Genomic DNA, 144,179 nt, shown 5'->3' with positions numbered 1-144,179 from the left:
TAAAATCCAGTCACCCTGAGTTTTGCTGATATATTGAGGACAAGGGGCTATTAATCCTAACTGAGCCTGTCGAGATAAAGCAGAGCTGTGGTGGATTGTGCATTATGCTCCTAAAACTGGAAATTTATTGTTATGGCAATGATTACTGTCCATGAATCCATCTTCATATTATTTTGAAAGTCACTGAATTCATGTACGGCTTTTACAGTCAAAACAGCAACATTTCTGCTCTCCTCTAACTAGAACAATAAAAAAACACACATCTCAGTCAGCAAGTCGGTAAAACAATTATTGGACAGTGTGATGACAAAAGGTCAGATTCATTAAGTATCATCAGTGAGGGGATAGAGAGAGGCAGAGGGGGTGTGTCAACATGAACTTGTAGGAAGGAACGTGGTGTTGCAGAAAGGAGCAGTCTGATTCGCCCTTTTCAAGAATGTCACTGGAAATCCTTCAGCCTGACCCCGAGCTCAGAAAGATCCCCGCGCAGGGATTTGCTACCTCGGATACCAGGTACCAAATAAAAGTACATATATTAGATCACCTTCCTGCAGTAAATATTCAGTGTAACAGTCCCAGATCTGTGTTGACTCTGCTGATTACATAGTGACAGAACGCAGCAAACAGCTATTGTTCTAGCGGCTGAATAATGATCCATTAATCTGTTTATCTATGCATCATCGTGCTGCCTCAAGAGATAATTCAGATGATTCTAACACATCTAGAGGATTAGTTTAACGCAAGGACGTATTGTGTAACTAGACTGAGTGAGAAAGGGTCGTCTTTGTTCCGCTTCTCCTGTGAGCTCGGAGCGGCTCCATCCCCTCATCCCTGAGACCTCTCACACTCAACGACTCCATCAGAAGAGCTGACAGAATGACGATAGGCCGCTCTCCATCACTCCCGGCGCCGGTGAAATAAGCTCTGGGTCTGTTTGTTCAAGTCGAGGGGAGGCTGGGGGGGTGGGGGGGCTCCATGGGCAGTGACGGGACACACCGGCCGACCTGTCTCCAGAAACAAATGGCTCGCAACACACTTCATTTAAGTATTATTGAGATTCTTTACACATAAGGCGGCCATCGATCACTGTAGGTGCTGCATGGAGTATTTTCTTTTAACCCGTCGCCTTCACAGTCCAAACTACCATCCAGTGTGACAATCTCCAATTCTAATGATTTATTTAGATTATGTACACAAGAAAAGTCAATACACTTGTGTTGTTCTGCCTGGAAGGTGTTCAGAAGCAGAATACTTTTTTAGCAGCTTCCTCCCACAATCCCAAAACAAGCAGATTGAGTGAAGATCATAAATTATTGGTAAGTGTGAATGTGAATGTTTGTCTCTATGTGTTAAAGAGCCTGTCCAAGGTGTACCCGCCCCCTTTTGCCCAATGTCAGATCAAACCCCCCGCAACTCTCAAATGGCTTGATGTTGTAAGTTGTTTAATTTGGATTACACATTAATTGCATTGAAATTACTGAACATTTTACCCAGGATGTTTCCCTCTTCTTAAGATGTTAACCTCTTACAAGAGCTAGCATTTAGCCATCAAGTCAGTTTCTCTCAGCGTCTGAAGACGGGAGCTTATGTAAGATCGACTCTTTCCAAATATATGCTGGGAAGTCTTCCCTGTCGGCACGTCATCTTGCTGCAGGGAGCTCTCAAATATCTTTATTCTAACTCGGTAAAGATTTTTCCTTCACAGATTGTTCTATTTGTCTGCTGTATTGTTTGCATGGCTGAGCACTCCGAGTGCTAAGAAAAAAATAATCAGCTGCAGACACATTTCTCACATCTCCAGCCGCAAAGCACCCGAGAAAAAACACTGATGGTCCAGTTAGCTGCATGCCGTCTCGCTCGTTTCCTCTGGATAAAATGCGAAAACCCGCTAATGTTAACTTACCCAATTACAACAGCCACAACTCCAGCCAGCGACACTTAAACCGAAAAGTGTGACGTTAATTGCCATTTAAACGGCCTCTTTCGCCTGCTAAACTGTGAGACTGCTTATGTTGTCTGTGAGAAGATTGGTGCTTCGGAGGAGGAGAGATGATTCCACTGTGAGACGCTGCCGAGAGACAAAAGGACACAATTAGTTTCCCAATCATTTTGCCAGGAAGAGGAGAGGAGGATCAATATCCTGATTATGCGCAAGGATGTCATTCGCTTGCTCTGCGATCAAAGCGTCAATGGTCCAAGGATCCATCTACACGTGATCCATAACTCATGTGTGGAGGACGGCGCGACAAGCAGACACAAAAAAAAACAAGTGCAACACGATATGTAAATTGAGGAAAGTTATCTTTACCCCAGAGCCTAGGATGTTGGCTTTTATTTTCTCATTTGTAATCAATAATGTGGAAATTCTCAGCGGATGCACTTAAAGCGTTTCCTTTGGGAATTCCTCAGTTTGAAAAGCAGAGGAAAGACAGACTGGCATGGTTCCATCATGAAAACAGTTACTAAATACTATAAGCATACATGCAATCTGTTGACAATCAAAATTAACTCTTAATTTATTGTCTGGACAGTCAGAGGAAAGTCTGGCTGTTAGTGGGAACCACACAAGTCCAGCATCTGCCCTTGCTGTTGCATATAAGAGGTCACGTCTATTTATTACCCTTCATGTTTGTTGTTTATTTTTGTGACTCATATCCGATCTTGATACAGGTCACTTCACTCTCTGCCTTCCCATTTCCCCTCCCTGTAAGTATTTAGTCTCTGTAGCTCTGTCCCAGTTAATGGGCTGCTTGTGCTCTGAAGGCCGAACCGAGATTGAAAAGGTCTGGTCTGTGGAGGATTTCTGTGATTTGCATCAGCGACTGGTCCCAGTCTTACCACTGCTGCCTAGCAACAGAGCGGCAGCTGGACACGTGAAGACATTTTTAACTTCATTTTTTCTATGCGTACTGATCGCCTGATTCTAATATTTAAAAAAGTGTAGAGATTTGACATTTTTTTAACTGTCAATGTCACGAAAGCTCAGTGAATCCTGGGATACTTGATTGTGAAGATTCTCAGACATCCAGGTATCTTCAGGAATTGTATGAGAGTCTGATAACTGGACTTGAGTCCGTTTCTTAAAGACCATTTATCTCTCACCCAAGAGGCTTCTTCAAACTGACCAGTGGGATTTTTCACGGGTTCAATCTCAGGGTCGGTTGAGAGTCATCAAGTTAAATATTCAACATAATACCAATGTACATTTGTACAACTCCTTAAGAAATCCTGGGATAAGTTGGTTAGTTGCTGGCGGATGGAAGAACACTTTTAACGGCTGCATTCAAAGGAGTTGTTGAAATGAGACAACATATAGTCACACCACTCTGATGCAATGGGTATTCAAATGCAGCCTTGGAAGGATGTGAACTCAGCTTGTGTTTCCCTTTGTCTTGGCCAGTTTGATTTGTTCCCCGGTGTTCATCACACCAGCATTTCTCAGTGAGTTTCCTGTGTGGGTTGTCTGTCTGTGTGTGTGTGTGTGTGTGTGTGTGTGTGTGTGTGTGTGTGTATATAGGCAGCACCGTTTCCCTTCTGATTCAGCCTTTTTGAAATATCTTTGCTGATTGGACTTCCTGCTTGTGGACCGGACATTGGGACCCTCGGAGCCTCACCCTGCCTCTGAGAGTGGGGGTTTGAGTACTTGCCTGCTTTTGACCAGTGTGACAGAGCCGACAATCAGAGGCAACAGCATTCACATGTTCACAAGCTTCAAGAACGAATGATAACTTCCTCTCTCCTTTGAGGTCAAAGGATTCAAACGTTGCTCATACCTTCAGACTGTTGCTTCAGCTATTGTAACCCATGCAATGTGTAAAGGCAATCACAATGAAGCGCAATAAAATGAAAGAAACACCCTTTGTCTGGGATTTTCTTTTTACTCCTCACAGGTATGAATCATTCACAGAGTCCTGAGCAGAGTATCTGAAATCGAGTAAGTTCTATTGGCTGAATGGGACACATTGTTCCGTCCCTATGCGGCGAATGGGAAGCAGCAGACAGATAAGTGAGTGAGATGAAAGAGCGCGGTGCACCTGGCGGGTCCGTGCTCCAACATCTTTGATCCACTGAGGCAAACATCAAACACTCTGTTGTGGGCTTTGTGCGGACGCCAGCCTGAGAAGCACTCCACGCCATAAGCACCAATCTACAGCGTAAAGTGCAGCCCAATGAGAGCGGGGGGGGGATTAAAGAAGATGTTTTTTCTGCGGCGGAAATTGCATCAATTGTGTGGCATCTCTAAAGCGAGAGCAACTCAGATGCGATCAACCCAGTGATAATAGAAGGGACATTTCTTTGCAATTACTGTCAGAGGAGGCGTTTGCACGAACATGAAATAACCGCCATGAGTGCACCGCGTGTTTACAGTTTGCTCAATTGTTGGCACCGCAAATATAAAGATGGACAAAGAGAGGTTAGTATTTCAGGATGCCTCACAACCTGATGTCTCTACACATCCCGTGTCACTGCACATGTCCACAGTGACCTTTTATTATGATGCAGCGCCTGCTTATTCCCTCTTATTAAAGATTGTGCATGTCTCTGACTTACTTGTTGTCCAGAATGTGTCTTATTTAATATTATTTGAGTATTTTAAAAGTATTTAAGTATGGACTTTTATCCTGTGATGCCGCAAGATTTATCCACTGGTGACAGAATATTTTACAAAATAAAACAGATTTTTATTCTAAATTTTTATTTATAGAAAAATGATCTCAGTAAAGATTAAAAGCTCCTGAAAACTTGGGTTTTATCCACAACTAAGGATTCAAATCAATCACATGTTAACTTTCAGAGAAAAAGGTCAATCTGGCTTCATCAGCACTTTGTCATCAGTGTTGATTGACAGTTATGACAACATAATCGAACATATTTCTAACCAGCTATATCAGATCCTGTAAATAAACCAGTTCAAACTTTGTAAGATATTTGGGTGTCAATGTCGGACTCAAGTCGTTGTAAGAAGCTCATAGATAAAAACATGATTTCAGGACTTTAAAACTTTAGATTTGACTCATCTACTGAAGCACTACATATTCTGTTAGTGATGAATGTTAATAAACTTGAGAACAGCGTCAGCACAGAGGAGCTTCTCACCAACAATGCGTTTGCCTTCATTCCTCTGGATCAAATGCAGCGGCTATCAGCGCAGCCAGATCTCAGGCATTGCAGTGTTTGATTCAGACGAACAGCAAGCCTCCAAAACAACAACGGCTCTGTCGTCTTTGCTCTACTGGGAAACAAATTTCCAATCACCTCTCGCTGCTGGAGTGAGCAGCAACATGCAGGGGGAAACGGACTTCTGAAAATACTTCAATGAGCCAAAACACGGCCACTCGCAGGCGTAGCGATTATGTTGAATATATTAGACAGAGAATAACTGTTTGTTCTCATAGCAAATCTTTGAGACGAGGCAGAAATGAGCTGATATGAAGACCAGACTGACTTTAACAAGGGCCAAAGCTTTATGGAAAACCACTGGATCAGAGCATCTTCGATACGGCGGGGGTTTTGCAGAGCGACCCCGATGCCACATGGGGCCTCATCTGCGTGAGACGGTAAGAGAAACATATCCCTGTCTATCGGAATGGCCTGAAAAGCTACTTTGCAACACGTTACACAACATTTTTAATGATGATTACAGAAGCAATGTGCCATAAACACACACAGTACATCACACTTTCATTGGTGCAAATCTCATAACGCACTATACCAAAAAAAGCTGGGATCTAAATGTTTGTGCTTTCAAATTAAGTGGCATATACAAAAGTAGAATTACCACACTGCAGCTGAGGCCTCTGCAGTTTCCGTGTTTCTACATATTTTGTCTTTCTGTCCAGGTGACATCTGATCAAAAGCTGAAGAATTCCCTTGAGTCAGTGATATATCATATTCAAAACATCGTTTGAGACCACTGTGACCTTGACCTTTGACCCTTGATCTCTGACACCTAATCAATTAATAAATGAGTCAAAGTGAACATGAGTGATAAATTTGAAATTTAATATTTGTGAAATTCTGTCACCTGTTGATGTTTAGCAGCGCTGGTAAAAGTCAGACAACATTTCTAACCAGCATGCATTGCGTTAAGTCCAGCACACACTGGAGGCAGCTACCATTGCCTAGGATCAACAACAGTGAATATTGGGGGGGTGTCGTTTGTTGCAAAGTCCAGTGCTATGATGTCATAGGTCACTCCTTAGTTCTCTTTGATGTGTGTGTTCTCTATGATGCGTATCATCTCCTTCTCTCTACATAGTATATAACGTACATCAATAGTATGTAAGTAAGAACAGAGACTGCTTCCCAAAAACACTAAACACTAAAAACTAAACAAGTGACTATTGAAAGTAATATTGATAACATTTCAAAATCAGTATTAGGAGATTAAGACAGAAGATGGACAAGGACAGCTTTCTACCCGTTGTGAAGTCTTTTTTCGATGGCATGACATCCGAGCAATGGAATCTGTTGAAATCAGGCAAACCTGATGAGGCCACAATAAGTGTCCTGGGAGAGCAACTGCTTCAAATTGTCTTTGGCCTGACACAAAGCATCCTGAAGGGTCTCGAGAGCACAGCTGCACCTGTGTCTAAGGAGAGTGTGCTTTGCACTTTGGGCAACAGACTTCCTCTGGCTTTTTCTCAGGCTCTTGACGATCCAGAGGAGGTCAGTGATGTCTCTTCAGAGAGCTTGACACAGTTGACTGCTCAAGAGATTGCAGAGTGTGTCAACTCTCTCCTCTCCACGGGCGTGGACAGTGTGAAGTCAACCATTCCTCGCGTCACTTCCCCAAACAGACTTCAAGGTATGATCAGTCAGGCCGGCAAAATTATCAGAGGAATCATGAAAAATCGGAAACGTCGTCCACCAACAACTGATCAATGAAGATGAGAGTCATGACCCCTGTCAGTCATCATCCTCATCCAAGAAGACAAGCTCAGAGGACAGGGAAAGACAAAACTGTCCCGGAGATCACAAAGAAGGTGGTCTCTGAATACACAGATTGTTTCTTCGATGAGATACCAGTGTGAAATGGAGCCGTTGGAATCTTGCTCCTATCTGGAGATTGAGAATTTTGTAGATGACAAGTTTATTTTGATGAAATCATAGTGGAAGACAAAGATGATACAGAAACAGCCCAGAGCACACCCGCTCTGAAAAAAAGTGTCTTGAGGGATTAAAACATGCATTGCAAAGGAGATTGCTCAAGTGTCCATTTGTTGTATTGTGGGGAAACTGAATAACGTGTACTTTGAAAGCCCTGAAGTTGAATATAGTTAGATTAACAACTCACAGATATTAACTTAGGGTTCAGTTTTATTAATTGGAAGCTTGTATTTATAACCCCAAATAATTTGACAAAGATCCTGAAGAGTTGTATTCCATTTTTCAGTGCAGATATTGATTTACGTGACCACTGAGCAGGTAACAAAGGTGCCTGACTTTTATCTGTCGTGTAGTGTTTAATTTATTCAGCTGGTTCTCTTTAATTTATCTAGTTATTTTGAATTATGCTTCCCAGCAGTGTGGTGTAATTAGCAGTGGGAGTCCAGGACGCTGGTTCACTAGGTGAGCGGCAGGTATACTGTCAGTGCTGGGGGAGTAGTTTGACTAAATGTAATTAAACAGAGGAATCTGCTTTGGATTTTACAAGCCACTGGTGGCTGTTCGACTGAATTTAAATTGTATTAATTCTTTGTCATCTTTGTTGACATTGGAGGCAGTGTTTATTAGTACGGCAGGTTTTTCCTCGCGCAGTTTCTACCAATGAATTATCTGTGATGCTGATTGATAATTGCCAATTGATTAGCTAGACTCACAATGTAATTATTCTGTGGGATTAGATCAACTTGACACTTGAATGATTCTTTGCACGCTGGGTGGAGGACGCTGATAACGACATGGAGATCTCTGAACCAGTAGGGAATTATTTAGATGATGGGAATAAGCAGAATCAATACAGTGCGGTCGATGATAAATACACATGATTTATAACCTTGTCTGTCAAAATGTGGGAATGTGAAACCTCCGAAGAAAAACAGCTGCAGAAAGGTGTTGAGACGGAGGAGGACACTCTCTGGTTGAAGCCAAAGCCGCAACATCAAAAATCTCAAGTTTCATGACAGATAGGATCTGATGCTGCTCATCTGTAATGAAAACAAGGATGGAAGTGAAAAACTTGTTTCAGGAAATTGTGAGGACAACATCAAGAGGATGAGGATTTCTTATATGCAATGTAATCTTGGACAAGATTGGAGGACAAATGGATTCAAAATGTCGACGGATATTGGAAACTGGCAGTGAAAAAAATAAACTTCTAAAAAGAAGTTTGTTGTGATGGTTGAAAATGTTTGAGTGAATCCATCCAAGTTGGTTAAGATAGCTAAGATGATAAAGCAATTATCATCCACTTAAATGGAGAGCATTGTTGATTATATATTATTTTATTGAGAGTTGATGTCCAATCTAGGCCAGCCCCATTCTTTAACTTGAAAAAAGCACAGATTATACATTTCTGTCATTGAACTTTGTGAACATGTGAAGTCAACCATGTCACATAATGTTGAGAAAAGCTCCAAGGTTGTATTGTTAGTCATCACCAGTGACACTAATGGTTTTATGGGATTTTAATTAGATTTTATTGCTTCAAGAGCAAAGCCGAGAAGTATCCTGGTTTAATTTGGCTGTGATTAAAGTGTTAATACAAGTAAAACTATAAATATAATTTTTTCCCACTTAATGTTTCAGCCTCAGGCTTTTCCCCTCAACGATTTATACTCAAAACCTCGTAATGACAACGCCACATGTATTCAAAAAGGAAATATCCAATTGACAGTCTTCAGACCCTATGACATTGAAATGTAGCTCAGGTGCCTTCGGTTTCCCATGATCGTCTTTGAGATGCTCCCATATCTTGAGTGGAGTCACCCTGCGGTGAATTCAATTGATTGGAAATGATTCAGAAAAGCACCAACCCGTCTATAAAAGGTCTCACAGCGGACGGCGCTGTGAGGTCAAAAGGAGCATAGATCTGGAGAAGGCGACAAGAAAATCTCCTGTGAAGGTTCCAAAGAGCAAACAGAATTTCAATGGAGGAGGTTTGGATGAACCAGGATTGGGAACGGAATCGGTGAGGAGAAGAAATATTAAAAAGGACTGCAACAAAACATAAGCAGTAACGGAGACTGAATCCTATAATACACTGTATTTTCCATATGAAATGCACCTATGCTTCTGAGAGTTTAACCCTCCTGAACCTCGACACTAATGAATATTTTCCCTTCACTTATAAGTAATTGACAGATTAGTAATATATCCAATTATGGTAAATGAGCAACACGCTCAGCCAGTGGTAAACAGAGGACTGTCAGCTTATTGTTGCTCCTGAGGACGCCCCGCTGATGGGCTGCTCATTGAGCTGCGGAGCGAAGTCGGCTGAAGACGCCAGTATAATTGGGCGAATGAATCAATTACATCAATGGCAAATTACAACATTCATAATTGATCCCAAGACAAATGCAGTATAGATTATCCCGCAGTTCGATAGTTTTATATTCATGTTACACGGAGCGTATTCAGGAACTAATTAAATCTCGGAGGAGAGGATCGATGTTTGAAGTAGCATGAGAGAACTATTGATCGTGCAGAGATCTCTTGTAGCGCTGATTTAAACTTCTATGACATGACACAAGCTTTTCTTCTGATTAAGTCGTTACATCCCCGAGAAAAAAATAAATAGAATAAAGACTTTAGAGCAACAGGAATGAATATAGTAAATCCAATAACTTTATGGTAAAACAATGTGTTCAATAAGATGATAGCAAACTCCTGTGTCAGTGAACAAGCTGCGTAAACAGATGTCTGCTGTTTGCATCCTAACTGAGCCTTCGTGTAACTTTTACTGCAATTAAATGTAGGCATTAGACTGACATTAGGCTCAGTGGCTCAGTTACAAAAGCAACGCACAACAACCATCATCGGGAGAGTTCACTTAACAAATCAATACCTCACACAGCAGGATATTATGCTCATGTCCCGACGTGAGGACAGAACAAATATTAATGAAACCATGGCTGTGAGGCTGCTCGTGCTCAGATACTTTATTCTATCCAAAGACAAACATCTTAATATGAAGGACATCTAAAGCTCCACTGTCGTTATTTATCTCATCCAAAGTTTCAAGGTTGTTGAAACACAAGGAATTTAAACATCATTACAGCAGCAAGCTTCTATTTTCTATGTGAGGGATTACTGGAGTAATGATGCACAGAATACAGTCACACTGTCTCTACAAGTGTGGTAATCCAAACTTCTGTGTCCTTTGTTTTGATAGCATTTGCATGTAAGTAGAGGGATAATCATTGTATAAATTATAGAGCAATAGCAAAGCAAATAAGTTCTGTGTTCAAGTCAAAGTGATCTTTCAGAATAAATTGCGTTCTTCTTCAAAAAAGGCCCATTTCCCACTGGACAAAAAAAACCAACACACATCTGGGTTGTGTCTGCAATGTGAAAGGTCACAATCTGCTTTATTCCTGGGTCACATAACCGATTTATTGGCGTCAGCTCGGATGTGTAGTGATGTACATGTGACACCTGAGTGGAGATACACAACCCCATGTCCATACGTCAGGGGTAAAAACCCAGCAAACACACCTGTCACCTGTCACCTGTCACACACGCTGCTGTTGGACCAGAATCACCGCGGCTTCACCCGATCACTGTGGGATACACACGGCTCGGCTCGACTACGCTAACAACGGGGGGCGGTGTGGCCTAGGTGGTAGAGTGGCTGTTCTTCAACAAGAAGGTTACCAGTTCAAATCACACTCTTCCCCATCTGCATGCCGAAGTGTCCTTGGCAAGATACTGAACCCCTAAATGGCCCCACATAAATGTTGAGTGTAATAATTGTAAGTCGCTTTGGAAAAAAGCGTCAGCCAAATGACATGTAATGTAATTTAACAATGCTATCCATGCTAACTGGCTGAGCTGCGGGCTGAGAGAAGTCTTATAAACACATATTAAAGCATCTCGGACGTTGAGGAGCACCAACATGCAGCCAAGATGCCACGGATCAATGTTTCCAGTCTGCTCACTCTCAGTCTGAACAGAGGAAACGTGCGTCTACTAGCAATTGAGCATTTCAAATAATTAGCTTATACTCGCTGGGGTACAAAGAGATAAAAGATGGATAAGAACAAAGTTAGAAGCTAATATTGTTTTGGGGTTTTCCAAGATGGAAAGCTACAAGAAGCGCCAACCTGGTTAACAAGACAGGTTTCTTCTCCTCAATGTGTAAATAAATTGATGGGTGTTATACATCACAAGTGGATTTTACCGTTACTAATATTACAAATTTGTTGTAGTCGGCTTCCTGTCAGCATCATCGTGGAGCAGATGAGGGGAGCTGTAACAACTAGTGGCAGTGAATATTGTAGAATTCCCGAAAACTGCAAACCTGTAAACTACTAGGAATTAAAATAAATTAAATGATTTAAATCATCAGGCTGGTAGAAAAAAGCCTTTTTAAAATAAATTTACCAAAACTTACTACAGCAGAAGCTTAAGCGAACATATAGTACAATACTGGTCGTAAAGGCAAACCAGACCTTTGCCATCATGGTCACAATAACAAACGTAAAGAAGGTTGTGGAACAGATTAAGGTTCAGGCACAAAAGCAATAGCTGCTTTCTCAAAGTCCTTTGTTCTCATCAATGAAAAGGCTTTTGAAGGAGACATGGTTGCAGCCCGGAGACACCAGGTGCTCTTTGTGAATTCCTGCAGAGCGTTTCCTCACCTTGATAGTTTATAAAAGGTAAAAAATAGATTCAGTATAGCTCGGTCAAAATGTCAAAGTCGGGTCTGCACTCAATTTGTGTTTTGAACGTTTCGCCTTTTGCACTGCAGAGAAATCACCCAAAAGGCTCCGAGGTTCATCTCACACGGTGGTAAAAGGTTAAAATCCATTCACAGCTGAAATATTGGTTGTGTCATCTACAGCTGCACTTCCCTTCCACTCTCCCCTCCGCCGCTGACCTTTTTCTACTGTCCACGTCTCGGAGCCAGTGGAGAGGAGGGTTTTGGCCACACTCCATCTCTTACCAAATGAGGCCAACTGAGGAGGAGAATCAATGTGTTTTTCCCCCCTAGTCATAGGAAACAGCTGTCATGCTGTCGTCTGGTACAGCGCCGGGCCGACTTAATGCCAGATTCAGCTGGGAGACACGACAGGGAGGAGAGAGCGCCCCCCCCCCCCCCCCCCCCCCCCCCTCTGTATAAGCTCCTACTGAAACCTTCACCTGAGCAAATTTCCACTTGCTCTGCCTCCCAGCTACACTCAAAGCAGAGGGGACACAGACAAAGAAACCAGCGACGCTCCAGCAGGGAACCTTCCTGGCACCGCTGCTGCATTTCAAAATATCCGTCCCAATTAACTGAGAATCACTTTTATACGTCCTTGGATAATTCCAAGCAAATGCTGAAGGTTATGTTCGGAGGTAAATGATCGGATATAATGAAACAAACCTGCTCACATAGAAGTAAAGATGATGAGAATAATATCAGGAAGGGAAGGAAATGCTTGAAAATGAAGCATTTGAGCAGGGAAGGTTTCCATGCAGACCATGAGCATGTGTTTCATTAGCAGGACCTGACCTTATCTCCCAGAGATACGGCCAGCATGCATAATGGGAGTAGGCCCTTTGTGCCAAATGCTGCAGGCCAGATCCCCCGTACACCTCACTCAGGGTACAGACCACCCCTCTTTCCTCTTTCAAGCCACAGCTGTACACACAAACACACAGATACTCAGGGATGCAGGCAGGCGCACACAGAAAGCCGCTCACCTCCCATGTGTTCAAACCCTCTTTCATGTTGCTCTTTGCAGTCGCTCCCTCCAGAAGCCGCCTCTTTACGAGTCAGGAGGGGACGTCTGAGGGTATAACGAGGCTCACGACCCGTCAGAGGCTCAATGAGGATTTATTTCACCAGGAAGCAATAAAGGACAACAGTGAAATCTCTGTATCAATCTTAAAAAAATGCATGCATGTCACAAAACCCTGCTTTGATTGCTTTAATTAAAAGAGAGTGTGTGTGCATGTGTATAAACACACCAAACACACACACACCTGCACAGTCCTGTCTGTTTGTACAGTATGTGCATGTGCACAATAAGACAAGCATCTGTGCAAAGCTCAGAGACGAGCGGAGGCTCCCTGCTCCATATTCATGCGTTTCCCCATATGTGCCCCACCACTGTAAACAAAGAATATTAAACACAGGCGGCCTAATGAATACGTACACATATTACTCACAGCGCGGGCGAATCGATAGAAATTCCTCTTTCATCAATTATTTATTGAAGTAATATTCCTGAGCCGTTCATCGGAGTTCAACAGCAGACCTGAGCCCGAACACAACAACTCATCACAACACAAATCCTTGACTTAATTAAATATATTAAGCCCATCAATCATCCCCAGCGAGGTGGATCAAAATCACTGCAAAACTAATATCCACAGGAACCACTGCTTCCTTCACCACGTAACTGTAAAGATTTTGCAGTATCAGTGAAATATGCATTGAGGTTTTCTGCCTTAAAATCCTGTTTCCTCGTGATATCGATAGAACAGTTGAGTCTCATCAGCTCCAGATCGCGTCAGAGTGGATGAACAATCTCCTTCATTTCCCAGGATGTGTACTGAGGCACCTTGTGATGACTGTGCACTGGAGTCTGGGACACCGGCGAAGCATGACAGCGTTGTGGGGCAACGACTGGCCCTGCGGTTATGAAGAGGAGTAATAGAAAATCCTGCTGGTCCCCCGAGACCCTTCGTCCTTCGATGAAGCAAACTGGCCCAGGGATGTCTAGGGAAACCTCTGGATGGCTCTGGGAAGAAAAGAAATCAGACCCCAGCTGCCTCAGAATCCATCTGCTGGGACACACTCTGCTTCCCAAACCTCTCCAGCTGCCTTTCCTCTTCCTCACAAAGGCCTGCAAATAGATTTCAGATAGCTGGTGTCATAAAACCTAAATATGCCATAAATCCCTTTTTAAAAACTGCTTCTGTCTACCTATATTTAACTTGGAAATCGCTAACATTAATTTATATTTATTAATTAATGAAGCGATTCTGCATGCAAACAAAAAGCAGCCGTACCCTCTCGTCTTGTGTCAACTTGAGGACAAACAGCGATTGGGCTCCCTCTGTTGGACTTTGTGCATCAATCTGCATTCTGTCCAGAGGCTGGCTAAAGGAGTAGAGGGGCCAGGAATAGATTTTCTATCTTATGTTTTATTTATAAGCTACATTATTATTATTATTATTATATTGATCCTAAACTGTTTAGTTTCCTTCAACCTCCATGACCTGTATGCTTCTAAACAGAGTACCAGTTTAAAAGTGAGTTTTTGCTTGAAACTAACAATTATTTATATTCTTGATTAATTAAATTGTCACTTCCCAAGATGACCTTGACAAAAGCATTTTAATCAAACAACAGTCAACAACCCAGAGATATTCTTACACAATCATATGAATTAGGAAACCATCGCATATGAAAAACTGGAACTGACATATTTATAAAATCGTAACTCTTTTCTTAAAAGTTTTTCAGAAACATCATCCTCTCGTCAGGTGGATCATAACGACCAGGCCACGAAGCTGTCACTGTCAAATCAGATCACCTTTAGGAATTATGAAAGAATATACTGTAGTGACATCCAGTGAACACGCTCTAATTTTGTATGAGTCAACTTCCTGAACACATTCTCCTTGGGATAAATTATTCATCGACTTTCAGCACTAAAAGCCTCAACATCAGGGCTGAACAAATAAACTCAATTTATTTACACAAGGTCAGTCTTGAATCTTGTTTTAGTCATTGAATGCACAGCCTGTAACAGAGGCTACTTATTATTCCTGTTTCAAATCGGTTGTGCAGCGTCCAGTATGGATTCAGCCAATTTGCCAGTGTATCAAGTGACTCAATTCATTTTTCTTAATAAGAGCAGGAGCTGCAGAGAAGTGGCAGCATTGAATAAAGCGTCACTGATTCTGTCATAGTCCAACTCATTCCAGAAACTTTTTTGTACTTGCTGCAGCAGCAGAGTCCAACTTCCTGAGCAGGAGAGTGAAGCCGGAGGTTCGACTCATTATAACGCTGCCTGAAACCAACCTGAGCCTCACGGACGCGTCCTCATGAGGGACGCCTGCTTATTTGTCCTCGGCCTTGGACCGTCTCCGGCTGCAGCCACGTCCCCGCGGACACACTTCATAAAGCCACACCACTCAAGTGTGCTTAACACGGTCCACAGTCAGGCTGTCACTCCAAACCATATTACTTAAGCTCCCCGATGATCAAAAAGAAAAATTCAAGCGGCTACCTTCAGTCCTTGACAAAAAGAGATTGGACGTCGGGCTAAGTATTTGATATTTATGACAGGTGGCGGTGCCGCTGCGTGTCCGGGACTCGCAAGAAAAATTGGTTTCTTTCATCAACTCAAGCACGAGAGAAACGTGAATGAACAAACTGATTCACAGTGAGTACATATTCAGGGCAGCCATGTTCATGTCGGTGGGCCAGGAGATTAAACAACAGCCATAACAGGGTGTCACGTCCAAAACAAAGTGGTTTTGCCGCTCTGTCAACAGCCGGCTGGCCACCGGAGGGGCCACCGACATTTCAGATGGACCACATCTTAACCACCCTCAACATCCATCTGCTCAAATATCTATGAAATATGTATGTGAGGAGTGGGGGGACCGGTCGGAGAGGAAGCAGGGAGAGCGTGTTTGTAGACTTCATAAATAATTGGACTTGGAAAGGTTACGTTTAGCATCAGCTGGACGGAGAGAGCCGAACGTGGCTCGGGAATTGGCAGGAGCACATCGGTGACCGCAACCACGAAGACACCTCTGATATTTATACCAACACATGTGACTTTATGCTCCGGCACACGTGCAGAGACAGAATCATCCACACATTTACATGCGATTTAAGATTTGACTCATGTTTCAATTTAAGTAAACAAGCTTGAGTCCAAAATAAAAAGCAAAAAGTAGAAAAATACACACATTCATGATGTGTTTTATAAAGCCTCTGCGTGGTGCGATCTCAGAGTTAATTATTTCACTATATTCTGAGCACTGGGAGAAGTCACTTGGGAACCTTTTGCTCAAGTAGCCTCATTTATAATCAGCTCAAACCTGGCTCATTTATCAGTCGAAATTATTCAATGGTGCATGCCTCATTAATACAAAAAAAGGATGACTGCTTTCACTTTATTTGCAGGGTAGCAGCCACACCACTTAACACGACTCCCCAGCAATAACATACTGTATTATCAGGGCATGTAATCCATCTTGTAAAAAGTGTTGCCTTCCCCGTTTCTCCGGTGCCTGTAGCTGGCTGTGCTGCAGGAGCTTTTTTTCCTTTGCCTTTTTCACCAACAAATAAATCCATTAAGGGAGAAACTCTCTTTGGGTACTTGAATATAGAAAGAAAACTAAAAACAGGCCTAATTCTGTGAAGTGAAACCCTCTCGTTTGGTCCGTGTGGGCGGAAGGACGGAGGGCTGAGCAGCCGTCTCCAGCACTTTTCTTAGTTTGACCTTTCCTGCCAGGACGAAGAGGCTCCTCTGAAAAAGGAGCGGAGAGGCAGGAGCTGATGGAGCGATGTGTCTAATGAGGTATGCCGGAGCTGTTGTCTCTCCTTTTAATTAGACAATTATGAAGCCTCCTAGGGACGAGGGAGCGTTTGGGGTCGCATGGGGGGCGGTGGTGGTGGTGGTGGGGGGGGGATGCCAGGATGCCACACAGAGGTAAAGAGACTAAATCACAGGTGAGTCCCTCTGGGGGGAGCACAGACCTCACTTTCCATTTAGGAGCCATTATAGGCTCATCTTTTTTTTAATTTAAATTCAGCTCAACCGTCCATTTTCATTCTGCTTTCTGATTAGTCCGATAATTACCATTCCACAAAGACACCGACACTTCTGCCGTCCCACGATGTCAGGTGGCCTTTCTCCAAAACATCCACGACAACAAACATACACCTCAAAAGGAGGCTCGACTGTCGGCGGATTCGTTTGCCAAGTAAACAAAGACGTTTTCAAACAGGACATTTGAAGCTGAAGCAAGATTCCATTCCACCAGTGCCTCATTTTTGCACCGGAGAATTGTAATTACAGATTCACCGCCATCTGGTCGCCGCGCTCGTCACTGCCCATTCTTCACCGGTGCCAAATCGGGCTCCAGTCTCCTCCACGGTGAATTGCTTTCACCTCATGTCTGCTGTCCCTGCGGATGTGTCGCTACACCACACGCTCAGACGGGCAAAACCAAAAGCACCACACGCCCGGTAGGTTCGAGAAACGCGGCGAGGTGAAGGTTGAGGTAGCAACGGATCCCCTTCTGAAGAGAGGCCATAACTCACATAGATGAATCGCCGGAAATCTCAGCAACTGATGAGACAAAATTCATTTTGGTGATGTATGGAACACTTCTCACTGAGGTGTTATTTGTACATTTGTCAGCACAACTGAACATCCCCCAGTTCCTTTGTTTAGTCCTTTTTCTTCCGGAGATAAGCATTTAAATCAAAATCCTGAGACTACATCATTACCGTTACATACAGTTTGACATTTAAGGAAATATGCTTATCGGCCTTCTTGCTAAGAATTAAATGAGGAGATGGACACAGCTCTCACTCCCGTCCTTTCTTTATTTTGCCAACGTCAGCAGCCAGTTGGCTCGTAAAGACTGGATATGGGGGGTGGAACTGCTGCCTTGCTCTGTCCACATATAAAAAAAGGTATATAAATCTATACTGCAAATACTGACCAGTTCCTCTAAAAAAGTAAGTTCTTCCTTGATCCATCCCATGATTCCTTCTGTAGTTTTTGTGTTATCCTGCTGACACATGAACGAGTTGAAAATATACCTGACTCGTTGTTGACGTGTGGATTCTAGAATATTTTGTGACCTGGAGCAGAAACTTCATTCAATCTCAACAGGACTTTTAACCTTCAATTAAAACTAGGCCAGCCATTGTCCTTTATCGAGTCCTTACACAAGGCTAAGTTAATCTTTTACTCATATTTACCAGACAGATATAAGAGCTGCAACCATTTGCTACAACTCACAATCAAGAAGGAAGCAGATTTCCCAAAACGTTGAATTATTGCCACTACAGTGAATATTCAGAGTGCATGTTGTAGCTTTGTAAGAGAGGAACACATGTACTGTATGTGCACAGGGAAAAATCCCAACTGCAGTTTTTAACTATAAATCATCATCAGTGTCCAATCCCTCCCTCCACTTATTCATATGCAATACAGAAAACGAGCGACACTTCCCAGAGAGGGAGGCAGCGGTCCAGCGGAGAGGAGCGACTGTACATCACTGCCACCGATGTACTTAGAGAATCACATAAAAACCACTGCCCCTCACAGTCTCCCAGCATGACAAACGCTCATTATGGGATGACCGCGTGGAAGCTGCTCTGTGTGACAATTAATCCAGCATTACAGCTGGTTCACCCCCAGTTCAGGCTCTGAGGACTGATGGTGGAGTAAAACTGCAGTGTTGTCTGTCTGTGGCTGAGTGGATCTGCTCTCCTGGGGTTAAAACACACCTCGGAGTCTGAGATGTGGACATCGTCTAAACAGACAGTGGTCGTGTCTCAACAGGAAAAGTCCAGGACAACAAACAATGATCAATAAAAGGTTTTCTTATAATCACACAATAAGATGATGGCTTGATGAGGAGTCGAGAACTAGAAGAGCTTATGTGCATTACACTTAAATGGGGATTTCTGTAGTTCAGGGTGAGTTTTAATGGATAAACATCATGACACTTTCTGGAACTGAAAGAAAAAAGTTTCCAAAGTTGAAACTCTAAATTTTAAAGCTTTAAATCCAATTTTCAAGAGAAGTTTCTTCCTGATTGAGAGCTGTGAAGACTCGCTTAATGTTCACCTCAAACTTTGTGTTTCTGAGTTTTCCTTCTTCAGAAATAAAGCTCTCGTTTCATTCACAGTTTCAGATGTGTTTGTTTTCCAGGTTTGAAATCTGGTCCATCTGAGTTTTGAAAAGACAAATCTGTATTTTGAACATTTGCCGACCTGCTGCACGTTCGACTACTGAACTCTTTTCTTTCAGAGTTCAGGTTTTAACCCAAATGTGCAGGTTTCCGAATCATGATGATGAGTCACTGGGAGACAAATTTAAAACTAATTCACTTCTGAATGAGGAAAACTAGAACGCAAAAATTATTTTTCAGCCAATCCTAACACAAGGCTTCAAACCCTTTTATTTTTAAATAAGATTTCAAGATTTCAAGGCCTTTTCAGCTTCAGAATATGACAAGATATTTACCCCAAACAGTTTGAGATCGTGTTCAACCCTCATTTGCAGAGTTGAGCAGAACAAACACTTGAAGCAAAGCAATATTCAGTGAAGCAGAGACGTCCACAGCCAAGATAAAACCTCATTCAGAGTAGAGAGGAGCTTAATGTTCCAACAAAACTCGCACACTTTACAACTGACGAGAAAACTGACTTAACATGCACAGTCTGTTAAACGCTGTTAAAATAACTTCCACGACAGGACTCATGATACATTTAAAGTCCTTATACCTGCTTCGTGTTTTATAAACTACTAAAATAACACAATCAATGAGATCAAATAAGAGGACTGGTGCAGTCACACACACACACACACACACACACACACACACACACACACACACAGTAGCTACTGGCTAATTCTAGTGTACGGTGGCTGGTGAGGGTCACACAGACGTTTCTTGAGTTTCCAATTGAAATTCTCAGCACACACCTGTGGAGGTGGAAGTCTCTCCCTGATAAGAGCTGCTGTTCTTCTCTGAATGCAAAAGGAAAGGAGCCTCGATGCCTCCTATCTTATCTCCTTTAGCAAAGGACACACTGCACCATCCTTTACAAAAGGGAGGGAGATAATGCCGTCCCACAATTCCTTGCAGCAGCAACATTCACAGCTCCTGTTCAATGCTTGTGACACGATCCAAACCCGATGAGAATCTCCACATGGGAGAAAGAAGCTGAAAACCAGAACTAGAAGTCTTCTCTTTTAGTATGTTTGGAGAAATTGTGAAGATGAATTTCTAATTAACAACATAACCTTTAAGTAAATTCCACGTGAAAGACGCTAAAAACTGGATTCTTCTCAGCAGATGTATGAAACAAGTCAAATAGACCATGATCACAATATACTTATCTCTGAATATAATTCACTATGGTTCTTTGCTCAATTCCATATTTCCTATTGTATTTGAATGACTCTACTTTCTCTACTTGCGTGTTTATTTGTATTATTGAATCCTTTATTTTGTTTTCATCGTCAACATCATCGATATCAGCTTTAGTTTCTCTTCCTGTAACTAATAAATGGTTAAATGAGGCTTATTCAAAACTGTCTTTGAAAGTGTGAGACTGGATTCAGCAGAGAACCTTCACAAACAAGAATTGTATTTCTATAACTAGGGCTGCACCATATGGCCTAGAAATTACCGCCTAAATGTGAATGTCTACTATACTTAATTTAGATTTAAAGGGAAAAAATGATGATTAACCAGTAAAGATTTATTTATCTTTTGGGTCACGGCTCTGTTCTTGTGTCTGAGAATCACTGCTGATGATGCAGGTTCCAAGAACTTTCTGACAGTGATGGACAGGAGCTGAATGTAGGGAACTATCAATCCTTCCACTTTTTTATACATACATCCAGAGGGTTGTATGATGGTGCTGGAGCCAGTGTCTCAAAAAGATCTCACAGAGAGCGAGCTGATTCAACCCCCCCAGATGGAGACTGAGATTCAAGGGAGAGCAGAGACACACTCCTCCCCTCTCTTCCACCTCTCTCTTCCTTCCCTCTCTTTCTCCCTGGTCTTCCTCCCTACTCTTCCTCCCCTTTCCTCCTCCCTACGCTTCCTCCCTACGCTTCCTCCCCTTTCTTCCTCCCTACTCTTCCTCCCCTTTCTTCCCTCCTACGTTTCCTCCCCTTTCTTCCGTCCCTCTCAGTTCAATCAACACCAAACCACTCTTCCGTGACATCAACCCCTGGAATCTGGTGACTATCCAGTTAGAAATGATTAGAAACTGACACTAAGGGGGAAATGGTTTATTAGATGCTTAATTGTAAATGTCATATTAATATAAATATATATATATATCTTCTTCCATATATTTTGTATATCTTATGTTTAAGTCTGTTTGTTTCACCCGGCTGTAAGTAACTGAATGAAATGGCTTTATTAAGCAAATATTGAGTGTTTTACAATGTGTTTTACTCTGGATAACGGTAGCATTTCAGATTAGATTCAGAATTAGATGAAACATAGTTATCATTTCCCAGGATGACAGCATCCCACACAGTATTCTGTATGCAGCATACATATTCCAGAATGGAATAAATCACACTTCATTCTGTCTGTAATATGAAATCTTCCCATTTACGGTTGCACAGAAAATGATGGATGTATTTCACACAATTGTATTAATTCATATATAAATGTGAAATTGGACATTTATCTAAAGCAGAGTTCTGTGTAAGGTTTTACCCGCAGAGACTCTGTGGGGGATTAAAACTGTTGAGGAAAGTTTTTGAATGTGCTTTAAAGGAGCTTTCAGTAAATTTAACATATTAAAGAATAACTGGATTCTGGAATCATTTTAACTGTGTCAAAAAGTGTTTGAAATAAAACAAACCTAGACGTTCTTAGGTCGATATTAATTAATCCAAGAGAACTTGTTCCAAATAAAGATCAAGTTGGAGTCATGTATTTTTAAATCCGTCCTCCAGTCTAATGTTAGAGCTGTTGTTATTCCTCTCACGTGTGATTCAAAGATTCATGTCCCACCAGCTTCTTGTTGCATAATTCTGGGGTTTGTGGTGTAATTTGCAATTTTGAGCCTTTTCCATTATGAATCATACACATCCATAATTCACCAGCATCAGGAAGAAGGATACAATTAGTGCTTCTCCACTATATTGGATTACAAGTAATGAATAATATAAGAAAAGATGTTCAGTAATGGACCAAACATTTTGTTGCATATGAAAGGTTGCGTTAACGACCTTCTTTAAACGCAGTCATGATAAAAAACATTAATTTGCTGCTCTCCACTAGCCTTCAATATTTCATAATGAGCTCCATATAATCCATTCTTTAGAAAAACACCATATGCCAGCGGGCTGACACCGCGCAGGGCACCGGGGGCCCGCGAGCCCTCGGCCAGGCTCCATGGATTTGGGTTGTTTTTTTTTCCTCCGCTCACGACCCAAGGTTGTGACTCTGCATGGCCTCTCGACTCCTGCTGCACAGTGTGTTCCCATCCGAAGGCCGTGCTGTCTCAGCTTTCTGTCCCGCAATCTGCTAATGCTGCCCTTGCCCTCTCGACCTCCTGGAGCTCAAACTGTCAAACCCCTCACAACCCCAGAAGTCTGCTGTATGGGGGCGGGGGGGAGGACTGGAGGTGGGGAATATATGAAAATGGAAGAGAAGGGAAAGAAAGATTAAGGAAACATGAGAGAGGCAGAGGAAGGGCTGTGGAGCACAAGACAGAAAACTATTTAGAGCGGTAAGAATGGGGAAGAGAAAAAAGCCAAAGCACTGGAGATTGAAAGGCCTCTTCCTCTAATTTGCAGCGTATTCATCACCTCGGAGGGCAGCCATGGCACCCTCGGCTGCAGGTCAAAGGAAAAGGCAATTTCCCCCTCAGCCCGTGTTCCAGCTGCTTCATTCCTCATGGATAAACTGTACTTTTGAAACGTGTAGAAGTGAGAGCATTCATCACCAAGCCAGGCCTCCCCCGTCCCTCCTCCTCCTCCTCCTCCACCTCCTCCTCCTTGTCCTCCTCCTCCTGTGCAGGAAAGGCTGGAAGAAGCGAACATGTCTGATTAATAACTTTCTCCTTGTGCAGTTAAGGACTGCTCGGCGGGGCCACTGTCAGTCAAGAGGGGCAGCGATGGGCGCACTGCCCAGCTAATTCGCTTACTGAGCACTGGGCAGCGTGCCCACCCACGGAAGACGCAGAGCAGACTGTCAGGCGTTTTCCTTTTTTTTCTTCTTCTTCATGGAGATCCACCATGCTGGTTCTGCCAATGAAGACACCAGAGGTCTGTTACAAATCCACTCTTAGCACTCACACATCTTCAGCTGGGAAAAGAGATGAATTCCTGGCAAATGAAAGTCAACGGAACAAGCGAACATACGCCGAGGTTTTCAAACAGATGTCAGAACAGAAGGACGAGCCGCATTTACACTTACGAAGGCAAACAGGGAAACTGTTAATGCTACTGTTACTGTTACATTCAGCTATTAACGCAGAGACAACTGTTGTTAGGATCACATTCCCGTCAAGGTGGCAGCCGGCTCGAAACTGAGAGGCGAAAATAAACTCGGGTGCAAACTCATTCTTCTCTTCTATCGCATCAAATTTCCATCTCCCGCTTACACACTGAATTCCTCACTAACACATCGCTCCCACTTCAGAGGGATGGAGAGAGAGGGAGGCCTGGAAGTAGATGGATGATGATTATTCAGCCACGCTCTCTCTTCTAGTTCTCCTCTCCCCATTGATCCCGTCCCATCAGAGAGACCATAAATATTAATAGGAGGGCTTTGTTTTAGCAACCTGTGTGAAGATCAGAGCTCAGAACAATAGAAGTATCTGGACACGCAATTCTTTTTCTTTCTCTTCTTTTTTTTTTATATTGCAGGCAGACAGGCGGGCAACCTGCCGCGTGTGTCCTTGGGGGAGGGGAGCCTGAGGGGGGGGGGGGGGGGGCAGCCCTCAGCCTCGGGCTCAGTGCGTTCAAGTCAAGGGCGGCTCAAGGGGAACTGCTGCTGTGGCAGACCTGCTTCAAAATGAGCCGTTCACAGGCTGACGAGAGGTGAATGGAATCGTACACAGAAAAACATCCGGAAGAGACGGAGCCTGTACAGCAGCATTTTTATTAAAGAGTCAATTTACACTGGAAACAGGTAGCTTAGCTTTGTGAAAAAATCCTACGTTTTTCACCAGCACCTACAGCATTTTAGGATCCATGAATATAGTCAGGTGGAATAATTGTTTTGTGATGGTCTGGTATTGTTGATTGTATTTTTGTATTTTCATATGATTTATTATTATGATCACAGTGATTGGCAACATTGGGTCACATGAGTGATGTCATGTTAATGTGTGTCAACCTGTGTGTGTTGTGTGGTGAGAGGGGAGGGAGGGAGGGGGGGGGTTTACACATTGTTTGTCGACCGCTGTGATTAGCTTGCTTATAATTTGTCCACATTAAAATTCCGTCAGACTTTTTACTTTATTCCCTATAAATCTCACTAATTGTCTCATTCAATATGGTTTGTTTGATCTGACCAAGAAATAAAGGGTTAGGGTTAGGATTAATATTCTATTCCTAATCAAGTCCCAGCAAATACAACTGCACGCTTGGATTCCACCAAAGACACAAGAGATGATGTGGGGGTTCTTTGTTTGTTTGGGTGAACTGACCCTTTAACTCGATTAAAGAGAAAACATGAAACAATGAAATACTGCAAATATGAGCCTGTGGATTTGACTCTGCCTCCCGACCTCCCACTTTCATTTAATGTCTCGGAATAATATGTGTTTGTGCGTTATCTGACCTCCATTTCCTCGTCCAGTCCCGCCTGAGAGGGCGAGCAGGCCGGGGTCACGCCTCCCCTCCGCTTGGATAAACGTTTTAATGTTGTACCTGACATCATTGTGATCACAGAGCAGAATCCTCCCTCTGGTGGCGGAGACAGTGATGGAGCGGCTGCTTGGGTCGCAGGACATATCCTCAGGATGAAACCAGGACAATGGTTTGACCCGGGACACGGATGGAATGAGAAGGGGGGGAGGGAGGTGGCGGCCGAGTGGATCCCTCCGGTTAATGGGAGTTTATGATTAACAGCAAATGTTGGCCAACTCCTTTTCAATCTAGAAACAATACGTGTGACATGGGCCCCATTTCTTGAAGGGGCCGAATCGATGATACGGAATGGTGTGGGTTTTATGAGAAGCTGCGCCGCGCGGGGAGTATGACTGATGCCGGCCGTCCGGGCTGATCGGCCGAGCGCGGACGCTGCCTCTGTGATGTGTGGAGACGGAGGGAAGCAGGAGGCCGGCTGAGATGTGGCCACTGTTTGTGCCGCTCATGTATTCCCATTACCTCCAAGTCACAGAGCCACGAGGACAAAGAGGAGGAGGGAGGAGGCGGTGATTTGAAAGTTTCTCAGTCGAACCTTGAACCCAATTTCTTTCTGACAAAATGATTTGAAAAGGACAAAGACGGGTGTATTGAAGATTAGGATTTTGGTTCTTGATGACGCACATCTTTGTTTGGAATCGGAAGAAAGTTGCAATTACCAAGTAGATTATGTTTAGCTGCTGTCTGTTCTATCAGCAGGATTACGCAGTGTAAGGATGGAGTTTATTTTTTGTTTTTCCTTAACATTGCAAGATAGGATGATTTATGCATTTTCAGTTTTTCCGGGACTAATTAGTGGATCTTGATGAAAACAAATATCAGGTATTTATGGAACTGATATCTATGAGTTTTTTTGCAATTTGATGCCACTTGATCAAATCAAATGCAACTGTTAGACCCAGTTAGGTGGAGGAATGCACATTATTGAGCCATTCCTTTGTGTGTTTGGTTGGAAAAGCATTTGAAGAAGAACTCTGGTGTTTCTCCTTTTTGGTAATGAGAAGCTGATTACATCATCCCCTTGTAAGCGTCACATTGACTCCCACTTCCTCCGCTTCTCTTGATTGGTCTCTCGTAAGGCTAGAGCCATGATAACCCCTCGATCAGATGGAACACCGCGTTCTGCCTCGCCTCTTTCTTGTTGTTCATCACAAAATGTTATCGACAGCCCTCGACACCGACATGAGCTGCAGCGTTTAAATAACTCTGAATTCAGAGTGGAAGCGGAGGACTTAACTGTCACTCCACCGAGAAAATTTGTCATTTCAGATGTCGCTTCCTCTCACAGAAATGGGCAATCAGCGGGGATCGTGGGGGGGATGTTGACTTCAAGTTCAAATAGAGAGAAGTGAAGCAACAGAGTGTCGGGGTGAATTCTCTCTCCTACATTAAAAGAAAGTTTGTTTGTAATGTTAGTATTCATTAGCATGGCTCGCGTAATGACACATGATTTATTGACGGTGTGTGCCTTGATTTTTAAAACACAATGAAACAGAAATAGAGATATGGAAGCAAAAAGCAGTGGGAGGAAACGATCAGAGCTCATAATCAGTCCTCGTGTTTGGGGAGAAAAGTAAACTGAATCCTGAAATCAACAAGAGAATTAGGAACAGTGGGGGGTGCTGCTGGTGGAGCCCGTCCAATGGTTTGTGAAGGCCTGTGGATCCTGTAGGGGGCAGCAGCTAAAAGAAAAGGCAGATTGGACCTTAAATTTTGATTTTAAGAGCTGAACCGAGGAAGAAAAGAGGAGGTACACAAGGTGAGAAGAAGGTCAAGAAATAAACCAGGAGCCCCGTGTCCCTCGGCGTTGTTCAGGTCACAATAGGAGCCACAGCCAACAGAAGACTGATGACAGTAACGTGTGTATACTTGACTGGTTTGAGCCCTATAGAGAGAAACAGCAATGCGTGCGTGCTCGCGTTCCATTTGCTGCGAGCCACTCGAGAGTCTGCGGTGCGACCTGTAAACAGGTCCCTCTGCCTCCCAGCCCACGGTGCCCCGGTGTCGCCTGTATCTGCCTCGGTGGCGAGCCAAGCGTCGCCCGAGTCACGCTCCGATGGCTCAATTTAAATGGAAATTGGATGAACTGCTTGGAAGTGATCCAGCCATCCAGAACAATTAACCCATATTACCGGCAGGCCTTGGAGGAGTCATTTGACTTTGAGTGCGATCGGGGGAGGAAGGCTTGAGGTATTTAAAACTGCTGGAAGCAAAAGAGCCTCGAGTGCAACCGAGCTGTTTACTGCGTTCAGTTCAAGAGAGGTCAACGTGTTTCTAGCATCGTCCAGCTTTATTTCAACAAGTAGGATTTAAATGAATGATAATTTTGCCTCCCGGTGTCATTTAAGGGACAATAAAACTGTGTCTGAGTGGTTTCTGTTATTGCTTCACTGGATAGATTGAAGCTCTTATCTGCAGACTTCACTAATATGATGCTGTCTGAAGCTGGAATTTACAACCAGCATTAGAGGCAAAGCCATTCACAGAGAGTAACGGTCTCTCTTATCAACACATCTCAATGAAAGACAAAATAAAGAAATCCTGTTAACTCATCTCATGACACATTTCATTTTATAGACATTGTCTGTGATATGGTGAGCAGTTCACCAAAAAAAATAACTTTCATATTTTCAGAATAAAAGAATAGCAGGGTATAGTAGTTTTTTTTCGAATGTTACTCAAACAGCTGTAAACAGTGTTTTAAATATGGATATTCCAGGGACTACTCACAGTTGTGGATGAACACACATTTGTTGCTTTATTTACTACTTATGCCGACAGGATGGTGCACGTGGGATCAACTACAGTCCCTAGGTTCATGGTAATGAAGACACACGTCCTCTGGTACAGAAAAAATAAACAGCGTAATCTTTAACTTCAGGTCATTGTGGGTTTTATTAGTTTTAATAATTTAGATTTTGCAGCATACACTAAACACACTAAACAAAAACCAACAAAACAAGGAGAGAGCTGAAGGAAACCTACAACAATAGACATTTACTCCACAAATCTGACAGAACCTTCATATCTGATCGACTTAAACAGAAAAGAATAAATTCAAACCTCCATATACCTCAAGTTTAATCATACTAGTATACTATTTCTCCCTTAATCTTCAACCATAGTAGAACTTTTACATTCTTTATTAGGTGATGTCAACCTTGTATTTGTCTGATTCATAAGGACACAGCTGGATTTATCCTTTAAGGTGATGGTGACATTGGTCATTGATGAATTATTTTCTCCAGTGATTAAAAAAGTAACGTGTGCATTTGAAGATTCAACCACAAAATCTATTTAGAATCAATACACTTCATTAAAAATAGAACAGTTAACAGCATCGTTTGCCTCGTCTCTGGTGACATGTTTTAAAATAGGACAGAGGAGGAACATGGTGCGAGCTGGACGTTAAAGGGTCATTTCACCCAAGTAATAAAAAAATATTTCATTCATCTCCATTCTACTGCGTTGACAGCAGATGACTCACAGGCTAATATCTCACTACCTGGCCTTATAAAAGGAAAATCAGCTTGAACCCGAGCGCTCTGTATGCAGGAGAATGAGGCGTGCTGGACTCTCCAGTCAGTCAGGTAATGGGGGAAATTGTGTTGCTGCTGCACAGCTTATAAATCGCAGTGCTGGCAGTATTTATCTATGTCTCAGGCAATCCTAGTGGGAGATGGGAACGGTGAAATGAGAATCAACAGCCGGCTTCTCCTCCCCTCAGCTCCTGTCAGGTCATTTCACCCTCCTAACCCTCCTCCTCCAAGGCAACATGGGAGGAGAAACTGATAAATATGAAGCAAGTGGGGAGCCGCATGCCTGGGAGCCGCCGCGCTCCCCCCACGGTTCCTGGGGGCCTTTTAACATATTTTGTCCGAATCTAACTGGAACTCAAATAAGCTGCCTCTCTTTCTGAATTCCACTTGCAAAAATTTAATGCGTGGAAGCATTTATTTATCTTTAAAAAACCCTTTCTGTCCATTTTTACCACGTCAAAGGCCGTCGACTCTCACCCTTCGATGCATTTTAACTCAAACTTTGCATATTTCATCTTACAAATCTGAGGTTTTTACACTCCAGTGGCGGCAGGTCTGCTTCGTAATAAAAGGCGGCACATGAGATATTTCTGCTCTCCCATTCTAGACAATCAGCCTTTGACTCCGTCTCTAACAGTCACACCTTGTTAGCACATCTCCGTCGGATACAACGGAGGTGACAGACGTGGTCATGGGGAGAAGGGCGGATGGAGAAAAGAGGACGGGAACACAGGGAAGTAACAATAACACGCAATTTCAGGCCTCATTGTAATTCCACTCTCATCTCGGTCCCAAGTGACAAGCGGCGAGCCACCCAGGATTCTAATCATTCCTGTTGTCAGATTGGTACCCCAAGTGAGATCGACTTGATTGCTTGAACAAATTTGCAAAGTAATGATGCAATTTGCCGCAGACTGCCTTGGGAGGGTTCGGGCCGTCGGATCCGTGCGCCCCGTGCAGGGACTCGCAGGAGAACAGGCTGCGAGTTGTTGTCTCTTCTCTGGGAGGCTCGTGTGCAAAGTAAATTAATCTCACTGTTAATCATCACACCTGCAAGAGGGCCGCCTTATATCTGCAAGGTCTCAGAGCGAGGTCAACAACAAGGGGCTGAAGGAGGATTTATACCTCAGCCGCTTAGCTTAGCACAAAGAATACAAACAAAGGAAAATGTTAGCCTGTTTTTAGCAACCACTATAGCAGCACTTCTAAAGATTCTATTGTTTGTACATGTCAAGAGGTCACACAATACCAATACACACCATAGGCTACACATATACACTACAGAAATCTGATTGGTCAGATGGATGGGTCGGCAAAACCTCTGAAGTGGCTTTTAGGGTTCAGTTTTGCATCAAATAGATACATTTTGTGTCTTTTGACCAGGATGAGAATTGTTCGATAAACCACAAATCTATTATTGAAACCACGATGACAGGTTAATGTCGCCTAACCTCGCAAAATCACTTAATCTAAAAAAACAGCATTGTTTTTGTGCCTAAATCCAACTAACACTTAAACATAACATCACCACACAATAAAAGCACTACATTATTATTATGTGATTTTAATTTGTGTCATATCTACTGGCCACCAGTAGGGGGCACAGACTTGTTTTAGATTTGGCTTAATGCAGTGACTGTGCCTGACGAATCACAAAGTATCAATTATAAACATGTTTATTCATTTAACACTTAAGAAACAAGAGGCCACATATTAATTAACAAGATTTCAAAGTGCCTCCGGCCTTACAGAGATCCAGATTAGCAGGTTCCTCCTGTTTCTATTATTTGCGCTAAGATAAGCCGAGCTGCTGTAGATACATATTTGAAATATAGGAGCGTGTGTCAATCTCCTCGTCCAACGCTCGGCATGAAGTGCAAACCCCAAAATGTCAAAGTTTGAATTTAGGGGTTTAACACAAAATGGTTTCTTACTTACCTCTGTAGACACTGAGTCTGTAACAACCCTGCAAGACTTCAGGAGCGTTTGATCCTCTGGTGTAATGAGACATGTCATTTTCCACTAGCTTCGCTCGGTGAGCACTGCAGCCTGATGAACCCCAATCATCACACTCCATGAATACGAATCGGTCGCTGTCCGTCAACTCAACGCTAATGGTTTAAGAGTCCGGTGACATGGTCGTGCGCCAAATATAAAGACCGCTTATTTCCAGCTTGACAAGATTCCTCACAGCAATTACTCCATTATTGAATTTGACACATTGTAATAGAAAAGACTTACAGAGGGCCAAGGTGTGAGGAGAGGAAGCTGTGTATCTGTCCTTCACTGAAAGGACTAGTCGCTGAGTCCTAACCAGATCTTGACAGTGACTTCACTCATGTTTTACTTGTAAACAAGTCCAGGACAAACTGAAAGTATTCATGTGAAGACAGGTTTGTCAAACAGGGACATTTTGGCCGAAACTCGAACTTTTAAAACTGCAAAAGATTCCCACAACAATTTCAAATTAGGGTTTCCATGGTTTATGTTGATGGATAATATTATTAAGTGTCTCTTTAATGACCTTTTGTACCTTATTTTATTACAAAAAAAATAATTGATGATTAGTGCTGGACTTTAACATTGACCTTTACTACAGAGTTGAGGCACTTGACACTTATTTAAATGTCAATATTTAAATAATCAATACTCCAGTTTGAGATACTAAGATGAGGTCAAGTCAAATACTTTTTTGACTTGTTTTACTACACTATGCTCGGAGTATCTTACAGCAACAGTTACTTTTAAAGATTGAAATTATTAAATACAGAACAAAGATATTTATTTTATTATCGATTCAACAACCAAATACAAAAGCAGTTGAAACCAGTTCTGCTATAAACAGCCACAGCATTAAAGGAGCTATTTACAGATTAATTATGAATGAACATATGTTTAATACAGCAAACACTTCCTTCTCCACTGTTTATTTTTTAACCGTGCACAGCTTCATATGTAACAAAGTACAATGAACCAGTCTTAAAATAGAAGACGTGTTTTGGGTGCTTGCACAGTGCTTGAGATTAAAGTCTCGATTGTCACCGACACGCATCCTCAAACGCTCCGTGCCACAGTGCGGCCGAGTCAGTGCTTCTTGTTAGATTGGTCTGTGTAGTGAACTGTCACTGAACCACCGCTGAGCTGCTGGAACCGCTGGAGCACCGCTGGCGAAACGATCACCCCGACACTGGGGGGCTGCTCCCGGCTCCCACTGGCAAAGCAATCACTGTGTTATTATTTATCTGGTTGGAGAGAATGAATTACTGAATATTTTGAGATTAGGCCGCTTAATCCCCAAATGAATGGCCCAGAACATTTATAGAAACCGCAGCAGCATGTGCGTCCTGCATCTGTGTTGTGCGTCGTTCATTCTCCATCACTTGCCTTTCCATGCTTTTTTTTTTAAATATGTCTCACATTATAATATTTTTATGCAGGGTTTTTTTCTTGTGATGGTCCCTGTTGTGGTAGCATAGAAAGCATTACTCTCTCATCTACTTTTTCTTTGTAGATAATCCAACTCTGTGTCTTCACACATCTCCTGTGGCTGTGTTTGATTTGCTGTGGCCCTGACCAAAGCTCAGCACACTGTGGTGTCGGCCCTGATTACCAAGTAGCACAGATCTCTGCCGAACCCAGGAGCGGGCGAAACAAAGACGAAGCAGCAGAAATCACAGTTGGTTAGCACAGTTAAAATAAAGGCAGCGGAGGATGTGAGAATCCTTGCACAATATGAATAAGTCAGAAAGAAGCTCGGGCCCTACAGCGGTTTCCATCATCTCTCTCCTGCCAGGTTGAAGGTGGATCTCACAGCCTCTCCCTTTGTTTTGCCTGAGATGGCTGATTATATCGAAGAGGCCAGCGGAGGAGACACAGGTCCGCTCCTCCACACCGAGAGGAAATGCAATGTTCCACAAGACTACACTTTCATTACTCCAAATAAATCTCCATTAAACAAATGCCACGTGCATAATTAGTCTATAGGAATAATTATAATCGGGATTAGTTTCTTCATGGGACGACCTATGTAAATTGTGATTGGCAGCCGGCAAATATGGAGTGAATAAATCTGGCTTCAGAGATAGACGGCAACACGGCAAGCAGCAGAACACAGAGGAGAACAGGGAGCTGGGTTCAGAGGAGCACGCAAACATTCATAATGTGATATATACAAGCCTGAACTACTATATTATCTTTGTATAATGAATCCACAGTCAGAGAATGAATTACAATACACAAGATATAAAGCTCAACGTACGTTATTCATATACTAACTGATACAGTCGACTTCTGAAGCCCTGCGATGAATCAAATCCTCTTTAAGGTTGTAATTCTTGTTTTTTGTCTGAGTTGTTTGTCTCCTGCAATTGACATGAAAGAGGGGAACTGACTATTCGAAACACTGTTCAGTATAAAGGTTAGGGTTAAATCCTGATCCAGATCTAAAGCAAAGTTAACATATTCTTCCATGGCCAAAGTCACATTGTGGAAATCTGTTAATTAGTTTGTTGTGTAATTCTGCTGATAGGTGGAAGTTACTGTTTCATCCACCCAGAACACTGAGGGGGAGACGCAGCCAATCAGCAGCCAGACTGACCTCACTCTCACTCCTCATGTAAAGACCTCAGTCACAGAGGAGGAGAAGCAATCTGAGGACACTGTTCATGTTGCATCCATCCAGATCACTGAGGAGGAGATGCAGCCAATCAGCAACCAGACTGACCTCACTCTCACTCCTCATTTGAAGACCTCAGTCACAGTGGAGGAGGTGGAGAAGCTGTCTGAGGACACTGTTGATGTTGCATCCACCCAGAACACTGAGGAGGAGATGCAGCCAATCAGCAAACAGTCCCAATCCACTATCATTCTCCTGCAGGAGTCTGAAATGAGAGAAATCTCCCAGGGTTATGGTGGAAAGGAGCCAGATCAAGATCAAGCTTAAAAAGAGGAAGAAGCACAGACATGCTCAGATCAAGCCACAGGTGGATGGAGATGATTTCCAAGATCCTTTTTGACTGTTTTCTCAACCATTGCAGCTCGGAGGACACCAGGAGCACTGGGGCAGACTGTGCGCCAGGTTTTTGACAGTTTAAAGATGGTCCTGACACGGAGCTGGAGGAGGATGGGCCTGTTTCTGCGTGAAATGTTGAACAGCAGAGCAGGAAGTTTAAGTTCTAGAAGACGTCATGGATCAGTGGTTGACATTGATGAAGAGGTGCCCAAAATCTGGCTGTACCTCACTAAGGTGATCCGCCCTCTGCCTGCGGAGGCGTCTCTGTTGATCAGCTTATTCAAGGATCTTGTAAAAAACCTTCTAGTGGTTGACTCCTGTGGCGTGAATCACAGCAATATTTCCATGGTATTAAAGAAGCGGAGATATCTGTAATAAAAAAAAAAAAATACACCTGTTGTAAGTCAAATACATGATGCAACAGGACAGAGTGTGACTGTGTGATTTGTTTAATCTATACAAACAGAAGCCAAACAAGTCACCTACCAATGGGGGTCCCCGTTCTCATTCCTTCAAAAAGGAAGCTGGAGACTTGATCTGTCCGAGGGGGGGGGGGGGTTCCCTGCTGGCGTGGCATTCCCAATATTCATGTGGAGACGGTGGAGCCCATTATTACCAGTCTGTGGCTTTGGTATGTTCCACTTGATGTGAACCTTTCATCTCCGAAGCCATCTCTTAGGATAACAATAACCAGGCCTACCCATCCTTTGAACTCGCCAGGTGGGGGCAGCGCTGCCGATATGAAGTGAACAGATTACTTCGGGGGAGGAGAGGGAGGGGGGGGTGTTTTTGCATTTTTTTGTTCACGCATTGTGCCGCTGGTCTGTCAATACATATGGTAAAACCGGTGTCAGCAAGTTAAATGCATATGCAAAAGAGCCAGACAGGTTGTGCATGTGGCTTCTTTTACATTTTAATGGAAAAGCTGGGAACGACAGATAAAGCCATTGGTAGAAAATGAAAAAAAAAATAAAGAATAAAACAGAGGGCTGTGCTTCGACAACCACAAACCAGAGGAGACAGCTTCAGACCTGCCCTTTGGAAAGCAATCTCTTCAGAGCCACTTGGCTTCACCTGAGCAACCTGAAAAAAACTGCCAAGATATGACACAACCACGAGATGAACAGTTATGATATGTTCACATTTATTGTGCAGTGACTTTTATATACATACAATTTTTATACACCTAATTTACATGAACAGAAATAAATTAATCTGCTAATGTTTTTTGAACTCATCTGGCTTCAGTGTTCCCACTGACTGGACACAGCAAAACTTTGAAGGAGTAAAAGCACAATAATTCCGAGTGACACATGAGTGACAAGGCAGTTATACACGAGTCAATGTAGTTTTCATTTAGTGTTATATCTTACACACATAAAGAAGCAGTTGGTAAGAGTTTTTTTGAGATAACTTGGAAATCTGAAAAACAATGACAGGACATTTTGACTGAGCGTTTGAGGTCAGTCGTCACGAAGCATCGCTCTGCTTTTTAAAACTGGGCGACGAGGTCAGACAATAACAGAGCAGAGTCCCTGACAGGTTTATATTTGGAAATCTTTGTGTCAGCACAATCCTCTAAGCGCCATTTACCATTTATACTTTTAAAGACAGATTTTGTCTACAGACTTTACACGTCAGTATCGAACACAGTTAAGTTTTCAGTTTAACTTTTTAGGACACTTTACAATCAGTAATAATCATTTTGAAAAACAAAAGTTCTAGATAATGTTAAAAAAACAATCATCTATATAACAGGTGAGACAAATGAATTAAAAAATAAACTTAAAATAAAAATAAAAACTCACTTCAGCACGATATATTGGTCATATTATAATTATATTAGAATCTTACTGTTTCTTAGAAGTTATGCTTTTAGTGTTAAAATACAAAGATGTATTTGTTATCCATGTCTATACATGCAGTTTTTTGTTGTAATTTAATGAAGGCATTAATTTATTCTAAAATTTTATTTTTAATTCATAAAGACGTTTCATTTATTTAACTCGTAGACTTATGTTTGTTGGTTAGTTTCTGTTTGGAAGTTATCTCCCATTGTTTGAGACAATGAGGCCAATCAGGTCAATATTTCCAATGAGAAGTCTTACTAACTGCATCTTTACTATGACTATTACTATTGTGCTACATACAGTAGTATTGATCACTGACAGACACAAAGATAAAATACATCTTAGCTAATTAGTGTGTTCTTTATAAAAAATTAAATCTAACAGGCTAATGTGAAAATCATCGTAGTGTGTGGAAATAATAAAAAAATACATTAAATGAGGGGCTGGGGCCCACGCGCGTGAAAATGGGACCATGGGGAAAATAAAACGTGACCCACTGGAGACGTGATCTCTGGGTTTCCCATATACACAAAGTGTAAATACAAACATGGACCTGCTCTCATCTTTTCAGTCTGTGGGAACGGATAGGGAGTCTACCTCTCTACTGCTAGCTTATGATATACACTGATACTAACTAGAGTGACATGCCTATGTAACACGAAAACAACACATCGACTCCAGCCTCCTCTTAACCGTACAGGAACACAGAAAGAATTTACAGGATACATTAATGGGTCTTAAGCACTAAACCGCTGCAAGCAGCGAGTAATCTAAGCTATCCATACATGCAGCTTGTGGTGAGTTACTACAGTACTATTCAGTGGTTTGTTGGCGGCTGTGTGAAAACCCAGAGTTTGTGTTTCTTATTACTATTATTTCTATCACCGGATAATGATTTTCAACATGGCTCTGATGTTCCATCACACTCCATCTATTCAGCCTCTCATGAATGTGAACAGATAATCACACGGCAGCCACCGCATCACCACACCATACAGGAACACCTGATTATTGCACACAAGCACTGAACTTGCAAATGTTCATGCAGAATGTATGAGGAACACACTACACTCGAATCAGTGGTTGCTCACTATGTGACAAATGACCATACAGTTCTTTGGAAGACTAAAATACATTGTTTGGGATGGTCAGGGACATTTAACTACGTGGCACACTGCCGAGACGCCTACAGCGCATTTCTTACAAGCAAAAGGTGGTGGAGAGATGTTTTATCAATATTAAGATGCTCGACACCATCTGACTGCGTTACAGTACCTTCTTTAGACAGTAGAAAAAGAGGAGTGTTAGAGATGAGAATTGCACTGAGGAGAAAAGGGGAAGGAGACAAATTCTGTGAGAGAATCTAACGACCTCTTTTCCAATCAAATTCTAGCGTCGGCATGTAAAACACGTTACATCCATATTCAACATTCATAGCATTGTTTCTGTTAAAACACAAAAATAGTTAAGACTCACAGAAAGAATCCCAGCAAAGAAAGAAAATGATACCAGGAGTTCATCTGTTTGGAGATGAGTATAAAATTGATGTTTAAACTTAAGATTTAAAATAGATGCAATCTTTTCAGACACACATTTCCCCCCAGAAACTACTTCCACAGACTAGACTACTGACTAGACGAGTGCAGCGGTTGTAAGGCGGAAGGATGAGCGGAGGAGATGTGAGAGTGAGAGGGGGTTGTGGTGATGGACCCTGTGTGTAATGGAGCTTGCATCGTCTTCACTCCGACTCAGGGGGATTGAGAGCCTGACCTGTAGCTCTTAAAGCTGCCCAGCAGACTCTGCACTCCTTTCTTGACACGTCGAGCCACAGAGTCAGCCGGAGGAGTGGGCAGGCAGGAGGCGAGGCTGGGCGGACGTGCATCCAAACACTTCTGGTAGCGAAGCTTTGAAAAGAGGAACACACACACACACACAAAGTATAAACAGGGTATTCCAGACACCAGACTAAACACTGGAGTAAACATGTAAACAACTGTGATTCACATTTGACTTTGAGAAAGAACAAACAGTGGAGCATCTCTTCATCTCATCTCTCCATCTCATGTGTATCTGTTTACAACTCACCATGCACGCAGCCTGGACAGCCTCACTCAGACTGGCAGCGTTGGGCTCGCACCAAAACATGTGACAGTTAAAATCTCGTGGACCCTCGGCCATGATGAAAGCAAAAGAGTGGACGTCCTTCCCAACTCCCATGAAAGACAGGAAACGCACCCGGTTCTCTGACAGAACCTCGTCATTCTGGATAAATGACAAAGTAAAATACCTTAAGAGCGTACTTAAAACACTTTGAGAGACAATAATGGCAACGACAGACATTCAACAAAAGCCGATAAAACAAAGCATTTACTAAAACTAAAAAAATGTCTGTCTTAATGTCACATTTGTGGTTTGAGAAGTTATGAGTTAGACAAGAAAAAAGGAGCATGTTGAATCAAACTGAGTGAAGGGAGGTGATGACAACATTTTACATTGAAGCCCTTTTCCATGACCACATCTGTGTTGAGGTACATAATAAATTACATTTTAGTCCCTGATATAAACAATCAGACTCCTCGTTTTGAGTTTTTAATCCATTACCTGTTTTGAAAGTATTGTGAGTGTGGCTGGGGCAACATCCACAGAGACAGGAGTCCAATCATTTTTATCTTTGCCATGCATTGCCGCCTCTATCGCGTCATTGATTATTTCCACACCTGAGAAAGAAAAGACACACAATACATTGCGTTACTCCAGCTCACATAATCATGAAGACAAAATATTCTCAACATTTCCAAGCAGCTGAAGAATTAACACAAAACATTACATGTTTGATAGTGTTTTCTTACCGACTGGCTTCGCCACATTCTCACAACCAAGATAATAAACATGGAAGCGCTGGAAGAGTTCATTTTTTGGAACCGGAAACTCTGTTGAGAAAGGAGGAAGCATTAAGTGATCTGTTGTCACACTTTTGAATTTGTACCACTTTCAAAGTTGAGACACTTTACCTTCAACTGGGAAAACCATGGGTTTATCTGGGTCAGAGTTGAGTCTGCTCACTCCTGGCCTCGTTGCCTTTCTCTCCAACATTATCTAAAGTTTAATTAAGGGATGAAAACACATGAAGTCCATGTAAGAAATCCATAGCTGATCATGAGCGAAGCCACTGTATTGACTTAATCATGAAACTTAAATCAGATGCAGCAGCGGCTGACCTTTGAGCACATCTCATGCAGACTGGTGGCGATGTTCTTGGCGGGTGAGTCACAGCGGAAGACATGACACTTCAGAACTTGGGTCAAGTTGTCCCGGGCCACATAAGCAAAATCCCTGCAGGTGGATGCAAAAGGTCACATTCACATATTGAATTATTAACACAGCATAAATGTGTGAGCTATACAAATCTAGCCTTTACATGCACATAAAACATAGACACATACACTGTGGCAAGAAAGAACCTCACAAGACAATTTGAAAAACAGACAGAAGTCAGTGAAGTATACCTTTCCCTTTTTTCGAGATGGAAAACGCAGCATGAAAGAAAAAACATGATCATTAGACCAAAGTACAAATCAGGATGTTATTTTTGTGTGTAATGCTTATAACCGTCCAGCAGAGGGAAGCAGAGTGCAATAAAGAGAGTATAGGATATGACACTGAGTCGTGACAACAGGAGTGCGTACATTATGTTAAATGTGAATCTAAATGCAGGCTCAGCCGTTTAAAAGGCATTCAATTCACAATAATGACAAAAAGTTGTGTCCTCACACACCATCAGGGAGAATATGAAGCAAGTTTCATTTAAATTAAAAAGGTAAAAATGTATCTTAATGCAAAAATTATAAGAAAGATCCTGTCAGTTGCCGTTAAAGTCAGAGAGAGTTTGAGACGAAGTACATCAATTATGTGAGAGAATCTAACAACCTCTTTTTTTTCAAGCAAATTCTAACGTTGGCATGTAAAACATATTACATCCATATCCAACATTCACAGCATTGTTTTTTGTTAAACTGAAATACAACTAATCAATGATGAATGAGTCATCTTTAAGCATGAGGTAGTTTTTTAAAGTTCTGTAATTAAACTGTACTGTACATTTGCTTGGGCCCTACAATGAATAGAATGGTTACTGACCTGCCGTTGTCTCTGCCCACACCCCAGACACGGATGCTGCCGATCGGCTGAGCATGAAGCAGAGTCTGTCCCAGTGGGTCGATCAAGTTCATGGTGTCGTTCTCCAGCACCATCAACATGTCCTTACCCTGTCACAACACACACACTCTCATTACGAGCAGCCTAGCTTCATGATATTTCACCCACCACTAATCTGATCTGTGGGCTGCTTTTATTTAAAGGCATTAGTACTCACTATTTTTAATATTTTGATTCAATTTTGATAGATATCTAGTAGTCTTAACATTTAAATATACAAAGAGTTGGCTTAAGTAACTGGATCAGAAATTCTTAAATTGAATACTTAAATGCTAGATGGCAATATCAGACAATAAGCAACAACCCTCAGAAAGATGGGCGCAGCCATTGTTCCACTAATCATGTGTTAAACAAGTAAATTGTATTTCTAACACATCTACATTACAGCAGGCTGTTCAAACGAGACTGTAAAATCCTCTCACCTCTCCCCAGATACCAGCAGTGTCATGAAGGTTGTGTTTGTGATAAGACAGCTGCCTGATGCAGTTGTTGACAGCCACACTACTCTTGCCCGGTGCCATGTCCTCCTCAGACATCTCCACCCAGCCCAGCGAACGCACCGCAAAACACTGAAAAGTGCAAATACACAAGATATTAGTACAAAACAGGAAGGTGCAAGGAAACTGAAGTATATAGCAATCAAAATCTTGTTTCTGGAAACACTGGAACAATATAGATAGATGTGGACCTTGATGTCTTAAGTTGAATTGAATAAAGCAATAATGTTGATGATAATAATAATGAAAAATGGCTCATCTGAAACAGGCAGTGAAAAAAATACTTGGCCTCCCTAGAAACTATACATACCAACTGCTATTGCATTGTAATATAATTATCTATTTTCCCATCACACACAAAAGCAACCAAAGTAGCATTTATATCTACAATACTCAAAACAAGCTTATTGTTTAAATTCTACTTGTAAACTTCTGTTTAGAAGTTCCTCCATTTCATTTGAGCCATAGCACAGCACTGTGAAGACAAATTCCAGACCTGATGCTAGATTTGTGGTTGAGATAAACAGCAGCAGAAGTATAACTGAAACTAAATCTGGTTATGAGACAATGTTTACTGTCATCTAGTTCAGGGAATCCAACATCAAACACTGATTTACCTTAGTTTCTATGTCGGTGGAGAGTGGAGCGAGCTTCTCATCTTCCTCAGACTGGGAGCAGTTGTAGCTAAAATAACAAAGAAAAGAGTCCAAGAGAAGGAGAATCAGAAAAGCACAGGATGCTAAATACCACCTACTAATAAATTAAACTGCTTTCATGGCACATACTTGAGATTGATGGATGCATAGCGTAGAGTTGCCCCTTCAAACTCCTTCAGACTTTGATCAGATGCAACTTCGCCCTCCTCCTGAAGTTACAGATGGGAAAAACAGACAATTAAAAATTTCAACTTTGCTAAGCATATTCCAGCTACAAGATGTAAAGATACAAAGAATACAAATACTTTTGTTGACACAAAAATATGACAATATAAACCAATACTTAATAATAGGTCTGGAGTAAATGTAATGTTTTCCAAGATGTACCTTCCACAATTCTGCATCACCCGCTCCTTCATCTGTGCTGGAGAGTTGAGCCCATGATTCCTGCAAAATATAACAAAGTTAATATTACCTCAAGCTTCACATGTCTGTGTCTCCGGCCAAGTTAAAGGAGTGTTGGACCTCACCTCAGGCTCCTCACAGGGAGTAGTCTCCAGTGACATTGTGGATGACATCATGGAATCACCAACTTTACCCAGGGGTGAAGGAGGCTCCCACTGGGTGGTGCCTGTGGGGATGTGCCAGTAGTAAGTGCCCGATGTATCTCGCACTCTCATCCATCCTGAGGGCAGGTCTGTGTCTGTCTCAAAAGCACTAGAGTCCCAAAAGGAATCTTAAAGGCAGGAAGCAAAAGAGAAGCACAGGAAAGGGAAAATGTTAAATAAGTGGTAAAATACTGTCTTATTTGTAAACTGCCAAGTCATAACATGCATAATCTCAAGGTATTTTAAATAGTAAAGCTGAGACCTTAACAATTATATAGAAACCCAACAGTTCCCAGGACTCACACTTTGGGGACTGCAGAGGTAAAAACTTTCAAATTAACTGAACTGGAAGAAACCTCCAGCAGAAGCAGGTTCAATGTGGGCGGCCTTCTGCTTCGAACTGTCAAACATCGACCAGTTTGTCACAGTTGGACTGGCCTTCGGCAGCACAAGGAGAAATCTTTCCACGTTGTGAACATTCAAAAAACATCCTTACAGTTCCGACTATCCATGACAGGTAGAACTAGGCATACCACCTGCCCTCTCCTATCCCTCCGGTGTGCACAAGGGTGTACATGTTCATTGGGCAATCACATAAATCAATGCTGTTCAGGAATAGCAGCAGGTCCACATGCTGTGGTTAATCCTGATGACCTCTGAAGCCTCATTAACACCCGAGAACCACACCACAGTTCACTGACACAAACATTTCAGTCAAATGAAAGTCAGAACCTTTTAGGCAGATGTTAAACACAGTGTCCCACACACTTTTGGTTGTTTCTCTCCAAAATCACATTGTATATACTAATTGTGTATTCCAACCACTGTATATAATTGTAGAACACCTTTGTTGGACAACCACAGCACAATGTAGGTTTACCTAAGCTTATACTTAAAGACGATTCCTGCTCTTCCTAGAAATGTAACTGTGAAATCTATCCGACCTATTAGCTCTAAAGCCGAAGGAGTAGCAGGGAACTCTCCATTTACTCTAATGTTAAATCAGAGAGGGAATTTCTGGAAGGATTCATCAGCATTGGAGAGGACACCAAAGCCGACCTCGAAAAGCAAGAACAGATGTGGGCTATGAATTTAAAAGAGATGGAGAATAACTGCTCGAGTAGGAGGAGAAGGAACTTAATGAGACCAAGAAACAACTAGTTAAGGAAAAGAAAGAACTGGAGAAGGAAAGGAAACAAATGGAGAAGGAGGAAAAGACCTAAAGAAGAACAAGAAACAACTAGATGATGAAAAGAAAAAACTGGAAGAGGAAAGGAAAAAAATGGAGGAGGAGAAGGAGAAGGAACTAAATGAGAACAAAAAACAACTAGATATGCACAAGAAAGAACTGGAGAAGGAAATTAAACAAATGGAGGAGGAGAAGGAACTAAACGAGGACGAGAAACAACTAGACAAGAGGATCATTGGATCTGCAACATGTTGCCAACACTTTGAGGAAGGCTGCTGGTTTTTCAGCTCAGGTCGAGCAACAGTAGCTCCCTTTCCAATCCCTTCACCTCTCCACCTTGCCACCTCACTCGTATGTCCCACCCTCTCCCCTTTAACGTTCCCTTCTCTCCCTCATGTCTCTTACCCATTCCCAACCTCTACCCTCACCCCCAACCACTTATTCCTTCTCAAAATAGAAACTAAGAAAATAAGACCTAAAGTCATTGTTAAATTTCCTCCCTTCTCTACAACTGCAATTCTTTGACATGGTCTGTTACAAGGTAGAATCAGTGGTACACTTATCAAATATTATAATCTGTTATGTTGTTATTTCCTGCGAATAAGGGAAATTTCCTTTTGTATGAACAGAAAACTTCTTTTCTCAAAACCTGTCATTGTGTTTTGGAAAGTGGTGTAACACCATATCATCAACTCCATGTGGTGTTTACCTCTGTTGCCATTGGGAGTGCTGTCAGCCGTGTTATCCTGAGACAGTGCGGGCCAGCTGGTCTCTTCATCACTCGGTGTCCCGTTCATGTTGGAGAAGAGGAGGCAGGCGTTTCTCCCCACAACGCCGCCCTCCTTCTGAGACTCTGCATCACTCTGATCCTCTGCCACTGTCTCTCCACTGGTATCGACTGATGTCTCATCATCTTCCTCTGAATTGTTGTCTTTGTCTTTACCGTCCTCTTCCCTCTCCTTGTCTTTCTCCTCTGTGGACTCCAGAGTGTCGATGAGTAGCGGCTCATTGAGGATGATCTTGGACTCCTCCTGACTGAGACCAGGGGTCATTGTGATTTTTGGAGATTTATTCTGCTCCTCGTTTTCCTGCTGTTCTTCCTGAGAGGTATTCTGGTGAGGGAAATCTTCCTTGTTCCCATTCTGGCTGATGTTGCAGTTGTGGTCCTGGTCCAGATGGTTCTCGGCCACCTTCCGCAGCTGGTTCCGGCCTTCCTTCACCCATTTGGCGTTGTTTCCGGTGGAATCCTGGTCGCACCAGTGGCTGCTGTCATTCAGCTTGTTCTTCAGCTCCTCGTCTTGCTTTTGCTTGTTCACAACATATGGCATCTCTTCATCATCATGGCCGCCCATGGTAACTTTCCATGTAGGTGCTCTGGTGAGAGGGAGAGACTTGTTAGTATTACCGTTAGCAGACAAGCTAGCAGGCTAGCAATAAATAATAGATATTCAGCAGAGTTTCTCACCGCGGCTTGTGAAAACGAACCACGGTGATGTTATGATTATATTCAGATTGTATTGGTAGCTGTTAGCTGAGTAGCAATCACAAATGAATGTTAAATATACACATTAAGATGACCGCAAGCAGCACCAACAACCTAGCGACCGAAGTCAGTTTGACACGAGACGATTCCTGGTTACCTATCACCGCTGTTACACCGACTGTTGGATTTTTCATACGAACACAAAACGCACTTCAAATAGCTTCACTTTCCATTAGCCATCACGACATTTTTCTCTTTAGCCACTGAGCTAACAGTTAGCTGGCCCTGCCATTTTATATCCAGTCGGCTAAATAAAAACCCGTCTCTGAAGACAAACTACACGCTGACATGCTGTGAATCAGATGCCAGCGCAGCAGCTGGAAAATAACGGGCAGCGTCCGCCATCACCGCGGCCGTCATCTTGGCTAGGCTAACGGTGTAGCTCCACAAGCGAGTGCGGCGACTGTGATTCACGGAGCGTGTGTTGATAACATGCGACTTACCAGCTGCACTAAAACCTCCCGATGTCGAACTGTGCGGACCCGTGCGGGCTACCTACATATTTCCCACGAACCGTGTAGGGGCTGAGTTCGGGGTGTTTTCTGTCCGTGGGCTCGGCTGCTGATGGAGGACGAACGTGCGTCACCGATCCACGTCACGGACCGAGCCCGCAGCGGCTGCCACTCACCAAGGCAACGAAGAAAAGGAAGGCGGAGATAATAAATAAAATATAACAAATAAAATAAAGTGCACTTCTTTAGAGTTTAATAATATTATTGATCCAGGGCTGCATTTTGTCAGGATGAAAATGGCCATGCGTTAAATCACCCTGCAACCACTGCACCACTTTATATAGGTTTCTTATGATAAACTTGTAAATGGCTCATAACTAAATTATTCATCAAACGTTCATGAGATCATTAGTTTCAATTTGACAAGTGTGACATTCGTTAAATAAAAACAATTTTTTCCCAACAATTGGAGTTAAATAGTATCTTAAATTTGAGTTGTTACAGCATAAAAAAAGTAAATGTCCAGTGTGTAAGATTTAGGTGAAAGGGAATTATTGGAAGAAATTTAATTTAAAATAACCCTAGTGGTGTTTCCACTAGTGTGTTTCATCTAAATTGTATACATTTTTGTTTTCTTCACCCTAGAATGGTCCATTCATATTTAAATACTTTATATTAACATCAGGAGTGAGTCCTCTCTATGGAGGCAACCATGTTTTTTTGTTTTTTTTACAGTAGCCCAAACTGGACAAATCAAACATCTTTTGAGTTTTTATGACAACTGAAGGCTACCACAGGTTCTCTCTCAACTGGAGGGAGAGGTGAGGGGTGTTCAGCTGCAACATTCAACTCCACCACTAGATGTCACTAACTTCTACACACTGAACCTTTAAGAAACCTAAGACACCCTTATGAGTTAATTATGAAAGCAAAACTAATGTAAGATAAATAACCCATTGGCACTAATCATGGTGGTTTAAATTAAACCTTACTGATAAAAGGGATATTTTTTCTCTTCACTTTCTTCAAATGGCATTTGTTTTAGAGGTAATAATAAAAGTCAGTTATTAACTTCACTCAACACGTTTTCTGTATTTTAATAATGAAAATGGACTGAAAACATTTTCTTCAAATTAAATTACTTTTCTTGATTTTAATCAGACTGTCACCCCCATTAGGAAATCAAGGCCATACAATCTTATTGTTCTAAATTGGCATTAGTCCTGGATTCATGATCACAAATTTCAGCTGGCAAATATATTTCGTATTTCTCATTAAAACATTCATTCTGTTGGTAATTTAACAGTCACCACTGAAAGCAGGTCACTTTAGCCCACTTCAATACTAAGCTAAATTATCACCAGTTGATATGATAGTGATGTTTCTTCTTTAATGCTTCCACTAAAAATCCACACATTCAAGTTTCCCATACTTTTCCTTTTTAATATACTTATATATAAATACATACATTTGTATAAGTCATTTTTGATTTTGGCTTCAACTGCTGACATTCGGCACAAACGAGCAAGCTGGTGGAGGCACAGAAACAATACAGGTAGAAGAGACAACCCAAATGAGATTGATATAAATTCAGAAGTACTATAAAGGCCCAACATAATAAACAAGTGAGAAGACAACAGAGCAGTTTGAAAGATGTTAATATCAGACCCATAATGTCACCTCCTGTTGGCAGCAGCAACTGATGGAGCCGCAATAGTTGGAGGACAGGCATATCCCATTCTTGACATCGAAACATATTCAATCTGTACCAAAGACATCCATGGGTAATTTACAGTCGTTGCAGTATTTAATCATGATAGTACACTTATTCAACATAAAAATAAGTCTTAAGTGAAGTACAAACACTTCAGGACATCATGAAACAGGCAGATGTAACTATTTTGCTAGTACAGCTAGCATCTTCAAATCATATTAAAACAGAGTTTAACAGTTTCAGCTAGATTACAGAAGAATGTTTGAGTAATCTAGTTAATTACACTTATCAACAGAAAACCAGCCATGACTGCAATAATAGATTCTGACTTTTTACTTTACTGAAATTAAAACTTAACAAAGGACTGTATAGGCAGTTTTGTACTGGATACAGTCAGCGACCAATGCTCAAGACAGCCTAAGCTCAACATATCACTGCACAGCCAAGCTTAATGACACAATCCTGCTTTTGTTTGCACTCTCATGGGCAACACTCACTAGTTCATATACATTTTTTTATAAATTGGTTTCAGACATCTGACATGCTCGCTCCAGGTGCATAAACGGTAGTTTGTTGCCAACACAACAAACTTTTCCAACAAGACAAGCTTTGGGTTAATGTGTTATTTCTTTACTTTTATTATAAAAGGAGCAGTTACTGGAGGGGGTGACTTTGTAAAAGTCCAGATAAAAATAAGGCCTGAAATTCACTGAGGCAATGCAGCAAACTTTCATGCTGACTTCCACAGGTTATTCAGTCCCTTAAATAAGATTGTACTCAGTCCACATGATTACAGTTTAAAAGATGAACAGGCAATATCAAGCTCCTGTGAATACAGTTTCAGCAGATCAGTGACAAAGATGAGAATACTAATAAAAAATTGATGCCTCATTGGAAAAAAAAGAGAACAAAAACAATATAAAAGTAGTGATGCTGCTGGATTCATCTCAGAAGCTACAGGGGTGTTGAATGCAACATTAGACAAAAGAGTTTAAGGCAATACTGGTAAGCACCACACCACCACATCTTGAGGGATATCTGGAGAAAGATATCCAGTAATTCATCGCTTCGGTACAGGATGGCAGGTGAGATTTTTTTTTACTTGTCCTGCATTTTTTCCAGAATTGGCACAATCATGTCAAACTTAGGCCTCTTAGCTGGGTCTTCATTCATGCAGATCTTCATGAGCTTGCAAATGTGTGGTGAGATGCCGGGGGGGATAGTCGGCCTCAAACCCTCCAAGGAAACCTGAAGGCCCAAACAGACAGACATTAGATAAAGTTACATTTGTAGACAGATAGTGAATTAAACGTATTAATAATAGTTCACTTTATTCAGTCTACTCTTTATCTAATGAGCCACAGTTTAACCAACCTTCATGCCTATTTCCATGTTGGACAGGTCCGCATAGGGAACCTCTCTGGTCACCAGCTCCCACAGCAGGATAGCAAAGCTCCACATGTCTGCTGACCGGCGGTTGATATCTTCTGGTTTCTTCTGCAGGGCTGGGAACCACAAACAGAAACAAGTTAAAGTTACATGAAGCAAACTCACAACAGACTGTGTGCACAGCCGGGTGTTAAGTCAACACCTTCAAGTGTGCGCATTGGAGGTGGAAAAATACAAACTATTAACTAGTTCTATATTAAAGTGATATTTTATTATTACTTCTGCCAAGGAGGTTATGTTTAAACCCAGTCTGTTTGTAATTTGGCCCCAGATCTGAACAAATCTTCTTTTGACAATGCATTTTTCATATTTTCATTGATTTCAGAGGGAATAATTCATGGATCTTAAGGAAAAAAACCTGACAGAATTTAGGGGACTGGTAAGACTGTGCAATATGCAGTGGCTTGGTTGAATTTAAGGGGACTGTTGGGATCTATGCTAGAATGAGTGCCATTCTAGCAACCAAGTTTCATCATTTCCAATTTGCATTTAACAGAAATAAATTCATACATAAATCATGATGGACATGTAGCTTTGATGAGATTATCCATTATATTGAGGATTAAAATTCACTGCATGTATTATTTAATTGAAGAACGTAATAATTTACTTGTCTTTCCATCTGTTACATTATAAATTGTAAAAGTTATAAAGATGAGTTTGGAATTTTACCCTATCTAAATTGATATATATTTGTACCTTATCACCAGCAACACTGTGCTCTCAATTTCACAGTTCACTACCCACTATACCTACAGTATGGAGGCTGTTTCTATGGCAACTGAAGGCCACATCTCTCTTATATTCAGTCTAGCAACAACCATCATGAGCCACGCACTCTTCTGTAAAATTAAAAACTCCCTGCAACAAAAACTCCCTGGTTATTTTCTCATTTCATAACCAGTTTATGTTTCCATCTTGCTTGAATTTCACTGTATCTCCAGGGGAAATCTGCTGAAGATCACATTTGGCTCAGAGACAGTTGAGAGAAGCCTGCATCCATCATTCAAGCGCGAGCTTGTGTGGCTTCTGCTGTCACTTTAGATCTGTGCTGTATGAGTGATGCCTACCCTCAGGGGCTACCCATGCAGGCGAGTACATCCTGCCAGGACACTGGAAGGAGAACTTGACGTCTGCCATGCTGATCCTGGCTGTCATGTCTTCATCTATCTGTGGAAACAAGGAACACCAAGTGAGATGTCACTTTTAAGTGTAACAGACATTTTCTGAGGCAATACACATTCTTATTATAAGTCTCTTACAACAACTGTACAACAACTGTATGAATTCTGGGGCAAAAAACCACAACTTCCTCTTACCATAACACTTTTGCTGTTGAGAAAGTGGCGAGGGATCATGGGGTCGAGTGTGTGTAGGAAGCCCATTCCACAAGCAATGTCCAGAGCAAACTTCACTGCCTGCGTCTGGTCCACCACAAAGTCTGATGGTAGGAGGAAATAATAAAAGGCTTCAGCCACTTGGAGCTTTCACCACATAACAGTTTAACAGTCAAATGTCCTGCTTTGCAGAAAGAGATGGCAACTTAATGACAAATATCTAAATGCAATTAATCACAAATCCCAACAAACCACAGAAACATAGTACTCACTGGTGCCTTCATGCAGCACGTTGTAGAGGGAGCCAAAAGGCATCAAGTGTGTGATGATGATGGGGTGAGGGGCGGGAGGAGACTGACATGCTCCCACCATGGGTAGGACATTCGGGTGGGAAAATATCCTGGGATGGAACCCAGAGGGACGGACACAGGAGAGACAGACAGACAGACAAATCCACACAGGATTTGACATAAACAGACGACTTGTGTGAGATGCGACACCCAAAATAAATAAAAATACATTTTGGTTCAGCACAATGCAAACAAACAAATGAGTGAAAACAACAGAAGCACAGAACATAGAGGTTGTAATAAAACAGGATTCAATAATAACCTGAGTTTGGGATACTCCTCATTAAAGTCTCGGCTTTTCCTCGTGGTCCAGTCACGCACTTTTAGCACCTTAACAACAATTTCGTTCCCCTGCCAGCGTCCCTGCCACAACTTTAGACAAGAGATAAAGAAAAAGGGGGGTGAATGACATGTGATAGTCAGCAGTTCTGCATGAATATTCAGTACAATAGAACCCTGAAAACAAGAATATAGTACCTCTCCTGATTGGTTCTCATTTAGTTTAGCAACGAGATGAAGCTGTTTGAAGTCGACACCTGCATGTTTGTTTAAAGTGCCATTGCCTTAAAACACAAGATGGAGACACGTATCATAAGTTGGAGTTCGGATCCAGACTCCACTTTGTATGTGAAGCTTGGTACACCACCATGTTGACAGAAAAACCAAGACTCACGGGGTCGTGTTCTGGTGGTGCCTTTCCAGAATGTGTCCTTGAAAGGAATTTTAACCATGTTCTGTCCCAATTTCTCAGCCTTTTCTGGTTGATGAAAAAAATTTAAAAGTCAACACATAGCCATCAAACAGAACCATGGATTGCTGGTACTGAAACTCATGGAATTTATTGCTGTCATGTGTAGTTGGGATACCTCTTAGGAGTTCACGTAGGTGAGGTTTGCCTTTGTCCAGGGGAGTTTCCCCATATTTGTTACAGATGCTCACTTGTGCCCCATTAGCCACCAGGTCCTGGGAAGGAGGGAAGAGTGGTTTCAGTGACATTTGTTAATGGTTATCATGATGGGAATTGACAGATGAAGAAGAATGCCTCTTTTGACACACCACTAGGGGGTGCACTAACCTCAGCCACTTTGTCTTGGCCCCAGAAGCAGGCATAATGCATTGGTGTGTTCCCATGCTCATTGGCTGCATTTGTGTCTGCTTTGCACTGGATCAGCTAAAAGAAAGAAAATCCAATGATTATTTGCAAAACAAGGCCGGTCAGATCTTGTTTGGGCTGTATACAGAGATGAGAGTTAATGCTGCCAAGAAAAATCCTGGAGGTTTATCTTGCCTGTGGACACATACCAGAGGTATTGAGACACGACTAATATTAAACTCAATAGCTGCCTGGCAGCTATTCTAAATCAGACACTGCAGCAGAATCCTCACATCGTGGTAACAGTGCTGTGTCAAGAACTCACGTACAGATCGTCTTTATCTTCCTTTCATTGACAAAAATTAATTCCTTTAAAGTCAATTATTAACAGATCACAGTTTGTTTCTCAATTTTACTAACTACAACTGCTTAAAACTCTCTACTTCATAAAATTGACAACTACATAGCACATGCGTGTCACATGACAAACTTTATGTTGCTTCTCCAAAATTAAACCAGTGGATAACAAACCATTAAATAAAGATGTATCTTAAAAAACACAAAGGAGAGCAGGTGAGTATTTTCTTTTTGCTGGAGGGGAGCTTGTGCAGACACAGGGACACAGCTCCATGTACTGCAGCTACTGATTGTGTGCAGATTGTGCTTAAAACATTTGATTGATCTAACTTCAATGGGTCAAAATGAAAAAAGAATTCACCCTGAAGGTGATGCAATTGTACCATTCTCTGTTTAGAATATCCTAGAAAAATCATATATCTCTTGTTCTCCTATAAAACAAGGGCAGTAGATTATAGACTGAAAACCTAATGCAGTAGTTCTGTTGATTTTAGAATCGTAGTTGCAGCCATTAACACTTTTCCACGACAAGAACTAGTCGGCCCTACCTTTAAATCAAAAATGCTGATGGTAGAACTGCAAGAACAGACAAGACCTTTGTTTGTGTAATCACTGCTCAGATGACATTGGATTAGGATTCATAATATCCTGTATTTATCAGGCAAACTGAAAGAGACATATTCAAGTGAAATCTGAAAACCTAGGGGATTAGTGAAGATTTCAAAACCCTAAATATAGAAAATATTCGAAAAATAAACCATAGATAGAATGTTAGGTCAGGTTCTACTGGCTAAGTTGTAGCTTATACTGTGTTATCATCAGTAAAAAGAAGAATACAACTTTGTGCCTTAGGGTTTACACAAGCCTCACCTTTCCAACAATGTCTTGATGCCCATGGCTGGCGGCAAGATGAAGAGGTGTGTCATCTCCACGGTTCATGACGTTAATGCGAGCTCCTCTCATGATAAGCATGTCCACCACACTGGAGCGTCCTTCCCTACAGGCCCAGTGGAGAGGGCTGAAGCCGTGGTCATCTCTATAAGAGAGGAGCATTCATCTTGAGCACAGGATACACAAAAACCTTCAGCACAGCAAGGAATTATAATAACTCCCAAACAAACGGACAGAAAAAGTAACAAAGTACGACTTAAGGGAGTATATCAAAAACTTCAGCCCCTCAGTTATACACATGAAGTGTATTCATGTGCACCATCACTCCTGTGTGGGGTTGCTTTTCATTTCTGCCCAGCGGACGTGCGGTTTTATCTGAAAATGGTCTTCCTGGTTTTTCACAGTTCCCCTTAACTGCGATTACATTATGACATTTTAGAAAGAGGAAACTTTATGCAGGAAGCTGTATTCATTTTACATCCTTGCCTGCTTTGTAGATCATCCGTTGCTTCGGAGAGCCAGTGAATGAGTGTTACCAGAAGGTTTAAAGAGCCGGAGAATATATCAGCTCTGGAATTACATCAGCTGACGATTCCTATAGGCCTTAAGAGTACAGACAAGTCAATTGACTAGTCCTGAGTATTTGAATGTAGTGTGAAGTTGTCCTAACTGTACTTATTACCTCAATTAGCTGTTTTGTTTTGGCCCAAATGCAGAGTATACAACTGCAAGCTTTAAAGAATACCTCAATTGATAAGACTTGCAACAGCAATATGGTATAACTATCTAAAACCAATGCAAAACAATCTACTAGAGCAGATGTGCAGTAACTCTTACCAGTCAGTTTTATTTTATTTTACTTTTTATCACTTAAAGTAGCATGCTGTTAAAGTCTGTCATGTTGGACAGAGAGGCGTTCCGAATATTTTGACAATATTGCAGTTAACAATAGAACTTTTGCATTTATCAAAAAAATCAACGATGTGTCGATTCTATACTGAGCTATGGGCATGGGTAAAGAAGAATTTCCTTGGTACTTCTGTAATTTTCTCACTCTAAAAAGGAAGTTAGTATGGCTCATCTGAAACAGCAGCTAACAGGCTGCTGGCACTCATCATTCCTCTTTGTCTCAGTGACACAAGCAATGAAACATGTAGGACAGTGGCCTTCACTACATGACAGAGTGACGAATGGTGCGACTCTTCAGAGAAAACGAGATCAAGACAGAGTGATAATGACTCAGCAAGAGATGAGTGACAGTGTCAATGAGGAAAGAACAGTAGGCCGAGCGTTAGCTATGGTCCTTATAAAGGCCAGTGAGACCTCCTTCAGCTGTGCTGCACATGCAAACAGTCTGACTGCTGCCGTGTGTGATTGTGTGTCATTTCTCTGCCCTCTCTCCGTGGCTGTGGTCACCTTTTCCTCTGATACAAGGTTTTCTTCCTCTGTAGAGTCTCTGCCCCCCCTGTCTTCACATTCAACCCTATCCTCTAAGTCCCTCTCTGTATCAATAAAACAGTTGGACTGGACTGGTGATATACTCCACTTAACTATTGTACGGGCCCTTCATTCTTTCGGCAAAGACAGTGCACAACCCTTTTTGTTTTTCTGAAAATATGAGTGGGCAGACAGCATAATAATGCAATCTGTGAACTGAGGGAGTATTATGAATCTGCAGGAATTTGAACCCTCTGATCCCCAACCATCAATTCACTGGCTTGTATTCACACATCCTGCAGAGCTCGACTCTAAACAGCATCAAGAGCCCCACAGAGACCCTCAGTCCCACAACACACAGCTATTTGTGCATCTCAGTGACCCACTGCAGGCACACCACATCTGTTCCCAGGGCAATTTCCTGTCAGACCAAAAGGACAAATCCTAAAAACTAATTAGCTAACGCTTATGAGACAAAAACTCCCCACAGGCTCGCTTAGATGTGTTCAGGGGGGGAAGTGGATTTATGAATAACTTAAAGGCTGTGTTCTTTAGGAGTAAGATTGCACATGTGAACGTAAATATCATCTCACTCATCTGTATGATCTTCGTGAGCCCAGTCCTGCAGCAGATACTCATGAACAGCTAAAACGGCAAGTAAACTGCAGGGCCGGTGATCCACTGCCCTGTGAGAACTGCATGGACAGTGTGGGAACACACAGAGCTAATTTGCAATACCAAGTCCTGCCTGCCTTTCAATGATTGTAAAACACTTCATGGATTTTAGGAAGTACAACAGCTGCAGTGGGATTTCTCCCAGTACCAACGATGGCCAGTCCAACTATAACAGATATGTTCATTGTGTTTGGGAGTGAGAGAAAAAGAGTGAAAGGGAGAGAGCATAGATAAAACACCAAATTTGAGATCTTTTGTATAATTACGAGAAGCGTAAATAGTTTTTCTCTGGGTTATTATGAAACGGTGGCAGGATAATTTAGATTAAAGCAGTCTAGTGTTCTGCAAAATAACACGAGCCAAATTTAATTACATTTTGCTCACTGGTTTTTCAGAAGCACTTCACTGTCACAGCACAAAACTGATTACAGTAATCGTCAGAGTACGCCACTTTATTCAATATTCAGTTACAACAGCAAACATGTTATCTTAGCCTGTAATTTTACATCATCTGATTAATTTCATTGTCTAATTGACTGATGATTATTTGCTGAACCAGGCAGCACCGGTCCACTTTAAACTGTTGAAATGGGCTTTTGTGGCGACAGCAAGTGAGGCTCGGCCCTCTGGTTTCTATGTGCATTTCTATTCAGGGACCCTTTTTATAGGATAGATTTTCCCTTTAAGCTGGCTTCATCCACACAACCCAAAGGCAATTGAGTGTCAGGGTTTTCTTCTGCTCACCCCCTCCGCTCTGGCTGTGGTAATTTATTTCAGGCATTTCCACCTGCCAGCAGACCTCAGTTAAGCAGACGGAAAAGTGAGAGGAAGCGCCCCTGTCTGCACCCTGTATGTCTCAGGCCCAACATCCCCACCAGGTCATATAACAGGTTAAAGCTGAGGGAAGATTAATTCACATAAACATCACTGAAATACAATAAACCAGTTCCCTCAGACTTTGTATGTGAGAAGTCACTTTTGATGAAATTGAAATGGTTGATGGAACAACATCTTTACTACTGTACGATTTTTTTCTCTCTCATTAAGTCGATGGAGCTGCTCTACAATCATGGATCAATACTGTAAATAAGAAGATCAGACAGCAGCTGACTAATCACTACCAATATTTATGTTGACCACTGCCAGTACTGTAGAAGACTATAGACAATAACTACACTACACTTGAGAGGACAGTAGTTGCATGCTCTTAAATGTGTACGGTTCTTGGACGACATGAAATTATCATCATCTAATGTTGACCCAATAGTTCAAAATCACAAAATATCTTTTTTAATTATAATGTAAGACAAAAGATAAAATATGGTTGCGGTTCTAGTGTGATGTAGAGTAATATTTACTATTAAAACATGTACTAAACCTGAATCTTTGACTCATGAACCAACATAGCTGCAGAAAGGGAAGTGTAGTTGGCTTAAATTATGACTCACACATGTGCAGGGATTTTTTTAACATACATGTTGCTGAGGCTCAACACAGATAGCCATCACTATCACGAAATGCAATAAACTCTGTTTTCAACCAAAAAGAGCTGCACAAACAATTATTTTCATCATTAATAAATATACCAACTATTTCCTCAATTAATCGTTTGTGTGTATTTTTTATTCCCAATGTTTTATAGCTCCGGGGAATGGTTTTGGTCTGATCAAGTTTAAAAACTTAAATATATGAATTAAATGCATTATAGTGATTCATCTCAGAGGCTGAAGTGCAGACAATATTTCCACTTGAGCTTGAGACATTTATATTCAGAGAAGACCGGGTTCGATAACTGCACTGTAAACATTTGGGAGGATATTAAACTTTGCAATTAAGTCTTTGAAAACCTTGAGGAAACGTTGGAAAGGAAATGAGCGGAGCTATCTAATACCTCTGGGAGAAAAATACCAGAAAGACATCAGTGGAGGAGGGGAGGTGATGTGCTTTGGCTTACTGTGCATTCCTCTTTAGAAAAGAAATATCTCTATCCCCCCCCCCCCCCAAAACACACACACATACTGTTCCACTCCAGCCCACTACAATAATCTCCTCCCCCTTGTCTCTCAGTTTTGGAAGGTGGTAAATGGTTCCCTTAAGGCATGTGTGTTACTCCTTGTAAGGAGATGCAGCATTCCACTACCACACTTTGTCTGGGAGTAACATCAGTGTAAACACACTGTCACCCAGCCAGCAGTACAGAAATGATTCAAGGGGGTCTGATATACTAGAATAAAGTGAGTTTCCTAAATCCAGAAAGGGGATCTGCAGGGAAATTAAAAGTCTAGAATAATTCTGTTCCACCCACTGGCTGAGATATATCATCCCGAAAAGGGAACTTGACATGTAATCAGCTAATGGGAGAGTCACATGTGAGGATGCATGCACCCACCCTGGCCTAATGTAATCATGCAGTCTCACAACACTGAGTTAGTACTTGCAAGCTTCATATTATAATTGTTTGATAGATATTTTTCCAAAAAAGTAAAGATAACAAGAAGAACTCAACACAACACGGCTGACAGGAAGAATTAGATTCATTACTTCCATCTTTGCTTGCTTTGAAAACAAATACCAACATGCTTTCTGGGTGGTCACCAGAACTCGACCGGCGACGGGCTCTGTCAAGCTTTGTTTCTTGCAGAGTCAACTGAGGATACAAAAAATCTCAGGACTAACTGGTTATCTGAAACTATCATACAAATAGTTTGTGAGGTGAACTTGTCATATCTTATAGAAGCCTGTCGTAATCTCAGCAACTTCTTCTTACACAAATACCCACAGACGTCCAGTCTTTTATCTGCTTCTGTGGAGCCTGAACTTGCCACAACAACACCAAGCGTGACTAACTCTACCATCACTGCATGTTTCCTGTTCAACATCACGCTTTTGAATTGTTCCGGTGGCATAAACACGGGTCCACACGGAAATGGGTTCACTCCCAGGCCAAAATCGAATTGGGTAGTGAAAAGGCGCGCTCTCCCCCTGCACAGTGCTACATTTAAAAAGGAAGCAGTGGCAATGTAGTAAAGCTGATGCTGTTGAAGTTCACGTTATCCATCATCACAAAGTCATGTTGGGGCATGTCAGAAAATCATCCAGATTACTTGATCTGTATAGAAAGTTTGTTAAAGTGGATATTAAATCAATAAGGCCATAAGCAATACTTTTAAACAAATCCTTAATGATGACAAGACCCTCCTTGAAACAAGTTAATCTTAGAGGAACTGTGTGCTATATTGGCATTGCAAATTCTTCATTACATATATTTATTGGATTACCCCCTGCATACAATTGAATTGCAAATTCTGGGTACTATTTACATCCCAGTGTCAAGAAACCAGATAAACGAATGAACCTCGACTCACCCTTGGTTGAGGTCGTTCTCCGTATTGTCCAACCATAATCGAACTGCGACGGCATTGCCTTCCCTGCACTGCGTGAAGATGTCATCCATTTTGGCCGGGGTGTTCTTCCTTCTCCTAAGACGAAGTAAACAGTTGAGAGAGGCGGCCCAAAGGGTTCAGGAGAGTCCTGGTCAGCATCAGTCCCTCATATAGGACAGCGAGGGACACGGTCAATTACTCAACTGCTCTTCAACAACCCTGAACAAAAAGGGGACACAAACAGGGAAGCTGCTGTTAAAACACGTTTCTGAGACCAGGTCCACTAATCAGCCACACTGAAAGAGATAACTGGTTTTGACTCTTTAGGCTGTAGCCAATCTGCGTATATCCTCTCACATTTAATCCTCTTGAACGAACTAATAGAATAAAATCAAGCAACCAAGAAACCACGTATTGAGAAATCTTATCCACCACAGTCATACTGGGTGGGTATGCAGGTTACAGCATTGTGACTCACAACACTTGGCCATGACTGTCACACAGTACACCAGTTTTACCAGTGGGTTTTTCTCTAGTGTTATGACAATTTCTATGATTCCTTACAATCTACACTAGGGCCGAAACAATTATTTGATTAATCAGACGTTTTATCATTAGAATACGTATCTGTACGTTTTCTTAAGCAATCCATACATTATGTAAGAAATAAGTAAAACATATAAAACATCTTGTTCAGCTTCAGCTACAGCCTTCCACTGTCTTCTGTGACACTTGACTGAGCAAAATTGGGTATTTTAACTACTGGACGGACAAAATAAAAGACCTCACCCTGAGTTTATAGACATTTCAATAAGTCTATTCTGACTTGTTTTGACCCTTATTGAAGAAAGAGATTTGACCATCAAGGTGTAAATAAACTACCTAAATAAAGACAGCAGATATAGAGAGAACACAGTGAAAAACATACACTCATAATTCAAATGTCACACAGTATATGAACTGTAATGAATATATTAGTTGGCTGTATGAAAATCACAAGTGCAAGACATAACTTCAGGCAACAGAATTGAACAAGTTTATACAGTTTGAATTACAACACCTTTGAGTGAGCAGACACATTACAGATGTTTAATAATGAAATAAGACAAGATGTCATGTTACAAATGTGCATAGCAGCTATAGTAGTAAACTCCAGCTGCAGGCCAACTCATCATACATCCATAGTTTCCACAGAAGGAGCCTGATCTCCATTCATTCTTCAAGCAGTCAACATAAACACTGCAACAGCCCTGGACTCGCAGGAATGAGCTCATCGGTCCAAGTCACCAGCAGCAGCAGCAGCCCCGGCTAGCTGCCCTGCTATCCGGGGCTAACTCAGAGGAGCAGCCCCTTGAGCTGCCCTGGTGCTCTCTCCAGCTCCAGAGCAACACCTCACACGGGCTTTAACTAGATGAGTAGAGGAAATAGATTGAACTGTAATGTCTCCACACATGAAGCAGCTTCCTGTGGTTGACTAAAGGAGCCACAGGCAGGTTTTCGTTTTGCTAACAAGCTAACAACCCAAACTGACGCCCCGGACAGAGTCTGTGTCTCACTTGACGCAGAATGAGGGAGAATGGTTCTTCCGGTGCTGGTTGGTGAAGTGGAAGCAGGTGAAAGTGGAACATTAATGGAATAAAAAAGTTAAACCTACCGGGTGTGTTCGTCTGGTTCAGTGAAACGCGGCCAGAACAGAAGTTATTAGCAGCGTTACGTTATCTCCACAAGTGACTGTGGGCGACGACGTCCACACCCTCAACTGCCAACGTACCGTACGTCCCCGCCCTCTACAGGCGGCCCGCAGAACTGCAGGAGGCTTTCAAAGTATTCACACCCTCAGGTCATGTTTATTTAATCTTTTTTTTAAATAGGGCGAACTAGATTTAACCAGAAACAATAATGTAAACAATCAAATTCAAATACTAAATATTAATTAATTTGCTTGGGATAAAGAAAGAGAAAGGAAAAAATAAAGTTTTACCCTTGCACTGTTTTCACTATTTGTTTATAAAGGTTTATTAGATTTAACCAGAAATTCAATTCAATTAAAAACAACTTTATTTGTACCCGGAGGGGAATATTAAGGCTAGAAACAATCATAATATAAACAGCTTAGAAAGACCCAGAAAAGTCAAAAAAAGTCTCCCCTGGTCTTGGACAGTTTTCACTTTTTTTGAATACACTTACATCTGCTGAGCCATCATTTTACAGGTTTTGTTAGTCTAATGCACACGTTTGTATAGCTTCAGTTATTTGTCTTTAAATCTGCATTTATATTTGGCTTCAATAATCTTTCTCAGTTACTTGTGTCTTTTAAAAGTATTTGCATTGTCAATATCTCTAGTAGCACATATATCTTTTCAGTGACAGTTTTGTAGTAGTTCTTTCATCTATATATCTTCTTGTCTAGATTTCTTTTATTTAATTATATATATGAAACCAGATGTAGAGACTATGTTTATTTATGTGTGTGAGTTTAAGGTAATTTTGTTGTGAGCAAATTATAACTTTTGAATGAATCATTTTTGCAACACTGGAGTTTGTAGCTGGATAGTCTATGAAACAATATATAATAAAATAAAGAAGATTCATAGATAAACAAATATTGATTGTGATAATAACATTCAAATTGATTCTTCAAAAAAACTACTAGTATTATTATTATTACAGGTGTTTTCAGTGTTGTTATTTTCCCCCTAAAAACATTGAAATGTACTGAGCATTTATGTTCGACTACAGTTGTAGTGTCTCTCCCATAGACTTTATATATATATATATATATCCGAGCTGGGGAGAACTACATTTCCCATGAACCTCTAGTATTCCTACGTCATCCACTCGCGCCTGAACTTCTGTTTGGTTCGTGCTCGAGGAAACAACGTGGCTTTGGCTTCTGACAATAAACGACCGAAGTTACTGAATGTAGATTCAATACATTCACGGTAGATACAAATTAGATCATAAATATTGATGATATTAAATAAAACGTCTGTGTGCGAAGAGCGACACTGACGCAACAAACTGGTGAACAGGAGACTGGTGAGTAACTGAATGAGAAGAGTGACACTGGGAGGGTTTCCTGATCCTCAGCACTTAGACATAGATGTGTGTTTTATATTACAGATGTGTGCGTTATCTATAGATGTGTGTGTTAGTTACAGATGTGTGTGTTATCTAAAGATGTGTATGTTAGATACGGATGTTTGTGTGTTATTTGTAGATGTGTGTATTACTTACAGAAGTGCGTGTTTGTTGTCGATGTGTATGTCATATATGGATGTTGGTTTGTTATTTACAGATATTTGTCATTTACAGATGGGTGTGTTATCTTTAGACTTATATGTTATTTCTAGCGGTGTGTTATATACGGATGTGTGTGTTTGTGTGTTATAATTACAGTTCTGGAGAAAACATGTTTAATGAGGAGGAAGACTGGAGCGATGACCAAGACGCTCAAACTCAGAGTAAAACTGTCTGTAAAGGCAAAGAGAAAGTAACCAACGGCACAAATGTCAAGGTAAAATCAAATCTACCATCTCCACCTGATACAAGCTTGAGTATTCATGGTATGATTGTGTAATACATCAGTAATATCCGTCATTTAAATGTGTTGTTTTTTGATCAACCAAATAATGGAGAGGCGGTGGTCTAGTGGCAGAAACTTGGACTATGGGCAGAGAAGGTCTCTGGTTCGTCTCTGGTTCGACTCCACGGAGAGGCAACAAAAGACGAACCTGGATTGATCTGTCCAAAAATCCAAGAGTCTCCCTACCCTGTCTAGTGCCCCTGAGCAAGGCACCTTACTCCCCCAACATCTGCTCCCCGAGCGCCGTACATGGTTGCTCACTGCTCTGTGTGTCCTGCACCAGATGGGTCAAAAGCAGAGATTCAATTTCCCTACCTGCATGAGTGTGCCTTTGCATGTCTGTGCATGGGACTAATAAATGCATCTTAATCTTAATCATTTTGTGTAAATTACAACAAATAATCCCACAACTTTGCCAAATTGACGATTTCAAATCTGTTCATAAACATGTCTAAAAACCCAAAGATACTCAGTTTGACGTATGATGGAAGGAAATAGCAAATCATCTCATTTGAGTTGCAGTATCCCAGAATTGATCAACAATTAATAAAGACAAATATTTTTACTGTATTACTCAGCCCAGTATTAACCTGCATGTTTTTTCATATTAAAGACTAATTAAAAAATTGATTATATTCCCCTGATTAGTCCAAGCTTGTTGGGAAGAAGAGTCTGCTGCGGACCCTGGAAACTCTGGGATCGATACCTAAGTGGAAGAACAGCGACCACCAGCAGGACAGTGACAGCGAGAATGCGGCAGAAGAACCTTCGTCCCCCACCAAGAGAAAGAAGAAGAGGAGGAAAAAGGGAAGACATACAAAGACATCAGAGGAGCCGCAGGAGAACGGAGATTTGGATCCCAGCGTCAAGGAGGAGAAACCTCCGGCAAAAAAGAAAAGTAAAGACAACAAAGTTGGTGAGTATTTAGCTGATCAAAGGCTTGTTGTATTTTCATGCACAGAGAGGCGGAACGATATCAATGTGATATTTAAACATGTTTTCTTTTTCTTAAAGTCGCCAAGAAGGTAAAAAACACGTCTGCAGGCGAGACAAAGGATAAAGAAATGACAAAATCTGCAAAGACGAACACAAACAAACCAGACGACGCCGAGAAGCTGAGTAGACAACAATGGAGAAACAAAATGAAGAACAAGAAGAAGTGTAAAAATAAATTCCGTGAGAATACGGAGGAGGAAGAGAAGGAAACAGAATCTGCAGATAAACTCAAACAGAAAGAAGAAGTAAAAACAGAATCATCTATCAGCAAAAACAGTAAGAAGCCCACTGCAGGTCCAAAAAAGAAAAGTGAGACAGAACGTAAACCACAGAAAAGGAAACAGACTGACGAGGACACTGGTGTATCCTGTGCACCAGAAATACAGAAAGGGGGAAAGCAGCGGACTGAAACACAGACCAAAACAAAGGGTGGTTATGAACACGCTAAGATCACAGCTGATCTGCAGCAGCCACCTAATAAAAGACTGAAACCTGAGCTGAGCAAAGAACAGATTCTGAAGCGAGCAAAGCTGCGGAAAATGCTCCAGGTTAAAGAACCAGCCCAACTAGACCAACCAGAGAGTCCCACAGAGCCGAAGGACGAGCCGGCGGCCCCAGTGGAGGAGGTGAAGCTGGACCGCTCCGCCTCCCTCAGGCAGCGCATGGAGCAGCGCTTGGAGTCGGCTCGATTCCGCTACATTAACGAAGTGTTGTACAGCACGTCCAGCGGCGACGCCAAGCGCATGTTCAAGCAGGATCCTCAAGCCTTCTGGATCTACCACAGGGGATACACCACACAGGTCAAGAGGTGGCCCGCCAACCCGGTGGACGCCATCATCTCCTGGATTCAGCTAAAGTGAGATATCTCCATTATCAATCAATGGGATTTTGTTAGATTCCTCAGGGAATGCATGAATTCAACAATAGGAAATATAACGACAAAGTCAGAGCTTCAAAATCCACCTTCTAGCTTCTAAGAGCTTTCGAATACAAGCTCATGTTCATTGGCAATTTGAACTAGCTCATGAACCAAGAGGAAAACTAAACACCTAAATCAAAGTAATATTTAGTTCACAAGACACTTGATGCAGCTCCGTACTCCATGAAGAAGAAGAGAGTAAGATGCTGTTTTACGAAGGCAACTAGCTTCACTTCTTTGAGTGTCTGAAGTAACTGGTTAGTTTCTTAACCCAGATCCCGAGGTAGAGCGGGTTGTCCTCTCACCAGAATGTTGGTGGTTTGATTCCTGGCTTGGGATTAGTCCGGTGGAGTAGTTCGAGTGGTTTGTAAGACTAGAAATGGGCCATATAAACAAATTCAACTTTGAACATTTAACTTGGAAAATGTTAGACACACGTCTGATGGTGGTTATACATTATTATTCAGACAAATACAACAACAAGTCAAGGACTTCACAGTCATCACAGCTAAAGTAAGTCATTGCTGTAGGAATAAAACGTTTCTTGTAATTTGCTGAATATTAATCTGGTGAATATGCACGATTCAACGAAGTTTGAATGTGACGATTCATTGGATTACACTGATTTTAGATCCATGTTTGATTCAACAATGATAAAATCCACCATCACATCATTATGAGTTAGATACACTTATTTATTGTCAGGTTATGAAAATGACCATATGTCTGTACATCTCCAAAAATAGTTAAAGGAATAAGATATTCTATACATTTCTGTTTAAGGCCTTCATTGTCCTGTGTGCATCTTATCTGCTGTAAACAGTAAAGACTCTACTAGGTCATCACTCTGCTGACGATGTGACACTGAGGAGTCATGCAGGAGATGATGCAGCCCTGTGGGTGTTTTATCTGACACTCCAGTAAACTGCTGTGTGAATAACGATAGGCTGTTTGTGGTTGTGAGAACTTTACATGAGCTTCGGCTCGGTAGGATTTTAACACCACAATGTTACTTATTGTTTTATATCTTGTGATTTCTAACACATACCATTTGTTTCAGACCTCCCTCTTTGGTGGTGGCAGACTTCGGATGCGGGGACTGTAAAATCGCTCGCAGCGTGCAGAACAAGGTGCACAGCTTCGATCTGGCAGCTGCCTGTGACCTAGTCACAGTCTGTGACATGGCCAATGTGAGTGTGATTTTTTTTTTGTTGCTAAAGAATGTACATTTCCTGTGTGATTATTATAGAATGAAACATCCTATGTGTGTCTGTGCAGGTGCCGCTTCGTGACGGCACTGTGGACATCGTAGTGTTCTGCCTCTCCCTCATGGGGACCAACCTGGCGGATTTTCTAGCAGAGTCTAATCGAGTTTTAAAGATGGGGTAAGCGATCTGATAGTGATTTCAAAACGTGCATTTTTTTGTTTTGTACATAAACTATAGGTCTAACTGTTTTACACAATTATTGCAGAGGTGTGCTTAAAATAGCAGAAGTGGCCAGCAGGTTCGAAAACGTGCGGAGCTTCCTCACCGCTCTGGCTAATATGGGATTCAGGATGGTTTCCAAGGTGAGACAAACAGGATGACATCATTTTACAGGGACAGAGAAAGATTCTTATTGGTCTACCTTCCCTTATACATTGTTAAATATTAGACAAGTTAGCTCACGCATTATCACAGCTCTAAAAGCGATTGTCTGGCATATAAACATCTATATTTGACATGTTGGTCTATTATTATTGTTCTTTCTTAGATGAAAATGAATTGTTCGTTGAAGTCTGGAAACTGTGCAGCTCTGACCTGAATGTGGGGGTGTTGTGAAAGTACTGAGCGGGAGTATAGTAGATGCATTATCTCAAGAATCATATGTGTTTTGTCTCTTTTTTTCTCTTTAGGATACTGAGAACACTCATTTTTACTCCTTTGAATGTGTGAAGTCAGGAAATGCTCCAGAAAGTGTGAAGAAGTTTGGACTTCAGCTGAGGCCTTGTCTGTACAAGAAGAGATGAGACAGTTAGAAAACGTCACCGAAATTAAATAGTTTCCTTTCATTTTTTGTTTGTCAATTTTTTTTAAGCAGCACAAAATTATATACTTTCATTTAAATGTGTCAAGTTCTGATTGATACTCATATTTTCACAGATTTTATTATATGTACATGATTTGTTTCATCTGCAGGTTCCTTTCTGAGCTCAAATGGCTCAGGTTGAATTCTCTGATTGGAGATCTGATATAAATAGTTAAGTCAGAAGTGAAACCAGCATACACATCTACAAGACACACAGTGTGTACCTTGATACTTTAGGTAATTCGATAATTTAATACAAAGGCAAGTCATGTGAATGCTAAAGTTGTCTTTTACATGTGATTGTTAATGATGCTAAATACAAACTTTTAAAAACATCTCTGGTGTGAGCGTGTTGAAAAACTTTAGGAGAGTATGGTTACTTTTCTTTATTTTCTTTGATCTCTTTATTTAATCCACACATGTAAACAGACAACAAACAGGAAGACGCCTACATATTCCTGATGTAAATAAAAATAAGTTTGACATCCCCTTTGTTAATGATTACCATCTTTTAGCAAACCTGGCCGGTCTCAGCTGTAATCTTTGATTTACTGTGCAATATGTTGAGGGGGTGAGCTGCTGTCGCTTTGCTATAAAGACCAGAGTTCTCCAGATTTACACCCAATATGCAAAATTCCAGTTCTAAAGTGAAGTTAATATCCAAACCCTTCTAACCTCACTTTAGGTTAGAGAATATATGTGAAGTCACCCACCAACCCACAGCCCCTCCAACGTATATGTTCATTTTTTAGCACTAATAACAAGGAGGGATTAATGTGACACTATAGCATTGATTTGATTTTAATAAACTTTGAAGGCAGAGAAATAACAATGAATGTCTGAGAGAATTCTAAAATGAAATTTGTGCTGTGGCTAAAACCTGATTCTCTCAGCTGTGTGCATATCCATCTGCCACTAGAGGGCGTAACGTCACTGTGGCCTTATGTGGGGGGGGGGGGGGGGGGGGGGCTGTTGGTCCAATCTGCTGTCTTCCGGATCATATAAGGCAATCCGAATATTATATATAGACTTACTCTGGTGACAGCAGATGTCCTCACTGAATAAGTCGACTAAAGTTTACTTGAGGGCAGATGGTGAGTAAGAAGGGTGTGGGCCGTCTGGACATGTGTTTTTTAATGGTGCAGTCACATGGTAACAAACACAAACATATATTTAAACATGATTTTATTGTCAAACACCGGAGTAAACAACATGCACAGAAAATGAGAAAAAAATTCAAGTATAACATCAAAAAGTGCAAAAAGTAATGCTTTAAAAATCAATGGCAACTTAATAAGAACTTTAAAAAGAATAAAAACAGTGGAATCCTTTCAGTTAAGTTCAGTCACATATAAAACACATTGAACTCTTAAACAGTGCTGCAGTGAGATGAAGCCTTTGTATCATGTAAAGCTGAACGCTGTATTAAAAAATAAACCACTTTCACTGTCCTCCTCACACCGCGCTCCTCACATCAATGATGATGGAGTAATTCAGCAGCTGAGCATATTCCTTGCTGTTGTTTTCTACCATCGCTGGTTTCTTCTCCTCAGGAGAGCCGAGCTCCTGCCCCTGGATTTAAGAGAAGGAGAGAAGAGGAGCGGAGGTTAATTTAGTTTTCCTGATTTGTATAAAAGGGCAAAATCAGAGATGACGAGGTGAAATTAAAGGGAAAGTTTGTAAAATTATATCAAGATGCAAATGTACCTTATTTGGATTGTTGGTATTTCTAGTGCTGCAAAACAAAATAGAAAAAGCTTGTATTAGTCGTCTGAAAAGACCTGTTTATTTATGATTAATTTATGTTTTATGAGGAAGTTGGACATCACCACTAGATGACAGTGTGGCTCAATCAGACACAGTTCAAGTAGACATGTTGCAGGTGCTAATACATTATGTGACAGGAGTATTGATGCAGAGGAGAGGGCTCCTCCTCATTGATCTCTGATGTCAGAAGCAGCAGCTCACTTTGTACATTATGACCCCTTTTGATATCACCTCAATGAAGGCCGGCTGTTTTCAAAAAATGTGTCCCCGCTAGCGGACGGGAGGGGGGAGTCGGGGTCCACATCGGTCCCAAAATAGCGTCTCCTCCCGGGGAGTCATGTTTTTATGTGTATGCTTGTTGTACGCTGCGCGACTGACCTTCCCGAATTAGCCTGACAGGACAGGACCCTCCCCCTGGAGCGAGGCATAATGGGACAGAGGGGCCGTGAACCAATGGCACCTTGACCAAATGTTCTGACCACAGAGGCAGGCCTATTGAAGTAGCCTCTGAACCACCAGCTTCATTCACAGGCCTGATCTGATCCTCACAAACATTCCTGGGAATAGTTCAGATGTTGGCGTCGGACGTGGACATGTGGAGAAGTCTGCAGCCAGACGCCGTAAAGCAGCTCGAGCATCGGGACAGATTTCCCACATCAGTTGTAAAAGACGTGTGACTCACGGATATTTTCCAGCACCATCGAGATTAAGAGATGGTTTTGTGGCTTTTTTCTTTTTCATTGACGATTGGCAGCTCGAGTTTCATTACACTAATGTGGACTTTTTGAACCCGTCACCTTTGCTTTGGCTGAGGGGCTTCGATGATAAAGGGCCAACCAACAGCAGTCGAGTGCAGACGCAACACTGCTTAAAGCCAGACAGCAAACTGGAGACATCAATCTGTTGTTCACACAGACTGAGGGAACATTTTCTACCTGTCTACGATGAGGGCTGCGGCGGCACCTGTCTGCTTCAGCCACATCACTTCCTGTTTATGAATAACTGCACTGCACTGGGGTTTTGGTTAGTTGGGTTAACGATCCACACATCCTGTTTGTCTCGTATATGACTCTGGCAGCGTTTCCCTCATTTGCCCAGCAACACATTACCTGCCGAGCGAGCGACCTGTCATCTGCGGGGGGGGGGGGGGGGCAATTAACTCACCAGCACACCCAGAGAGCGACGGTGAGGATGATGATGAGGGCCAAGGCCGAAGAAACGCAGATCATGGCGGCAAGCGCTGCAACACACGCACACACACAGATTCATCACACAAAATCCACAAACATCAAACCGATTACGTGGGTGCGATCATGTCTTGAGGAAATCAGTCTGACGGCAGAAACGCAACATGGAACTAACCGAACTGTTTGAACTCGCTCGTGACCTCCAGTTGGATCTTGACCGCGGCCACGTGGTGATAGAAGGACGCAGAGCAGGTGTACAGGCCTTCGTCCCGCTCCGTGACCCCTGCCGGGAAGACCATGACGAGCCCCACCATGTGGACCGGCGAGCCGTCACTCCTGAAACACAGGGAACTTCTAAATCAATTTGACATTTGCTGGAAATATGCTTATTTGCTTTATTGCCATTACGGACAGGTGCAGAGAAGATTGATACCGAGCTCTTGTCTGGAAGTTTACTGCACCCGGCCAAGAACTAGACCCGCACATAAATCCCCATAAAACCACAAGTACTTTTTTTACACTTTTGCTTTTTGTTTTTTTATACAGAAAAAACAGGCTTGATACAACTTGTTCATTTGTGAGCATTTTTAAAGCTTCTTTTAAAGGTTAAAGTTGTTATCTTTGGACAGAGCCAGTTGGTTTCTACTGTTTCCAGTAAAAGCTACGCCAACCATCTCCTGGCTGTAGATCTTCATATCTCCAGCCTCACTCAATCAATAAAGCAAATTTACGTATTTAGCAAAATGTCAAACTACTAATTGCAATTCACGTCAAAGCGCTACAGTATTAGTGTTGTGCAAACAATCCAGTTTTAGCTGATCATTCTTAACTCTATCAGTATCAGCTCCTTTAATATACGGGAACATTAAATTTAGTGCAGTTCACTGTGTGTACAGGTGCTTCCCCATGATGACCATAATGATACACCACCTCTTGCAGCTGAGGTCATACTGTGGCACGTTGCCTTCCACCCGGAGCAGTATGTTCTGGTTGTGATCATTTTCCTGGAGAGCCAGTCTGTGGATGACGGGTTCACCACCGTAGCGGCTCAGCAGAGGAGTCGTGCGGTTCAGGACTCTCACGGCGGAGATATCTGCAGGAGAGTCAGTTCAACCTCGTTTCTTTGATGCGTTTATGTGTATTCTTACATTTGGATTGAGCTAGGTGTACTTTTGAACTCACAGTATCTGGGAATGTGAACGGTCCTCTTTTCTGTGTTCCCATGTTTAAACTGGTACACACAGGTCAGGTCCTGCCCCTCATGTAGGGCCAGAGGAAACTGATAAGTCAGCCTGGCTCTCAGGGAGCGTCCCTCATACTCTGAGTGCAGGGATGTTTGACCTTTGGCATTGTCCGGAAGAACCCAGGTGAGGTTTGTTCCGTCAGCCTCTCCTCTGCAGGCACACACGCCCAGCCAGAGGTGCGAGTCCCGCTGTCTGCCCACAGACACGCTCAGCAGAGGGGCTCCTGAAAGACAATAACAGGGTGACAGGAAGGAAATGAGCAGCTGGGTGGATGTGTGTGTGTGTGTGTGTGTGTGTGTCACAGAGAAACAAGTAACGTACTCTGCGCAGGAACGTGTACTGTTCTTCTCTCCGATGCCTCCAGGCTCGGGTGCTCCACCATGCAGGTCAAATTCAGACCGGCATACAAAGACGTCAAGAAGTGAACAGAGCTACGGGCTGAAACCGAGCCATCAGCCTGGACTTCAGGCTCCGACAGGTTACCCACGATGCTCTTGTCACTGTTTCCGACATGCCAGGTTATAGCTGCTGCAGAGGCAACACTGTCTGCAGCGCAGTCGACCTTCGTGAACTGTTCACCATCTTTCCACTCCGTGCTGGAGTTGATGGTGATGTTAGTTTGAGCTGTGAAGGAAAGAGAAGTGAAACCAGAGGATGTGAGGTGTTTCATTGGAGAAGTAGACAAAATCTACGGTGTTTGCATGCACGGCCAAATGTGTCCACTACTGATCCCTCGCTTGATTTGTTGAACCTACCACAAAGAGGCAGCGTTATGCTTCTGGTCTCTGGCTCCTCAAATGCCGGGTGATTTATCACACACTCTGCAGAGAACTCTGAGGGCGAGCAGGCAGGGAGGAGAAAAACTCCCCTGACAGAGTGGCTTCCATTATAAGAAGTGAAATTGGACCAAGAGGCTCCAGACACACCCTTTGGTAGAAGCCAGGATACGTTGGCTGCAGGAACAGCATCAGCTGCTGAGCACTCAATCAACCGGTGTCCACCTTCAGTCCGCAAATCAACTCGTATGGTGGGAGGAACTGAGGAGAAACGTGGAGAGGAGGTTCCACATTAACATCACATACGATGCTGGGAATCTACCATGAGAGAAGCACTCACAGGTTCACCTACCGGGCCAAGTACCATGAGGATGAACTGTGATGTTGATCTGCAGCGTGGCTTCCAGATGATGGTAGGAGACGACACACTCGTACAGGCCGGAAAGCTGAAGCTCCACAGGACCCTGAACTGTGAGGCTCCTGCCAACCAGCTCCAACCCTGTGGGCAAGGGTCCGTCATCTCTGAAGAGACACACAAGCAAATGCACAAAGAGAGATTCCAGCTTCAGTTTTTAAGTGATTCAGCAATAACAAAATGATCAAAAATGTCAATTGAATAAACAATCATTTAGATCAGAAGATGTGTTTAAAGGGTTCCTGCTGTCTAACACTTGTGGTTAGACGCCACCAAATGGGTTACCACATCCTCCAGAAGATATGGAACTTGTTGCAGTCTTTATGAAAAAATATTACTCAAATCACTCGTGAGAAAAACTAAAACTCTGTTATATCTGATTAAGAAAAGGTGATTGACAGCAGCTTTTCTGTTGAGTTTTCTGATGACACGAGCACTCGCACGGCATTACCTTGAAATGTAAAAATCTAAAGTAAAAATTTGGAAAATGAAGATGAAATGAAATGAAAATGAAATGAGAATAAAAAAAAGTTAAAAAAAAATATTTATATACTAAAAGTTCAGATAACCCTCAGGAAATCATGGTATTATTTTCCAAATCTAAATCACCTTTTAGTCTCCCACTTACTTTGTGCAGGTGATATCGTAACGTGGCAGATTCCCAACGACCTCGAGGCCGATGACAACTCCACGCTCTCCTTCCTGCAGCTCTAAACTCTCAGAGCGTTTGAGGTCGTCACTGTTGTTTCTCGTCTCTGAGTTCAACAACTGAACTCCAGTCAAATCTGTGGATCAAACAGAATATCTGTGGTGAACTTTTACCTCACGAGCATCAGCAGAGTTTTTCCCAGACACTGGCGGTACTCACAAAAAGACGGCAGGGTTACGGCTCGGGACTGGACCTGTGTAAACTTGGGGTGGTCAAACACACAGGTGACGTTGTGGCCCTCGTACGCCGCTGCAGGGAGGATGACCGAGCTTCTTTGGATGTCTGAGTCTTTGCCGTTTTCTCTTTCCAGCTCCTCATCGCTGCTCAAAGCCAGGGAGATGTCAGTGTCGGGTCTCCCTCCAGAGGAAATGCACGAGACCACCCAGAACTCATTTCCTCCTCTCTGTACCATCTCTGCTTTAATGGTCACATTTGGCCTCGCTGCAGAGCAGGAAAGAAAAGCGAGAAGAGTTTTTCTTTCACAGGCTCTAATGTTTTTTCCAGTGAATTAAAATAGTCAGATATCAAGTGAAAGGCTCAAGGTGTTTTTGTTTAATAGGAAGCTCGGGCCGGATGAGCTGGATGTTAGCATAACACAGACCATAAGGGGCTTCTGCTTGGGTTTGGGAGACGTAGACTTATCACCTGTCCCATCTGTTGGCCGGGCTGCAGCTGAGAGCAGATGTCTGGCCCAGCTGCCGTCCAACCAAAGCTGAGACGACCACATGCTTTAATACAGGGACTCGGCAGAGATCACAATCTATTATCAAATACATAAAAGCTGCTGTGTCATGCTATAGCCAGCCTCCCCTAATGAGTAATAGGAGTGAGCTAACAGCTCTTAATAGCTCGGCTGCCGGGGAAGGATTTGTACGATTTAAACACTCTGGCTTTGAATTTTCCATCTGTTAACACCTAAAGTTATGTGTGGATTTTTACCACAGCAGTTGGAGAATTACCTAAGCTGCAGTAATTCAGTGGACTGTGAATGCATCATGGACAAATGAGCCTGGCTTATGCTAATGAGATTGTAATCGTAAACCTGCTGTATGAACATCCATGGAGGGATTTTAACGATTTGACCTGCCCAAAGTGAAGGACTTTCAAAAACATATTGCACTATAGGAAATAAATAGTAAAAGAGATTTTAAACAAATGAAATAGTAAATTAACTAATTTAGAATAATTGAAACACCTCAGCAGCTTCACTTGTACTCTGTTGCTTCCGGTCGGGGGCTTTCAAAATGTAATCTCTCTTAGCATGGTGGTGTACCAAGAGCATTCAAAGGTAGAAGCCCAAATTAAAATGGTCACCTTTTTTTTATATGTCATGTTTGTTAGAGCTTACACATGGGTTGCAACTTTGAACATTATCAGGTTTGTTTGAGGTTGAAACTTTGCAGGTTACTGTTGCACCAGCTGTTTCTTGGCAGCCTAAAGGTTTTTTGGCACAAGTTCAAAATGCAAATGCAAATCAATCATATGGTGATGATCTTTGCAAAATTAAACAATTTAAAAACAATGTGAACATACATACTACATGATTGCCTGTTTTCAAACTGCATTAAATGTTCACCTTGTAAAGTTAAAAATTTGGACAAATCTTTGCCACAAGGAAGGTGCAAGCCTGAAATTAAGATGTGTTGATCCTATGCAGCATTAATACTTTATGAGAGGAAAGAACTTTGTTGGTGAAATGTGCAAAACATTTTTTAACCACTTAAAAAGACTGTGAGAACGTTACTTGTCAAAAGAATGAGTAGCAATGCAGTCACCGAACAACAAACTGGCCTTTGGTATGAAATGATATGATTGATTAGTTACAAGGTTATTGCTGCATTATGGTTTTTCCATATGCGTAAAACCAGTGAAACGCATCCCCACATGAATGCATTACACTGTGCATTGTGATTTATGATCTGTCACTGTGTTTTTGTGGAGCGGTGGGAAGTGACGGTAAACGTGAAAAATCAGCAGGAGACAGTTATTGTGGAGTTCATGCTAAGTCATGATTACAAAACTTTGACTGCTGATGCGATACAACGCTGTTTATCACCTCCTTGCAACAAACACAACAACAGAGATGCAAAGTGCTGCTGAGTGCGTGCGTACTGTAGGTCTCCACCCTCACTGTGGTGAGTTTGGGGTTTGGGAGGGTCGGGTGTTGAACTTCGCAGGTCACGTGGTCCTCGTCCTGCAGGTGCGTGGGGAAGCGGAGGATGCTCTGCTGAGTGAACGTGCCGTCTGAGTGAGGTGTGCTGCTCTCGCTCACAGTGAAGGGGTAATCAGAGGGAGCGCGGCCGGGAACCACCCAGCTGATCTGAGGTGAGGGCCTGCCCCCGATGGCAGAGCATGACACCGACTGGAAATGAGTGCCGTTTATGGTCTCAGCATTCACGAGGAGCTGCACATCGGGCCGAGCTGTGAACGAATTGAGACGTAAAACATGTCAGCCATGCATGTGTGTCTGAAAATGAATTAAAATGAGACTGGTGTTGCCACAGTTGTGAGCCTATAGAGCCCGACATTTAAATCATAACCTCATCTGAACAAATGAAAGACATTATTGGCTTGACTTACCGAGTACACTGACAAAAGCTCTGTCCGAATAAGAGGCCTCTTCAGTTTCAAACTCACAGAGGTACTCGCCCTCTACGTCCACACTGGACACTGTCACCTGGACCGTGAGGTTGGTGACAGACTCCGGCTCCGAGAAGTCGCCGCGGCTAAACGGTTGACCATTTGAAAATCCTGCCAGTCCCCTGGATTTAACTCTGGAGTTGATCTGACGAATCCACTTGGCGCTCTGGATCTCACTGTCGCCCAGGTACCTGCAGCTCAGGTACACGACTTCTCCCAGGACTGCCGTGACGTTCTGCGTGATCTCTATCGGCTCTTCACTCCGATCTGTGACGAAGAACAGCAGAACGAGAGGTCATAAGTTCAGCTGAGCCGGTTTTTAAATTGCAAACACAAGCAGATCAGTGAAGTGTTAAGGGAGAAAATGTGATTGTTCTGGTTCCTGAGAGGACAGACGGCCGGGCTGATTAATGTCCATTGTAGTGCCTATGAAAGGGGTTTGTGCACTTCCTATTGTGTTTCCCTGGTTAAGTGAAATGGTGATGGATGAGGCAGACTAACCGGGTCAGTGGTCATGAGGTTGTCATTTATTTTTATCATTATTAGAACGTTCCAATAATCAATACACACTAGATTAAGAGTTTCTCAGAAATGCTAACAGTGCTTTGAGCGCGAAACGTTAATGTCAGCATGTTAAAAAGGTCACAATGACCATGCTAATCTGCTGATGTTTAAGAAGAAATGTTCACTATTCACTATCTTAGTTTTGTGTGTTTAGGGTGTTTGGTCAAAAACCTACCAGGTATAATTATAAGGATAATAAAATTAGAAAAATTCTCAAACTGTCTCATTACAGTGTCCTCTTTGAAGAAGGTGGCCCATTAACTGGCCCACAGCTCATATAAATTCTTCCTCGTCCCCTCTGCAGTGCATAGATAACAGACCCCTCCAAAAGTTACGCCCTGATCCATTTCCACACAACAGCAAACTCATCCCTTCGCACCAGTGAGAAATCAGCAACGATTAGAGAAGGCCTCAAAGAAAAGGACATTTAATAGAAGCTGGCAGTTTTTAGCACTTGCAGCAGGGACAGCGTGTGGACTCCAGTGAATACCAAGTACCCGTCACTCTGCTACCTCTGCTGACTTCATCAAAGTGCACTTGAGGACGCACTTTGCTCTATCAGCTGCTTGGAGCCAAGACCTTCTATTCAGCTTTGGATGCACGATGAGTAAAATGGCGACAGCTTGCTGCAGCACTGCTCTGTGGATAACCAGTGAACACACAGCCAGCTGCTGCAGCCTAAAATAGGCTGCGTGCATCCAAACACAGTTCAAGGCTGAAACTCTGTTGGTTTTATTTTACATAACGGAAACAAGGTGGAGAGACTCCAAGACCTTAAACGACATAGAGAGAGAGAGAGAGAGAGAGAGAGAGAGAGAGAGAGAGAGAGAGAGAGAGAGAGAGAGAGAGAGAGAGAGAGAGAGAGAGAGAGAGAGAGAGAGAGAGAAATAAATAAATATGCTCTATCAGTTCAATTATGCCTAGTGGGTTCATACTTCATTTGCCCTTGCAGGTTATTGCCAAAATAAATGTCAGCCAAGCATGGAGAAGGCACACCTTAAGGATACAAGTAAAGTAATAACTGAGAGGAGAATAAAAAATCATGCATTCGTGCACTGCATCATATTTCCTGAGCCCCAGGGTCTTCTTTCTCTCACCAAACGAATCACCAAGCACAGACACAGCAACTCTTTCCTCTGCAGACCGGGGGAAGTGGTAAACAAATAAAAGAGGTTTGGCTTCGCAGGAAAAACTGCTTTTTCACACATTTAAACTTTCATCTCCAGCTGGAACCTCGCCGTGACTCTGAAGATTTGACTCAACCCAAAACCAAACAGCAGGATCATCTCAGTGAAGTTTATCCTGCTGTGGGTTGTCCCCTGACACAATGAAAAAAAACAACATCATGTTTACGACGCTCATATATTAACTTTAAAAGGCTGTAAACGAACTAATGTGGTTTTAGGTGTAACTGCTGATCAATTATAATAATAAACGGACAGCCAGAGTAATAAAACCAACATGCAATCAGTAATAAATTGCAGAAATAGTTTGTTTTTAAAAATGCATCTGGCATGTGGATTTATTGCCCGTGTGCATTTATAATTGGACTAATCACTCAGGAGAACCATGGCTGCACTGTTTCGTGTAAATGCCACAGGTTAAATAAGACCTACAGGGCCAGTAAAGTAAGCTCATAAACAGCTGACGGTCACAGAAGGACTGCAGCTATGCAGACTTACCCAGAATTTCCGAGCAGTGAGCAACATTCATGAAGAGACCCAAAATCAACAGCCCCGAGCATCCCATGATGGTGTCATCGAGTGAAATAGACTGAGTGCATGTGAGACATAAAGGCATTTAAAGTGTGTGTTCTGTGGTTTATGGTTGTAGGTACACACCCTCTGCAGCTGACACTGATGTGCATGTGCCTCTGCCACACACACACACAGGCACACGCACACGCGCACTGGGTAGGTGCACGTAGAACCACTTCTCCCTTTAGCTTTCTAAAACCATTATTGTCCCTCTGTGCATGGGAGTCCCTGCAGATTTACATATCTCTCACGGTTTTCGCTGCTCAGATGCCCACGGTCCGAGACGCCACGCAGGAAGTGTCTGTTCAGTTACTCAGCCACCTCATATAGAAAGGCGCCTTGGGAAGTGGTAAAGCCATGCATCATTCATACCGGTCCCGTCCCTGCACGGCTCTCAGAGACAGCCTGTCTCCCTGCTGCTCACGACCAGCAGTTTGGGAAATCACTCACCTCTGGGTATTGTTTCATTGCATGATGCTCCTCTAATTCACTTTGAGTGAACGCTGTGTGTTTGTTTCTTCCAGTCAGATGTATTTGCTGAACACAGTTTCTCATCCTGCGTAAAAAACTGCAAACAGAAGCAAATGTGGACGTTTTGGTTGAAGGGCTCTGCGTCAAACAGCAGTTCAGGACATTTAAAATGTGAATCTTGTTTCCTGTATAAGTTGATCAAGGTTTCAGTCTTGAGTCATCCACACCACATGAGAATGACAGTTTACTACTCGACAATTACGAAAAAGAAAAAAAAATGCAGACTACACAATTTGATGACATATGCAACGGCTTCATGCTTCATCTGGAACGAAACCGGCAACTGTGGTGAGAAATGTTGAAGTGTGTGAACGAATTATGACGTGTGTAACTCTCACTACAGCACAATCAATGTACTGCTGGTGACAAACATCCATTAAAAAAGCCTTAAAGGGCCTTTCCTTATCTTATCTAAGAACTTGGTGCAAATTACCTTGTTTGGGTCAAATTTGAATGTCGGGGGCAGTATGGATGCATTTTTATGTTCTTTTTTTTACATTTGAAGAAGTGGTCACAATTAACTTCAATTGTATTGGATATGGCTACAAAGCGGTTTACCCCTGAAACTCCAAAAGTGTTCTGTGGACTCAAACACTTCAACCACCCCTCCATCGGCATAATGGTGAGTAGATAATGGGTGAATTTCCATTTTTGGGTGAATTATCCCTTTAATCTAGATTTGAACTTCAAAGGGTTCTGAGTAACTGGTATCGGAGTGTTGTTCGAGCCAAAGTATCATATCTTGGTCTCTTGAGTTTCTGTTCAGTTATTTTCTTTTGGATACAGACTGAAGGGAAATCAAACTGGGACTTTGCAAATCTATATTTACAGATCAGCTTCTGCGTCACAGATCGATGACAGAGCTTTTGGTGGGGACGATCAAAGCCAGACTAAAGCGTTGATTACTTCCAGTCTGGCTCCTCAACCTGACTCTTACCACGATCGATGATATCTCCGGAAGGTAAAACACAGTTCAGTCCATCAGTGGAATCACATGCAACATTTGATTCTGGGGGGGCGAACATTCGAGGCATAGTTGTGTCTATCTCTTAAAACCTGGTGCAATCATATGCATGTGGAGCTGGAGGTAATTTGGACCTGCTAATCAGATTACCTGAAGTGGTTATTCCCCGAAGGTGGGCGGAATTTGGAATAAGGGTCTGGAACAAAATCGGTCTTTTCCGGGTGTGCCCTGCTGTCTGCGAGCTAATGCATTTCACTGATGACGAACTGTTAACATCTCACAGACCAGGTATTTATAGACTTTACAGATGTAAAGTTCGCCGGGCTGTCTATCGAGCCATCACTTCCTCAATGGCCTTGTTGAAATACAGCTGGAAAAAGGTGGTTGGTGATTGGCCAGTAATAATGTGTGTGCAGTAAAACACGAGCAAACCTTCCCGTGAAGGGTTGTGTGTTAACCTACTTAACTCTGTGGGACCTTATCATCACTTTCTCCAGGAGGGAAAATCACCGATCATCTGCACCATCTCTTCCTGCTGTTATTCATTCACAGCTGGATTATCATGAAGCCTCCAGCCCTCCTACACACACACACACAATCAACAAAACAGATTCCACTCTTGTCACACACACTTGATTGATACGCCACTATCAGTCTGAGTCACATTCCGGAATTGGCCTGTGACACTGCTGGCATTTGTGCACAAAGAGAAAATTAAAGGAAATATCAGTACCATGCTCTTCTCTCTGGGCTAAATAAATCTTCAAGAACAATCTTATACCATTCCTGTTTGAAAGGACGTGTGTGGTCGGCACTCGCAGAGAGAAAACACAGAAAAGGTTTGGTTGGCGAGGCAGACAGACAGGTTTTGTTTGAAATTATTTGTCTGGTTTTGGCATCTCTGCTTCAAGGTGTCTAAACAGCCTCCTCAAGCAGCCATCTTCTGACATTAAAGTTAACACTTTCCATCTTAGCCTGGATTTGGTTGTTAAGTTTTATGCAGTGTCAAAAGAAGACAGACAGCAGCCTGTTGGCTTCGAAAGCTCAGTGGCTTCGTTAATTCTGCATTTGATTCGCATCAAAGGCTGGAAATTACCAAGATAAAAGAATTCCAAGTTTCAAGCTCAAAGCTTTTCAGAACAAATGCTTGCAAATGCAAATCATCATGAGAGAAACTCTTGTTATTATGACAGCACATGAGTATCCTTAGCGTCAGCAAAGCTTAATTGGATGCATCAACTAAAGAGAGGAGCAGGAGTTTAGACATCTTCAAGTGGAGAGTTCTCCTGAATGTGGAGACAGGGATTGGTTCCAACTAAATGTGAAGAATCTGCCTCCAGAGCTCTAAATGTCACTTTAAAACATTAAAATGTCTTTTTAATGTGAACCAAAACAAAAGGTGTAGAAAAACATGTGTTTTTACAGTTTTTTTTCTTCTTTGGACCGAGACAGGATGTTCCCTAGTTTCCAGTCGTTTCCAACCTTTCGCTGTCTTTGGCTGTGTTTGGCAGCTCAGGGCCTCCGTGGGCCACGTAGACGGCGAAAGGCTTAACTCAAATGAGACGGTCTGGTCCACGTAGGATTTCCTGTTTGTGACACCAGCTTGCCCCACTTTCACCATTGCGTTTATAACTACTTTGAGTGGCTTGTTAACTTCATCGTGCAATAAATCCTGGGAAAGATTTGGCCCGAGAAGGATCCATCTGTTGGATCCTTCGATGTGTTGTAATGGAATCATGCCTTTTTCATCCCATTGGGAAGGAACCTTCGAAACGGGACGGCCTAGACGATCCACTGTGAGTTCAAATGCAGCCTCAAGAGGTTGCAGCCCCTGCATTGAGGTGCAACCTTTATGTTAAGCTAATAAGATTAGCATTGCTACAAGGTTTAGCATAGCTACTCTTTCTGCTAACATATCTGTTGGCCATAGCTTCTAATTTTTAGCCCAATTCATGCTTCTGTTTTGAAGCTACGTTATAACCTACTCGTAGACGTGTAGGCTACGCAGAGCCCCACGCCATACCCTGACGTGCACCTCCCCAATGATGTAACTTTGTGTTGACGCAGACTAAAAGAGCTGTAATCGGTCCGCTTGGTAGCATTTCATTTTCGGCAGACTCGTCGCCATTTTTGAATTGAGTTGAAGGAACAAACATGAATAAATTATTTGTTTCCACAATGTGCCTTTTTAGCCAAGCTTTTGCTGAACGTGTTTTAAGTACTACGGATCTTATGAGACTGTTGAAAATACCAATATGACAATGTAAAACACTCTGTCTTGTGAATAAAAGTACATTTAAAATTATACTTTTAAATCACACAAGTCAAATGTACTTGAAATATCAAAAGTAATCAGTAAAACTGATATTATATTTAGTCACTGGTCAAAAAGTCTGTACAGTAAATAAATACTTGCTTAGTGTATAAAAATGTAACTTTGATTGATTGATACTATCTGTGAACAAAAACCGTGCAGTGGGGCACAACCAGTGCTGCAGGGTTGTTAACCACAGACAAGCAGCTTCAAACAGGAAACACCTTTAATGCAGACTACGAGCAAATAAGTCTGATTTCTACAATCATTGCAATACAACATACATTCATTCACAATACTGCGTTACCTTGTTTTAATGGGGCACACAGTGGCTACTATCTTATCAGCTACTGAAAAACATAATGCTTTATAATAGTTTACATCCATACTGAAAGACACTTGTCTCGTGTTGTGTTGTTGAGCTATTGTCAAGTCACATTACTTTTCATGCTTTTCCATTACCTAACAATGTGACATTAGCCAGAGATGGAAGCTGTACATTTCCCACAGCTCAGGTTATTCCTGGTGAGTAATAGTTTTCTGTGATCACATTGTTGTGTGTTGGTCGAATGCGATGACTCGTACGCAAATCGGTTTCTCACAACAGTCAGGAAACATCTGAAAGGTCACTGAACGTACCTCTTGTGATGCAGCTCAGAACTGAAACTACTGCAAGTGCAAACATAAAAATTTAATAAACACTCCTTTTCCACAATAAAAAGATTATTAAAATAACACACACAACCACTGCTGCAGTTTTAGCCAGGAGACGCAACATTTCCGATCAATCTTTTCCACCAACTAGATGCATCTTATCGGTTGACGAGGCCAGGACGCTGAGTGCTTAATGGTTATTTAATTGGAGGAAATTACTCAAACAGCGATGTGGCAGAGCTGAAGATGATGCATCTGATGTTCAAGTCACGAGGCCGTTTATGTACTTCAGCGGCTGACCTCAGGCTTTTGAGTGCTTAATGGTTATTTAGTTGGTGGAAATTACTCAAACACTCTCTTGAAGAATGGAGAGGCGGATGTGATCATAACAGGAAGTAGAAGATTGAGCCTGTGGGCCGGTTTGTGTACATTTATTCTGCTTTGAAGGACGTTTCTTTCTGTTCCTTTGTTTTCTCAGACACATATCACAGGGGGAACCACGGTGTCCACGGCAAAGCCTCGTGGCTTTTGCATGGCTGGGAGGATCAGTCGCTGCTGGCAGAGCATAAAGTGAGAATGTAAGTGAAATTGACAGCAGATGGTTCTGGTTCTTGCACCGGTTGTTTTGGACACGCTGAGTATGGCTGGGCTTGTGCACCCCTCCAGACCTGGCACCCGTCCTGGCTTCCTCCACCACAGGACTCTTCAAGCAGCAGTCTGTGCTAACGAAACCTGTACATCTCTAATCAAGGGGGTGGGGGGGAGGTGAGTTCCTGAGGCTCATCTAAGGAAGTGATGCCATCTATACCCAGAACAAAAATACGATCTTCATCAAGACTGAAATAAAGAACTTGTGCCTCAGGGTCATTTTTCTGTCACACAAACAATAAAGGGAGTACATTTGAATCTTGTTGCAGAACCAGGAGGTCACACTTCACCTACCACACACAGTAGTGATCATGTGAAAAGGTGAAAATCATTGGTTGCTTTGCAGAGCTTTGGTGAAACTCAACAGCATTGTGAGGAAGTTTTCAAGTATATATGAGACATTCTGTCTGCAATGAGGAAAACAGGAGGACCTAAACATAGCAGCCAGAATAAAAAAAATTGTTTCCTTCAATACCGGCACATATCAATATGAATTAACAAAAGTTCAAGGAATAAAAAACACTAAGGAACACTAGGAAACAAGATATGTCTGGAAAACACGACTTTAGCAGACAAGGACCAGACGAACAAGATGACAACAGAAACAAGACGGACAAAGGGAAGTACAGAGACTTATACACACACACACAGGCACAGACACAGACACACACTCACACACACACACACACACACACGAGGCAGAAGATGATTGAACACAGGTGAAACACATTAGGAACAGGTGCAGAAGGTACAAGGATCATAATTTCAAAATAAAACAGGAAACCAAAAACACAGTGAATAAAACCAACCAAACACATCCAAATCCAAACACAAGGAAAACCAAGGTGAATGTCTATAAACAAGAAGACCATGACCGGAAAACCAGGGCCAGGAAACAGGCTCAATAGTTCACACAAGAAGCCGAGTCAGAATCATGATTCACATTCATAGAAGTTTTTTTAAGTACACAAGGGGGAATGTTTTCTCAGGACGTCATGCAAAGTGTTGATCCTGGATTGGACTGATGCACAGAGGGTCAAGAAAATATGACGAAACTTAAGTAGGCTCTTTTTTAGTTTAAAGTTTAGGATACATCCCTGAATCAACGATGACAGGAAGCCTTTGTTGCATTTGATCCCTCTCTCTCTCACGTTCTCTCTCTGCCTCTGTACATCGAGGGAACAGGAATTACTCACAGTTGTAATTATCCACATTAAGAAGCCACTTTGAGTGACCTGCTCAACACTAAGCAGAAGGCCGGTAAAGTCAAAGAGCAACTGGTGAGCTTAGAGAGGAAGTGTCGCTGAACAACCAGACATTTCCTTCAGTTGAGCCCGAACAGAGCTGCAGGGAGAATGAATAGCTGAACGTAGATTTGACAGGTAGCTTGGAAAAGGAGCTCAAATGATATATAAGGTTTTATAACAACTTGCAACTTACAGTCACTCATTTTTAGTATCAGGTTATACTTTTGTAGTCGACTGAACTTATTGCTTGAGGTGTGTTCCATAAAAACCTAATGGCAGAACATTGGGAGGAGAGGATTAACATATTCATACAGTGACTGTTACTCTTCGAGCCAGATCATTTAGAAAAAGGGGCATATGACAACAAAGCCACTTTCTTTGACATCTTATACAATGAAGTGTTAAATAAAAAACACATTTTCTGTGAAATTTGCTTCATATGTCTTTGTGACTAATTTACTCACACTCTACTGTGGAGGATGAAATATTACTTATTGCCGTTCAGAGATGCCTACTGAAGGAGGCACTAAATGAGTTAAAGATGTTGCTTTCGTTGACAGCAAGCTCTTAATTAAAGCCGTGTGGGATAATGAGAGTTCACCTCCTCTCAAGCATGCACTGCACTAAACTCAGCTGACACAACAGAAAAATTCACATGCAACCTTAGACCCGGGGGACAAATTACTCTGGCACCCGCCAGGCAGGGACTGTGCAGGAAGGCGAGCAGAGAATCAATACACTTTTATAGACCTGAATCACGCCTAAATGTACCTTCTCCGCTCTGCTACTCTCCTTCATCCCTGTCTTCAGGCTGCTCAGCAGAGACGACAGGCGAGACACACAAACACACACACACACACACACACACACACACACACACACACACACTCATGCTGTGATGGAGATGATTATGTTTTCCGTCTCCATTAGCGGATGTGAGGTCTCTATTTTGACGGTCGGATCTGGTATTATAGTTTACTCGAGTCCATTTCACATTCCTCTGTGGAGTTTCCGGTTACAAATGTAAAAGCTTGATGCAAAGTTTGTGCAACAGGGTTGGGATTTGAACAGAATTCATGGCTGCCACCTATGGGCAGAAACGATAACTGGTTAGAGTTTTGATGCAACTACCAGTAGTATGTTTAGTCTCAACATGCATGTCCACGAAACATGCAAAACATCCCAGATGAAGAAACTGTATTTGTACTGTATTTGAACAGTTTTTCCCATCTGCTCCAGGACATTCCACACTCTTTCTTCTTAAGGACAAAGTACTTCAACATTTGCTTCTCATTTACACAACAATGGTGGTTGAGCTGCCTTGCAGAATACTGGTCTGGACTTTTAGGTTTAATATCTTGCCGCAGGAAACCTTGAATAACTAAAATGTATTCAAGCAGTACTCCACAGATTCAGTAACTTAGTACTTTACACATTTAGAAAAATATCTTTCTATATATTGATGATTTTATGTATTATGAGGCTTCTTTAGAATGAGCTGATAGGATTTTTATGATAACAGTATACAGTTGTACAGATATGTCCAATAGAGCTTAGTGAGTTTGTGTCAGGGAGGTAGAGGACTGCAGTCACTTTTGAGGTCAAGCATCACAATGACCTCATTCAAAGGCTTTATAGGAAGTGAGAGTCAGTCTTGGTTGTGTAATCACACATCCGAATGTGTTTGAGGACTTCTTGGAAAATCTGAGGTTGTGAGTTCAACTCTTATGTAGCTCAATTTAATTCTGATGTCCAATGCATTAAAACGTGTTTGCACAGAACCTCCCAGCGTGAAGGGGACTTGGTGGCAGCAGCAGCCAGCAGTATTTGTACTATAACAAGGAGACAGAAATGTTTATGTGTGGCTATATACCTTAATTATCATGAGCTGCCGTTGTTCCCTCAGCCTGCAGAAATTCCATGCCGCTGTCTGACAACCGGCCTTATCCTGGAGTGTGAAATAATAATGTAAGTGAGTCATAAAGTCACTTCTCCAATCTGCAGGGGCAGTGGTTAGTGTGAACTTTTAACACTCCATCAAGTGCAGGTGCCTTCCTAACTTTATTTCATCAGAAAGTTTTAGATACAATCATAGCTTCATTTCAGCCAGGAAGAAGAGTGGACCTATAAAACGTCCCCTGAGGACTCAAGGGTCCACAGTAATCAAGTGTGTGATGGTGGCAAGGACCATTGTTTGATAGGTACGCAAGCACACACACACAGGGAGGATGGGGGCCCTCAGAAATCCCTGTGGCGCCTCTTGTGTATGCAATGACCGCTCAACCGGTGCATTCCTGCAGTAAATTGTACTCTAGGTCTTCCCATGTTAACACAAGTTTCAACACAATCGAAAGGGGCATTCCCACTGTGCTGGACTCTAAAATGGGACAGTTATCAATTAACACTGCATTGGGAGGTGTCCTCCATGTCCCCGAGTGACTGCTCCCTTCTGCCTCTGCCAGTGGCACGCAGCCTGACCTTCATCGCACCATCACTGACTCAGCATTTTCCACCTAATGTTAAGTGATTATGCTGCTGGTGATGCTCGGTGAGTGTGAGGGGCATTTGTCAAAGCTCAGTCCAACATCCTCCTAACCACATTCTTAAAGCCCTGCAGTCTGAGGCCATAAATCCAAAAAACAGTTTGAAAATACTGATCAGCGACTTAACGATTTCCTGTAACAGATTCACGACAAGCAGTGAGTTTTGGTCATATATGTTTATTGTGAGACATAAAGTCAATTAATCCTTGAATTCAGATATTTCCATTGAAATGAAATTCGATTTTTGTATTTTTTACTATCCAACTATAAATGTAAAGTTCATTGGGGAAATATCTATTCACATAAAGGAGTTATAGCCGTTCCTTCATCAAATGTCTTTATTTTAATGATTTTCCTCAGTTATGTGCTCTGAACACCTTCAGTTCACCTCACATGACCGGCTGTTTTTACTCATAATTGGATTTTGATGGTGTCCGGACGAGAGGGTAATTTTTAGGCCAAAACCTCACCCGCAAACTGAATATGTGATAAAGGGCATAAGGTTAGTACGTGAGGCTCGGGTTTCAGTGACTCAGATATAGCAGCACATGAAATGGATCTGTGTTAAGGAAACGGAAATCATCAATAGCCAAGGTTTCACATTTTCTGTATTGAGTGGTAGCACTGAGATTTTAGCTTCATCATGATTGTCACCACTGTAGTAAAATAAAAAATAAAAAATAAATCTCAACAACTATTGAATAGATTGGAATTCACGATCCCCATTCCCCAGATGATGAATCTTCCTAATTATCCTCTTCTCCTACCATAAATACATTTGGTACAGAGATCATGTTCCCTTCAGGGTAAATCTGGTTTCTTTTCATCAGCTGTGCCTATGAGGTCAGTGTTTTTATTTGTCCACTACTTTCCTTTAGGAACAAATATCACATTAGCATCAGACTTGGCTACACTGCACTTCTGTTGATTGCTAATTAGCAGCTAATTTGTAGAACAAGACATTACAGAATATCACCAATTTTATAATCTGAAAACAAAGTGAAGAGGAACCACTTCTGAATAATGACCCTAAAGACGATCGTCACCGAGTTTCAGATCATTGTTTAACCTCTGCTGCCCACGAGTTTACTGTACCGCCCTCACTGGTTTTTGCCACAACAGACAAAAGTTTCCCATGGTTAAAGCTCTAAAAGCCCACTGCACGCTACCTGCTCCACATTAAACAGTAGATACACACATCAAAAAGCTAGAGAACATATTGGTGCATTTTTCAGCCTAAGCTCCAGGTAGTTCTTTCTGGGGGTGGTCACCTCTTCCTGAAAGACTGAATATTTGCTGCTGGATGTGTAAATAAATGTTCATTATAACTAACTTTGCTGTGTCAGCGCTATGTTTGTACTAAAGATAATTTACATACATGTGTACATTGTATTAACCTTTACGAGACAGTAGAGGAGAGAACAAAGGTTCCTTGTTTGTTTTGAAGAAGTTGACCGACACCAACTTTGAGATAATGTATAAGCCGAGAGACTCCGTTTCTGCATAAAGCTGCAACTCTCTTGCCAAATGAAACACAGCCGGGCCAGACTGCAGTGACCTTGGTCCCTGAAGGTTTGGTCAAGATGCATTCCTTTTATTATAACACGTGTCTCTCTCCCTCTATATAATTACTGAGTCGCTCTCCTGGCCACCAGCTGCTTGATGACGTCTTGGATTTTGGAAGAGAAACAGCCTCTAAACTTCTACTTGGAGATTTACATTCTGCTTAATAATATTGGGGAAGAGGGGGCATTTTTGTGAGTTAGCTGGTCTCACTGGAGCCAGACACGGGGGCCAGACAGCTTTATTGCTTTGTGGGAATACTAGCTCCCTGAAATGAAAGTGTATTGTCACGGCTACCAGGCCCCTGATCCTCATGACTGCTGAAGGGCCAATGCATGACCTCCAAGGGTAACACAGCCCGGGGAGAGTTTTCTACGAGAACAAACACGTACCTCGGCCAGAGGAAGAATGCCCCGTGACATTAGTTCTGATATGACCACGGGAGATGCTCAGATATTCAGCTAATTAGGAAAGAAAAGACCTCTGACTGTGCTGAATGATGTGGAGCTCAAATCAGCTGAGATTGTGTTTACTCACAATTAAGCTATTCTAATCTGTGCTGCTGATTTGACCACGTTCCTAAAGTAGACAGTGAATCTCTTAACACATGGTTCATTCACATTAAGAGAAGGTTGGCAAGTAAACCAGGTAGCATTCCTCATTTAAACTTCATTTTAATGTTTTGTGTTTAAATGCCTGATTCACATTAGTGAATGGACTACTCAGATCAGAAGTTAACATTTATTTTCTGTAGAAAATGTAAAGAGTACAGTTCAGTTCATGGGCGTTCTCCATGACGTACATGAACTTAACAGTGACAACTTCTTATCTCACAGTGTCAGCTGCTCTTTACCACGTCTTTAACAAGAGAACCAAATATGAGCCATAATAATAAACATTTTAATTCCCCTAAAATGTTGCTAACATCATCTCAGTTGAAAGTTACATATTCCAAAAGCATAGTCATTGTAACTCACCTTCTCAAGCATACACAGAAATGACCAATAGAAACTGTAACATGGTATTACTCTGATTTAATTTCCCTCCATCCCATCATCTAACTATCATCAGCTCAATTAGCATGACTCATGAACACATATTACTCTGAAACAACATGAAACAAAGTCACCTTGAACATTTCCTCTATGCAGCCATCTTTCACAGTCAGCACACACCTCTCAATACACTACTATATTAATACATCAACTGGCTTAAACTCATACTGAACAGTCCTTTCGTTTAAGTTAGGCTTATAGTGGATTTCTCTTGACCCAGGTAAACGCCATCTTTATCATGGTCATCATCAATGTCTCAGAGTTAGTCACTGAGGCTCTACTCACATGTACTGACATCGACAGTTAGCTAGGTTGTGTTTATACCCAGATTTAAACAGTTCAGGTATCAGACGCTCAACATGACGTGCATGAACTCATCATGTGCTGACAACTTCTCTGCCAGTGATAGCTACTGATTACCATGGCAAAATGCATGGAGCGCCCTCTGGTGACCGTGCATGAATAGATCTCAGACGTGCACTGAATTCCGTAGATCCTCCGGAAATTCTCCATGGGGACTGTTCAGCGGTTTTCAGACTTGACCTATCGGTAAAATCCCGATAATTGGCAGCAGAGATTCCCCAGGGTTCACCTTTCAAACACACACAACCCAGTGGGCGGTTCTCTGTTCAGACACGTTCACGACAGCAGCAAATCCTCAGCTTTATTCAGGTGAGAGGTGGAGCAGCCAGGTGCAGCAGACAAAGGCAGGAAGTGACGTATTAACCCTGCTGCTGAGATCATTTGTTGATGCTGTGAACACGTCTGAGCGGAGAATCTGCTGTGTCGTTCATGTGTGAAAGGCAACCTCTGGAGAAAGTTTGGACCCAATTCTGTAGAGTTCCTCCCGAAGTCATGTCAAAAAACAGCTAGACACACACTGAAACCTGCAATTGATGATATGTTACAGTTATACAGTTTTATTGTCTGCCTTTCTTGGTTCAGTAGAGACTAGAATAGAGAATCATGGGGTTTCTGCGTTTAACAGCACTATTTAGTCCTGTTTGACAAAAATACAGTTTCTTTAAGGCTGCCGGAATTCTGTGAGTCAAACATAAGTACATTTTGGCAGAATGCAAAATCCCTGCAGATGCCACAAAATACTATATTATCGGCCTTTCAGAGTTCAAGAGCAACCAGGCACTTAAAACTAACCTGTTGAGAACGTTTGAAATTGCTAATGCTGAGCGAACCAAGTAGTTGTAGCCAAATTCCAAATGAAAAGCAAATATGATCATAATAAAACAATATCACAGAATGGATGTACTTTGCAAATTTATATACATGAGTTTTAAGAGTTTGTAATAGCTTGGTTTGGACAGGTGGTGACTTTATAGATAAGTCTAGGGGTATCATCTGCATAGAAAATAATTTGCAGAATTTTCCAATATGATTGATAAAATTGAACGTAAACCTTTTATGATCTTGAGGGCCTGTGGAATTTAATACAATCTGATTCTGTCCATATTTTCTACGAAGTCGGGCTAAAAACATCTCGGGGGGGGGGGGGGGGGGGGGAGTAAGGATCATAGGCTAGCACACATATCCTTATTTTTTTATTCAGACCTTCAAGCTGTCTGACTAAAAAAACATAGCTTCTCACCTCCTCTGGTCCTTTTCTAAGAAACATCCCCTCAGTGTTTCATCTGAACAGCAGGCATTAACATGTGATTGGTCAGCGGGGAGCAACCTGGGATCATTACCGCCAATAAAAGCCAAGGTGCATGAAGGTTCAGTCTGACAGGCGGGGTAGAGGGCAGAAGAAAGGATTTCATTTGTTAGAAATCAAACTTATGCCGACAGCAACTAGACAACAAAATGAGGCCTCGGTAACTTTTACCTATAACAGTCTAGAAATTACATTTAATCAACCTTCATTCTCCCTCCCGCTGGCAGAGACAGTGAAAATGTTCTGTTATGTCTTCAGTTTTCGGTCTTTTCTCCTTCCTCCGAAGCCACGGGGGCAGCAGCCTCCAACTCCTGATCGTCCCAGCATGAGCGCAGCGCTGGCCAGTGTTAAGTCTCAGTAATTAGAAGACATCAAGCTGCTGTACTTTGAAAGCTCCTAAATGGGCGTCCTGCAGCCCCCCTGTCCCTCCCAGTTAGAGATCATTTATTCGATTTGACGTGCGTTGGGCTTCACCTCTTCCTCGACCCTCCTGCAACACACGCCTGTGTTTTGGTGGAACAATGAAGTTCCTCTCCTCCTTTTGTTTCCTTTTGCTTTTGTCATCTGCGCTTCTGTGTACGATCGTAGTTGTGTTTAATTAAGTCAAAAGTGCCTCCATTTGAAGGAGAGCCCAGATGATTAGGAAGTCAAGTGGTCCAAGACAAAGAGAGGGAATGTTGGAGGAAAACTGCGCCTTTCTCCTGTTGTTTTTCAGTCCACTATACACATAACCATGTCACTAACCCCTCAGATTGGTTCATTTGGTTTTAAAAGATTAAGGTTTGAACATTGACACATGTATTCAAATGCATCACCATGTCAACATGTTTAAAAATACAGAGATACATCAACAGGGCCAAGAGCAGATTAACCCTCCAGGGGCCTCTGGTGCAGAAATATAAGGTGGGTCCCTGGGTCTTGTGTACGTATAATTAGTTTATGGAAACTTGACGAAGCCTAGCAACACTAACTCCCAACCGTAGCATTGACACAAACTGCACTTTGAGGCCACAAGCTCTGGCTTGTGGTCAAGGTAATGAAAACATCTCAATAGGACGAGTATAAGATGAATAACAATAATCAAGTGTTAATAAACAAATTGAGCAAAGAGAGGTTGCCTGGTCACCCCAATAAAAGGAAGCTTAAGCAAATAAAATACAGTGAATGAATGAAAAGTGAATGTCAACTGAAATAAAAACAGGAATTAAACATACAAGACTTTATATAATTTATTTATGTTGCCTTCTTGTTGACAGCGTTCAACAATCCAGTTCATGGTATACATTCAGATATATATAATGTATGTGTCTGTGATTTTGAATATTTTTATATGTAGAATTTTCAGATTATAAAGCCTTTTAAGATTTTGCATGTACTTCAATAAGTGAACTGAAGAATCACTTTAAAATGTCTCGTGGATAAAATTTTGAAATACAATTGAAACAATAATAAAAACAAGATTCATTGAGTAAACCAAAAATCCGGTATTGAAATAAATTGTCGATATGAGTCATGAATTCATCGTGGCTGAACCCACAGTGATGCATACAGTCTCTATCTGCTTCAGACATGTGACAGCTGTCAGGTTCTGCAGTAAATCAGACCTATAAACCAGTTATGTTAAGGCCGCTCTGATGTAGTCGTAACAAAAGAGCATATGTCCAGACTGTAAGCCCGAGCACCAGTGATACATCATCCCGACGAACAGCTGAGTGTGACAGCCTCATTTGTCCCAGTCAGGAGTCGTCTCCCCGTCAGCTAAGAGACCGAGGAGGAAGCAAATCAGAGCCCAACAGATGATCAGACATTATAAAACACTAACTGATTTGTGATAGACTGAACTTGCATGGGCCCAACGTGAGGTTGACTTCCATGACCACTCATCTGCTCAACTCAAGGATTAAGAACCAACAACAACAACAGCCGGGTGGTGGTCCACCGGCTGGGTGAGCTCCGACACCGAGGCAGGCAACGGTCACATGATGAGCACCGTCACATGCACAAACACACACAGTTGGTGGTAGCAGGGCTGTCAGACTGCACGCACACCAGCGGGTCCAGCTGTTTACAGGAAGCATGCGGAGGGCGTCTGGCCGGGCGGATTAGGTGCCACGTCTTGGGCCTTGTGGAGGTCAGAGACTGACGGAAGCAGGCAGGTGAAAGAAATGGAGCTTTGGCACTAAAAATACAATAGAGGACGCAGAGAGAAGCAGACAGACAGACATACTGACAGACAGACATACTGACAGACAGACAGACAGAAGTCCCTGAACGTGATAGATGGTGAAATTCTTCTGTGATGTAACAACTTTTTTTTTAGCAACTCCAACGGCACAGCTCTGTATGGATGATGGTGTTGGTCTGTCAGTCCACAACTTCTGTTCAAACTGAAATACTTCAACAGCTCTCTGATGGACTGCTTTGACATTGTGTTCAGACATTCATGCTCCCCAGAGTATGAACTTTAGAGACATTGGTGAATCCCCAGACTTTTCCTCTAGCGCCACCATGAGGTTGAAATCTGTATTTAAGCGTGAAATATCCTGATGATGATTGGATGGATTGGTAGGAAGTTCCCTACAGATAATAAAGGTTCTGGGAAATCACGATGGAATCCGTGTGTCAAAGATTTCACAATAAAGTATTTCAACATCTTCTAAAAAGATTCTCAAATCTTGTTATGGCATGTATGGTTTCCCAGAGTATGAATCGTTCAGACTTTGGTGGTCCTCAGACTTTCTCTCCAACGCAACAATGAGATTGAGATATTTTATTTATCGACAACAACTGGATGGATTGGTGTGAAATTTCCCACAGAAAATCCGAGTGTTTAGGAATCACCAAGACAACTGTAAGTCACAGTGAAGTATCTCCACATTTACTGAATGGATTCTCACATCGTGTTCATACATTCTTTTATTGATCAGTGACTTTCCCTCCACTGTCACAAGCAGGTCGACATACTTGGTTCAGAGCAAATCGTCTTGCAACATTAAATGACTGCAATGAAGTATTGTGTCACACAGGAAGAATCATTGGGACTCTGCGTGGGTCCTGATGTTTCCTCTCTCACCACCAGTTGGTTAACATATTTGCTTTTTATTGAAATACACCCCCCACGGACTCCATTCAGAACTTTCACATCTTCTGAGTCGGGGAACGGGCAGAACAATGACTGCAGAGCCTCACACCGTGGAATACAACATCTACTGACAAATTACAGTAATAAATACACACTGTGCTTTACATGTACATATTATAATCACATTTATAATATGTACATGTACTTTACATTGAGCGCAGCAGTAAAGACTGAAGTCACATTCCTCGTGTCTGTGCACATACTTGGATAATAAAGCTGATTCTGATTCAGCTCTTCGCTGGATTACCCTGAAATTTGATCCAGGTGTTCATTAGGACTTTTCATCGAGCGCCGCCACCATCGGGGAAACATTTAAATCAGCTGTACTTTGCGTTTAGTGCTAATTAGCAAATGTAACATGCACAAACTATGAGGCTGAATCTGGTTAACATTAGACATGGTTGCCATCAGCATGTTGGTATTTTTAATGCATACACTGTATGTTAGCAAGACTCTTTCTCTTGTTGTGTGCAGAATGTAAACTTCCTGCACACATCCTGCACAAAGATGGTCCTGTGCAGTCATATTTCACTCCGTCCCATTCAATTGTGTGTTGTTGTTTCCTTTCTTTATACCCCTTTGGACATTTCCCAGGGAGCAATGCATTGTTTTGCGGGGATTAAAATTCACTGAAGATTATATCTGCCTCAGCACTGCAGAACAATGCAGAGGGACGTGGTGGTCTCCCTGTCACGGCCCAGTAAGACAGATGCCCACCCATTCTGATCAGAGCCTGTGGCATGCCATGAGCCCAATTAGAGGCTGATCCATAAGAAAAACTCGGAGCCTTGTATGTAAAACCATGGAACTGTCTGCCCTCTGCACTTAAACATGTGTGTGATTTTTTTTGTCTTTAAAAGTGCCTGTTACAATGTGGCAGGGATGGTCAGTGTGCCAAAGGGAAGAGGGACTCTCAGGATATTTTCTCACCGTCCACATGATCCAATCTGTATGTTTATATTATACCTTACTTATTAGACCCCAGGGGAAACCACTCCATCATCCCTGTTTAATTTTATATTGTGCAATGAGATATGCTGCTCTCAGTACTTTTCTTTAAACTGTCTCTGGAAAACTTTCTGAGTCAGCAAATACAAACTCCTCTTAAGGCTTAAGAGCAGCAAACTTTTCCGTGGCAGCGGAACGGGCTGGGAACAGCTCGCACGCAGGATCTCCTCCGTGAATGGTCCTCAGTGCAATCTAGAGTAACAATGTGGCTCATTGATGAAAAACCTTTATTGTCTTTGGTCGTGGTCCCGTCGGAATCGCCGGACAAAAGGGGGTTTGTCCCAGTGCCCAACCTCTCGTCTTTGTCGGAGGTACTCCCCCTTATAAGTCAATACAACGGCTTAAAGGTGACACGGACAAGAGGATGTTTCGCATAAAGACAAAACATTTCACCCTGAAGTTTTGTTTTGATCAGTGAAACTGGTTAATCTTCACTTTCCTATGAAGAAAGCTGCACAGGCAGAGTTTTCAGGGATCAACACTGCAGCGTCCAACAGATTGAGACAGTTTACGTTACGACTGTCGTGTCGGTGGTAAACTGCATTCAATGCTCCATTGTGCTTCACAATGAAAAGCTGCTCTTGTGGCCTGTGCATGAATCACAAAAGGAGAGTGAAACAGCAGAAGTCTACGAAACAGACCTGAGGCCACAGGGTTTTTATTTGTTTTCAATTCAATTCAATTTTTATTTGTGTAATATACATTATCTCAAGGCACTTTAGTTATTAAGGTCGAAACCCAACAGTTGCCACAATGAGCAGCACTTTTCCGACTGTTTAAAAATAATGAATGCAACAAGTAGAGAATTATAAGAAACAGACAGAAAAATTAAATGTGGTTTGTGAGTCTTAATCGGAGGTCCTTTTCGTAGATGCCTGAAATCTGAAATCGGATCACACAATTTCCTAACAGGAGTTGTCGTTGGGTAATTGTCGAAGTTTCCATATGCCGCTTTAGAAATCATGCAATAGAGCACGATTGCAAATCTCAATTCAGACCTCGACTTTTCGTTAAGCTCTGCTTTGGTCTCCACCAACACCTGAGGGCAATATCCGGCTCCACCATGTCACCTACACCTAGATCTTGGATCATAGACTGTAGGACAGCTCCTCAGAAGTGAAGCCAAAACTTCTTGTTTGCCATCTGGTGACTGGCTGTAGTAAAGGTCGTAATTCCTGCGTCCCCCATGTGAGCAGATGGCACAAGGGGTCAAACTAAATAGTCTGATAACATCGGACTGATGTATGTTTAAGTGTGGATTTTTCCAGCAAGTATTTAACATCTTGATTGAGACTGACTGAGCCTGTGGATCGGTAGTTACTCAGAGTCTCCATTCCAAAATAACTCCTGCCCACTCTGGCTCTGAGTGATCCCTGTATCCATGGTATTTTGGCTTCATTTTCCTTTTTAGACCAACTTTCCTTTTTACTCTGTTTTGGTCTCCACCGAAACCAGAGGGGAGTATTTGGCTCTCTATATTCTTTGGGTTACAGAGTTTTCTTTTGACTGCAGCAGCCAAAAACTATAGGAAACAGTGAGTGAGAAGTAAAACAGTGAAGTGAAGGCTGGAACCACATTAAACAGCTGCACAGATCTGAGAGGAACTGAGAGGAACTGCAGAGTCGGGTGACAACTCTGTGGGTTCCTCACTACATGCAACACCTTCCACATACAAGTCGCCATCAATCTATTGTCAATATGAGGCTATTGATCAGAGCAGCTTTGGGTTACAGCTACGAGAGGGACCTGGCTTTGGGATTGTTTCATCAGCGGACAATACAACACAATTAGCTTCGGTCTATTCTCTTGAATAAAGAGGCAACATCAACATCAGCTTATGACTAACAGGGACCGCAGACAGTTTTTTCCCCACTGTCTCAGCTGCAGGTGGCTGCTGCCCTGAAGCCCCACACACTTCACACCAGGGAGAGGGCCAGCGAGACCGCAGGCCATGTGACAACATTTTTGTTGTAACTGCTCCGCACTCTCCCACCCTCTGCAGCATTTCATTATTTCCGAACCCATGAGCTCAAACAATTTGTCTGTTCAGCTCAGTCAGCTGTGGCCTTTGATGTGAGCTCCCTGGTGCTGCGGCCGTGTTCATTAGCTAACAATCAGTGTTTCTGGAGAGAAGCAGGAGAGTGGGAGCACAAAGTGGATGTGGCCACCTCTGTTTTCCTCAGTCCGGATTAATAAATCAAGACAGGTAACAAAGGAAAACAGGGAAGAAAGAAAGAAAGAAGAATAGTTCCTAAAGGTTAGAGTTTGATGCTGCTGAACTTCTTTGGGTGGGGTCTTTAGAGAATGTTGAAAAGGAACCGCTGCTGTTTTACGAGGTAACAAAACTAAACACATTTGCTGACAGATTCATTAAGTGTGAAAAAATGCCCCCTCGCAGCCATCTGCCAAAAACTTAAGAAAGGAAAAAGGAGCGGTAACACAAGCCCACCAACACAGCATTATTTACCCACAGCGCCTGCACAAACATGCAGACGGCAGCAGTGATGGATTAGGCCGAGGTTACTCCAGCCACGTTAATAGAGTGAGTGCTTTCGGGCTGGAAGGACATGGACGCTGAAGTGATGAAAGTGAAGTCCAAGAAGGGAGATTTCTGCCCAACATACCTGAGAGGATTAAGTATCTGGTTTCTCCTCCTGCTCCTAATCTGGACCAGAGGGGACGATTGTCCCCCGGGTGCAAAACAACAAATATTTATAGTGTGTGCCACCTCCAAAGCCAGGTTAACACTGGGAATTAAACTGAGCCACTTAAGAGCGAGAGGGTCGGATTAGAGATGCCATCGTAAATTCCTTTGTAAATGTTTTGAGGGCATTATTTAGGTTTGAGAAGTTCAACAGTAAGAGCCACGTCTTACTCTCTGAGGACAGATGGGTGACGGGACGGAGATGTGGGTGGTCAGTTACCTTCCAGTCGATGCAGGTGTGACAAAGACCCTCTGTGATGAAGAGGGTGCTGAGTTAGACAGGACGGAGGGTTGGGTGAAATGGGTCAGTTGCTGACTATCACAGGTGTGGACAGTGGAGGAGGCTGAAGGTGACAGAGACTGATGGTCATTGGCCTCATAAGTGACTCCTCGACCTCATGAGGGGGAGAAACATCACACTGAAAAACACTTATTGATAAAAACCAGAAAATGCTGGAAAGGCTCTGGTCATTTTACTTAATCAATCATTTAATGTCTTCTTCTTTGTTTTGAAAAAGTCCACAATCCAAAGATATTCAGATACTAGATTAGATCATAATGTAAAAAAGTAGCTAATCAGCATTTGAGAGACACAGAAATAACCATGTTTTTGTATATATTCATATAATAAGATTTAAACCAGATAACACACCATGTTGTTCTTGTTATAACATGTTGTGGAAGATTTGGAATTTGATAGAAAATATATACAAGAAAAAAGATATAAATATATATTACAATAAGTACTTAAAACTGATAAAACTGTGTCGCCTGGTTAAGATATATAGATACTATTAAAAAATAATCTAAGGAATTTCTGTCAGGCTGTTTGCATCCAGGCGAGTCAAAGCTAATTTAATAACAATAAAAAATAGAAAAAATAAATAAACTTTCAGTCAAATCCTGTGGCCATTATACACTGACATTTTATCATTTTACTCAGATAACAGTTGTTACTTAGTGGTTGTTATCACGAGAACAGACTTAAAAGTAAACCTAACATTAAGCTTTTTGTCAAACTGCTTATTGATTCATTGATTGATTGGTTCATTTCTACACTCATGGCTGTCAATTGAAATCCTATATGAAACAATTAACGTTAGTTTCCAATGATGTCCCCTCATCGTCCTTTACTAGCCTCTCTGGAGATTTCATGATCTACCGGAGATTGCCGGTTATGGAAATTGTTGAAATTCAAATAAAATGTCCCACTTTTTAAGAATTTCTCCTCCATGTTGTTGTTGAAAGTTGATGAAAGTTCATCATTGACCTCAGAAACAACAGAATACAAAACAATCTCACAACAATGTCCCTTTAATGTGTTTTCTGCAGCTTTCGAATAAGCAACTAAACAGACTTTCTAAGAAGAAATGAGTATGAATGCGTCATAAACTATAGAAAATAAACTACTACAAATGTATAGCAACTCTATCTGCAGAGGATTAGTTGAATGATCTGATGAAAAGCTCCAGAACAGACAGGTACAAAGGTCAAGAATTAACTACATTTTTTAATAACAGAGAGAACAAGAGCTACAGCAAAACTGAACATACAGAATCCAAAAGTGAAAGTAATTTTCATCAGTAACAAAGTAAAATACTGAGAAGCTGTAGGTGTTTGTGTCATTGTCAGTGTTTTGTGTATAGTAAATAAAAAATCATCTGAAAGCAGAGTTACAGGACACGGTTGATAGCAATAATGGTCTTTTATTGCAAACAAAAGGAACAAAATACAAGCTACTGCACTTTCATCTCTGATTCCTGTGAGACATCGATCATTCAAAGAACAACATACAAAAAACAATTGGTCAGAAATGCTCGAGAACAAATGGAGAGATGCAGTGAAAACAGGATCGCCCTCTACGTTAGCATGAGACACGAGCTCCTCGGACGCTTTTAATATGAACTAATACTCTGTGAAAATTACAGACCTCATACAAAAAATAAGATTTCATTTCAATAATAATAATAAAAAAAACAGCCAGCTTATTTACAGGATAATAATATTTTCTTTGAATCTGGCTTGCCTCATTTCCCAGTGAAACTCATCTTTTTTATTTTCTCAGTAACCGACTTGTTACACGTGTCCTTTCAAAGTGTATAAGGCATGACAATCAACCTTTTGTCTGATCTGATGCTTCGATAACAGCAAATCTTAAATATCAAAGTTCACTGATGTTAACTACGTGAAATCCTTTCTGTAATTGTCTTTTCTTTTCTTTTAAAGTTTCTGTGCATTGCTCAGCCCTTCTAAGGCACCGACTATTCAGTAGGGGAGTCCAGAACAAACTGTACACAAACATAGAAAAATCAAACCGAGAGGACTGCTAATCTTACGCTAACCTATTGGCCTTATGTACATGAATATAAACAGAAGTGATAATGAAATAATGAGCGCGGTGGGCAGCGAATAACTTAATTTACATGCAACCGGTCGATCGAACCTCATTCCAAAGGAACATTCGTCGCTTTTTGCTTTAGTTTTCAGAGATCAAGTCGAGTGGACAGCTACGAATCAGCCCCCCCCCCTTTAAGAAAAGAAAAACGTGTACATGCAGGAAAGGATGTGCAGAGTATCACAGAGTCAAAGCACTTTCGTTGCCAAGTGCGATGAAAGAGAGAGAGAGAAACAGAGTTAATTAAAAAGCTGAAGGTTTGAGGTGAGGACAGCGCTTTGACTCTGGCCGCAGTGGCAGATGTGTGGCGGCCGAGCTTGTGCGTGCGTGTGTGTGTGTGTGTGATGATGAGAGCGAGAGCGAGCTGCACAGATTAAAGTGGTTTATTCTCAGACATCTAAACCTTCCACCAAAGCCCTGGCATGGGAAAACATGGGTGGAGAAGGGTTAAAAAAGAAAGTGCACCAACAATCTATAAAACCCCAATAAGAAAGACGGAGACCTCAAAATATACAGACCCCCTCCCGTCCCGATCTCACTATAAAACACATATATATGGTTCCAACGAACCCCGTGATTGATTGAACGGGGATGTTTCCAAAAAGGGAAGGTTTGCTCTTTCATGTGAGGATTTAGCAGTCTGCTTTGATCCGCGTGTCGTTCCTGAAAGAAAAGAACATCTCCAAAGTGGAAAAGTGAGAGGTGGCATCACCCAGCAAGCGATGAGATCACTCATGATGTCAACGCTTTTGTTTCAGCTCGATGTTGCCGGGGATGGTTGTTTGTAAAGGAAAAGGAGAAAAAACTACATAAGAATCCCTCGGGGAGCTGATGGAGTAGCAGCTCTACCCTAGGTGGTTTCTTGAAGCACTTTTTTTTCTCCCTCATGGATTGAGTTTCTAGTTTCCATGATTGCTGTGCATCCTCCGAGGAGCCAAACCCCAACACTAAATCCTGTTCTGTGATCAGTGGTGATGTCAGACCCTCTCAATGTTTCCAATGTATTTGAATATACTTCAAACTCTGTGTGCGTCTCTTCTTATTTTTCTCCTTCAATAAGTTTCACTTCTTTGCTTATTTACCCCGTGAATCACGACTGGCGTGTCGAGCGGCAGCAGTGAGGCTGTTGGTGGTTTATGGAGCCACATAATGTTGGATGATGACAGCTGCTGTAGTCCCAGCTGGTATTTATAACACTTTGCTTTGATCCCCTGCTTAAATAAAAAACTATAATGACCAATTGGTGTTAGTTTTGCAGTCAGAGCCCGGAGGATAAGAAGGAAGGGAAAATGGAGAAGACAGAGATGCAGCCTGTTATCATGGATAAGTGGAGACCGCCAAGGCCCAGTCGGCTTCTTCTGAACTTTGCTGACAAGTGTAATAAGAGTTGTGCTATTTTACTGCAAGAAAGTTGCTGCATGATGACATGTCAATACTGATGAGTGTATTTGATTAATGTTATAATTACATTTTCATTGATTTTTGATGCTATCTATGCTCACCACTTTCTCTACAGCAGCAATTTAATGTGTCTACATTCAGTAATCCTCTATGAAGTTGTATTTGTTGGTGGAGGCTGCAGCTGAATTCAGCTTCACTACCTAAACACAAGTGATCAATAGAAAAACAATGCATCAATGAAACCCAACTCAAATACATCAGCTACTGTTTTCTCTCTACAAAGACAAGGAGCTGCTGCTGCAAAACAAACATCCTTCTGCCTCTGCTTTATATTATATGTATTCATCAGATGTTACAAGCAGTGGCTCTTATTGTGAAACAGCCACAGGAAACACAAGTGTTAGCACTAACTGCGATTATTCATAGACCGTGGGTCAGCAAAATGAAAAAAAAAAAGAGTAATTTCCAGCATTTTCAGTCATTTCTCCGTAAGGCAACTTTGTTCTGTCCTGTTTTTTTTGTGTGGAGAAATGAATTCGGATCACAGTTGCATTTTTCAAAGAACAGTTCATCAAAACAACATGACTTTGTCTGAAAGTGGAGTTACTTTGACTGGGAGTGACCTCTCTCTCTGTCCGGTGACACCGTTACCACTTCAAGGATCATTTACAGAAGATACTCAGTGTTTTTTTTTTGGTAATGTCTCGTCTTTCTTTTCCCGCAGTACAACGCCCGTGTAATTCTCCCTTTTAATCATGTGACTTTCCCTTTAGCCTGATGATACATGTTTGTTTTTTCGGAAAAAAGAAAAACCATGCAATAGAATTTGCTGTAAATACTGGTTGCGGCTATGAACATATCATCCGTGTGAAAGCGCTGTCGACGGATCACTTTTTTCAAAATGCCACAGAAGTTGTGAGGTTTTACGGGAGCAGAGCTGGGTCAGTCAGGGATATAAATACTTCAATAACGAGGGTTTGAACCCCTGACCAGCGATCTGATGCCAACACAAACAGGCAGAATACAAAACCTCAGTCAGATCAGTTCAAACTTCTCTGAATGTCAAAGCCTCTGAAGACTGCGCAGTCCAGCGTATTTGTAGATCTGTGAAAAGCTACAAAAGTGTAATACAATCCCAACACACCCTTAAGGTGAAGTGTTTACAATCAAGGCTGAGCAGTATTGATAGAAGAGCTTAAATGTGAAACTCAGCAGAGACACTTTATTCATCCTGTAACTGAAATGACACAACTTTTGATCTTTTCTCTGTCCCGTATTAGATTATCCTCAGTCATTTGTCAGTTTGTTCTTCCTTTGCTCCTTCGCTCAAACGTACCACTCCCGGCGTGAGATCACCGATCCGTCCATGTGGGCCACATAGTCGCTGTCTGTACCATTGTCATAGCAGTCCTCCGGTATGTAGGGGGAGCCGTTGTTCACTATGGGGCTGTGCACGGGAGGCCCGCAGGGATGCATGTTTTGGGTGTTGTAGATATCGGGGTAGTAGTTTCCCTCCTTTAGGACCCTGTGGACATCTCCCTTGTCAGACCAGTCGTCCCTATCCTTGCGTTCAGGGGTGTAGTCAGGGTAAATGATGTCTCCACCCAGTTTGGGTTTCAGCTCCTGGCTGCCCTTGCTAGTCTTGTCCCCGTAGACCTCCTGCAGCTCATGTGGCTGCAGCACATCCAGCTGCGACTCCTTCTGCATGTCCGAGGGTCCCAGGTACTGCTTGGTGTAGTAGTCGCCCCTGAAGGTTCTGCGCTGGCGCATATAACATGCCCCACCCAGGATCAGCAGGAGGATCAGGAACAGAACTCCACCAACTGCCCCGCCTATGATGGTACCCAGGCTGCTGTCGGGTAAGGACGCCAGGGTCGGGGACGTGAACTGGGCTCTCTGCTGGTCCACAGCAGTGCCGGGTCCAGAGGTGTCGTGGAGCCGGGATGCAGTGGTGCTGGGGGCTGCAGTGGTGGGGGGAGGATCTACAGAGTGAACATGTGATAAAAATATTAAAACCAGAGAGAACGGATGGCAGAAATTATAAACTGAGCAGGAGACTACACTTAATGTTCTGTAACAACTGACAAAACAAGAGCGAATGGTTTTCACATGAATTTATGACGTCACTGCTCAGTATGAGAGCAGAGACATGTCTCCATGTCACATGAGACCAAAGAATCTGTTTAAAGCTGCGCTGCGGAGCAAAAAGGAGAGAATGAGAGAAGCAGAAAGAGGTTAAGTGCTTAATGTCAGTGTGAGCATGAGAGAGAGACATAGGGAGGAGGGCAGAGGACAGAGGACATGCACTCATGAGCATCTGAGCGGTGGTGATCACCCCTCCCCCTCTCTATCTCTCTAAACCGTGCAGTGGGGAAGTCATGTGAGAAGATGCAACGCCGTGTGATCGATGTGAGGTTCCTGAATCTGATTTGTCCTCCTGTGACCGACGTTTGTGATAGCAGCCAGAGCCGCAGAGAGAAGAGCTGTGTGGAGCTCAAGGTCAGGATAATTGTCTCCATTCTGACCTCCAGCCTCTGGGGCTAAGAGCAGCCTGATACCACTAGTTGATCTCTGCACCGGCACATCAAAGAGCCGACTACAAAGCAATATGACTCGCACTAGGAGAGGTCTGCATCTCCGGGAGGTTTTCGGGTAAGAGCTACCACAACTGGAATCCCCGTTGAGCAATAATGATTTCCACAATTTTTGTAACTGTGTAAGAATCTAATTAGCTGCAATTACACGATGTGTGTGAGCTTCAAGGATCAGGGGTAAATGTGAAAGAATGAGAGATATAGGTCAAAAAAGTGATACACTGACGACGGTCTCATGAAATCGTCAGTCAGCGTCACTCCCACCCTGCAGCGGGACCTTTCAAAAAGTTATGAGCATCTGTAACCATGTAGCCGATCATCTGAGAGGAAAGCAGCCAAAAACCACAAGGCTGCACAGACAACTGGGAATGTGAAACAGCTACACCAAAGCAGCCAGGGAGGGGGAGGAGGAGAGGGGATACAACAGAACTCAACCTGGCTATCTCTGCGGGGGAGGGAGGGAGGCCAGAGGCCGCATGCCCATGTCTTAATATTTGACAAGAGAAGCAAGATAATTGCTCAGTGCAAGTTCGCTCTGGACAGGATGTCAGCTGTGCTTTCGTTTGGAGCGGGACTGTAAAGCAGGCCTGAACACAGATGGAGACTGACAGCACTTTTTTGGGGGCTTTTCCAGCTTTTCTCTCTCGACAGTGAGAAACCAAAGGGACTCTGTGTGTGTGTGTGTGTGTGTGTGTGTGTGTGTGTGTGTGTGTGTGTGTGTGTGTGTGTGTGTGTGTGTGTGTGTGTGTGTGTGTGTGTGTCTGTTAGCGGAGTACGTATCCAAAAGCAGCAGTTGCTTTGTTTGGAAAAGGATTAAAAGGAGCAGAGGAGAGAAGAAAATAAGACGAGATGCACAGTTCTCAGGATCCACACCCTGATTTTACAATGATGAACTCAAGCAGCAGACTATAGACAGAAGGAGGAAGCAGACAGGAGAAGTTTAGCATGCTGAAAAGTTTCTGACAAGAACTAATGTCAACAAGTCAGCAGACTTTAAAAAAACATTAGCAAGGACACAACATTTTTGGGGAATTATGGAAATCCCCTCTCCTAATTGAGAACTGCTTGAGAAGTACAATATAATGATGAATACCACTTCGTGGGGTACACACAGTACTTCTGTGAACTGCAAATCTGTGAACACAACTCATTACGTCCCACTGTGAAACCCGACCTTAAAGACAACAGAGTAAACGTAAGAGGCTACATGGGAGCCTACTTTTTTCAACCAGCGGGGTAAATGCCCTCTCCCTTATCTGAGAAAATCTAATGTTGCCAAAACCACAACACAACAGGTTTGGTAGCGATACTCTTTATCTGCACTCTCTGCGCCGCTGTTGCCAGGAATGTGTGAAAGTGGATCTGGGCTGGAACATCTATACGGAGGCTTAGCTCTGCTACAAGTGTTGAAGTGGGCAGATCGTACCGAGAGCGTAATCCTACATCAGAGAGGCAGGATGCATGTCAAACGGCACCGAGATTTTAGCTGTTAGAGTTCATTTATTTAAATAAGCAGATGTTAAAAAAGAGGAAAAAAAAGCATCTGTTTTAACATTTCAGGAAACTGAGTGAAGAGGTCAAAACCTACCTTGTACCCAGAGGTTTACATTCTGACTGCGGAGCCCGATGTCATTCATCACTTCACAGCGATACACGCCAGAGTCATTGCGCTCTAGTGGACGAGTGAAAGCGAAGGTATTGTTTGAGATCTCAACACCATCCGGCATCAATCCATCCAACCTGCGCAACAAAGGAGAATATATACCTCAGTACAGCACATCACAGACAAACATTCATACAAATACAATATGTTTAAGAGACACAACTTTCAAACCACTCCATCACTGCTGTGTTTGTTCAGTTGTCCTGTTGTAACTATTATACGATGACATGACTGAGGTAATTTGAGCTGACGCCACTTCCATCAACCAAGAGGGAGAAAGATTTCTACATGAACACAAGGCAGGCCTAAAAAAAAGAAGGAAATAAAGAGCTTGGCTGTCTAGACTTCACTGACTGCTGTCGGCCCAAATGAAACCATATTTCTTGTTTTCAAAGCAAGATGATGACAAAGAGCTGCCAATAGACCACTGAGGCTCCGATGCATGAACCATTTGAAATCTTTTATTTATAGCAGACAGTCTTCGATGGGTGCAGCCGGGCATTCAACAGCTCCGAGGGTCCAGGCTCCAAAGTTACACACAGGAGCCTCCTCACTGCCTAATTTAGGTTTGTTTAGACACAGTTAAGGTCAATGCAACTTGACCCATTAGCAGCTGATATCTTGTGTAAAACTTTGTTAGTTGCTTTGTAAAACGTATGTTCTTTTGCGAGTTTGTTGCTAAACTGTTGATAAACAAAAACTATGAAGATATATAGAGAACAGTCAATAATAAACTTAATTCAAATCTAAAATGAGCTGCTGACAACTTGAAGAAAAATAACAAAATATTTTCCTAAATCCGAGATGACAGACTGTATGTGAATGCATCTCTATGATTGTAGTCCCAACTTTACCACTGAGTACTGCAAAGGGTACAACAGCTGTGTCCCCTGACATTGGGACAGAGACTGCTGCAACATTTACAAGAAACTATTAGACAGGTGTAGCACTGGAGTTCAAAGGGCACAAGTGTTGTTGTTTCACTGGTATCACAGCAAAGAGAACCAGGTTTAGAGTTTTCTGAGACACCAACAAGCCTGTTTACTTCTAATAAGATGCTTAAAGCACTATAAAGGCTTCTTGTGCTTTGGCTTCAGACATAAAGGTTGATGCTTAAAGTATGTTTTTATATTTAGTTTGCAGTTAGTACAAAACCTACGACAATCGACATGAAAGGTTTACCTAAAGGTTCTTAAAGAGAAAGCATATATATATGAGTGTTTTTTACGGTTACTGACCTGATCCATGTGAAGTGGCGGGCAGGTGGGTTCGATTTGGCACCACAAGTGAACTTCACGTTTTCTTGACCCACAAACCAGTTTTTGTCAGGTCCAGTTATCGATACCACTGGAGCAACTGTAAAACAACGTAAAACGATTAGCATTAGAATAAGTATAAAAAGTGTTATGATTACAAAAAGCAACAAGTTATAAAGAGCTCATTTGTTTTTGAAAACCTTTTGTGCTTTTTGTCAGCATCCTTACTAGCCGTGGTTACTTAAAATAGCGAGGGCCATGTAGACCAAAATATATTTTATTTATTTATTTTTTCCAAAAGGTAAAAGAGTATAATAATCAGTCATTGTGATCGCAGCAGCCTGATGACAAATGAGCTTTCTCAAGAGGAACAAAGTCTGCATTATAAGCAAAGTAGAGAACGACGGGAAAAACAAAAGCTGTGCAGGACTGCAGAAAGCTCCAGGACCCGCTGGTGAACGCCAGCCAAGAAAACAAACAAAGGACTCTGGGTTGCTGGAAAGCTAGAATATGACAGACTCACTCACACAGTAGATGCACTGCAGCTCATAATAAACTCTACTGCCTACCTACCATGACAAAGAGAAAAAACAACAAAGGGAGGCAGGGGGGAATGCCCAAATGAAAACCGGCACATGCCACTGTAATAAAACACGGCAAACACTGACTTGGATATCCAATTGTTCATTTTGATTTCCCTGGAGGACAAATGAGGAAGTCATTACAGTGCGAGGAGAGATGTCTCGGCTCATCGTGTCCACTGACCCTTTTCGTGCAGTTCAACGTTAAAATTTTGCTTCTTTTGCACTTAAAATCCCTTGACTCTGCATCTGACATGATTTATTGAGCTGGGAAGTCTTGTTCCTCCTGTATTAACCTTGGTTTTTCTGTGTCTCCGTCCGCTGCCCCCCAACAGTCTCCTGCTATTTGTGCTCCAGCTGAGCTCTGATCAATATTTCATAAAATACCTTCATTAGCCTGCACTCACACAGACCGAACACGCTAACCCATACTGCTCGCCAAGAAAGTGCGCATCAATGATTATAACATTAAGAGAACTCTTAAATGGCTCCTTTATGGACAGAGGAGGAAAGGTAGTGAGCAGGCTGTTCATAAATCAATCTACCAGCGTGGGATGATATCAATAAGATATACTGTGCCATTAAGGACTAAACAATTCAAGCTTTAATCATATTTATTATTTTTTTAAACCCCATAATCATTGACGTTATTTCCCCCAGGAACAAGTTAATTTGGCTGCAAATTGATTAGAATATTTAAGTTTCAGTCAGAAAATGTCAATAAACTACAAGGGAATACAATTTACCTTCTCCTTCACCTAACTTAACCTGTTTGGTTCAAAGTTATAAATTTATACCATAAAACCATCACGACGAAAGATTTGAAGTGATTTGTATCTTTGAACATTTTCACAAGTTTTGTAGTTTGTTGCTTTTGTCTACTTCTCAATACATTTTCCATCCTCCTGAACATATGTGTTGCTCTTGGCCCAGAGTTCATTCATTCCTACTGAGGACTACATTTCAAAACAGTGTCAGGAATATATATGTTGTTTTTTGGCTGAGTTTTCGAATATGGATTCAATGTGCTGGCGATTATTTACAGCAGGAAGGTGTATGTGGGAGTGACTTAAAATAAACAGCTGAATCTATTTTCATCACACTGAAGGAGTACTGTATGTTACCCAGTGCAACAACAAGGATCATTTGTGTTTTACCTTTTTATACAATTTACACACTAACCTTTCTTTTTCTTTTTGAGCGAAACATTAATCTCTGTACCTGACAAATAGCTTTTGATTGAAATGTCCTTTTCCTAATGTGTTAAGAGTAGGTTTAAAAGGCTTCACGGTCTTACAGATCGATGTCACAAAGGACAAAAAGCTTTGACAACACAGCCAATGCTTAGTTGAAGTAGTATGATTAATTCATTGATCATAAGATTTGCCAATAAGAGATCCTTGAAATTCCCCAGATTTATCATTTCAGATGAGAGAAAAGACAGCACAGGTATTAAGGAGGTCTTATAATCCAACACTTACACTGTACGTTTAGCATGTAGGGGATTCGGAACTCTGTCTGTAGGGTCGGGTGGCGCACCACACAGGTGAGCATCTTCCCCTGGGCGTAGCTCTGCGGCTGCCACAAGTAGTGCACCTGTACGGTGGTTGTGCTATTGGGCTCATCCTGACTTTGCTTCTCACTGCGCCCGTACAGCTCCGTCTCCCAGAAAACCTCAGCGGCGGGTCGGCCGCGCTCCGCGATGCAGGTGGCCACCAGTGACTCGTTGCCTCCGTCCAGCAGAGCTGTGGGGCCGGCGGACACGTACACCTTTGGCTCCACTGTGGATAGAGGGAGAGGAGGAAGAGGAGAAGGAGGGGATGGTGGAATGGAGAAAGTATTACAAAATGAATATGGATTTTATTGTATATGAATAAATAATGTCCATCATGTTGTATATGGGCAGAAGGAAGTGGCCTCAGTGTACTTAACTGCTAAAGAGCAAAGATTGACTTCTTCCATTTCAGATATGCATTAAAAATGGATGAACCTTGCTACTCAATCATATGGAGGTATTTTAAATGGAGACATACTGTAGTTGTTTCTATTGCTGTGTGTCCAGCACATAATGTGTTTCAGAGATCCACTTCGGAAGCATCTATTAGTCCGACTGTATTAGTACAGTTTCTATCAAACCTTTGAGTTTGTGAGTGAGAGAAAAATTTTGATATTTCAGAGCCCGAGGCGGCTGACAGTGAATCTTGTCATGTGTTTATATCCGACAGTGTTGTACTGGAAGAAGAGGAGCTGAGTTAGAGTACGCCCCTCTGTGCTCTAGAGCTGGGGGTAATGTTACACCGGCTTCCTGGGAACAACTGGCGGTTCAGACGTAACAAAGATTTTCTCAACGGAGAAGCGAATCTGATCCGTGCAAGAGGGACGAGACCAGAATAACTCAAACCCACTCTACCTGTTGTACAAAACTGCACAACACTAAATCCTCTGCTGCACTGATCTAGAATAAAACACACAAGGCCCTGTTTAACAATCACATAGTGTCGGAAATGACACTTGGAATAGTGCCGAGAGACAAAAGGAGGACAAAGGAAAGTCCAAATACAAAAGAGTCCTGTGTGTGGGGGGGGGGGGGGTGACACACATTTTCAAGGTATTAAGGTAAAGTGGCAACACAGATTACACAAAGTTACACGTCCATGTACCATCGCTATCGAATTTCCCTCTGAGGTTCATCCCTTCTTCTTTGTCTCACAGTGCGAGACCTCCTCCAAGTCTGACCCTCTTAAAAGAGCAGTAACAGCTGTTCCACTTACAGCAATTGTGACAGTTTTAAAGGCGGCACGTGGGGGCACACACCATCCTAATCCACAAGACGATGCCGTAACCTTTCAGTCGTCTGCCACCCGGCCCTTCCACGCAGGTCGGGCAGGAAGCCCAACGACAAATTCAAATAACCTCTGACACCCAAAAATAACCTGGCGTCTCATGTACCCAGTGGAAGGGTGGGGACGCCGTGCTCAGTCGTCCACCTCACATTCTTCCCTCACTTCTCTCGGCCCCTCCTCACTGGCCTTGGACTATAAACAGTAGTTGTTCTATGTTCGGAGACGAGCTGGCTCAAGCTCCCGAATAACTAAATCAGAGAGACGTGTTAATTCAGAGTCACTGTCAGGAAGGGAGGGGAAACGCCTCGAATGAGTGTAAAGGCTTCGGGGAAAGGGGGAAAGATTTCCACTTGGTACCCAAATCCACTCTGATCCATGTGGAACACTGACGTCAGAGTGGGATCCCCAATAAATAAGGGATTTAACTGGAGGGGCATGTGAAGAAATGTCTAGACCAAATACTATTAACTGGTATTTTTAATATTGAAATGAGGCCCTTTAGTATGATGACATAAAACACTTCTGTAATGCTGAGCCATTAAAAGTTTGGATTTTGTGATGAAAAGGCCAATTCAGTGCAAATGAAGCCACACCTTGATAAAAGTATTAGCAGGTAAGCTGCTGGCGGAGTCTGGTCTCATTAGGGGATATTTAAGAGAAGTAAACAAATTATGAACTTTATGACTCACTACAAAGACAGTGGGGGGGAAATCCAGAATCATGTGAACAGACAGAAAGGAGAACCGAAACGTTTTTTTTCACAAAAGGGAAACTGATGACACTCTTCAGATTTTCATTCCTATCACTTAGCAGCTTTTAGCTTTTATCTCTGTGAGGTTGATCTTTCAGTTTAATAACTCAGCAGAAAAAAGAGTTGCATTACAGGCCACATGAAGGCGCAGCAAACTTTAAATCAAAAAAGTAAAAGTGGTTTACAATTAATGGATGACGCTCAAATGCTTGGAGTTGACGCAGCTCTAGAATTATGTGGAGTGGTGCTGCTTATCACTTACATCTTGCCCACTTAATGTGTTGTTTTTACCATAGTCAATTGTTGTTCAGTAGATTTCCCACTGACCTGTCAGCGGTTCAATACAAAGGTTCATTCAATATACAGTATGTGTTAGATTTCCTCATCTGGTTCCTTCCCTTTGCTTACTGGCGGAGACCTTTGGTTTAGTGCTGTAGCTAAATTCCTGCTGAAGGTATTGTTCACGCTTCGGCCTTTTATAAGAGATGAAGTAAATGAAAGTGTTTGGCCAATACAAACACCGTGTGTGGAGTGATGCTGATTAAATGCAAGAATAGGTCTCTATCAAGTGTGACTTTTGAAATCAAGTCAATGTCCTGTGCACCTGTTAATCATTACAATGCCGTGACTTCGGTCTATTATTCATCGGTCAGAGCCTTTTTCTTTGCTTTGCATTAGTTCATTTGAAAGGAATGAACATGAACTCAGGTTCTTTTTTCATAAACTGGAAAGAAAAACTGTACAACTAAATATTCTGAATATAAGAACACTATGTAAGTTAACTCTACTTTCACATAATTGATATCCAGAAAGTTTTTTAGATTCTGTTGATGTGTTACACACACACCTTGTTCTTCTAAACTAGCTCTCAGTACAACAGATACCTCCACCACGGTTCAACAGTCCTATAAATGATTGACTAGTCATTATAGTAAACATATTAAAGAAGAAAGAAAATCGTCTGATAACCTTAATCATTTACTTAACATAAAACACACAAGCTGGATACAGTGGCTTGAGTCCTCCAGCAGCAGCTGCGAGTTCAGTTCCCACCCGGCCCTTTGCTGTGTCTTCACCCGTTCTCTCTCATAGTTTAACAATTGCTGTCCATCTATCCATGAATGGAAATAATGTTTAGCCGCTTAATCTGCATCTGCACCAGATGTTAATGGGGTTTTCCCAGGCCCAGGGCCTATCCCTTGTGAGTTTGGTGGTAATAGTTTCTGTGAGTTTTGTGTAAACATGCTAATTAATAAACAGTGAATCCTTAACCTTCTTGGCAGGGGTAAAAAGGTACACGTCAAACCAAGAGACGAGGAAGACTTGGGGAATTGAATGTGCTGACTTTAGATCTTGAGACTTTGAACTGTGATGTGCACTTTCTGACAGAAATAACTCGTGGGATAAACTGATTCCCACATGACATGTATTGAATTGCAAAGAACACATATTTTCAGCATAATCACACCCTAATCCCAAAGAAAAACCACGCCTGAGAAACTGCAAAGAGAGGATAGCAAGGTGTAATTGAACTTGTGAGGTCCCAGACACGGTGGCTGTCACAGCATCGCATAATGTACCACTCATTAGTCATCAGTCTCTCTCAGTCCCTGGTGGGAGGCAAGAAGCTACTGCCTATAATGCAATCTCCTCCTCTCTGCTCTGCCTGAGATCCAGCCACCTAAGGTAGGAAACAAATGCTGACGCAAACAGAAAGTTCAGCATTCAGGCTCCTCAGAAAGGAGGCGGTATGGTGTTGATGCAGTTTTTCATATTTGGATTTGTGATAGCAGTAAATAACAGATATTGGTATAGGATGTATTTAATGCTGAAATTCACAGAGCTGGTTGGTTTATAGGTCATTTTTACGCACTATAGCCATGATTGTTTGTGTGTTTAATTTGGGGGATCATCGATGAAAGGGAAATAGCCTTGACATACATCTTAAAACATGCTTATCAAGATAATTTATCAGTTAAAATATTGCACCACAGATTGCCAAGCTTGTGATGCTTCTTCTTAGGTGCCCCTGGAAATATCAGTTACTCTAAAATATGATTTCATTATCTGTGACAAAAGACGAAGAGGCCAGAACTAACAAAAAACCTCACCGTGCAGAAGCTGCACATTGTTGTGTTAAGGTAAGTAGCAGCACTTTCTTACAGCTTGGTTACAATGTAATTTAAGATGCTTTCAGAAGTGTGCTGAACTCTGGATAATCTCCTGAGACTATCCCGTTGGGGTGTAAATGAGAACGCAAATGTCCGAGTCAGTTCCTCCGCACAATCTCTTGAGTTTCTCCTTCACAGTCAAAAATAAACATTGTGTCCTGCCTCCTGCACGCTCTACCTAGATACCAACCCTCATCTGAACGCTGCACAGAAATATCTGTTGTTGTGACCAACACGTCTGACTCTGAGATTCTCCTGCTGGGTTTTTCTTGTTAAAAGCAATGTCCCGAAGAGTTTAGAACCCCACTGTCCACATGCTTTCCGGAGGTCATGTCTGCAAACAGCTTTAATGTCACACCCTGCAATAAAGTTGTTCTCAAGTGAAAATAAGTTGCATTACGTAGGGACAGTCTGAAGTTGTTTTTGATAAATGAGGACAGACGCCTTCTATTTCAAATGGTTATACCGTCTTTGTGTTGTATATACTAGTATGTCAGTGACCTTAAAAGCAGGTAACACTGAAGTGAGTGACATGAGTGAGACCACAGCAGCTTCTCTACACAGCAGTTGATTTCTGCATGAACTTTAAAGTTTGGTTGCTCTTGGGAGAAGTTTGTTCCTCCACTAAGTGGTCAGCAAACACTTTCCCTTCTCACAACTGAATGTGTTTAAGGACTGATTTGAAAACAGCATTAGGAAGCACTCTAAGCAATGACGATGGAAGGGAGACGGCTTTACCTTACCTAATACATTGACGAAGGTTGACGCTTGTGTATTGCCCAGGGGAAATGTTGCCACTTTGCAGATGTAGGACCCGGTATCTGCAAAGCCAACTTCTCTCAGGGTGATGGTCGCATCTTGTATTGAAGGGGAAACAAAGGAGACGCGCTGGATGTACTCGTCAGAGAACGAGATTCCATACTTGGGGTTGTACACTGCCAGGGTTATGGTGCCTGACGGAAGTCGACGTTCCCAGGAGATCTGTGTGAGGCTGAGGTTGGAGCCCACTTCTATTCTGCAGCCCAGTGTGATGTTCTTCCCCAGCACGGCATTCACGGTAGCTGGGACGATCACGTGGTTGCTGCTCACGCCTGCTGAGAGAAAAGGGAAATTTAAGATAAGATTCAGATAAACAGCAAAACATGATTTGCAGCAGTTATAATGAAACTGGAAGATTGGATTTCTCATGATAGTGTTGCTTTATTGAATTAAGAGATTAGCGCAATTGTGTCCAGCGCTGGAAGGGAAAAAAATCAGTGAATTAAAATCTACGTAGCTTCAATTTGTAAGTTTCACCACAGACGATGTGCTATCACCAGTTCCTGAGATAATCCAGGGAGTTAATGGAGAGAAGATTGCTGGCTTTTAGAGTGCTGGGAAATAAGACATGAGCGTAAACTGAAATGGCATCCACACACAGTGAGACACACAGACCGGCACTCAAATGAGATTCCACGAAACATGTGCTGTTGCAACCTGTGTGTTCTGGTGTTAGAAATACACGAAACAGCAACAGTAAAATTCCTGCTTATTGTCAGCCATGTCAAAGCAGCTGTTTTACATAGATTAAAGGAAACTCCTTAAAAGCTGTAGTAAACTACTTTTATATTTATTATCATCTGCAATCATCAATATAGTTGTCCCTTGGTCACATTAAGATCCATCGTTTGTTTCAGACATGTTTTTCCTGGGGTTGAAAAGGACACCAGACTTCATCTTGGTAACTCTGAATGCTCCGCGTTCCTCCTTAATAAGCAACACACTTTCACCGCAGGACACTCAGACTGTCCCTCTTGCTAATTATCGGAGCACCTTTTAAGCAGGAAAGGAAAAATATCTGGAAGGAGATGAAACAACACAAGCAATTTAATGGTTTTATTCCTTCTTTTTATAAGGCCCTTACTTTGACTTGAAGTTTATTTTTCAAATAGGTTTTTTTTAAACAAATGGAACATATATATATAAACTTTGTTTTCACCATTAATGGACATTTTGCTTGCATTGATGTGCTGACGTTCTGTAACTCCAGACAAGATGAGTGAAAGACCCCGAAGGGAGTGTGGTTGTGTTCATGATGTGTGAGCTGGATGGACAGTAAACTACATGTCACAGTTGAGAGACGCACTACTGAGTTGTAACACACAAAAATGTAAACAATAATAACCAACTCAGTGGCGATGAAAGCAGAATCTTAAATTAAAGGTCATGAATAACTGCTCTGAATGAAAAATTAAAATTGCTTTTCGCGGCATAATCACATAAATGAGTCATTGATAGAAACATGAATGCTTTAAGATTTTTAAGAGGCTGTGCACAGATTTACAACGGTGGTCCAGACTCAATTGTAGAGTAGGTCCACATTAAACTTTGGGAAAATGTTGTTTTATAGATTACAAGCACAAAAAAAAAAAGGTGATTTCATTCAAAGTATTCAAAACAGTGCGTTTCAGTTTTCTTGACGTGGATTCAGTTGGAGTAAGCTATATTTGGGGGCCATAAATTTCCACTTTGTACATCGTCTCGGATGTGCATGGAGTAAAGCTTATAAAAGTGGTCCACTGGCTGGTATTTTCAGTCTTTGGCATGAATGCGAGCGGTAAGCCACAGCAATGCTATCTTGGTTTGGGAGAAATATAGCCGAGGAGGCTGAGTCTCCCTGTGCTCCATTACATCCCCTGTAATTTTAGTGATTACACACACACACAGGGAGAGTTTCTCTCCTCCAAAATAAGGAATAAGTGTGTGACCATATGTGTAAGAATGAGGCAGTTTGCTTGAATGGCTGCTGCATTTTAAATGCACGTTGCAATGTGTTGTGAGTTTCATGCTGTGCTCGGACACTCGGGCTCCCCTGTTTGTTTGTTTTCTTTCTCTGCTGACCTACATTTCAGAAATGTTTTCCTTGTGTTTCTTGCCTCGCTGTGTAAAGTAATCTAGCATAGCTCTCCACTGTATTTAGGCTTTTGACCTATCAACCTAAAGTGTTTAACTCAGCCGGCCCCATTTCTCATCCACTTTGGAAAGACTATCGGGAGAGTCAGTTTGGGTTATTATTCCATTACTCCACAATAATTTAGAGATATGTTTACATCTGTTTCCAACATTTGCATCGTGACCCGATCTATAAAAAAAAAAAGAGAGAGCCAGTGCTGCTATCATATGCTTTGCACTAAATGCGATACCCTGTGTTTGCATTGCATCTGCCAGAGTCCTCTCGGTGCACTGGTGTGGGGGAGAACCAGGGCCGGAGCCATGTGGGTTTTTACTTCTCCTCTCTCCTGTCATCGGAGATGACATGACAGCTGTTTGTTGTCACCTTACTAGTGCATCTCAGTTGTTTTGCTTGCAATTCATACAGCTGTGACAAAAGCTTCACATAAATATTCAGAAATATACATCTATAACTGGAGCGACAATCAAGACTGCAGATAAATTCATGCTGCGACATTGGTTGGGTAAACCGACATGCTTGGCATTTGTGACATTGTATGGATGCACGGAGACACGTGTCTCGGACCAGGCTTCTCCGTAACATGCTCCACATACTGCAGCTATGTGACACGACACTCCAACTGCTACCGAACGCAGTTTGTCTATCTCAGTGTGTCAGCTTTCAGGCCTGTCAAAGCATACAAAGAAACTAGACTCTGTCCGTGCTATGTTCTGTTTGTTTTACAGTAAGCAGGAAAGGAGGGAGAGAAAGGGGGGATGTGTTTAAAGAGGACTCCACCCTTACCATTAGGGGAGGAGAGACAGATGGCCTCTGCATGGGATACCTACAGCCAGGAGGAGAGTGGGGAAACTTGGCACTGCTCGCTGTGACCATGAACAACAAAGCCAGGGCTCGCAAACTAGAGAGCCGTGAAATATTACCTTAAATACTGCAGGCAAATGAAATGTAAGCAGTGCGCTACACAAAGCTGTCATACTGTTTTCATCAAGGAACCAGGCGTAGAACCGAAGCACAGCTCAGGACTGTCCCCACTTTTATAGCTGGTTATCCATTACATCCAGTAAACAAAAATAGTTGAGATTTTTAAGAGTAAACACAAGACAAAATCTATCTTGATGGTCATTTTTATGCAGTGTCACTGTTTTAATGCTTCATAAGCCATTTAGTCGACTCTTAAACAAATCACCCTGACCAAGAGAACTGGAGGAACCCTGGACTGCAAAACCTAATTCGGCTGCAGAGCAACAAGCTGCACTTTTACCCTCTTTTCCATGAGAACCCCAAGGAAAGAATGAACTCATGGGAAGGATATGCTTGTCCTTTGAAGAAATGCTTCATATTTGTTTCTTTTCCTACTGACATCACTAATTGCGACAAGCTGCTGGAAAGACGCAATGGCAAATCAAAACCTTCCTCTTTGCCTGGCAACGGACTCAAACATTCCACGTCAGCTACTCGATGAGCCAAAATCTCCACCTACCCAGACCCGACCTAGCATCAGCCCTGACCTCCCTAGAGGAGGCCGTCTCCCGGCCAGAGAGAGAGATCCACGCACTAAAGCCTGCAGTGTCTGAACCCCATGAGACAACACTAATCCAAGGCCAGAAACATTCACGAGCTGCAACAAAATGGACAATGTGTCATGTTCATATAGACAAACTCCACGCATAGATTACAATGTCAAACAGCACTCAAGAGAAACTGATCTGAAGACCTCACAGGGGAAGAATGCAGACATGAGATTTTTGCAGGAGGGAGTGTGGTTTAGGACGAAGGCAATCGGAAACTCTGAGTTGGGAGAAGGATGAATAAGGACACACAACCAGCAATGAAGCAGTTCTTGAGAGAACGAACCGGGGTGGACAGATGATGAGTTCAGCAAGAGTGTAAGCTGTGTAAGGAACGGATATAAAAATGGAAGCGGGCTCGGTCAATGTTTTTTTACTAAGGCATATCAGCACATGACAGGGAGTGACAGCCTGACAGGGAACGGTCAGACCACCATGTACGCTGCTGATCCAGGTCAAAGCTCAACACCAATGCTTACATGTTTAACATGTGAAGCACAGACATGATTGTTACCTTGTGCAAATGTTGTGCATTTCTAATCACACAATCTCTGTAAACTGACAGTTTACTTCAGCTGCAGTAAAGTGTTCAGGTCATTGAGTTATTAACACTTTTACATGCCTGTCGGTTTGTTTGTTTGTCAGCAGGATTATTGCAAAAACTACCAAACAGACTAATTAGTTTATTCTTGCAAGATAAGACGTTTGACATTTTTCTGAGATTTTCCCTCTTTTTCTGCACTTTGGGCCATTATAAATATTGTTTGTGACTTCACACACATTGTGTATGTTCTCAGCTAATCAACGATAGAGGTCTGGGAACGTGGCAACATTGCTACAAGTCCAATAAGCACTCAGAACGGTACATCACAGGTGACCCAGGAAGTTGGTCTATGATGGATGTTTACAACGATCACCCTTGGGTAAAAGTCTCCAATTTCGCCTCTGTGTTATCCATCACCTAAATTGGGCAAAATGTTTACACTCTCTGTATTTTAAGAAAATGTTTACACCAAAAACTGAAAGAGGGTAGTTTTGGCAAGAAGAGATAACTTAGCCTCTGCCCTCTGGCTCTGCAATTTGTGTGAGTAGGAAGAGGTCACGGGCTGAAGGGCAGTGTTTTTAGTGGGTTAATGAACACAGTAATTCATACTCCTCACAGGATGGTTACATTAGCTGACTATTAAACTTCCATCTGATTATCAAGGTCACATTTCAAACAAATGTTTATTGACGCACATTTGCAAACTGCATTAGCAAACTCTGATAAACCACAAAGCAAACAACAGCCAAATGGATCTCTGGTTAGGGATTAAACAAGAACTACATTCATAATAAAAAAAGGTTAATCATTCATGTTTGCCATGCCAATCACCCATGATATCTAAGGTAGAATAACGCAATACAAAGAAATAAACCGTGAGAAAAAATATTTAAAGACTTGAGCACAGAAGCCGTCAGATGGGGAAATTACTTGAGGAAAATTAACAGATCTTTGTTCCTCTTGGAAACTTTACTGATAAATCTTCCACAGGGTCCTGCATTCTACAGAGAGTCGTCTGTCTGTAAAGTGCAGGCTCAAGGAAGTCAATGGGCATTTGTTTGGTATTGTTACTCTAAAGAGGTGACCATTGTAAAAACACCCCCCCCCCCCCAAAAAAAGAAAAAAAAAAAAATCAGACAATGCCAAACACACAACTCCCAGACATTTGCTTTAAATTGTGTGAAGCCTATAACTCTGTCTTAATCAGTTAGACAGGATGGGCCAAGCAGAGGTTTGCCTGTTTTATAGCATGTCTTTATCCTAAGGAATATTTGTGCAGTGTGAAGCGAACATTAGTTCCAACACCAGCTCTAATCTACCCCCTTCCTTCCTAGCTTTGTATCCTGTGAGGGTGTGAGGCTTTTTCACTGGACTAATTCATGGTGGAGACAAACACAGGCTGACAGGCCTTTAAAAAAGGGCAGGCGGGCCCCTTTTCACATGTCACTGTCCTCTTCAGGACCCTTTTCTTTCTGCTCCCCCACACTAATGTGCAAGTCTGTGTCCTTCTCATCTGTGTCACATTTGATTAAAGATCAGAGCTTAATATAAGAAGATCAATAGTGTTGACACACAGAGTGTCAGGATAGGTTGCAACCTCTAATCAGAGTCAACTATAGCTATGCTGTAGGACTTGTCAAGGACAATGTTTGCCAGTGTGTACTGAAGCTACACAAACATTCCGGCAGCCTCCTGCCTTATTGTGTGGGATTTGTTATTGTTTGTTACGGGGGCTTTGTGGTGTTGCACTACGTGTACACAATGCTATGGAGACAAGAGTTGGGTAAAAATAATGGATGAAGAGTCAATTTGCAAAAGCCTTAGACATCCCAAAGTAAACAAACAAACAAGGGAAGGAATGTTTCAATCTGCGGTGTGAGTAGGAATCATAATTTGGAGGGAATTCTTTTAAAGGGTAGAGACTCAATTAGAGCTTAAGTGTATGACATCCCGCATGTAGATGCTAATTGAGACACCACTGTGCTCACCATCTCTCCCAAATAGTGCTAGAAAGATCCACCGGGCCAAAAATGTTTGGGTCGTCCTCACTGTTCCTGTCTTCTTTGAGATAGCTGAGTGCGCTAACAAAATAAATCTTTGTCTTGTCTCAGAAGTTGACAGAAATGTATTGTCCAGACATTCACTATATAAAACGACTGAACAGACATCACGTAAACACAACTGATGTGTCTATACTTTCAGAACAAGTGGCGTTTTATGGTCGGCCAAGAATCTGTTTCATCGATTTCAGTAAATTATTCACAGCATCCGCTAAAGCCAAACAAAGACAGCATAGACAGGCTTACCTAATGATGACTGGAAGTCCAACCCTCTGTGATAATAAAGGATTAATCGTAGGTTGAACTCATACAGTAAAAACTGGCATTTCCTCAACCTTGCCTCACTGCTCTCGTATCCGTGGGTTCCCGAAACCTACTGTAAAAGCGCCAACATGTCCAACCCAGCTCGCCAAAAGTATGATGAAAACAAACATCCTTTTCTAGTATAGTGTGTACCCTCTGGTCTAACCAGCATCGGACCTGCGAGACATACAATTGGGAAGATTAGACTCAAGCGCCCACCATTTGAGAAGTACACATATTTTTCAACAACATTTATTTGTTATTTTGAAAATTCTCTTATTTGCTGATAAATTCTCCTTCATTACCACAAATAGACTCAGCTCTTGTTGGGCGAGGTGGAGTTTTTAGAAAAGAATGGTTTCTATACAAAATCACAGTTTCCTGTGCCCTTGACTGGGTCTAAATGGGCTACTGTACTTTCATTAGGTCGATCGACCATCATAGAAGTTACTCAGTTTCCCACATGCCACAGAGCCCCCAGAGAGAATTAGGTTGTTTTTCTTTCAAATGATTCCCATTAATGTCCAGATTTCTCGTATGATGCCTATTTCTGCCAACAACCCGAAACAACATGGTTTTATTTAAAGTATCTACGTGAGGTTAGTGAATGTCTGATGTAGGCTATGGACACTGGGCTTGTGAATGTGCAGATTTGCACAATGACAAAGTGCAGAGATAGATGACTTTCTACATTTTAACCCGTTGAATGAATGTAACTGACTGTTTTTTGGGGTTCACAAACCTTTTGAAGGCGACTGTTGCACCCTTCATTTAGAAATTAGTCCATACTCTATTACTCTCTGATGGGCGAAGCTGCTTTGGACTTTCTCGAGCAAGCAGCAGCCTTCACAACAGGAACCTGCCTCTGAACTTTGTGTATGCACTGGTCAATAACAACAGTAAGTAGTTTGGTCAGTGTGGCATTTTACCAACATTATTATGGTCAGAGAGAGGTCATTTTAACGACACACCCACTCTTCCCGGCACACAATCTCACCCTGTTTCTGCAACAGATGAAAGCCGCACTGCTTAAAGCCTGAAACATGCTTCTGCGACTGCGTCTGCGTCTTTTCACGCCGCTGTGGCGCAAGACTCGTTTTCATTCATGCTTCCCCAACCGTTGCGCGTCTTACAAAGCAATTCCGCGCCAGAACACTAGGCGGAGTAATGCTTTTTGTCGAGACGACCTTAGAGACGCCTTCTTTCTTCTTCGTCGATTGTTTATTTACATAGCCACTGCGGCTCCTCGTAGCCTTTTTCTGGCGGACAAATCCGCCAGTCAGTGACAGGTTATACAAGTGATCATACTATCGGATATCTTCTGCCAAGTGCTCTTCTATTTGGTCCATATTCGTTCTTCTAAATCTTCCGTGATTTCTGCCGGTATTATGGGGCATGAAACCGGAAATGCAGCTCCAGAAGGGATGTAGAGCAGACCAATCACAGCCTTGCGGGCTGAGTGAGCTTGCGGAGCTTTGCCGTAAATTTTAGAAAAGGGGGTCGACACCCGTCAGCACGTAAGGAGGGATACATAAGCACGTAAGGGACCCGGAAGGGCTCTTGCGCTTACGGGCCCGTGAAAACGCAGAAGCATGTTTCAGGCTTTAGACTTACCACCCACTTTGAACAGTAAGAACAGAGAGATTTAGGAGCCTAGGTCACTTGTGACACGTCTGTGTTGATAAAAAAAGTAATCCAAGCTGATTTAAGCACATGTAGAGCAGAGGTTCTCAAACTTCTCCGCTTTTGACTCCAAAAATAAAAAGGTGCCAGAGCCTTGCAACTGCAATTATCCCCAAAGGCGACTGAAGCATACAATTGATATGGAGCTGGTTCACACAAAAACATGTCAAAATGTTGCCTGTGGCGCTGCAAATTGATTTGCTACAACTTAAGCTGTCGCTAATCTCTGATAATCACCACAGCAGTCACATGGGGGCAAATACTTTTTTTTTTCCTTCCCATTTTTAAGTATTTTGTAACAATTATGGCTAAAATAAGCTGTTCCTGTTTGTTTTGAACTTTAACTAATCACAACCCCTTCAAGGCCTCCTGACTTCAAGTTTGGAAAAAAGTGATCTACAGTGACCTCACAGAAGGACAAACATATATTGAGGAACAAGTCAAGCCTCAAACCCACTCCCCCATGTACTGTTTATGATGCCAATATACTGATCTACATCCCATAAACCTACCCCTAGTTGATTAAAAAGAAGCATACCATTAGGTGTATACATACAAGACATACCTTCTAGTAAGCAATTAAAGAGGTCCACCTACAACTCCATGTGTAAAGTTCACAAAGAGTAAATTATCGAAAAGACTGAAAAAAGGCAGTAAGACAACATACAAGTGTATTTATCTAGGACTCATGTTACATGTCTGGTTTGACATACTGTTCCCATAATATTCAGCTCACTTTGATGTCGAAGACAAATATTTTGAAGACATAAAAGCAATAGTACCTCATTTACTGTCAGCTTGGGATTCTTGTGTAAACATTACTGAAAAATATATAAATGCAAACTGTGCATTATTTTTTTGAAAGCCTAAATAGAACTGTCCACTTGTATTATTCTGATCCCTTTCATAATGCGTGTAGAGGCGAGAAATAGCAACAACATTGAACAATAACGTTTGTCAGAAGAGAGCAGTTATCTTCGACTTCTACCCTGTGTGACGGAACAGCTAAAAGACAGATATGATCCAGCTACCTTCATCAATACTGAACGATGGCTGAAGTCTATTTTATCCTCTTTGTTGCAGCTTGAATAACAGAGAGGAAATTTATTCAGCCTAACAGTCTTAAACTCAAGCTATTACTCTGAAGCATTGCAACTTATGTAAAAGGGTATAAGGTGGACATAAGCAGTGTGGCAGAGATGGCAGGGGAATACTGATTCATTTGGCTGAATACCAGCAGGGAGTCAGCTGTGCTATTCAAGGCATTACTGCAACATCTCCGCATCAAGCACCAGAGCTGCTGGGTGTGATGGGATCTGACACAGAACTGAGGGCTGGAGAGCTGACGCCTACAAAAAAAACAGTTCTGATATAATGGTAAAAGAACATCATATCTGTTTTTATCTTTCACAGGGAAACACTCAGAGAAGCACAGTGACTGAAATGCAGGAACTCTCTAAGAATTGTGCACCGTCACTCATGGTGAGGCCATTATTGTAAATAATGCATGCAGTGAACATTTTCCTGCTCACTTACGGTTTTGGGACCTGTGATCGTGGGAAAGTAAGTCCAACACTAAGTGTGTGTTTCATTGCTTAAATAGCTTGTATGTCACAGCCAAATGGTTCAACGCATCAATTTGTCGATCGGTCATAATAGAAGCTTCACTTGACAGGTAGAGAAGACGGCTTCAACTTTGTGAGAGAATTGCAAATGTCTTCAACAAAAGCCAGAACGGTGGTTCGCCGTCTTTGCTGAAATTGTCCAGATGTCTTAAACAAAATCCTCATCCTCAGTGAGAGGGATGGGTTAGGGTTTTCTAAAACATTCAATTATAATCTGTTATACTTTACATGACAAGGGTCTTGTATCATACGTTTTTCAGAACATCTGATAGTAAGTAGTTTGTTATGGTGGTGATAATGCAGCTATAAGTTGTTTGCCAACTGCAATTAAACAATTAAGAAGTACATGTTACTACCAGGTACCAGTTAATTGTGTGTGATGTAGTTAGATAAGACTAACAAATAGTAGAAAAATTCTGCGCAAAAGACTATACAAAAGTGTGTGTGTGCGTCAAAGAAAATACGAAAAGTAGTGAAGTCGGAATGGGTCTCGCTCTCTCTTTGAGGATTTTAGCTTGAAATGCCCATCCCCACAGATCAGAGGGTTGGACAGATAACATTGGGAGCGCAGAGCTGGGATGTATGTGGGTGTAATCCTGACTTTACAAAGAGCAGATGAGCGACCCAAGCAGCAGGTGTGGTGAAAACATTTGTGGTAAAAACAAGAGATTCTTTTCATCTGCTACAGTAGACTGTATGTCGCTGCTCTTTGTGTACTACCGGTTGAGACAACACTACAGATTAGTTTACTCTCTACAATCAGCACTGCCAGTATTTGACTGGTGGGTGTTAATAATCTCCCACCTGGGTGGTAGGGGGTGTGTCAGTGCATACAAGCAACTGTGTGCTAGTCCCAAACATCATAACCACCCGACAGCTGAGTGACCCAAACAAACAAGACTGAGCGGTGAAAAGCAGCCACACCTGTTTCCCATAACCCCGGTGCTCCTCTCCCGGGGGATTCGACTGCTGACTGTGCACATCCTGCGTCTATACCTCTTTAATATGGACTGTGAAGCCACATTGTATCCCAGTGACCCCAGCCTCAGTCACACACTGCGATCTGCTCTTTGAGGGGAAAAAAGCCTGACTCCTGAAAACAGCAGGCAAGAAATGTTTCTCTCTGTTCATTCACAGTCGCTAATTAACCATGGAAATATCTGGAACCATTTATACCGGGCTGTTTCCGAAGACTCATTGACTGAAGCAGGCAATTCCTGTCTATCCAAGATGTCTTCAACAGACAAGACATAATAGCGAAAACACAGTGAAAATAGCCCTGCTATATTAGCATTTTGTATTCTTTCTAAATGTTCCCCCTCTTCCTGAGGGTTTCAAACTGCTAATTACCATATACTGTTTTCCTAATGACGGGTAACTCCCTATGTTGGTCTGAAGAGGAAATAGAGACAAATGTTAATGCCACCAGAAGCACCATAATTGACTCATGAAACCAGACCAGGTTGAAAGGTTGAGGCTGGCACGGTTCTATATTTGGGCCGTTTGGACCCGTGGAAAGTTCAACATTACTGTGACTCTCAATGTTGTCCAACTTCCCTCACCGGTCTGCGGCACTCAGCCCCAAAGTCACTCAGTCATAAATAAGCTGTGAAGACTTGAACATTAAGACACAAATTTGTTGTTTCTTTTTAAAGTTACTTTCTAAAACAGTTGCCCTTTAGGTTTAAGCAAATGTCACTCAGACATGAGTAGATGTGCTCTGCATTGTTTGGTTTGCATTACATCACATTTGGTGCTAGCCTGGGCTCTGGAACTGTGTATGTTGTATAGACTCAAAATAACTCACAGTGGCCATATTCATGAGGATATAGGTACATATCAGTCACTCAGAGTGTAGGGCTAACTTGTTTGAAATCAATAAAGCTTTGGCTTGTAGATTGTAAATAAAGATGGACGAAACATCTTCACTTCCTCCTCTTGTACAAAAACTCCGCTATAATGCTTGTTTAGTCAGGGTCACTCAGGTTAATGCTAAAAAACAACTCAATTACCCTCATTCCTAAGGGAAACAGTTGGCTCAAAGTATTCAACAACCCACTGCAGTGTCATAAAAGTTTTTATTTATCCCTGTGACAGCCAAGTCCATGGCTAAAGCCAAAACAGGAGGTCACAGCTCTGAGTTGACTAATGGACCACCAGGGAGCAAGATGCCATTCAGAGCCTCTGACAGTCAGTCACATCTGCCGGGGGAAGAGGAAGCAAAAGGGTGGAGTCAACAGAAGCTGGTGACCACAGCCTGCTCCCTGAACCCCACACACAGCCTCCATGTCCCACAATAAAGCAGCAACTCATCTGCTGATGGCAGTCGTTCAAAAAAAACAAAAAACACTGCATGCATTTAATGTGATTAGGCGTTTTCAGGCTGCTGCTTCACAACTGAGATTCAACATCAAATGGGCGGCTGGGATGGAGGCAACAGCTGCGACCCACAGATGTGCTGCTCAAACCTACTTTCAAGCACTTTCTTGATATAGCACATGACCAGTGGATAATTAACAGCAACCAACAGTGAAATTTTGGCATCTGTGGATATATTTAGTCAGCACATCACAAGTCTGTCTAGCTTACTAAGTCACAGTTATGGATAATCAACTATCATTTGGAGAAGACTGGCTGGAGGAACGGTAAACACAACAACTGAGTCAAGTAAAATACTTTTATAACTGCAGATTTCTTAGCTTGATAAAACGTTGAAATGGTTTGGCACATAGCTGTACAGTATCTCTCCATTTATAACCTGAATTTACATTAAACAATAAGTTTTCCAACAACCAACCCAAAAAAAGATCCCAAAAAAGGATCGTATGACCTGATCTACCCTTTAACATGTGGTGGCACGCTATTAGAAGCGTTTTCTATGACAAACCTACTTTCTTGGCTTCGTCCTCCTGTGATTTATCAACCAATGAGGCACATTAACATGAGTTTGACGTCCAAATCTGCTCTGTAAGTGCGCCCCTTTTTCAAATCTATTTCTGTTTTGAGTCTGTAATTTCGGTGGCTCCATTATTACATTATTTATTTAGATTGTGAATCATGCGGCTCAGAAAGAAGAAACCACAAAACTACGGTCTTCAATTACAGACCTCACAGCCTGTAGCCACGCCTCGAATGAATCCCCTCCTCACAACCCCGTCAACATGACAGGGAATCTGATAATCACACAGTCAAGGAAACTGACAACACTATTTTGTGTCACAGGGTCCCCACCCCCCCTGAACACTTGACGCACAACAGTCTGCCTGAGACTAATGGGCTCTAGCTATATGTTGTTGAGAGGCAAAAACCTGCACACACTTCTGTTCCTGATACAACAACAAAACTAACCTTCTGCTAATTAAGCTGTCAAGGTGACGATCTGGACTGAAAACCTGCACCAAGCGTGTTTGGAAACTCATCAGCTTAGTTCGCAGCAGAGAGTTGTTTATCAGTTCGCTGTGTTGATTTATGAACCAGTGTTTTGTGGGTAGGGACGAAAAAAGTATGGTATGAAGAAGAGTCTGTAAAAGTACGTGTTGTGTGAGAGAGGGTGAGACAGAGATGACACTAGTGGCAGCAGCAGAGACAATACATACTAGAGCTTGACTGATGAGTCTGCGGCTGCAAAAATAAAATCAAGAAAAGAACATCTGCCGATTAGTGTCTCAAATGCACAATTTATCGCCATATAATCACCACCATGATAACAATTCATTAAAAAAATACTTTTTGAGATTATTTTTCAAATTGTTGGTGAAGTTATCTGGCCCCCAAAATATCCATTTCAGTCTGGCTCTAGTTTACATACACATACACTCTAAATTGTCATATCAATATCAGTATTGGCTTAAAAGATCCAGTACTCGTTCAGCTCGTTAAAAAAATTGTTTATTTGATTATATGATAAACATAAAATCAGTCTGTGAATAACTTGTTTTAAGGTGAAGACACCAGATATGGGATTGAACTTTCAGGGTAACCTTTGATTGAGCGATAAATGGAGAGTATTAATTTATGATTAATCCCAAAAAAATAATCATTGATAGATGGGGGGAGTCTGTCCAGGTATTAAAATTAGCCTTGCAGGACTTTTCGGTAGAAGCTATCGAGTATGACATGTAGAGGGAACACAAAACAACAAATGGTGCATTCCTGAGCAGTATTTACTCTGGTATACATCCATCTGTGTTTGCCCCCTCTTTTGTCTTTGCAGGACATGTGTTGTAATCCCAGGCTCAGGACTGGGATATGGACGGGCCCACCACCAGCACCCCCCTCTCTCAGCTTCGGTGGGACGGTATGGAGGCTGGAGGGTGCTCCGGTTGGCACGCAGCCCAACTGCAGGTCAATACTTCCAGAGACTGTGCGACTGCAGTGCATGCCTTGAAATATGTCTTCATTTCCCCTGCCACCCCTCACGCCCAGATCAGAGGGGGACTGTCTCCTCTCCTGTATCACATAACATTTACCCCACCACCACCACCACCACCTCCATCTGGGTCCAACCACTTGGCAAACTTTCCACAAAGGAGCTTGTCCCTGCTCCCCATAAGTGACACCCATATTATTTCATGTCGCTTCTATTTCTGGACACCGCTAACAACTGCTGCCTCTCTGTGACTTTGGAGTCGTTTGAGTGGGAGAGGAGGCAGCCGGTCTCACACAAACACACACATACAGAGTAATGCTAGGGAAGTCATGATGTGACACACTGCACTACTTTACAATGTGCAGCCGGTAAGTCTCCACACACACACACACACACACACACACACACACACACACACACACACACACACACACACACACACACACACACACACACACACACACACACACACACACACACACACACACACACACACACACACACACACACACACACACACACACACACACACACACACACACACACACATCTATAGTTGAGAGGACTCATTGGCATTATGTATTCCCTAGCCCTTTACCCGACCCATCAAAATTACTAAACATAACCATCAAAACAAAATGAATAACCCTAACCATCAAAACTAAAGCATAACCCTAATGATCAAAACCTAATGCCTAACCCAGTTCTAACCCTAAACCCAAATCTTAGCCTATTGAGTTCATGAAGACGAGTTAGAATATCCACCACAATGATGGTATTGAACCAGAATTGGCCGTCATACCTATCGAGACACACACACGCGCACACACACACACAGTCAGAGTACCGTTAGCTAAGTCATGATGCGACACACTGGAACTACTTTTTAAGAAACCACTAGCTAAACATCTGCGCGTACTGAACTACACAACTCAGCCGGTGAAGTTGTGTGCTGTCCGGAGCGGGCTCGGGGAACACGTTAGCTCATGTGTGTAATTAGCAGTCCACCGTGTGGCCGTGAGTTCTCCTTAACTATTGTTAGAAATCACGAGCGGAGAAGAGCGAGCGACGTGTTCCAGGAGCGGCTACTTTCCCCCCGGGCGACGTAATGTCAGCGACTGCCCCGCGGAACCAGAACCGTTAGCTCGGGAGGGAAGCTAGCAGCCTGCGGACGGAACCCCTCCAACAAGGCGGCTCGGATCCGGGACTGTGACGGACACACGCTCCCGGCACTTTCCCCCGGTGGCTTCGGGAGCCGCGCGGCGCTAAGAAAAGCGACAAAAGACGCCGTTAAACTCACAGGTGAGTCCGCACAGGGTGAGCAGCGACGCCAGGAGCCGCAGTCCTCCGCGGGCTGGGAAAGTCCGTTTGCGCGCTGGTGATTCCTCCATGACTCCCGTGTGTGTGTCTCTGCTCCGCTCTCTGATTCACTGTGCTGCTGCTGCTCTCCATAGCGACCGAGCCGCGTGGGCTGGACCACTGCTCACACACACACACATATACACACACACACATACACACATACACACAAACACATACACACAAACACACACACATACACGACACACACACAGACGTCACAGGACCCCTGACCATTCCCATCTGATTTTACGTGTCTCCATATTTTTTTTAATCAACAGTGGCGGATCTAGGTTTTGACCAAAACAGGGGCCGTTGAGGCAATTTTAGAAATTTGGTGTTGGAACCTTTTCACACAGTGGACTTAGTGTTGAGAGTTTTCCAAGTTGGACAGAACGCGTCACAATCGATAATTCAACTAAGCCTTTGTATTATAACTATGATATAACTATGATAATAATAATAATCATCATTATTATAATTTAATTATTATTTACTACGGGTTCCATGTTCATACTACGCTGAAGCACACATGCAGGTGAGGAGTTCCTGTAGGGGGCGTTGTGAACGGACGATGCTGCAATTAAACGCAACACTGAAGATTATTTTTACATCCCGGTTTACTTTAGTAAATGGGCAAACTGTTTAGTGTTTTGTTTTTTGGGGACAGCACCTAAAGGCAGCACCAAAAACGAAGGCTATTACATTGTTTGTATTCTCAGTAGGTGTTTGGTTTATTTAAAAGACAAGAGACTACTGACAGGGCAGGGGCACCTCAGGGGCCAATCCAGGGGCCAATCCAGTTTCAGCTGGGGATCGCAGTAAGCCGTGGCCCTGCCCCTGATATAGAAGAACAAACATGAGAAACCAAAGACATGAACTTGTCCAAAAAACTATAATCGTACCGTGTAAATTCTGCTTGCACAAGTCAAGAGGAAATGTGTCATTTGTTTCCGCCTTTAACTTTACGGGAAAAAAATGACAAAGCATTCCTATGTTAACCTCTCTCTATTTGTATCCATCTAATCTTTAATTAAACCCTATTTAATGCCGCCTGATGCCTACAAATCTGTTTTGCTACAATGCCCCCAATGGTTGTTAAATGTTATGTTTATTATGTTAATAAAGTTTTTGTTTTAAGTCGTTTGGCATCTGCTGTCATTTTTTCAACTTTCGTTTCTCTATGTTGTTTTCCATCTCGCTGTTGTGCCAGTCTGTTGTCATTGGTGTGTCTTTGTGACTGTTTTATGTCTCTGTGTGGTTGTTTTGTGTTTCTTTGTGGTCACTTTGTGTCTCCTTGTAGTCCCTTTGTTTTGTTCTCGGCCATTCGTGCTTGTTTGTGGTAATTTAGCACCTCAGTTTTAACATTCTTCAACTACTGGTGGTTGTGTACTGTCTCTTTGCAGTTGTTTTGAGCTTCTTTGGGGTAGTTTTATGTGTATTTGTTGTACCTTTGAGTCTCTTTAGCTGTTGTTATGGGGTTATTTGTGTCTTTTTTTGTCATCATGCGTCTCTGTGAAGTCATTTTTTATTAATTTCTTTGGCTTTTAAACACAACATAGAAATTTGATCTATATCTTTCGTTTAATAATCTAAATCTATAAACTAGTCACATGAATGTCATGGAGTGAAAAGTACAATGCAGTATTTGCCTCTAAACTGTATAAAGTATAAAGTTGCACAAGATGAATCTCAAGTGAAATAAGTAAAGTACAGATAAATGTACTTTACTTGTACTTTACTTATTCAGGTTAGTGGTAGTAGTAAAAAACATAGCTATCCTAATAGCGTAGGCCTAATAATAGTAGCTGTAGTAGTAGTAGTAGTAGTAGTAGTAGTAGTAGTAGAGTCATAGAAGTGAAATTAATCTGAAATATTCTTAATTTCTAAACTTTGTAAATCACTTTGGATAAAAGTGTCAGCTAAATTAAAACTAATGTAATGTAATGTATATCAAAGATGGTTGAAACTGATTTATGTTTCCTGCTTGTCCCTCATTCATGACACATTTTAAAAGCATTGACTTTTGCTGTGGGATACGAGTAAAATCGGATTACCAGCTGGATAACATGAGCAGCTGCCTTAAGGCCACGGAACCTCAGGGGGGTCAGAGGCTCCTGGTTCACCATGTGGCAATTAGTTTGTGGAAATCTGATTAATCAAACATTTGTTTGGTAATATCATTTGCAACACCGCAACACAATATAAACTGAAATGATTAAAGGCCTTAACTGACACCTGCATTGTTATTCAAATTGGATTCAAGGCTTTTCTTGTAGATGAGCGTCAAGTCTAGCTTTAAGACCTTTATCATGTCAAATGGGCCCAATAAAAATCACACATTATTAATGCTTAGGCAGACTGTGGGAGGGACAGGGTTGGATGAGCCCATAGAGGATTAATCCCACACTGAAAAGAACTGAGTATTCATACATAACTAGATAACTGTTTAACACTTAGTGCAGTGGCCTCACAGGGAGAAGGTTCTGTGTTTGATCCCTAATGGCCAATCAGAACCTTTCTGTGTGGAGTTTGTACGTTCTCCTTATGCCCCTGTGCACGTGTGGGATTTCTCTTGCTTCTTGCCTCAGTCCCTACACGTGCAGTTTAGATCAAGTGGAAAATCAAAGTTGCCTGTATTTGTGAATGTGAGTGTGGATGGTGGATGGTGTCTATGTGTTGGTCCTGTGACCAGCTCAGGGTGAACATCAGGGTGAACATCAGGGTGGAATCCCCATAGGATGGATGATTAGCATTTGCACATAGGGGAATTCTGTACCGTCTATTCTCTTTCTCATAGAAATAATTAAATAGAAGTGAAACTTTGTTCAGATCGATGTTCAGAATTCCTCTTCTTCTCGAAGAAAACTTATATGACTCGCACAATTAACTGCAACAAACATTTCATATTTATATTTTTTCTGACCAGTGACTGAAATGCTTAAGGTCTATTGTCCTGAACAAGGAGCCAATGTACCTTTTATCTGTCTTGGCAGGTTCTCTGGGGATCAGACTTGTGAACAAGTAGTTACAAACCATTGAATGTTTTCATACACAGGGTCCATATTGAAAGCTGATATAAGTCTTGTTTTCATTTGACACAAATTGAAAAGCATAGATGACACAAGTTTGAATAGAAGAAAAGCTTTCCTTGCTACTAAAAATGAAAAGTAAAGCTACAAAACCTGTACTGATCAATTTAGCATAAACTAAATAACAAGAAATAGAAAGTTAAAGAGCAGCCAAGGGGAGAATATTGTATCTGCATTTTTAGCCTTTACAATAACATGATGAGGAAGACAGAAGGGATTGTTGTGTAGGAGTTTGCTGAGGCACATGTTCTGTATAAATGTGTAACCAATGTCATGAAACTATTGTAAAACTCTGGGGGAAAACAGGAGGAAGTGAATGTGAAAGTTGATTGAAACCCCAGGAGAGGAGCTGCTGAAGGACAAAACAGCCTCATGCAACTGAGGCATTTGGCGGATTTCTGATTCTGAAAGAGCGAGGACATTTTTTGTCTCAACACAGACACACTGTGGCTGCTCTGCCCTGAAACAAAGTGGTAATGAAATACTCCCCTGCATTGTTCTTTTCTTTGAGATAATTACAGCTTTCACACATTCAGTAATCCAGCGCCGCATGCAGCACGGTGTTATTATCGTGCACTGTAGCTTGATAAACCTGCTCCGTCAGCAGTTTTAGGCGGACATCATATTTAGTCAAGGAAGATAAGCAAAAATTCTCGTCTCAATGTGGTTCCCACATATTGAGCTCCCCGTTTCATTCTGCGGTGACATCTTCATGGCCAGTGTTAGTGTAGGAGTCCTCACGAGGGGATGTGAACTCTGCAGGGAGGCTCCATCTTTGGCAAATTCACCACGCTCCCTCTCCGGGTGCTACAGCCCAGCTTCACTGTGATTAAAGCATGACCCAGGATGTGTCACCACACTGTACCCCCTGCCTTTATACCCTCTGGTGGTTTATTTATACCCTCAAAGAGCCATAAATCCCCAGGTGAAAGTGCTGCCCTTTTCACCGATCAATCTCCCCTCCTGGGCCACTTTGCATTGGAACTGTAAAGTCAGTGCAGCGAGGATGCTTGTGTCTTTATGAGATGATAAATCACGTCTTATTTTCGTCCATAAAACAATTAACGTGTTAACTTTATCTCAGATTTGGATGAAAAACTTTCAGCACGGATCATTTCATACCTCAGGCGGAACTTGTGCCGCATAAATTCTGCATAAATGCTCAGTCCCCCCACATTAGTACTAAATAGTTTATGAGCATTTACGGCCCATGACCTTTGTAATTGTGGTTCCCTCATTTAGATTTTATGCTGCAAAAATACTTCTAGGTAAGCACAATTGCATTTTCTTCCAGTCAGGCAGGGCAGCACTGGCACCAGCTCTCCTGTGACCAGTGTGTGCACGTCCGCACGGTCTGTGGGACATTTGGTTTTACAGTCTGTGAAAACAGTCTTTGTTAAACACAACATTCCTCACTAGCCGGCCCTTGCACACCTCAAAACCTCACACTCCAAACACCCCCTACCCCCACCCCAAACACACACACATACACACACACAATCATGGTCTCATCCCCTGCAGAGGCCTGACCATCCAGAGAAGGAAGAGGTCACCTCACTGCTGACGCCACACACTCGTGCCTGCAGCTCCACATAGGTCTTCCCCATAATAAGCTCCCTCTTACAATGACCTCTGCAGTGCATGCCGATCTTTGGAAGGCATACAAGACGATTAGGAGAGTGTACATGTTACAGAGCACATTAACACTGCTGACAGATATGGCAACTGTATTTGGAGGCAAACATGTAGATAATGTGTATATTTCTAAAGTGTAGTTACTTTTCTCCAATGTCTATGTGCTGAAGGTGCATAAGCGGGAAATGAAGATGACAGAAGTTAATTAGTTTGTATATAAATTGATTATGGTTCATGGCGATTATACTGCTATGTACATTATATGCACATGCTGGCTTGAAAAAAAAAAGCCACATGCAATTGTAGGTATATGCACAGGGGGCGGCAGTAAAAGCCAAAGAAAACTGTGTAGCTCCTAACTTTTACTATCAAAAATATGTACAACATAAAATAATAAGGACATTAAATACAGTTCCATTGATGCAGAAACATAATATTGTGTTGGAGTAGATTAAGATCGCCATCTGCTGGAATTAAAGGGTAGGTTCATCATTTTTAGGCCGGTAAATTGCAACCATGTGAACACGCTTAGGTTTTGCTGCCATCATTCGTCCTTCTCAACCTTTTCAAAAGGCCTGTTCAGATCTCATGAAGACAAATATCCGCAGTCTTTCTTCTGTGTGAACGTACAAATATTTCCCAGAGGACTCATTGGTCAGAGTTTAACAAGTCAGGTAACATTTCCTTCACAGGACGAGAACTTTGGTGAGGCCAGCTTTCATGTTCATGAGGACATTTGAGGACTATTTTCTAAGACCAGGCTTTGAAATGTGACCCTATCATTAAGCTTATATAGCAGATATGTAAAATAAGGTGAACAGAATAACTCTTCATGAGTTAATCTTGGAAATTGTTATGCAGCCTGTTAAGTTCTACTTGCTGTCCCACACATAAGCCTAAACCTGAATTAGACTAATCAATATAACAGGTTGCAATCAAATCTGTCAAGTTATGGAATACACTCTTCTTTTTTTTAACGGTTAATAAAAGAAGGATGGTTTGTTTTATGTTCTGTGAAAGTGTAGAAAGAGATGAGGCTGTAGATGACGTGACGACAGCTCGGTGCTGAGAAACAGCCTAAAAGCTCCGTGGGAGAAAGTCAGGATATGGGTAATTTGCACTGAAGGTAGAGGTGTTGAGTGAAAACGAGAGATACAAATAACAAGTAAAGCAACACGGCCTTTGTAGATGATGGACTCAGAGGAGCAGGTGAGAGGGAGGCTGAGGGAAATTCAACTGCACCAACCAAACTTCACATTTAATAAAAGTGTTATTTGGCCAATTGTGTGGTGCGTCTTGGTTTCAGGGTGTTTGTACATAGCTTCGGTCACATAGGCAACCAAAATATTTACCATTGCCATCCTCTGGCATCACCGTGAGGTGGAAACCTTGTTTTAACTTCAATTCTTTGTAATTGTTAAATATTTTTTTAAGCTTCTGAATTGTCAGCGTCACAAAATTAAACAATAGTATCACAATACAGAATCTGAGCCACGTTTTATATTCTTTGTACTGTTTCTTGTCTTTATTACAATTAAGTCCGACAACATATCAACAAAAAATCCACTGCAGGTCAAATCACAACACAATCAACAGAAGAGAGAAAACAGAAAACCGCACCAGCAGTTGACAGTAGTCTTCAATGAACAAACACGAGGATTGGTGAGATGTCTGTGATCATTGTGTGTGAATCAGTCACTTTGAGCTCATTGTATGAGGAATGAGACATTTTAAATCAGAAATATAGACCCACAATGGAAGAAGATAGTGTAGGAATGATAACACGTTAGTTTTCTGATACATCTGTGTGTTTGTTTTAGTCTTCTCTCAGATAAGCTTCAGGCATCTCCTCCTCATCATTATTCTGTACGGTGGCAGAATGCTGTGCCATCCTTTGAACCTCCATTACTTTCGTCTCGGCCAACTTCTTATCTGCCTCCGTGGACAGCTTCTGTGCCTTCTCCACCTGCGACAGGGCCACCTCAAGGTTTGAATTCATCGTGATGGACGCATGGTCGGCTCCTGGAAACACAAAGACATAAACACAAAGTTCAAGGGTTGAGATTACAACACCTCGAGTTCGGGCATTAGTGAGGCGCTGCTGTCCATCATCTCCATTGTGCTTCTCACAAAGTTCCGCTGAGTGGCAGCAAATGATCCGTACACTGTCCAAAGTGTAAGACTGACAGCTGATGAATAAGACAGGGCACAAACCACAAAGTACAAAGCTTGGAGAGGATTATTCAAAACTTAACACTTATACTGTTTTACAAGAGCCCTGAGAAAACCGGCCTCTGCACTGCACATCCTTGAGTTACAACACACACAATTGATCTTCTTCACACCTGATGTGTATGCTGCATCCGCGGCCATCTCACACATCTTGACCGCGCTGACCCAAGTTGACTCGAAACGCTTGCATTCATCCTGTCTGTCATTAACCTGTCAGTACAGAGAAAAAGAAAAAAATGTCAAACAGGCCTGCTGTGATATTTAGAGATTGGTAAATTACCTGAAAAAAAGACATGTTTAGAAATACTTTTCAACAGAGAGAACAACATAAACAAACTAACCTCTGCCCGCTGGCCAATGATCACCTGCCAGATTGAATCCTCCTCGTCTTTAGTCAGTTTTCCCAGTGATGTCAGGTATTTTCTTTGCAGAGCATTGAGTATGTGCACAGCCTGTTCACAAACATATGGAGAACGTGCACATTTACAGATGAGCACGTAAGAAGTTTTCCGGAAATGGAAATCCAACTCTCAAAACTGCTTAGCTATCAATTAAATAAGTGTGGAATTATATATAGTTATAAATACTGGTGTTTTGGGTTGACATATAGACTCGACCCTCACCTGCTCTGCTTTTAACCCCTGAACTAATTTAAGTTTACAAACTGACAGATATTAATTTATATATACACATATAACAAAAGATGTTACCATACATAGGAATTCAATAAGGAAAAAACTGTTAACCAAAAGACTTACTTTTGAATACTCATCGATGGCGTCTATGAGAGCTAAGGTGGCCTGTGAGAGAAAAGTGGTTGAACTGTCTGTAACCAGAGACGCTGCTCGTCTGATCAGAGAGTCATGAGAGAGCTGTTCAACCTGCAGCACAGACACGGAAGGGAAACACAAAAATATGTCAGGACAAACTAGTGATTCAAGAATCACTCTGGTCCTTAAAGTATCAGTTCAATACAGAGGAAAATAGATACACTTTGACATACACCTAATTTAGGTAAAATTACAAAGACACTTTTAGGAAAATGTACTTAACATTTTAAAAAGTGCACATTTGTCAGTGTTGTATTTTATGTATTATATGTACATGTATATTACATTAAGGGATGAAAATATTACACGGCAAAGTAACAAGTAACAGTAAAATAAATGAAGTCTAAAATATAGGCTATGATACCTCAAGATGTACTAAAGTTTTGCATGTACTTACTTTTCACCACTATAAAAAATACACAAGATAAATGTGTCCTGTCAGACAGACTCACCTGTTTGAAAGGTACAGCACACAGCCCACCGCCGACGGCCAAAGACGCCAAACTTGTGTAAAGAACATTTGTCCATTTCCTTGGTTTATGCACTGCAGTATTTTTACAGTTAAACAGGACCCGAGCAGAACTCCTGAAGAGAAACAAATTTTTCTAAATCAGCACAGTCTTTTTCTACTAACTTAGCGTTGGGAATTCATTATCATTTTATTGGATTAGGAATTCATCACCAAATTTATTGTATGATTTGGATCAAAGACAATGAGGGAAATTGAAAGGTCTCCATTTGTCATTAAAGGAGAATGAACTATGACAAAATAAAGTAATGCTATAATATATGCATTTAGACAAATCACACAAAGCTTATCTTAAATGTTTAATGAGGAACGCAGTCATAATTTGAATTATACAGTAAGAAAATGGTATAAGGGTTGTAATATAATTTGTGGCTGATTTCCATTTGTTGATAGTTAAAAAAGTTATAGAGCTGTAACATCCATTTTAATTTATCTGCTGAACACTGTTTTCCATATATCAATGTATGAATTAGTCTGTAATATGTCAGAAAATATTGAAAGATTCCTGCTATAGTGTCTAAAAACCCGAAATGATGTATTCAACGGACTTTTATACAAAGAGTTACAAAATAATTCACCAAATGATCACGTGAGAGAAGCTTAAACCTGCAAATACCAAGTTATCGTTATGGAAGTTTAGCACTCCCCCAAAAATTCCAGTTCTATTCCCTCTACATACCCAGTATTTACAAAAATGGTAAAATAATTCCTCCTTCCCGCAAAGAATATCCAGTGGTGACTCACTTCAGTATTTGTGTTTGTTTACATCCGCTGTCTCTTCATTTACAGGATTGTATTTGTGTCTGACTTCAATCAGGAAGTTGCCATGTGACTCGGAGGGAGTTAGAATATAACACGAAGGTAACACTTAGTCGTCATATAGGGACAAAGATGTATTATATATTTATTATTGTTCCTCTTGTGTATGATTCTCTAACAACAATGCACATAGTAATGTCGATGTAAAGCGAATGAAAACAGATGTGAGGAGTCAGCTCCGTCGTCCGCGCGCTGTTATCAAACTAAACCTTCTCGTTCTCCCGCGTTAGAGTCAACAATAGCTCGTGACGTTTGAGATGCAGATATTTCACTGTGATATTAACAGCTCATTGTTGATTCAGATTGTTTAACAAGATCTGTCTGAGATAAACATTTCACCTGAGGAAGTAGGCGGCTCCCCTCCTGACCGCGGCCATGTTGGTCCGTCAAAATAAAGTGCTCGCTGAGTGAGCAAAGGTTCCGCCTGATGGTGAACACTGAAAAACTGCTGCCCCCTCCTGGTCAAATATGATATAATATAATATACACAAGTGGACACAATTGTTGGTACCCTTCCGTTAAAGAAAGAAAAACCCACAATGGTCACTGAAATAACTTGAAACTCACAAAAGTAATTACAAATACAAATTTACTGAAAATTACCTAATCAAAATCAGACATTTCTTTTGAATGTTGGCTCAATAGAATCATTAAAAAAACAACTTAATGAAAATAGCCTGGACAAAAATGATGGTACCCCTAGAAAAGATTGAAAATAATTGACAGTAGGGACATGCTAAACTAAAGTGTGTCCTCGAATTAGCATCGCAGGTCTCTTCAAACTTGTAATAAGTCTGTCTGATAATTTAAAGGGTGAAAAGTAGTCACAGTGCTGTTTGGTATCATGGTGTGTACCACAAGGAACATGGACCACAGAAAGCAAAGGACAGAGTTGTCTCAGGAGATTAGAAAGGAAATTATCTGCAAGCATGTTAAAGGTAAATGCAATAAGACCATCTCCAAGGAGCGAGATGTTCATGTGACTACAGTGGCACATATTATTCAAAAGTTTAAAGTCCACAGGACTGTAGCCAATCTCCCTGGACCCGGCCACCTGAGGAAAATTTATGACAAAATGAAGAGATGGATAATACGAATGGTAACCAAAGAGCCCAGAACAACTTCCAAAGAGATTAGAGGTGAACTCCAAGGTCAAGGTCCATCATTATCAGATCGCAACATCCGTCGCTTTTTGAGCCAAAGAGGACTTCATGGAAGACGGCCGAGGAGGACACCGCTGTTGAAAGCAAATTATAAAAAACGAGACTGGAATTTGCCAAAATGCATATTGACAAGCCACAAGCTTCTGGGAGAATGTCCTTTGGACAGATGAGACAAAACTGGAGCTTTCTAGCAAGTCACATCAGCTCTATGTTCACAGACGCAAAAATGAAGCATACAAAGAAAAGAACACTGTACCTACTGTAATACATGGAGGAGGCTCGGTCATGTTCTGGGGCTGCTTTGCTGCATCTGGTACCGGGTGTCTTGAATCTGTGCAGGGTACAATGAAATCACAAGACTATCAAGGCATTCTGGAGCTAAATGTGCTGCTGTCAGGCGTGTTGGTTTATCCTAAATATGAGAAGATGAGCCGAAGTCGGTTTGTTCAATCAAGTACATTTTCAGAAAGCAATGAAAGGTAACAATCAGCAAAGCAATGGGCATCCAACAAGTCGCAACAGAACACAAGACCCATCAGAACGCATCAAACAGCCGGCGCCTGTCTATTTTATAACAGTAGATCTTGGTTCTTCCTCCTCGAAGGTGCGCAGGCGTAGGCCATCCTCTTGGTATTGGAATAAGGAAGTGACAAGGAGCCACTCCCAAGGCCTTGACACAGCTGATGGCATGTGGGCCAATGGTGTTGACAATTGGAGAAACGATTGTGTTTTCGCTATATCAAAACAATATTCTGTTTGTACAGACATTCAAAGCAATTTAACAAAAACAACGAAACAGAACTGTGACGCAGACACAATCTAATTTCAGGATTACACACTAGGAAGGAAAAGGTTATTTATTTATCATTTGTATAGAAGGCCTTATCTGGCTCAAACTGCTTCTATATTTATTCATTTAGAGTTGAGTCAGACAGAGACTATAAGTAAAATATTGAAATCCTAACACACCCTTTTTTCACACCATTTAATGGTGTGAACCACTTACTTGGGATTTCCATGTACCCCCAACCTTCATCCCATCCAGTGCAAACCCGTCCTCATCCTCATCATCATCGTCAGCGTCACCTTCGTCCTCAGCATCAGCATCAGCATCCTCAGCATCAGATCAGCTGGGGGGATGAGGCATGTTTTCCTCCATCAGAGCTGTGGTGATGATTCTATTTAGCAATTTCAAAGTCTGCAGCCATGTTTTGTCATGGTGCATAAGGTGGAGAGGGCTCCAGCCACTCAGCCACCAGGGGCAGTTTGGTTTAGAAAAAATTAATTTCAAGAACTTCCTATCATGCACATATCGGTTCTGTGTGACCATAATGGATGTATGGGGAAAGCTGTTCAGATATCAGCTCCTGTCAGATCTGCTCCAAAAACAAAATTATCATGACGTCAGTGCGATTTCTTTTTTAGTCCAGTTGTTCTATCGGGGTTTAAGAGTCAATGATCTGGATCTTTTTGTGGAATTGATACTCGCCGTTTGTTGGGGTGGAAGATTTGCAGTTGTGACCGGATGGGAGTGGGTTGTGGAAACATGGAGCCCAGATCCCAGAGTTTGAAAGGAAAACAAACAGAAAAGTGATTAATAAACTGATTCGCGTAACTGAGTTTAAAGTTGATTATATAAACTTATATTTGCAAAGGAAAATAAACAAATAATCAAAACAAGACATACAGGTAGACCCTTCTTTTGTGGTCATAAATTTCTTAAAAATTTTGAGGAGTAGAAGCCAAATAAGTGGACATTAAAAAATAAAATACTCAAAAAGTGGCAGAAGAGTGACAGAAATCTTTGGCATTTCATGAAATATTAAATGATCAACAAGCTGAATTTCAATAAGCAGCAAAATTGACAGCGTTTGAGTATTTGTGTTCAAACCATTTTCCAAAAGTCATCGACTGCTTCATTACATGATATCACATACAAAGGACAAATGTGTGAGACAGCTGAAACAAACAAAACAAAGTTAATAAAAGTCATTCTGCCACACTTTCGTTCATGATAAAATAAAAACAAAAACATAGGTAGAGCTTAACATCTTTCAAATTAAGAGTATTGGATGTTAAGATAATTGGTGAAACAAAACATCAAAAAATAAACATATAAACAAACAAACAAACAAACCAACACCCAAGCCTCCTTATGATCTCAACACCAGTGTCAAGCTGTAAGGATTCTGGCCTTCCCCAGATGGCTTTCCGACTCCCAAACACTCTTATCTCCCTCCTTTCATCCTGTTGTGCACGTACAAAATCTTTCTATCCCACATCTCCTCCCCTACTTTCTTTACCACTCAAGTTTTACATTCTTTTATCCATCTCAGAGCAAGATATTACTGAATTAAAACATCTCACTCCTACAGATCTTTCTCCTTCCTAACCATAATTTTATCTTTCTAGTCTTACTTCATCTCTCAAACCTTCAGTCAATGTTCTTTCACGTTCTTTGGCAAGTCCTTTACACGTTTACCCTCACATTCATACATTCAGCATATATTCAAATGACAGGCATAAATCGCCTCTAGTCTAGTTTTTGTATTATTCTGTCTCTCTGTCAGACATTTCCCTCTCTGTCTCAGTCAGCAAGCTGACCTTGACTGTTTTTCCTCTCCTCCTCCCTAGTTTTCACAGACACACTATTTTATTCATACTAGTTCGTTCAGAAAGAACTCCCTTTATTATATAATCAATATTAATTTATAATTATTATATTATATAGTAATTTCCTCTTCCAGTCTTTATTCGTAACAGCCTTCCGTTATTTGTGCCCAATTGAAAATACATTGTGTCTGACTATTAAAGCTCCTCTCTCCAGGCCAACCCCTACCTCCAGAATCACAATCACATTTTTATGATCTCTGAGTCTTAAATTTAGGACCAATTTAAGCAACGGTGGTTCTGGCTAGTCAAGCACCTCACTTTTGTGTAGGCTGCTCAACTTCCTCCAGAATCCCAGACTAACTAACTAAGTTTGCAGATTTGCAACATTTGCTCAAGTCGTCTTTCTTCTTTTAGTCCCGATCACCAGTGTGTCTCTTCTCCAATCTGAATTAGTCTTAAGGATTTGTGCGTCAGACTTATGTTGCGCCAAGACTCTGCACTGTTTAGACTTATTGCTGTTACAAACAACCTTTGTTCATTCCCTTGATTATCATTGCTTTGCCGTAGCCTTTCATTGCCTCCTAAAAACATTACACATTATTTTACCTCCTTCTCCTCTCCGCACACTCAGAATCCATAACTAAACAGAACTTGTTTTCTGCTTACCTTTTGATTTGAGTATGTGGAGAATCGATAGGAGCAGCCTCTGCCCTTGGGGGGTCTCCGGTCTCTCTGGTCAAAAGATTCCTCCTCAGGGTCACGTCGGTAGAAACTTCTTAGGATCACGTCGGGGTCACCAAATTGTCAGGCGTGTTGGTTATCCTAAATATGAGAAGATGAGCCGAACTCTGTTTGTTCAATCAAGTCTTTATTTAGAAAGCAATGAAAGGTAACAATCAGCAAAGCAATGGGCATCCAACAAGTCGCATCAGAACACAAGACCCATCAGAACGCATCAAACAGCCGGCGCCTGTCTATTTTATAACAGTAGATCTTGGTTCTTCCTCCTCGAAAGTGCGCAGGCGTAGGCCATCCTCTTGGTATTGGAATAAGGAAGTGACAAGGAGCCACTCCCAAGGCCTTGACACAGCTGATGGCATGCGGGCCAATGGTGTTGACAATTGGAGAAACGATTATTGTGTTCTCGCTATATCAAAACAATATTCTGTTTGTCCAGACATTCAAAACAATTTAACGAAAACAACTAAACAGAACTGTGACGCAGACACAATCTAATTTCAGGATTACACACTAGGAAGGAAAAGGTTATTTATTATCAGTTGTATAGAAGGCCTTATCTGGCTCAAACTGCTTCTATATTTATTCATTTAGAGTTGAGTCAGACAGAGACTATAAGTAAAATATTGAAATCCAAACACTGCCCAGTGTCAGAAAGCTTGGTCTCAGTCGCAGGTCATGGGTCCTCCAACAGGATAATTACCCGAACACACAGCTAAAAACACCCAAGAATAACTAGGAGCAAATCATTGGGCTATTCTGAAGTGGTCTCCTAAGAGCCCTGATCTAAATCTGATTGAACATCTGTGGAAGGAGCTTAAACATGCAGTCTGGAGAAGACAACCTTCAAACCTGAGACAGCTGGAGCAGTTTTCTCATGAGGTGTGGGCCAAAATACCTGTTGACTGGTGCAGAAGTTTCATTAAGAGTTGCAGAAATTGCTTGACTGCAGTGATTGCTTCAAAAGGGTGTGCAACAAAATATTAAGTTAAGGGTACAAACATTTTGATTCTGTTTAACCACAATTCAAAAGCAATTTCTGATTTTCATTAGTTAAGTTCCAGTAAATCCTCATTTATTATTACTCTGTCAGTTTCAAGTTATTTCAGTGACCACTATAATACATTTAATACACTACAATTATAATATAATTTCATACAAAAAACGATAATGGATTATAATGCTTTGTTATAGTTTAAACTTACAGCATGTAGAAATGTAATTCTTAGTTGCACTTGGTTTGATAAATGTTAAGTTCATTTTTGTGGAAAAATAAAAAGGCTCCATCTTCTTGATATACAAAAATTTGCTCTTTTTCATCGCGATCATTTCAGTAAGTCTCATTTATTTTAAATAGTTTTAAGGTTTGCACTGTGCAGTATATAAAATAAGCGTGTAATCTTGGTAATAATGATTACATTTGCCTTTATTTCCTACAAGACAAACAATCAATTGATCAAGCAAGAAAATAAGCACTGAGCTGCAACTGAAAAGCTAGGATTGATTTGTTGCACCTTAACCAACTGTTTTACTTTTAAAATGCTGATCATACATTCATGATGACATAAAGATGATGTACATTCTATATAATAAATTATTTATAAAATGTGTTAAAGAGGAATATATGCTCTCATTTGTGGTTTGTGGGAGATAAAAATAACTTTTAGACATTCCAAATAAAAATATTATGTTATATATATCTATATATATATATAACACAAGTATGGATCCATCGACCAAGGCCATTTATTTGCATCAAATAATTTCATCATATTCTCACAGACAATGAGACAAATTTGTAGTTTTGCAATAAAGAAAAATAAACTTCTCAAACTTGTGTCATTCATCCTCGCCCAGAGCCCAAATCAAAACCAACACCTTAAATAATTAATGAACCAATTAAGTTGATGAGTTACACAGGGGTTTTGGTGGCTCATGAGAATAACAAGGATCAGTTCATTAGCGTCACTGTTGTGTTTAGAGTCTAATTCCACATGGAAAAAAATGACTTCAGAGTTTCACCATCAAAACTAATATTCCCTCTTGAAACATCTGTGTCATCTTGGTGAACAGACGAGAGACACTTTAAAGTATATTCTCTGGACTGGTAGTGTGAAATTTGGATAAAAAGTATATGGAATATAACTTTTTATTGTACATGACATATACAAATGTATGTCCAATGAGCATTGTCCAAATGTACAAATCTATTTTAAATGCAAAGCAGAGACGACTCGAGATACAAAGAATATATTATCAATAAGGCTTCTAATCTCCCAAGAGCTTTGTAATATTAAAGCCCAACTACTTTGGAACACAGTCTCTTTCAAGCACATCACATTGTAACTATGGCAAATCAATGTTGGCAGTAACTCAACTCTGTGATGGCTAAACTTTTATTTTATCTTCCCCTTGGGGTCGTGGCAACTTTGAATGCCATGTTACTCCAGGGATGGTTTAGTAAAATGAAACTTCTTATATCGATATATTTTTATCGCATTTATATAACTTACATTATTTCTCATACTTCTGATGTGTATATCATTTTTTTGTTTTGATCCTTGTAAGTTCTACTAGTAGCTTTGGAGTCCTTTTTATTGAATTTATGAGGCAGGTCTTTTTTTTGTGGTTACGAATAAGACATTTACGCCTAAAAACAAGGTATTATTAGAGACTCATTTAAGTTCAGATTTTCATCGCACTTTTCCTCCCTCAACT

General features: G+C 41.9%; 6 protein-coding genes and 3 long non-coding RNA genes across 12 annotated transcripts; 2 read left to right on the top strand and 7 right to left on the bottom strand.

Moving 5' to 3' along the window:
- Positions 1-31,144: 31,144 nt before the first annotated feature.
- Positions 31,145-33,627, bottom strand: LOC133951971 (uncharacterized). Its single transcript, XR_009920507.1, has 3 exons — positions 33,549-33,627; positions 33,275-33,446; positions 31,145-33,192 (listed from the first exon to the last, which is right to left on the bottom strand). It is a non-coding gene; the product is annotated as an uncharacterized LOC133951971 (long non-coding RNA).
- An 818-nt stretch (positions 33,628-34,445) lies between these two features.
- apbb1 (amyloid beta (A4) precursor protein-binding, family B, member 1 (Fe65)) lies at positions 34,446-44,481 on the bottom strand. Its single transcript, XM_062385867.1, has 14 exons — positions 44,325-44,481; positions 43,048-43,712; positions 41,072-41,277; positions 40,929-40,988; positions 40,671-40,750; positions 40,503-40,569; positions 39,811-39,957; positions 39,311-39,438; positions 38,392-38,506; positions 38,185-38,269; positions 38,023-38,103; positions 37,775-37,890; positions 37,259-37,435; positions 34,446-37,077 (listed from the first exon to the last, which is right to left on the bottom strand). Exons 2-14 carry the CDS (start codon positions 43,688-43,690, stop codon positions 36,922-36,924), a joined length of 2,061 nt encoding a protein of 686 aa, XP_062241851.1. The 5' UTR covers positions 43,691-43,712; positions 44,325-44,481; the 3' UTR covers positions 34,446-36,921.
- A 1,268-nt stretch (positions 44,482-45,749) lies between these two features.
- Positions 45,750-58,812, bottom strand: LOC133951893 (integrin-linked protein kinase). Of its 2 annotated transcripts, none has more exons than XM_062386138.1 (13): positions 58,674-58,812; positions 57,002-57,238; positions 51,504-51,669; positions 50,259-50,354; positions 50,050-50,146; positions 49,857-49,940; positions 49,661-49,746; positions 49,446-49,555; positions 49,106-49,233; positions 48,816-48,937; positions 48,567-48,666; positions 47,422-47,552; positions 45,750-47,295 (listed from the first exon to the last, which is right to left on the bottom strand). In XM_062386138.1, exons 2-13 carry the CDS (start codon positions 57,088-57,090, stop codon positions 47,146-47,148), a joined length of 1,359 nt encoding a protein of 452 aa, XP_062242122.1. In that variant the 5' UTR covers positions 57,091-57,238; positions 58,674-58,812; the 3' UTR covers positions 45,750-47,145. The 2 variants fall into 2 exon arrangements, with proteins under 2 accessions (XP_062242122.1, XP_062242123.1); XM_062386139.1 differs by having other exon boundaries at positions 57,002-57,115; positions 58,674-58,777.
- Positions 58,813-59,857: 1,045 nt separating this feature from the next.
- rrp8 (ribosomal RNA processing 8) lies at positions 59,858-64,926 on the top strand. Its single transcript, XM_062386623.1, has 8 exons — positions 59,858-60,058; positions 60,419-60,536; positions 61,254-61,521; positions 61,620-62,457; positions 63,581-63,710; positions 63,799-63,905; positions 63,994-64,090; positions 64,418-64,926. Exons 2-8 carry the CDS (start codon positions 60,432-60,434, stop codon positions 64,529-64,531), a joined length of 1,659 nt encoding a protein of 552 aa, XP_062242607.1. The 5' UTR covers positions 59,858-60,058; positions 60,419-60,431; the 3' UTR covers positions 64,532-64,926.
- Positions 64,927-65,758: 832 nt separating this feature from the next.
- On the bottom strand, positions 65,759-75,674 carry si:ch211-149e23.4 (uncharacterized). Its single transcript, XM_062386772.1, has 14 exons — positions 75,575-75,674; positions 73,269-73,595; positions 72,801-73,109; positions 70,848-71,129; positions 70,608-70,764; positions 69,917-70,086; positions 69,544-69,825; positions 69,110-69,412; positions 68,727-69,011; positions 68,475-68,637; positions 67,720-67,880; positions 67,522-67,597; positions 66,298-66,325; positions 65,759-66,162 (listed from the first exon to the last, which is right to left on the bottom strand). Exons 1-14 carry the CDS (start codon positions 75,639-75,641, stop codon positions 66,046-66,048), a joined length of 2,727 nt encoding a protein of 908 aa, XP_062242756.1. The 5' UTR covers positions 75,642-75,674; the 3' UTR covers positions 65,759-66,045.
- A 21,509-nt stretch (positions 75,675-97,183) lies between these two features.
- On the bottom strand, positions 97,184-128,186 carry nectin3a (nectin cell adhesion molecule 3a). 2 transcript variants are annotated; one of them, XM_062386418.1, is made up of 6 exons: positions 127,752-128,186; positions 112,090-112,440; positions 107,063-107,362; positions 104,983-105,100; positions 103,670-103,821; positions 97,184-101,469 (listed from the first exon to the last, which is right to left on the bottom strand). In XM_062386418.1, exons 1-6 carry the CDS (start codon positions 127,840-127,842, stop codon positions 100,814-100,816), a joined length of 1,668 nt encoding a protein of 555 aa, XP_062242402.1. In that variant the 5' UTR covers positions 127,843-128,186; the 3' UTR covers positions 97,184-100,813. The 2 variants fall into 2 exon arrangements, with proteins under 2 accessions (XP_062242402.1, XP_062242403.1); XM_062386419.1 differs by having other exon boundaries at positions 112,090-112,437.
- On the top strand, positions 101,864-107,493 carry LOC133952125 (uncharacterized). 2 transcript variants are annotated; one of them, XR_009920518.1, is made up of 3 exons: positions 101,864-102,139; positions 103,642-103,776; positions 107,238-107,493. It is a non-coding gene; the product is annotated as an uncharacterized LOC133952125 (long non-coding RNA). The 2 variants fall into 2 exon arrangements; XR_009920517.1 differs by lacking the exon at positions 103,642-103,776.
- A 5,847-nt stretch (positions 128,187-134,033) lies between the features above and the next one.
- LOC133952253 (diablo IAP-binding mitochondrial protein-like) lies at positions 134,034-137,381 on the bottom strand. Its single transcript, XM_062386626.1, has 6 exons — positions 137,287-137,381; positions 136,052-136,184; positions 135,528-135,650; positions 135,111-135,221; positions 134,883-134,979; positions 134,034-134,559 (listed from the first exon to the last, which is right to left on the bottom strand). The coding sequence occupies exons 1-6, from the start codon at positions 137,322-137,324 to the stop codon at positions 134,354-134,356; spliced, it is 708 nt and encodes a 235-aa protein (XP_062242610.1). The 5' UTR covers positions 137,325-137,381; the 3' UTR covers positions 134,034-134,353.
- A 247-nt stretch (positions 137,382-137,628) lies between these two features.
- Positions 137,629-139,749, bottom strand: LOC133952417 (uncharacterized). Its single transcript, XR_009920548.1, has 3 exons — positions 139,117-139,749; positions 138,371-138,441; positions 137,629-138,184 (listed from the first exon to the last, which is right to left on the bottom strand). It is a non-coding gene; the product is annotated as an uncharacterized LOC133952417 (long non-coding RNA).
- Between the last annotated feature and the right edge of the window lie 4,430 nt (positions 139,750-144,179).

The sequence above is a fragment of the Platichthys flesus genome, chromosome 4 (assembly GCF_949316205.1).
Source record: "Platichthys flesus chromosome 4, fPlaFle2.1, whole genome shotgun sequence".
NCBI lineage: Eukaryota > Metazoa > Chordata > Actinopteri > Pleuronectiformes > Pleuronectidae > Platichthys > Platichthys flesus.
This window is presented reverse-complemented; position numbering and strand designations above follow the sequence as displayed.

Coding starts and splice junctions, on each gene's coding strand:
- apbb1 (XM_062385867.1), bottom strand. CDS start 43,690: ATGGGCGGCCATGATGATGAAGAGATGCCATATGTTGTGAACAAGCAA. Junction 39,439..39,810: donor CTGCTGGTATCTGGGGAGAG/GTGAGAGGATTT, acceptor GTGTTGTGACAG/GGTAAGGACATGTTGATGGT. Junction 38,270..38,391: donor TGCATGAGATGTGCTCAAAG/GTCAGCCGCTGC, acceptor ATTAAACTTTAG/ATAATGTTGGAGAGAAAGGC.
- LOC133951893 (XM_062386138.1), bottom strand. CDS start 57,090: ATGGATGACATCTTCACGCAGTGCAGGGAAGGCAATGCCGTCGCAGTT. Junction 51,670..57,001: donor GAGAACGACCTCAACCAAGG/GTGAGTCGAGGT, acceptor CCTCTCTTATAG/AGATGACCACGGCTTCAGCC. Junction 49,941..50,049: donor CCTACGTGAACTCCTAAGAG/GTATCCCAACTA, acceptor TTCATCAACCAG/AAAAGGCTGAGAAATTGGGA.
- rrp8 (XM_062386623.1), top strand. CDS start 60,432: ATGTTTAATGAGGAGGAAGACTGGAGCGATGACCAAGACGCTCAAACT. Junction 62,458..63,580: donor ATCTCCTGGATTCAGCTAAA/GTGAGATATCTC, acceptor CATTTGTTTCAG/ACCTCCCTCTTTGGTGGTGG. Junction 64,091..64,417: donor GATTCAGGATGGTTTCCAAG/GTGAGACAAACA, acceptor TTTTCTCTTTAG/GATACTGAGAACACTCATTT.
- si:ch211-149e23.4 (XM_062386772.1), bottom strand. CDS start 75,641: ATGGGATGCTCGGGGCTGTTGATTTTGGGTCTCTTCATGAATGTTGCT. Junction 69,826..69,916: donor TCCTCATGGTACTTGGCCCG/GTAGGTGAACCT, acceptor GTTTCTCCTCAG/TTCCTCCCACCATACGAGTT. Junction 66,163..66,297: donor ATACCAACAATCCAAATAAG/GTACATTTGCAT, acceptor TCTTAAATCCAG/GGGCAGGAGCTCGGCTCTCC.
- nectin3a (XM_062386418.1), bottom strand. CDS start 127,842: ATGGAGGAATCACCAGCGCGCAAACGGACTTTCCCAGCCCGCGGAGGA. Junction 105,101..107,062: donor CTACATGCTAAACGTACAGT/GTAAGTGTTGGA, acceptor GTTGTTTTACAG/TTGCTCCAGTGGTATCGATA. Junction 103,822..104,982: donor CGCCACTTCACATGGATCAG/GTCAGTAACCGT, acceptor TTTGTTGCGCAG/GTTGGATGGATTGATGCCGG.
- LOC133952253 (XM_062386626.1), bottom strand. CDS start 137,324: ATGGCCGCGGTCAGGAGGGGAGCCGCCTACTTCCTCAG. Junction 136,185..137,286: donor GGAGCCGCCTACTTCCTCAG/GTGAAATGTTTA, acceptor GTTTCTCTTCAG/GAGTTCTGCTCGGGTCCTGT. Junction 134,560..134,882: donor GGATGCAGCATACACATCAG/GTGTGAAGAAGA, acceptor TTGTGTTTCCAG/GAGCCGACCATGCGTCCATC.